The sequence below is a fragment of the Quercus robur genome, chromosome 2, assembly GCF_932294415.1.
Source record: "Quercus robur chromosome 2, dhQueRobu3.1, whole genome shotgun sequence".
In the NCBI taxonomy this organism is placed as follows: domain Eukaryota; kingdom Viridiplantae; phylum Streptophyta; class Magnoliopsida; order Fagales; family Fagaceae; genus Quercus; species Quercus robur.
In genome coordinates, this window is record NC_065535.1 from 85653398 (window position 1) to 85797576 (window position 144179).

Consider the following 144179-nt stretch of genomic DNA (forward strand, 5'->3'; position numbering starts at 1 on the left):
TATTTTATGAAGAGATTAAATTTTATAAAAATATGGTATAAAACCCAAGTTTTTTTTTACACCCTCTAATTCTAACATGTCACATTATTTTATCATATATTAAAGAATAAGCATAATCATACTTAATCAATTCTAATATCCATTTGAAAATCCAACTAAATTAGAAGTTTATTGAAATATTATTAGATGTGGTAGGATATATTAAGTAAAAAGACGACGTGACAGTGACAATATTTTATTAGATGATGTACAACATAAATTTTAAACCGGTCCTTACCAAGTTCACTCTTTTACGAAACTCAAGCTTACCCAAAACCCTCAATCGGGCCTGTTCAGCTCAGTTTCAGCACAACGACTTGTCGGATTCACGGTGGGCCTTATCAAGACCAAATAAACGACACCACACTGCTCTCACTTTCTAGTTTTTCCACAGTCCACACCACACGCACAAATGACACAATTCCATTTCCAAGGTCAATAATTAAAGACGAAGCAATTGCTGAGAGAGTATCAAGAAGTTACCTTGACCCTCCATAAAGAATAATGGAGCTCGTTTAAGGACAATATTGACTATTGAGGTGACTTTCTACCATCAAACAGAAAGTCATGAAAATCATAAATTTTATAAAGTGGATTAGTTTGGGACACCACCATTTAAAAAAAAAGATTAGGTTAAGCCTGCTTATTGTAAATTTAATTTAATGGATCATTTTATAAAAATAATATATATTTTTAGCCAAAGTAAACTCTACAATCTACTCCAGAGTACAGACATGTTTGATTCTGTTTTCAGAGAAAGTATTTAAAAACTATTTACAAGTAACAGAATAAATTACTGACAGGAGGATAGTTTCTATAATTAAAATCTTAAAAAAAAAAAAAAAATTCATTTGGTAGTATTCTGTTGCAATTTGTTTCAAATTTTTTGTGAATTTATAAATAAGAAACTATTTTGAAAAAATAAGAACCAAACAAGCCTTGCTAAATTTGCGTGGATTCCACTCATTTTATTTTTAAGAGTTGAAAACACATTTTAAAAACACTAAAAACAAGTAACATCCACTTTTTAAGTGCATTTTCCCTCTGATTATGCAAAACAAATGCTTTTGTTTAGATTACCAAAAACCACTCTTGCCTATTTTGCAAAACCACTTTTACAACATATCATACATTTCATTCTTTATTTTGGATACATCATATTAAATTTTTTTTCCTGTTTAGAGGAGTTTAAAGGAGAGAGAAAGAGTGAATAAAACAATGATAGAAAAATTTTACATAAGCTACAATGCTTGTGTATATGTAGATGAACATCATAGAATTGTGTATGATTTCATGCAAAATAAAAAGTGAGTGGAGCTAGTCTTTTCCCCCCATTTGTTTTAGCTACATTGTTAATTATTTTGCATTTTAAAAGGTTTTACATAACTGATGAGAATACTCTAACAATATAATTTGAACATTTTTTTTTGGCTTCATTTTACTCAATTAGTAAAGTCATTTATTATCGAATAAATGATTTAGGTTCCAATCACACTTACACCAAAAATCAATTAACATATTAATTTGATGAAAGAGTATCATTATAATAAATAAACATCATAAGTAAAAGAATCACCCAAGTTTAAACCCCCTCATTCAATTATTAAATTACATAATAATAAACTATCATGTCTCTATTTTTTTAAAGGGTAAAATACAGTAATTACCCCTTAAATTCAGACTAATGCTAACTCGGTTTAAGACATTTCAAATTTGATCAACTTGTTCCCTAAACACAAACAAACATTGAAAAATTTTATTTATGTTAGTTGTAATAGTTTGATTGACTTTTAAATAAGTTAACTGCAACGTCGGTTATGAGTATATTACATGCCGACGATGTTTAAAAACCAAATTGGTCAATTTTAAAACATACCATTTGGAATTAACCCAAACCTTTATTTTACCCAAAATAAATAAACCAAAAGTACCATTTATCTACGCTACCACATGGCAAATATTGAGCTTCTCATTATTTTGTAAATAAAATATTCTTTTTCCATTAATAAAATTCAAAAACCATTAAAAAAAGAACAAAGAAACAAAAAAAACAAAACAAAAGTTCAAAAAAAGGGAGATGTACAAGACAAGACGCGCTGTCTCAAAAGTCTTGTCTTTAATCCTAAAATAAAACAATTAAAATTTGAAAGCAAAGCAAAAGCTCCAACTCAGAGAGAGTTGGGTTGGGTGTGTGTGTTTGTGTTTTCCATTTTCCATTTTCCATTATCATCATCGTCATCATCATCATCTCTCTCTCTCTCTCTCTCTAACATGGGTTCCAGCAATAGTCGACTGGAGTCACGCCCTTCTCGGCCCCCACGAGTCAACGGCACCAATCGCTCTAACGTCTTCTCTCTCATCTGTGGTGGCTCCTCTTCTCGCGCTACCCATCAGGTACACCATTTTCAACCCAAAAAAGCTTTTATCTTTTACTTAATTTTTTACCAATACCCATTTCGTTTTTGTGTTTATTTTCCATCAATTCTTGAATCTTGATATTCAAGATATGGCTTTTTTGATGATTTGAGTTTTGCTCAATCGGTGCCAAAGATCGTCCCCATTCATCATCACCATCGAGGAAACTTGTTCTTTTTAAGCTGTAAATGTAATACCCAATTTATGGTTTTTGATTGTTTTCATCATCATAGTGTGAATTTGCAATTGAAAAATTGTAGAGGCTTTTTGGGTGATTTGGTACTGACCAATTGATGCAAAAGATGGGGTTCCTTATCGGTAATGATAGGGTTTGTTTAGTTATTTTGATTATCGCCTTATATAAAGGGAAAAAAGGGTTGTTTTCTAGTTATTTATTTATTTTAATATTTGTTTCTTGTGTTTTATTATATGCATGAATGTGTTTATTGTTAGATATATGGTGTCAATTGTAATAGTTTTTAATTATGTGGTGTTGGAGTCTTAAGCATCTGGAATTTTGGTGAATTGGGTCATTCATTTGAAGTCTTAACTTACCTTCACAATACAATCATGCCATATAAACATGAAGAAAAAGGATTAGATATAGGATTTAGGGTCTACTATATAGTTGGTTTACTAAACTGGACACTTAACTTGGCAAGTTTAAACTATAATTTCTTATTTATTTTTAATATTTTTATAATTTCAGCATTTAGTGATGTCGTTCTATTAATTTTAGTGAATGGTGGAATGCTCTTTAGGGTTGAAACTTCTGATCTTGGACAATTAAAGTTTATTGAACTGATCTTAATTGGAGGTTTTAGATGTGGTAATTTTCCTAAAGTGGCTGTTAAATTTGTGTGGTTCCTTCTTAAGCTTGGAAGTGGTCCATCATTGCATTGGATGTCATATTTATGGAATCTGCCTATGGTAAAATAATGATAGTAGTTGTTGTTCTAAAGTTCTATGGAAAAAAAAAATTTTTTGGATGATGGGAATGAAGAAATCTAATTCTTATACAAAGTAGTATCATTTTTTTTAATGATGCTTGGTCAATATGCTTATGAAGACAATCTGTAGTTTGGCATTTTTTCTTCTTCCTCTTTGGAAGGTGATGAAGAATTTCCACTGGGTGTGTGGCCTTTGAATGGTTCTCTCTGGGGATCAGCAGTGATATGATTAACAATCATTGAGAAGAAGTTCCTAAGGGCCCTTTTGTAGATGTGCTCTAGTATGACTTTTATAAATTGAACAGAGCTGGCTATTTTTTAACATATAAGATACTTTCTTGCTTCAATTTTCCATAATCATCGTAAGTTGGGGTCCTCTTCATCTTTAGAGTGCTCTTGGGACAGCTGAATGGTTTTGCAGTTTGGACCATCTGTGTGGGTAGAGAGCTTAAAACAGCATTGTTAACTCAACTGTGAGGATGTAGTGAGGGTGGCACTATTTCAGTAATTCATGCAATATTGTGTTATCTGGATAAGTCTAATTTTTGGTATTTGAAATAAATCTCTCTCTCTCTCTCTCTCTCTCTCTCTCTCTCTCTCTCTCTCTCTATATGTTGGTAAAACCATAAAAGCACCAGGCGCACTTAAGCACAAAGGCCTTCTAGAGCCTAGGTGCAAAGTGCAAGTGCAAGCATGTGCTTGATTGAAGGGAAGCGCACATTTAAAAAAAAAAAAAAAATTGATAATAATTATTAATGTGCAATACAATAATCAAGTGATCAAATATTCATATAAATTTAAATAAAACATTTTACTTAATTCATATAGCATTTATATAAGCCCCTCCTTTTGCAATATTACCACAAAAATTTCAAGTCAAGTCATTTTTAATATTTGGATTTTAATATTTGGACAAGCTAGATATGAGTACTTATGTCAAGATCCTTGAATCTCTGGTTGCCATAATGTGCTATGACTGCTTACTAACATTAGTTAATAATTTAATCACTTAATAAGTATAAGTCTATAAAAATTAGTCAATATAAGTCATAAGATCAATGGTGGACTATGGAGTGATTGTGGTCCCAAATGGGTCTTATAGAATTTGTAAAATTGGAGAGGTTGGGAGGTGTATCTGTGAATGGTAGCACACCATAACATTGAATTTATATATCAAATCAATAGTTTATATCAATAGTGTTTAGACTTACGATCTTATGGTTACAATTTAGTTTTGGTTTTTTTTTTTGGAAAAAAAAGCGTGCTTCTTTGAATGCGTCCTCACTTTAGAGGTGAAAAGTGCTGGAGCTTTGGCATTTTGCGCTTAAGTGTGTTTTTATCAACGCTGAACCTCTCTCTCTCTCTCTCTCTCTTGGATGTGCGTATCTTGTCAGTAATTTGCTGTGTCCTTTCAGAACTATATATCCTGAAAAAAGTATCCACAGATTTTATATGAAGGGATTCAGGCACCTTTGGATGTGAATGTAATTTAGGACCTTTAACTCTATATTATATAAGCATGACAACTTTTTTAATTGAGTTGGTGATGGTTAGAAACCAATGGCCATATTATATAAGTGGGTGAATTGTTTGCTGCTGTTTTGCAATGGACATAGACTTATTATGTTTAGCTTCCTGATTGAAACACATCAATATTTAGATTTAAAAGATCCTGAAGGAAAGAGATCCTGAAAAGTACACAGCTTTTATACTGAGGCTTTTAGGCACCTTTGCATGTGAACGTAATTTGGGACCTCTGACTCTATTTTAAACACAACAACTATTGTAATTGAGGTGATGCTGGTTAAAATCCGATGGCCATTTCATATTAGAGGGTGAATGGTTTGGTGTTGCACCAATATTTTAGATTTAAAAGAACCTGAAGAAAAGAGAAAGCAAACTGGTAACAGAGCCTTCTAGTTGTCCAAGCATTAATGTGATAATCCATTAATCCCTGAGTCTCTATCTAAGCAACAATATCAAGTGATCATGAATTATTTCAAAATTTAGAATATTCTATATATGTTGTCTTGAATATTCAACCATTCATATTGTTCAATTTTCTTGTGACGTGAGTTTTGCACTTAAAAAAATTTATTAAATGATGAAACAACTAATTGGAAGATGTTCTTCTACTGCAGTTGGAAGATCGTCCAGTTGAATTTCTGGTGGATTCTGCAGAACATTCTAATCAACTCATCAATGAAGTTCAGAACATCACAGAGGAAACCACTCTAAGTACTGGTACTGGAAGGTTCTCATGCTCAAATACTGAAATTGGTGCCTCATCTGAAAGCAGTATTTTGGCTAGTGAGGATACTTCAGTTGAACATGGTTCAGTATACATTGAAACTAATAATCGAGGGAAGTGCTTTTCTGAAAGTAAGGAGCTAGTTCCTCCTCATCAGGTAAGTGCTGGTCATGGTCATGATGAGTCTTATAGGGATAGTGGTACTACAGCTAGTACTTCGTTAAAAGAACAACAATCTTCAGACCCAGTCTCTGTTAATGTTTCCACTAACAAGGATGCAGTCAATGGTATTGATGATTCAGTGGACAGGAGAGTACCTCAGATATGTCCCAAGGTTCATCCTAGCAGCTCATCTTCTCAAGAGATAGGAGATTCAAGTTCCCGTAGAGTGTCTGTTGAGAATCACATTGGTGAAGTAACTGCATCTGATTCTGATTCTGTTCCTCATGAGTCCAATTTACCAGCAACATTTCGGTCGTTGGGAGATGGATCTCTTCCGGAGGCAATACCTTCAGGTTTAGGATTCCTTGTTTCCAATAGGGACCGGAGCTGGGCAGATGGAAGTGTACTTCAGGTTGATGTGGTTACTATCTCTTCCAACATTATTTCAAGTAGCAATGCCGATGAAGGTAATCGGGAGGTCAGAAGGAACAGTAGAAGACTGTTTTGGGATGCTTTTTCAAGACGCAGTTCTAGAAGGAACAGTGATTCTCCCACCATTCTTTTGTCAACAGATGATACTGATGATTTAGGATCTCATGATAGATGGCTCCTTGATTTGAGTGGTGACTTTTTTGATGATGGTGTTGGAAGTGATCGTGGATATCTGGGCAGTAGAATTCACAGATTGAATGAACAACGACGGCATTCAAGATCTGAGGTGATTCTTGGAACTCTTTATTATATTCTCTCTATGGCTTCATTCTTTTGGAATTGTTTGAGCTTATGGTCAGTGTGGTGTAGTATTTTGAAACTATTCATTTCCATTATATTCTCATAAGTACACTTTTTACCTACACCTGATAATGTTTGTTGAAGTTTCTCATTATTATTATACATTCTCAATGTAGTTATTGAAACGGGCATATGTTGCTAGCTATATTTTGTGTACTGTCTAATCTTACTTCATGCTCCTTGGTAATTTTTATCAACTGCTCCTGCATAGCTCTTTGCAAATCAGGGAAAGACTGTAGTAGTTGTTGTAATGGGGCAGCTAAAGTGATATATGGTACTTTTAAATTTTACTTTTTTCTCATGAACTGCTTCTGCATAACTCTTTGCAGATCTGGGAAAGACTTCGTGGAAGCCTTGATGACAATGGCAGGCGAAATACCACTTGTCCATCAGGTCTTCACCAAGATGGTAGATGCTCATGTGAGTCACTCTCGATGAATGAAGAATCTAGTACTCGTGCAAGTATATCACGCATAGTCATGCTTGCTGAAGCTTTATTTGAGGTGATTTTCTTTTCTGAACTAGCTGATTGCCTGTAAAGGGACACTTTTTTTATTTGTTGTGTGGGGGTGGGGGGGGTTACTTTGCACCAGAAACTGAGGTGTAAGTGTAAGACCAAAATTTTTTACACTTCCCAATATGCCACCAGACCCTTTTTTAACGATTAACACTTAACACTTTATCAAGGTTTCTGCGGCCATAATTTTGGAGAAGATGGGTTGGGGTGTGTGGGCGTCTTTTGAAATATATTCCATCATATAAACTTAAGAATGTTTGGGGTTCTATAGGAATATTTCACTTTGTTTCAGGTAGCATTTGAAAACATAAATAGGTTAACTTTTGTTTCAAATTTGGATTTTGGTTTGTTCAAAAATGCTCCTGTTTCTGGTTGTGTTTGGTTCGATGTAAAATGTTTTCCAAGTGTAAAATATTTTCAGGTGAAAATATTTTTCAGAAAAGAAAATATTTTCAGGTGTTTGGTGGCATTTTAAAAAATACTTTGAAAAATATTTTTTAGTGTTTGGTTGTGTTCTTGAAAATACTATAGAAAACACATTTTCTACTTGTTGCTCACATTTTCTCAGCTTCCAAACAAATATATAATATCATTTCTCAATAGATAAACACAAAAGAAACAAAACTCAACAAAAAAATTCATCAAATCCGGTCAAATTGAGAGAAGAAGGAAGAGAGAGAGAGTGCGACTGGGTTCGATCTAGAGGCGGCGGAGGCAAGATTGCGTGGCGGAGGCGACTGGGTCACAGTGGTTTGCTTGACATGGGTAGAGAGAAAAAGGGTAGATCGGTGACATGGGTGGCAGAGGGAGGAAGAGAGAAACAGGGCAGATCGGCGGTGGAGTTGATCTTTGCTTGATCGGCGGTGAGAGGCATGGCCCAGACGGCGGTGGAGTTGATCTCAAGTTTAGGTGACAGGCCTCTCTCTCTAACAGTGGGTGGCTCTCTCTCACTCTCTCTCTCTCTCGGTTCGGGTTTTTTTTTTTTTTTTTTGTTTGTTTGTTTGTTTGTTTTATTTTTGTTGGAAATGGTTTGAAGGTAAAGTAGATCTGTAATCTATTTTGAACTTCAGCCAAGCTCATTTTATAGTCAACGGAAATGATTTTCCATTTGACCAAATTTTTCATGCGCAACCAAACACACGGCAGGGTGTAGATTGTTTTCCCAAATCCATTTTCAGCTGAAAAAAACGCAGCGTCTGTGATTTAGTATGTTAAATCAGCATTATTTGGGGACATTGGGAGATCCACCAAGTTAAAGATGAGGCCTAGGTTTGCTTCTTTGGTGGTTCAACAGTTCACTATCCTTCAACGCTAAATCTTCCCTATGATATTAAGTTTTCTTCTAGGTTTTTTAATTTGGTATTGTTGTCATTCTATTTTTTGTTCTGTTTTGAGTGTTTGTGTCCCTGTGCTAATCATGAATCGCATCTATTTGATTGCATATTAACTTGTTTACTGATCCCTTAGTTGTAAGAGATGGGATAGTTGTGAGATTTGGGTCCTCAGAGAATGTGAAATTCTTGCTCATGGCTACTTGGATAAAATTCTCCGTTTATCAATGATACTTGAACCAAACAGTGTCTCCTTCCCCCATAAATAAGCAGTGTGGTGTAAGGCCACAGTCGGATCCTGTGTTGGTTCTTGAGTTGTATTTTCCTATCCAAAATATTCTTATTTATTCTTTCAACTGTTGAAGTATCGGATCACAATAACATCTGTGGAATTCCACTGATTATATTGGTAACTTAATTTTGTTGTAATGTGTGATTTGCAGGTTTTGGATGAAATTCACCGTCAGCCTGTGTCACTTTCCCTATCTATGGTTTCACTTCCAGCCCCTGAATCAGTTGTTAACTCTTTTCCTCTCAAGAGTCACAAAAAGGTTGAGACAGCTGAGGGCAGTGAAGCAGAACAGTATGATTCTTGTCATATCACTGTCATTTATGATTATATATATATGTGTGTGTGTGTGTGTTTATTTATTAGTGAACTATCATGTGCATTGAGCATGCTTGTGTATGTGTTGGTAATGAGTTATATTTTGATAGGTGTTACATTTGCCTGGCTGAGTATGAGGAAGGGGACAAAATCCGAGTTCTTCCTTGTCACCATGAGTATCATATGTCATGTGTTGATAAGTGGCTTAAAGAGATACACGGGTATGTCATTGCCACTCTGTACTTCTTCCTTTATTGTCTTTTTTCTCTCCTATTCATATTATAATCCTTTTTTCCCCTGATGCATCTCTCTTTCTTTCTCCATTGGTGTTTTACAGAGTATGTCCACTTTGTAGAGGAGATGTTCGTGAGGGTTTGACTGAATCTTCTGTTTCTAACTCAGAAATCCCTTCCCTTTGATAGAATTGTACATACTGATGTAAATAGTGATAACCTCTCACACTGTCACGCATAAAATGTGTATTCAGTCTTTATATGTTGAACTGTATCACAATTTAATGTTACTTTTTCCTATTTCGTAGCTTCTGTTCCTCATGATCTGGTTTGTGCAACTTTTCATACCAGTTTAGAAATTGAGATTTTGCTGCTCGGCCCTTTAGCTTCTTCATTGTTATACCTTCTATTAAATGTTTATAAATATATTCAGCAAAAAAAAAAAAAAAAAAAAAAAGTTTATAAATATGATTAATCTAACCTTCCCAGGCCCGTGCATGATGTTGACTCAGCTGCAAGGTTCTTGCATGTATTGCCATGGTTTTTAGTAATGTCATGTTGTAGTTTCCTACTTGAATGTCCAGAAATGATCACTGTAATGGAAGATGCACCTTTACATATTTTTGAATGGGACTTGGGAGGGAGAGGACAGGAGAGTGAATTTGAATTAAAAAAGAAATGTTTCTTGGGGATGCTATTTACAGAATTATTACTGGATTGTGAATACGACCTCTCAGAGCAGGTTGTGATCTTTAAATAAGGGAGACTTTCTAAAGGATATTTTAAACAGAGTATGTCAAGGTGGACCGGTGATATGCTGTGAAAGCATATGGAACAAATTGAATTTTTTGCCGTATGGGTTTTCAGCTGCGAAGGCAAAGGTCGTTTTTCTTGAACTAATTGGTGGTTAGCCTCATATTGGGTGAAAAAACGGCTGTTCTTACCGTTGTTTTGGAGGAGGCTTTTGGTGGAGGTTCTAAGGGTGGAGTAGAAAAGAACTAGGAGAGAGAGAGAGAGAGAGTGAGTCTAACTCAATATTTTGAGTGTTAGGAAAGCTAAGATATGATAAGACTAACTCTACTTCACTAGAACTCAAGAGAAGAGAAGAGATGGTGTTTTTGTGTGTTTTGGAATGGAGGAGAGGTGGAGTTTATATAGTAGTAGTGGAAAAAATATGAATGAAATGACATTTAATGAGGGTTGACAAAGGATCAAAGAGAATCATGAACCTAAACCTTATTTCAGTATTTAGAAAAAACTGGTGCATTAAATTTGGAGGTTGGTGGGAGTGATGAGCAATTCAAATGTCTAAAACCTCAATTTTTTCTGTAGCTCCTGTAACAGTTTTTAGAGCTAACTTCGAAAAATCATATCATTTCCAATTTTGATTGGAATTGTCTTATTCTTGTGTTCAAATTGAAGCTCCAGATGTCTAGTTTATGGAAAAATTAACTTCACTCACAAATAGGGGTGTCAATTCGGGTTAGCGTGTCGGGTTCGTGTCGTGTCAAGGTAGGGGTATTCGGCTAAATGGCTCAACCCTAACCCGACCCATTTAATAATCGTGTCATGATCCTTCAACCCTAACCCGACCTGTTAATAAAGCGGGTTAACCTGACACAATACATTTGACACGCTTAATAAACGAGTCGTGTTGGGTTAACACGAATGTAACACAACCCATTTCAACCTACATAATATTAAATATAACATCCATCTAGAAATAATTTTTTTTACATCCCAAAAAGCAGTGCATACACTTCTAGTCTTCAACTCACATTCAAAATAATATAGTTCAATAAAAATATAACATTCATCTAGAAAATAAGTTCTTTACATTCCAAAAGAAGTGCATACATTTCAACACAAATTCAAAATAACTAAGTTTAACAAAAATAAAATAACATAGTTCAAAAAAAATATATAATATCCTTGAAACTCGTCAAATGTTAAGTATCAATATTGAAAGAATTTGAGTAAACAGTAGACTAATCCTGACTATGACCACGATTATCATCCATAGATTCTTTGTTGATGTCCAAATTCATAACATCTTCCACAAGCTCATCCAATTTTATTTGTGCAAGTTCTATGCCAAAAAAAGAAAAAGAAAAAAAAAGTATTAGTAGTTCTAGGGTCTGTAAAGTTTCAATTTCCAATTATATACCTTATAAATTTTTGTAATTACTCATATTTATTTTTAAATTTAAAATATATGTTGGATATAAAAGGTATTTGACAAATTTAAATAAAATAAATATTTATTTGTTAAATGAGTTAGTCGGGTTATGTTAAGTGGGTCATTTCGGGTTGACACAAATAAATTGACGTATCAAACGTGTCTATTGCGGGTTGACCCGCTTATGACATGTTTCTTATCGTGTTGCTTTCGAGTCGACCCGTTTATGACCTAAACCCATTAAGGTCCAACCCTAACCCGAAAAAACCCGTGTCGGGTTCGTGTCGTGTTCGCGGGTTGGGTCGAACATTGACAACCCTACTCACAAATTTAAAATATTCTGAAAGATATTAATGAAATGGTGAGCAGAAGTCATTTGTTGGAAAATAATTTCAGCATAATTAACATTAATAAACCAAAAATTAATTTCCAATTAACATTAATAGTCTCCAATTACTTTCATTTCAAATTTAATTAGTCCCAAATTTATCCCGATTAAAAAAGATAATTACACAAATTATTCATTGAATAATCAATGTTTGATTATCTAATTAATTGAGTGTGTGCAACCTTATCATAAGCTGTAGTCCCAGCCAATCAAATTATGACATGTCCTTAATTTCAAAGTGATTATAATTATATCCATTTGGAATCAATTATTCATAATCATATATAGTTAGACTCAATTTGCGATAGTACATTTTGGCCATTAAAACTTGAGTTGATGATAACTTTCGATCTGATAGTTCGATTAAGGATTATGACTAGTCAATTTGATCGTTACAACATCAACATCATTTTGATGAAACAAAATTAAGGATCTAATTGTCAAAATTAAGATGACTATTTCCAAGGTGAAATTACTGTTTTACCCTTTATGTGACGTTAAATGCAGGTTGCAAAATGGAGTGTCAACAAGAAGAAACCATAAATGTGGATTTGATCGTTAGGAGTTAAGAATTATTTAATTTTTATTGATTATACACACACACACACTTGTGAATAATTTGTTAAATATAAAAAAATAGTATATGTTAAATCATGTTATAAACATTAAAAAAAAACCATTATAAACATATTTTATGTGTTTATATATGTTTTATTTATTTAATTTCTTTGTGTATATTTTGCTTCCCCACCCCCCCCCCCCCCCCAAAAAAAAAGAAGAAATTTTGTAGTTTCGTCATTTGCTCAAAGGCGTGCCATGGACATTGTTGATGCCCACTTTGGCAAGGAGACCCAATAATAGGAAGAAGCCCAACAATATGGGAGGGAATAAAGAAGAAAGAATTAGCAAATTGAGAAGAAAACCATTAAGCTCGAATGACATGAATAATGATCCATAGGCTTGTAAAATAGTGAAAGGGCCTCAAAGAAAGCAAGCGGGCCCAAAAGAGTCCAAAGAAAGAAGTAGTAAATCTATGAGCATTATGAGAAATGAAAGCAAGCAAAAATGGACCGAAGGAGCCCAAAGGAAGGAACTAAGCAAATGGGGTTGGTGGAAAAGCCTATAAACCCCGAAAGTAAAGGATATGGTAATTTGGGTCAAGGAAGCCCAAAAGACTTAGCAAAAGCCCATGGGAATCAAGGATTGGAATGGGCCGAAAATGCCCGAGGAAATGAAACGGGTCAAGGATGCCCAAAGGAATAAAATGGACCAAGGAAGCCTCAAAGGGATGAAATGGGCTAAGGAAGCCTAAAACAGCGTGAGTATAATCCCAACGATAGCATTGGGCAAGCAGAAGGAAAGTGTACAGCAGGCCTAAAAGAGAGCTAGCAAGTACAAGTCAAATGATAACATGGTAGAAACAACGGGGCGACATGGCAATGGTGTCAACCGACACACAAAGAGGGTAAGGGTTGGATTGAAGAAGGAAAGGCCCATGCCCAAGCAAGACCCAGCTTAGGGAGGAGGCAAGATATAAAGAATGAAAATCTAGTGACTCATCCAAGCCACAAAAGGTCAAGAATGAGTAACATAACATGTAGCGAAGATCAGACAAGCCCCTAGGTCATGGCAAAGCATGAACAACAGACAAGCCATGGACAAACATGGAATTGGAGCACGCAGAAGGCTCAAGCACCACCCACTTGTACCCAGCCAATACAGGAGTGGTGGGTCATGGGTTAGAAGTAAGAGAGGGTATGGTCTGGCAGTGGGGAGAAGGGGGAAGCCTATTTTGGGGTTCTCGCTTAAGCTCTTTTGGGGGAAATGTCCTGCTGGGATGACATTCCACCCAAAAGAGGGAAAGATGAGTTGAAACCACTAGGTGCATGCCATAGGGGTTAGTAAGAGAGAATGCCCACCCTTATCTGGTTGAGAATGCCACGGAGAGCAAGAAAACAAAATAAAACTCTTTTTTCTGGGAATGAAATGTGGCACGACCATCATAGGTAATTGGTGACGGTTGGGTAGCCGACAGACTAGTGGGTGGTCTGGGAAGGATACCTATATTAGGACAAAAGCAATTAAGGGGTAAAACAGTAAAAACCCGTCATGACAGGCAGTATAAAATGGGTCTTAGCTGTGCATAGTAGGAACAACGGAGGAGAATAGAAGAAGGGGGAAGGAAAACAGGAGAGATAAAACAAGAGAAAAACAAGTAAGAAAAGGAGTGAAAGATAAGAGAGAAAATAGGAAACTTAGAAAAGGAAAAAGGAATCAGAAAGGAAAAACAAAGAGTGAGCAAAAGTGTGATGGTGGGCACGGACCAATAGGCTATTCCCTTCTCTCCCTCTAATAGCCTGCTCTATAGTGAGGATTAAGGAATTTGAGGCTAAGCCATCTAGACCCATTCTCTCAAAGTGGGCAATTTCTGTGGCAGGACTTTCCTGTGAGATTGTCCACATTGAAGAGTGGTTCCCTTCCTGGACTTGACTCTGTTTAGAAATCAAGCATGGCAGACTAATCATTCTTCCTTTTATTGATTAAGTATTAGTATTATTTCATTTTCTTTTTTATTGTTGTTATTAACTCATTTCTGCTGCATTTATATCATTGTATTATTTCCTCTTTTAGTAAGAAAATGATTTAGTTTTTTTTTTTTTTTTGGCTTATAGTAAGCATATTCTTCTTATTTTTGTCATATTACACCTGCCTGCCATAACTCTTTTTGTAACAACATCCTCCGCCTTGGGCACGTGTCCAAGGTCCCAGCAAAGGGGTTTTAGCTTATGCACAAGTTGGCTAGGGGTGTGTTGCAGTCAAGCCAGTCCTAACTCTCCTACCCCAGAACCATTCGGCTGTAACGCGGCAAGAGACAGTGCAGCCTAGAGTTGCAAAAAAGGCCCACCACAGACATTATTTGTAGGTTTAGCAACGTGAAACAATAATGTGAATAAGGTCCTATTCTTATAGGATTCACTTCACATTAAGATAAATCAAAATCTTTCTATAAAAGAAAAAAAAGTCAAAATCCGGTAACGCCTGAACCTACATTACATACATGTATTTATCTATATATGATTTTTTTACGTTAATATTGTCAATAATAATTTTAAACAAAAAAAAATCATTGTAATTTATATATATCATTAATAATAAGTGTTTAGCATATCACCCATGCACTTTTTTTGTGTGAAAAAAAAAAACCATGTCTTAGCACAAAAAATTAATTATTTTTTTAATAATTTTTTTCTCTTCTAATTTTTTTTTCCTCTTGAGCTATATAAAGTAATTTTCCACTAAACTAGCAATATTTAAATTTTAAAAAAGTGAAAATTAGTGGGCTTTTCTAAGTACAAGTATACAACGGCCCAGAGGTGGAGACACTGATTTTAGTTGAGAATACAACTTCGAATTCCTACAGAATTCAGTGAACAATATTAGAGTCTGAAACTTGTTATGAATTTCCACCAAGGCACTAACCGTGACTCCACAATTCCTAATTTGGTAATCCCCATAGAACTCGGTTTTTAACAAAGGTTAAGGTTAAACCTCAAAACTATTCTTATAAATACATACCGCCACGTACTCCCCAACACCAAAACTACTCTTGCTTTTGTTTTGTTTTGTTGTTTCCTTTGTTTCTATTTAGTCAATAACATGGCAGAGCAAGTATCAACATCCATGGATTCCCCGAATGAGAAGAAGAAGAAGAAGGCTCCCTGTAAAAACACTTTCAATTTTATAGACAAAACTCTCTCAATCTCACAGTTACTCTATCAATCAAACTAGGTAGAAAAAACAAAGAGAGAAAATAGACTGAATAATATCAAGTATTATTATCAACAAAGAGTACAATACAATCTATGAATACAAGAGAATATATATATATATATATAGAGAGAGAGAGAGATATATATACAGTAACTTACAAAATATACAGTAACTTACAAACACTTACGATCGAGCTCAAATGGCTCTGATACCAAATGGGGGTAAGCTACTAATTACAGAGGGGGAGCGTGCCGATCTGGGCAGACTCAGTGTGGAAGTGTAAATAGGTTACAAATGTAGTTCTGGTACATTGGTAAACTAGGGGAGAAGAGGAGGGAGACATGCTGGTTTTACAAAGTATTTCTGAATACAATGTGAAACTGAGCTTCTGAGGTATTCCTAAGAATTAAGCCTGCTGAAGACTGATGCCAAAGGTCCCTTTTATAGTTGAGGAGAGCTTTGGATAAGATCAGGAGACTGCTGAAATCACGGAGAGTAATTTGCTTTTACTGAAGGTAGATTCTTTTCCACCGAAAGCAAACAGTGTTTTCCATGATTCTGTCTGGGGTACTGTAGAATGAACAGTGACTGGTCACTGTTTATGAACAGTGATTTGTCCCCTTGCTTTTCTGGAATAGTGACTCTGCATAGTGTTATGGACTGTGCAGTGAATAGTGATTTGTCTGCATGCAGGTACTGTTCTGAATAGTAACCGGTTCTTTGCAGAGGTGAATTCTGAGCTTCCGGAGGCTGTTCTGGAGCGTCTGGGAATTACATACTAATCACTGTCCAGATTATAACCATCATAAGGATCTTGTGAATCCTGGAATGGGTCAATCGGGACACGGTTGCACGAGGCTTCAGAAGAGGCAGGAGAATTCTTTTCTTCTGACTCTAATTGTGCAGATTGAAGGAGTAGCTGTTGGGCAAGATCTTTGAGTTCCCTGCTTGATTTCCCGGAAAGTACTGAATCAAGGCTGGACTGTGATCTTGTGCAATGAGCTATTGGTTTCTGGACTGGAAGAGGAAATTCTTTATACATTTTGGTGATAGCATCAGTTGGTCTAAACTTATCCCACCATTTTGTAAAGAATTCCCTATCGAGCAGATTTTGGTTTATAGCATAATTCCACAAGCAAATCCAGTGGATCTTGTATCGAGCTGTCATATGCAAGATGGCTGGAAACTGTGAAGAATGCTTATCAGTCTGGAATTTGGAACCGAAATATCTTAGTGCATCCTGAAGAGGTTCTGGGAAGTTTTGAGGAGTTGATCCAAACATTTCCCACCATTTGAGGAACCACGAAGGTATCTGTCCCTTGAAGTTTTTGTCAAACTGAATGAACCATGAGTGATCATAGGTCTCAGTTTGGAAGAATAATACCTTTTCAAAAGCATCCATGTAATCATAGTAATTGTACAGGGGTTCTGAGCCCTTGAGTACTGTAAGTGTTCTGAGAGTGGAGGGATGTCCCCAATCTTTGCAGCTTACAAAACTCTGTATTGTGAACTTGTGATACAGGACAACTAAGGGATTATCTCTGTCTCTGATGTCTTCTATTCTGGCAGACTTTTCTTGTGTGAGAATGCCTTTATAGAATCTGATGCTCTTTTCTGGGCTTTTGGGAAGGAAATGCCATTCAGGGGGTAAAACTTCCATTGCTAGTGCCAGTGGATCCGTTACATGGGCCAGGTGTGGCTCAATATAAGAGATATGCTGAACAAAAGGTTTCTTGATATAAGAAGCTCTGCCTGTTCTAGGAGGGAGAGTATAAGAAGATTGCTTAGACACGATCGGACCAAAGGGTTCTTCAACTTTGTATGGAGCTAAAACTGATTTGGGAGGAAGTGTGGCTAAAGCAGAACTGTAACTGTGTTGTCCTTGGGGCCTTTGGTAATTTGGTTTTGGGATTGTGGAGACCAAATAACGATTGGCTACAATGGATGGTGACACAGGTGAAACTTTGGGTGAACTGGAGAAAGGTACTAAAGGGCCAGGGTTCTGTGCCTGACTAGTACTCCTAGTGGTTTGTTGTTTAGGCATTTTTGGGGGTTGGGATTGTACGGGTTTCTTCCCGGACATTTTGTTCTGGACTCTGCAAAAATTCACGGGTCAAGAAGTCAGGGATACTGTTTTGAGTCCCTGCTATGAATTCAATGTCAAAATCGAAAACTGAAAGAATAGCTTGCCAACGTGCAAAAATTTGTTTTGATGCAATGTTTTGAACATCTTTTTCTAAAACATGTTTTGCAGATTTACAGTCAATTCTTAATAAAAACTTTTGATTCAAAAGATCACTTTGAAATTTTGAAATGCATAGTACTACAGATAAAATTTCTTTTTTAATAGTACTGTAATTAAGTTGAGTGGGAGTCCAAATTCCTGAATGAAAACAGACAATTTGTTCTGGGGAAGTGAGACTAGCACGCTGAAGGAGAATGCCGCCATAACCAATGTTAGAGGCATCAGTCTGTACTACTTTGAAGGAATTTTCAGAGGGGATTCCAAGGCAAGGAAGTGTCTTGACAAATTTCTTGATTTGTTGAACAACCAGTGTATGAGTGGGTGTCCAAGGAGGAGGATTGGCTCGGAGTCTATCAAAAAGAGGCTTGCATTGTTGCCTAAGGTTTTGATAGAAATCAGAAATGTAGTTGAGGGATCCTAAGAACCTTTGAAGCTGGGTCTTTTCTAGGATCTCATCTGGAAACTTTTCTGCAAACTGTATAGCCCTGTCTATGGGTTTGATGACGCCATGTTTTATATCAAAACCTAAGAACCTGACATTTGTTTGGAAAAGCTTAATCTTTGGGGCCGAGACAACAAGACCATTTTTCTTGATGGTTTGGAAGAACGTTCTAAGATGCTTCCAATGTTTGTCTAGGGATTCAGAGAAGATGAGTACATCATCAATGTACACAATTGTATGACTGGAGAATGGATTAAAAATCTCATTCATGATGTTTTGGAATTCAGAAGGTGCATTTTTGAGACCAAAGGGCATCACATTCCATTCGTAATGGCCAAAGGGTGTGGTAAAGGCTGTCTTGTACCTATCAGACTCACTGATTTGTATCTGCCAAAAACCACTCTTCATGTCAAACTTACTGAAGACCACTACTTTACTAAGCCTGTTAACTAAGTCTCTTTTGTTGGGGATTGGGTACCTAATCCACTCTAAGACTTTGTTAAGGGGTTTGTAATTTATGACAAGTCGAGGAACACCTCTTTCAATCTCAGCATTTTTTTGGACATAAAAGGCTGGGCAAGACCATGGTGACCTAGAGTTTCTAATGATGCCTTTTCTAAGGAGATCCTCGATTTCTGCCTTACATGTATCCATGAGGTTCTGGCTCATTTGGATGGGTCTAGCTTTGGTTGGGATGTCCTTTTCATGGAAATCTTTGACATAAGGTAGTGCAACTTCGTGCCTTTTCCTATGCCAAAAGGCTGTGGGAAGATCAGAGCAAACCTTATGCTTGAGTTCTTCTTCAAATTCTCTAATGTTGGATTGGAAACTCTTGCAGGCTAATTGCTCATCAACTCTCTTGTAACTTAGTTCATTGCTAAGGTACTTAAGATGTTGGGTTTTGGCTTTTATAAGGTTAAGGGTCTTGGAGATAGAAACCTCATGGAGACTATTGATGTCTTTAGGTTCGGGTCTCCTAAGAAACTTAAACTTGACTGGTTGGCCAAAAGGATGGGTAGTGATTCCTTCACTATCCGTGGTGAAAGGATATAACAGGCACATGAATGGGTTTCCTAAGATGACCCTATCTGTCATATTCTTAACAAGAACAAAGGTGGTTTTAAAACATGCATTGTCTTGGCAAACATGTGCTTTTGGGATTTTAAATTCAATATGCATTTTCCCACCACTTGCGGAGGTTAACCTTTCTCTGGTTTTCCGGAAGTATTTAGAGGGAATGATTCCTTCTTGAATGCAGTTGAGATCGGCGCCTGAGTCTATTAAGGCAACTACCTCGAATTGAAAATCCTTGCTTATGACAATCCTGACTTTGGAATGCCATTTCTGGAAGTTAATTCTACTGATGGTTTGCAAGAACGATCCATTGGATGATTCTGGTTTCATATTTGCAGTAGGATTAATAGTATCATCTATTTCTCCATCAGAAGGGTTCTGTAATGAGATTTTGTCCTCATTGCCCTGGTGAGAAGTGTACTCTAGGTTTTTGACCCTTTGATCCATGAGACCATGATCAACCTTGAGGATGATTAATTCTTGCCTAAGGGTTATAACCTCAGACTTGGTATCCTTAATCTCTTTTTGGAGATCTTGGGTAGTTATCTCTTTCTTGGATTTGGTAAATCTGTTGTAGATTTTTTCCAAGTCAACCTTGGGTTCCTGGTGCCTAGGTTCAGATGTACTGGCTTCTTTGACTAGGGTTTTGTGGAACTCACTAAGTCTTCGAGATTTCTCTTAAGGGTCCTTGATCTGTTTTATGAGATCTAGGAGAAGTCCTTCTTGCTTAGAAAGAACTTCGATAGTGTTGACTCTGCAACAACTATCTGTGCATGGTATAACTTCATCTGGACTACTAAAGGTGCTATCTGAGACTCTAGGAGAGGATGAATCTTGGTAGATCTGACAGATTTCTCGGTCGATAGAACTATTTGGAGACATACTTTCTGGATGGTCAAGTTCTAAGGCTTTGGAAATATCTTCAGATACTAAGGAATGGGTAGGGGATTTGCCTGGACATTCTTTCTTGAAATGTCCTTTCTTTCCACACTTAAAGCATTTTCCTTTTGCTTTAGGTTTGAGAGTTTCCATAGGATTGGGGTTCTTTTTGTTATAGAAGCCTCTGGCTAACAGCTTTTGTCTTCTATATTCTCTGGAAACAATCCTTTCTCTGTGGAAATCTTTAAAGGCTGGGTTTCCTCTAAATTTGGATTTCCATTTCCTAGGAGGGAGTGGAGTTGTATTACCAAGCTGGTCGTCTAGTGGTTCTTTTTCCTTCTCACTTTCTGACGAGGGTTCATTAGAACTGCTAGAGGATATGTGGGCTTCTAAGACATTTACTTCTGGAGAGATTGGTTCCCCTACTTTCTGCACTAAATGCCTAACCTCAGCTGGTGGAATGGATTTTGTTGGGGTTTTGGTTTTGGCATGGTTCTTTTTATGCCATTGGAAATGTTTCTCAAAGTATTCAAAGAAAGGATAATCTGCTTTTACCGTTCTCATGAATAACTTCCATTTCTCCAAAACTTCAACTTTTTGTTCTCTGGTATGGTTGGCTCGATAGGCTTCTCTTTTAACTCTGTTCTTTTCAGAATTAAATTCCTTTTCAAGCATGTCCATATCAGGGATGAATTCCTTCGTCAATACTAGGAGCTGATAGTCGTATTCAGTTTCCTGCTGAATAGGATTTTTGAAATCAGATCCTGATGGTGAAGGAGGCTTGAGACTATCTTGACTAGTGCTGTCATCTTCTTCTTGATCAGCCATTGAGTCTTGTTTGGCTGTGTAACAAGGGGTGCTAACCTGAGAGTGGTCTTTGACTCCTTGGAACAGTGGACCTAAGTCTCTTCTAGAGGTAGGAGCTCGTGTTCTAGACGAACTACTATACTGGGATGCAGGTCTATCTCTTAGAAGGATAGTTGGCTGCCTAAGGGGTTGGCGTAGATCTATTGATCTAGACCTGTGATGTAGATCTATGGGAGATCTGGGTGTCTCATAGTCTAATGGTGATCTAAACCTAGACTGATCAAAGCTTAATCTAACCGTTCCATCGGCTAGTTGCTGGATGATATCTAGATCTGGATTCCTAACAGGGTTCTAGACCTGTAGAGGATAATTCTCATTTTGTAAAGTCCATTGTGCTGGGAATGTTATTTCAGACCATTTCAGGGTTTTAGGTACCTGAACAATGGATCTAACATCCGAGGTTTGGATAAGAGTAGTTTCACCTGGCTTTCTCTTATCGAATGCTTGAATGGACATATTGGTTCTCATGCACTTATAATACACCCTGTATATAAGAGCAATCTGTCTGGTGCCATGTAACACAAGGTTTCCATGGGTTTTAATATTGAGAGTGTGGACCTTCAAGATGTGAGGGTCGTCAAGTGCGACTGTGAGGTTTGAGTAACAATCGAAGTGAACTGGACCATTACTCAAACTGGATTCTATGGTTCCTAGGAGACTATCATTAAACCTGATGAGGCGAGTGTCTCTAAGGGCCATAAGGATTGAGTTGTTCAACCCTTCTCTGATCAATGGTTTTACTCCAACTTGGACAAGTCCTATATGGAGGAATTTATGATCTTTTTCCCTGTGAACTTTCACGGCTGCAGGGGACAACAAATAACAGGTTTCATATTCCTTGTTAATGCTGTAGACTTGTTCTATAGTCCTAACATGGTAGTCCGTTCTGAAAGACTTTTTCAAGGACCATGAAGATGACTTATAGACTTAGGTTGTGGGAACTTTGGGTATGTTCCAATCTCCTAACTTCTGATCTAGATCTGAAAGCTGGTACGACTCTGAGTTGATTGTTCCATCTTCTTGTGGAATGTCAGGAGGGTTTGTACTGCTAGATCTAATGGAAGTGGAAGAGTCACTCCTTCTAAGCATCCTATTTATCATTCTGGATTAAAAGCCTAAGAAATCAATTACAACCTAGACTACCTTTATCTTCCAATTTCTGGATCTAACCTTAGATCTGAAACAGGGAGTGTATGGCTACCTTCCTATGATATGCTACCACTTATGGCTGTTTCCGGATGCCGTCTGCGACTCTTGCTACTACTTATCGCTGTCGTTTATGTGAACTTTCCCTTACACGTTCCCTCAAACGCCTAACGCTCTCCTGGCTCACGGCTAACGGGGCTTGTTTCTCGATTTCTGTTCACGGCAACTTCAGGCTTATCGAGTAACAAAATCACACAGAACTGGACTTCTACCTAGACTTATCGGGTAACATGTCCTCATAGAAACTGGTTTAGTACACATCTGTAAAAAATTGTGGGAAAGAAACAAAGACAAGAAGAAGAGGATATCTGGGAAGCAAAGGATTAGCTTAAACAGATAAACACAAAATAATAAACAGTTTGAATGAACGGGAGGCTCAGCCTACCACCAAAAGAAAGAACAGTATGAACAAACTGATATGAAGTAGTAGATGAAAAATGCAACATATTGGAGTGGAAGTGCTATCAGAAAATAGATGTAAAACAAAATAATATTTGTTAGAGATAACATACTTCAAAGTAATGTATAACCACAAAATAATGGATAACTATGGCGGTATCACCGGCCAACTTGATTGAAAATCAAAATATACAGTAACTTACAAACACTTACGATCGAGCTATATATATATATATATATATATATATATAGATAGATAGATACATTAGATAATGGAAGAAGAGAGAAGCTTGGGAAATATGGAGTTTGTTACAATTGACTTTCAACCACTTCACACGTGCAATAACAGAACACCACACGTGAGATAACAAAATGCTTCAATAACTGATAATTCAAGCACCACAGAAACAACATTGTTAGGATTAATGAGAAACGATGATGTTTGGCTTTAGACGTGTTTTATATTTAACCACTCTGACAGATGGCACTGTTTTGGGTTTGGGAGTAGCTGTTGGAACAATGCCTTCTTCTTCTTCATGATTTGAATATTCTGAACTAAAGCTTTCATCCCCCCTCAAACGAATGGGAAATTTCCACATGAGTTTGGAAGTAAGCCAATTAAACCTGGGAGAAGGAAGACCCTTGGTAAACAAATTAGCAAGTTGATCATGAGTGGAGATGAATTTAACCAACAAATCACGCTTGAGGACTTTCTCACGAACAAAGTGATAATCAACCTCAATGTGCTTGGTCCGAGCATGAAACATAGGGTTGGAAGCAATGGCCAAAGCACTAACATTATCACACCAAAGAAGAGGAAGTTGAGGAAGGAAAATTCCAAAATCATGAAGAAGCATCCTAATCAAATACAATTCAGCGGCAATGGAAGCTAAAGCACGATACTCAGCTTCTGTGGATGAACGAGACACAATGCATTGCTTCTTTGCAGACCAAGTGATGGGAGAATTCCCAAGAAACACAACAATACTAGTAATAGAATGCCTGTCTATAGGATCCCCAGCCCAATTTGCATCACTATAAGCAGATAAAGAAATTGGGCCTGGAGTTAAGGCAATACCATAATGAAGAGTGCCTTGGAGATATCTGAGGATCCGTTTAGCCACTTGAAGATGATTATGAGTAGGACTGCTCATATATTGACAAGCCTGTTGAACAGCAAATGAGAGGCCTAGTTTGGTGAAAGTAAGATATTGCAAAGCCCTAACCAAGCTTCTATAGGACTTAGGATTAGATAAGAGAGGACTATCATTAGGAAGGAGATGATGATTAGGTGAGCATGGTGTTTTACAAGGCTTGCAGTCAGTCATGCCAAATTTCTGAAGCAAATTAGAAGCATATTTGGTCAAATGTACAAATAGACTAGTAGAGGTATAATCAATTTGAAGACCGAGGAAATAATGAAGCAATCCAAGATCCTTGAGATTAAAATCAGTGCCAACAGCTTGATGATACTAGAAATTAAAGCAGAATTGTTACCTGTGATGGTAATATCATCTACATAGAGCAACATATACACAATGAAAGACTGATGCCTCAAGATGAACAGATTACCATCAGCAACTGAAGCATAGAACCCAACATGAAGTAACTGAGAAGTAAACCTTTCAAACCAAGCCCTAGGAGCTTGTTTGAGACCAAAAAGAGCCTTATGAAGAAGGCAGACATGTTTAGGAAAAGCAAGATCAACATAACCTTGAGGCTGAGCTATATAGACCTTTTCCTTAAGAAGGCCATGGAGAAGGGCATTACTAACATCCAATTGCCTCAATTTCCAACCATGTTGCACAGCCAAAGCAAGAAGTCTAACAGTAGAAGGCTTGACAACAGGACTAAAAATCTCATCACTATGCCTTTTAAGCTTATAAACCCATTTATAGGTAACAACATTCTTATGAGAAGGAAGAGGAACCAAAGACCAGGTGTGTTGTTTCTGTAATGAATGAAATTCAGCATCCATGGAAGCCACCCATTGAGGATGTTTAGAATCAATGGCAAATAAAGGAGGTTTTGTCACAGTGTAATCACATTGGACCTACATAACTTTAGGCTTATAGATGCCATGCCTAGACCTTGTAATCATAGGATGGAAATTATTTGAAGAAGGAACAAGAGCAGTAGACACATGATCAGAAGAAGAGGAGGAAGGAAGTATAGGATTTGCAAGGACAGGTAAGGAAGATGGAGGTGGAATATCCACTGAGGAAAGAGTGTTAATAGGAGGAGGAACAACAGGAATAGGACAAGAAGAAGAAAGAAAGGAAGGAAGAAGAGAAGAGACTAAATCAGAATCTGAAGGAAAGGAAGGAGTATTAGGAGCAATAGATGGAGAGGTCACTGAAGGAAGATTAGGAGACTTAGATTGAGGAAACCAAGTAGACAAAGATGAAGAAAAAGGAATACGAGGATTGATAAGATGAGAATCATGAGCAAAAGGAAAAAAAGTCTCATTAAACAGAACATAACAAGCAATATAGATTTTGTTAGAGGTAGGATTAAGGCAGATATACCCTTTAGACAGAAGAGGGTAACCAAGAAAAACACAAGGTTTAGACCTAGGTTGTAATTTGTTCTTGTTAAAAAGGCCTAAGAAAATGATAGTAGGCATACCCAAAAGCCTTAAGAGCATGAAGATGTGGTGGTTAGAGAACAATTTCTCCCAAGGAGAATGAAAACCTAACACTGAAGAAGGTAGTCTGTTAATAAGGTAGGTAGCAATAGTAAAAGCATAAGACCATAAATTAAGAGGAAGATGAGATTGGTAAAGAAGAGCAAGGCCTTTTTCAACAACATGCCTGTGTTTCCTCTCAGAAACACCATTCTGCTTAGGAGTACGAGGACATGAGGTTTGATGAAGAATACCATTGACAGAACAGAATGATTGAAACTCAACATTAGTGTATTCAGAACCATTGTCAGTCCTTAGAATTTTAAGCTTAGAATTATGTTGAGTTTCAACCATAGACTTGAAATGCTTAAACATAGATAGAACTTCACTCTTATGCTTAAGTAAAAACAACCAAGTGAAATGATTGTAGTCATCAACAAAGATCACATAGTAATTAAATCCAAGCAAAGAAGTAATGGGAGAAGGACCCCAAACATCACTGTGCATGATTTCAAGAACTGAAGTAGTTACAAGTGGAGTTTTATTCAAATGAAATCTATGCATCTTAGCACTTAGACAATATTCACAAGAGGAACAAACCTCATTCATGGACAAAGAAAGAGATGTAAATACATTATTGAGAGCTGAATATGGAATTCTAGAACTTCGATGCCCAAGGTTGTGATGCCAAAGCAAAAGATGTTGTGGTTTGACAGACACAAAAGCAGAAGTCTTGAAGTGACTTAAGGAAGGAAGTGAAGACAAGTCAGAGATAGATGGAATGGGATAGACCCCATCTTTACTCAACCCTGTGTAGAGGATCTTCCCCATGGGCAAATCCTGAATTAAGAACTTATTGGCATCAAATTAACAAAAAGCATTATTTTGGAGACAAAGTTTATGAACAGACAAAAGATTAGAAGCAAGGTTAGGCACTCTTAGAATATTATCAATCCTAAAATTATGAGTTAAGGTTTGAAGCTCACCATTGCCAATGTGAGTGACTGGCAGTTCTTGGCCATTACCAACTGTGATAGTCTCATTTCCTTGGACTGGTTGTTGATGAATAGAGAGCTGTGACAAATTTGGGGTCACATGATCAGAACAACCCATGTCTATAAGCCAAGAGTTGGAAGCTTGAACCTAAGCAGCATTGGCCACCATGGAAGCAAGCTTAGCAAGTGCATGCCTTCCTTGATAAGCAAAATCCATGAGATGGTAACAATCAAGAGTTGAATGACCACTCTTTCCACAAATCTAATAGATTGGCCCACTAGATTGACCTTGATTGCTGGAAGGCTTAGCTTGATTAAAAGTCTGAAATTGAGAAGAAAAGCGTGGATTGCTTGGGTTGAAGTTCTGAAACTGAGAACTAGAATTGGAATAACTGCCTCCACCATAGTTAGAACTCATACCTCCAAAATTATTACCATTTCCACGAGCACCTCTACCTCTTTGATTGTGATTTCTGTCTCCTCTTCCTCATGGAAAACCTTGAGAGTGGAAATTTGCAACCATAGCCATAGAAGATGGATCAACACTATTGGATCTCTTTTTAATAACTCTCTCTTCAGCATTAAGCAATGCATTCAACTCTTCCACTAACAACACATCACTTCTAGTTCTTATAGCCGAGCTAAAAGCATCATATTCAGAGGGAAGACCATCAAGAATAATGTGAAGAAGCTCCTCATCATCCACAAACACAGAAACAACAGCTACTCTCTCATGAGCTTGCTTAATCTTCTAAAAATAACCATCAATAGAATCAACCCCTTTCTTGATTGCATTCAATTCATTATGCAGACTCATAACATGAGACCTTGAGACTGAAGCAAATCTCTTCTCTAACACTCTCCAAACTCCTCTAGTAGATTTTTACCCAACTGTGAGAGCAAGAATCGCAGGAGAGAGTGCTGAATTTAGAAAAGTAAACATAGCATGCTCACGATTTTTCCAAGCTATGAATGTTGGACTAATTTCAGTAGTGAAATTCCCAGATGAATCCTTTAGAAATCTATCTGGATGGGTAATTGAATCGTCAAGGACATCAATCATTGAATAGGTATCAAGAATTACCTCAATTTGATGTTTCCAAACAATATAATTCCCATAGTCAAGCTTTACAGTCATCATAGATGACATATTTGACAGCACCCGTAATGATGAGTTCATTGGTAAACCTGAAGTAGCCATAGCAAGCAAAGCACTTGAAGAAGACGACGAAGAAGATGAATCAGATTGAGCAAAAGCCATTGATAAGGAACAAAGCTTTGATACCATGTAAAAACACTTTCAATTTCACATATAAAGCTCTCTAAATCTCACAATTACTCTATCAATCAAACTAGGAAGAAAAAACAGAGAGAGAAAATAGACTGAATAGTATCAAGTATTATTATCAACAAAGAGTACAATACAATCTATGAAGACAAGAGAATATATATATAGATACATCAGACAATGGAAGAAGAGAGAAGCCCGAGAAATACGGAGTCTATTACAACTGACTTTCAACCACTTCACCCGTGCAACAACAGAACACCACACGTGAGATAACATAATGCTTCAATAACTGATAATTCAAGCACCACAGAAACGACATCGTTAGGATTAATGAGAAACGACGACGTTTGGCTTGAGGCGTGTTTTATATTTAACCACTCTGACAGACGACACTATTTTGGGTTTGGGAGTAGCCGTTGGAACAGTGCCTTCTTCTTCATGATTTGAATATTCTGAACTAAGGCTTTCACTCCCAATAGGTTGATCGTGGAGGAACCCATCAACAACGATGACAACTCTGTGATCTTACTACACCCTGATACCATGCACACCCTCAACTTCTTTCATGGTGATACTGTGTTGATCAAGGGGAAGAAGAGACGGGACACGGTTTGCGTTGTTCTTGATGACGCTGCTTGTCACAGTTCCAAGGTTTTTATGAACAAGGTGGTGCGGTCTAACCTCAGAGTCAGGCTTGGTGATGTGGTTTCGATTCATCACTGTCATGGTATTAATTACGGCAATAAAGTTCACGTTCTTCCTATTGATGACACCATTGAAGGCCTTACTGGGAGTATCTTTGACGCCTACTTGAAGCCTTATTTTATGGACTCGTTTAGGCCGGTGAGGAAAGGTGATCTTTTTGTTGTGAGGGGTGGGATGAGGAGTGTAGAGTTTAAGGTTATGGAGACTGATCCTGCAGAGTATTGCATTGTTGCACCTGAGACTGAAGTTTACTGTGAAGGAGAGGCTTTGAGGAGAGAAGATAATGAAGAAAGTTTGGATGAGATTGGTTATGATGATATTGGTGGTGTTAGGAAGCAACTTGGTCAGATTCGTGAGTTGGTGGAATTGCCTTTAAGGCATCCACAGCTTTTTGAAAATATTGGAGTGAAGCCTCCCAAGGGAATTTTGCTATATGGGCCTCCTGGTACTGGAAAGACACTCATAGCGAAGGCTATTGCTAATGAAACTGGGGCTTTCTTTTTCTGTATTAATGGTCCGGATATTATGAGCAAGATGGTTTGTGAGAGCGAGAGTAATTTGAGGAAAGCTTTTGCTGCAGCAGAGGAGAATGCTCCTTCGATTATATTTATTGATGAGATTGACTCTATTGCTCCCAAGCGTGATAAGACCGGTGGAGAGGTAGAGAGGAGGATTGTTTCACAGCTTTTGACATTGATGGATGGTGTGAATTCCCGGGCACATGTTATTGTTATTGGAGCCACCAATAGGCCTAATAGTATAGACCCTCCATTAAGAAGGTTTGGGAGGTTTGATAAAGAGATTGATATTGGCGTTCCAGATGAAGTTGGGCATCTTGAGGTTCTTCATATCCATACCAGGAAGATGAAACTCTCTGAAGATGTGAACTAGGAAAGAGTGGCCAAGGAAACTCATGGACATGTGGGTGCGGATCTTGCGGCTCATTCTACCGAAGCTGCACTACAATGTATTAGAGAAAAAATGGATGTGATTGACATGGAGGATGAAACCATCGATGCTGAGGTTCTCAACTCCATGGCTGTCACCAATGATCACTTTAGCGCTGCTCTTGCAACTAGCACTGCCTCTGCTTTGCGTGAAACTTTTGTGGAAGTGCCTAATGTTTGCTGGGAAGACATTGGTGGACTTGAGAGTGTCTAGGCAGAGCTTCAAGAGACAGTTCAATATCCAGTGGAGCATCCTGAAAAGTTTGAGAAGTTTGGGATGTCACCATCTAGAGGAGTTCTCTTCTATGGTCCTCCTGGTTGTGGAAAAACCCTTTTGGCCAGGGCTATTGCCAATGAATGTCAGGCTAATTTCATTAGCATCAAGGGTCCTGAGTTACTCACAATGTGGTTTGGAGAGAGTGAGGCCAATGTTAGGGATGTTTTCGACAAGGCTCGCCAGTCAGCACCTTGTGTCCTGTTTTTTGATGAACTTGACTTCATTGCTATTCAGAGAGGAAGTGGAATTGGAAATGCTGGTGGTGCTGCTGATTGAGTTTTGAACCAGCTTTTAACCGAAATGGATGGGTTATCATCCAAGAAAACTATTTTTGTCATTGGAGCTACTAATAGGCCTGATATAATCGATCCAGCACTTCTAAGACCCGGTCATCTTGATCAATTGATCTATATCCCTCTGCCGGATGAGGCTTCACGGCTTCAGATTTTCAAATCTTGTCTTATGAAGTCACCTGTGTCAAAAGATCTTGACCTTACAGCTCTTGCCAAGCTTACAGGAGGCTTCAGTGGGGCTGATATCACAGAAATATGCCAGCGGGCTTGCAAATATGCCATTAGAGAGGACATTCAGAAGGATATTGAGAGGGAAATTGGCACTATGGCAAAGGATTCTGCAAATGAAATGGCTGAGATCAAGGAAGCTCACTTTGAGGAGTCACTGACATCCGCAAGTATCAAGCTTTTGCTCAAACATTGCAGCAATCCAGGGGCTTTGGGTCTGCTTCCTATGAAGATCCTGTTGTTGATGATGCACCTCCTGCTACTTCGAGTTCCTCCACATCTATTCGTGCCATTCCGGAGCTAGTGCCTGGAATTCAAGCAAATCAGGGAGACATGTTGCAGTCTTTACTGACCGCTCAGGCTGTACACGGTCAGCTCTTGGATACACTGATGGGCAATATGGCTGATTTGCGTATCCAGCTTCATCAGTTGAAAAGTTCTTTGTCCTCCACACCACCTCCTGGACCCTCTGATTGAGTTTGATTTGCCAATGCGTGACAAAAGGGGGGACTATATGCAAAGTCCAATGTTCAAATCTGTTTGCATCTTCAGCTGATGGGGTTGATGATGCTGAGCTTTTTGAATAGTTGCCTGATAATGTTTTATTTTCTTTCTATTTAGGATTAGGTCTTTGATATCCAGAGAATCAGAATCATACAATTCTTTGTAGCTAGAATAAGAATTATAGGATTTTAAATTTAGTTCTCTCCCTTCTTTACTTTCTGCAATGAACTTTAGCTTTAATGTATTTGCTGTAACTCAAAACTATAATGATTGTAGTTGTTTCTGCAACAAGTGATTCAATATAATTCAATTTTTACCTTTAGAAAAGCTTCCTTTCTGTTGGTCTTGTCAATTGTAATTGTTTACTCTTAATTCAAATTAAATTCCTTATTAATAATTTTTTAAATCGTTACTGTATGACAATCACTTCAGAAATGTTTTCCATGAGCAAATTATGTGTTTCATGACTTTTTGTTTTATGTTTTCCTTAACCACATTAAGAGATTGGTTATAAGAAAAGTCCTTAGGATTGGCTAATATATAAGCTCTTATAACATATGGAGTAGGAACTTTTGTCCTTTTGTGCAATGGGGCAGGATCAACATTTCACTGCCCCCATTCATTGTTTTCTCTACCTTTTTTTATTCATACGGTAGATTGTCCCCATTCATTTTTCCTTATTTTCTGCTCTTAAGTTGTGCTTTCTGAGATAAGTGCACAGGAACATGACATATGATAAGCTTCAGGTGTTATCTTCATAATTCATATTCTTTTATAAATTCTGTCTCTGAATAAATTCTCCATTCATTGTGAAACGAATGGATACAATTTTTTTGTAACAAGAAATTATTGAAGTGGAGCCCCAAAAAAGAAAAAGAAAAAAAAGAAAAAAAAAGGGGTGGGGGGCAAAAGAATTTGAATTACTTGAAGAGTCTTTCATGGTTCATATGGTACATAAAAGTAAACTGATATAGGGTACTACTTACAAGTCTCCCTCTTGGGTACTACATAAAAGTAAACTGATAGGGTACTCTCGGGAAAGAGAGAAGAAAAATATGTAAAAACCTTAACCCATCAAAGAAGAGCCATGCCTTGGTGTCCAGAAGGGATTCTGTTCTTGGAGAATAGCTGATTCAGATCTCAGCTTATTTCCATTGCTTTCTGTGTAATCATGAAAGAAAGGATTGTTTTGGAAGCCCTTGCTACTGTTAGCATTACTAGAGAATGGATTATCATTATTATGACTGAAGAGATTAGGGTGACAGTTCTCATCATCTTCAAATGTTGTCCATCGCATTGAGTTGCTGCTATGTTTCTCTCTGGCAGCATTTCGCATGTTCTCCATCTCTCCGACATGGTCTTTGAATTCTTTCTTCACGACGTCCAACACAACATCACCATATCGATCGCACCACGATCTTCAACATAGAAAAACATTCCAAAAGAGAAATAAGTGATACTGTGGGATAAGCTCTAGCTAATTGTTTTGTTCAAGGCTAAAAGGACTGATTTCAGTGAGTGAGATGAGAGAAGTAGCCCTATGATCTAATGTGTGATATCTAACCAAAGAGTAGCCCTGTAGCTTCCACTATCTAGACAAAGAGTAGCCTTATTGGTGGAATAGTCTAATGATCTAACTGTTACTTGGGTTTGTTTTAACTTCTTTACATAACTCTTTCAATAGTCGATTCTCCCAAAAAAAAAAAAAAAAAAAAAAAAAAAAAAAAAAAAAAAACTCTTTCAATAGTCATATGTAGTAGCCCTATGATCTAATGTGGCATATACACCCTGAGGCCTTATTGGTCCTTATAGGTCGAATAGTCTTATGGGTTTGTTTTATATTTAGGTGGCTGTTTCAACATTGTCATTTGTGAATGAGAAAAACTCTTCATAGCCATTACAAAGAATGGACTAAGGGTAAAAAAGAAAAAGAAAAAGAAAAAGAGAGAAGGTTGGCTCACTTGGGAAAGAATTTTTTCAAGTCAGCCTTGTCAACAGGAAGCTGGGTCGAAATTGCATCAATTTGATCATTCCTGATAAAGTCACACAAGAAAAGAAGGTTAGCATATTTGTAGACAAATATGGTCACATTCAGACACACACCCAAAAAAAAAAAAACTTAGACATGAGTGCTTACGAGAATTGAAGATTGGGGTTTGTGGTGCAGAGTTCTGTTTGGATTCTTGACAGCTCCTTCTTTATATTATCCCCTAAGACCTTCACATAGAAAAAAGAAACAAATTCCACTTCAGCACAAACTTCCAAATAATTCCAACTACATATTAGCCAATTAAATGAAAAAAGATTCTTATATAAGCTAAACCTTATCTATGAAGAAATCAGAAGGAGAACCATCGGAATGCAACTTCCTTTTGATCATTTTCGTGTCAGGCCCCTCGCCCATAGGGCTTGAGACAAGCCTGCCTGACTCCAAATAAGCCTGACTGTCTGATCTTTCATTGAGAGGCAGAGGAGCTGTCTCATCATCCGAGTCATTTCTCTTCCATTTCTTAAACCCCCATTGCTTTTTTACCGATTTTGCTGCTTTTTCCTCAGAACCAGGACCATTATCATGATCACCAATACCACCACTACCACCCCCATGCCCTTCTCTCTGTTCTTTATGAAACAGTGTCCTAAAAGGTTTCCTCTTCACTGACTCCGGTGGTGGCAAGCTTTCGGGCATTAGAATTGAATTTGTCTCACTTTCTTTGTGCTTCAAACGACTATCCCAGAATGGGTTTTCTTTGGATTGCCACATTTCACTCTTAGCAGATGCAGGGGAATTGAATTTTGACTCGGTTGAGCTTAAATGTACAGAGGCCAAATCGAATATGCTCTTCTCTTCTTTGTTCTTTCCCGGTTTGTGAAAGCTGAAAGCTGAGGCTGCTCCTTTGATCTGCTTAATTGCCGAGCCGTGCTTTGATTTATTCTTGGAATTGGAATTCTCTTTGTTTAGCAAACAATGCTCATCCTTTAAGTCAATCACAGACCATTCTTCATCTGAGTTTTCTTTTGGATCTCTTGGCCCTGCAACAATTACATCTTTGGCCTCAATTTCAGCTCCTTGAACTGCCAGTCTTTGTAACAAAGGCCTCTTTGAGGAATGATACTCATCAGCTGAAATGCATTTTGCATAAAGGAGTTCCTGAAAAAAGAACAAAGGGAAAAGAGTTTTACATATTCAATTCCCTCTACGAAACAAAATTTGAAGGCTAACCCGATTGCTAGGAGAGTGAACAAAGTAAAAAAAAAAAAATTATTTGGGTTTTTTGTCACTAAATTTTAAAATTTTCTTTTTCCATTCCTAAACTATTAAAAACGTTACATTTTTCATCCTTACTTACTTTGATTACCTTTTATCCTACACGTTTAACTAATACTATTTCTAACACTGGAGAATTTGACATGTCTAACATTGACCTTTACATTTGGACAAAAAAATAAGGACATACATAAGATCAACAGGTGAAATGAACTTACAATATAAGAGATCTTTTTAAAGTTTAGGGATGTTTAGGGATGAAAAAAGATTTTTTTTTTCGTTAGTCTTGCGACTCTAATCTCAAATCTTTTTTTTTTGATACGCTAATCTCAAATCTTAAGCTCAATAAAAAGCGTAATACATAATGATGGGAAATTTCAAATTTATGCTAATTCAGGTTCTAAGCAATGAAATTTAAGACAAAATTGTAAAGAAATTTTACCTGCAAAAATAGCAACTTATCTCTCAAAATAACCGGCTGCTCTTGCTCTGCCGGAGAAGCGATAATGGTCTCAAGCAAATGAGTTCGAAAAGCGGAAACCTCAGTCTCAGCCAAAATCCCTTCTTTGTGAAGACCCATAAGGTTCATAATCTGGTGGAAAGAATCTTGCTGCCATTTCAGATTATCTGACTGCAACTTTGAGAGCTTTCGATCTGAAGCCGGCAAGCGTGGCCTCTTCTTGAACCCAAAAGGCAGAATGGTCTTGCATAGAGAGGTTATTGAGTCATGGAGAGTGGAGTAGTATGCGGGTGTGTAAGAGTACACCATTTTGGAGTATTTGGTTTCTTTGTGGTGTGAACTTGTTAATGTCTGAAACAAAGACTTGGGATTTTTTTTGTGAGATGCCAGAGCTGAGAATTGAATTTTTCAGGAAAATGTTTTTTGGGATTTCTTTTTTTTATTTTGGGTGTGAATTCCAGGTTTTGTGGGTTTTGTATTGGAAATAGCTGAGGATTTTGTGTGTTATAGTGTAGTAGTGGTTGTTTTCAGATTTGAATTTGGGTTTTCTCCAAACGGTCACTAGAAACTAGCCGTTACGTGGAGGAAGAAAAAAAAAAAAAGCTAAGGTAACGTGTCTAATGATTGAAGGACAAACGTTGTCGTTTTACTTGCTTATTATTATTCGCTATAATATTTGGGTTGGGCTAATCTTGGCTAAGTATAAGCCTGGCCCAGTTATATCATTCATGAAACTCTACCTTACTCCAAGTCACTCTTATATTATTGCACACTTTTATTTTTATTTTTTGTTGTTGTTGTTGTTGGTTTTTTGCTATATTGCAAGAAATTTATTGGGTACTTCTCCCCTCTCTCACATGAAGGTAGGCTTCATGGTGAGACCCATTTCTCATGTGAGAGAAGAGAGCACTACTCTTGAAATACCTAATAACTTTTCTATACTGTATATTTGGTTTTTTCATAAAATTTAACGAATACTCTAAGAGCGTTGGTTTAAAAAATGTTTTTTAAAAATTTTTTATGAGAAAAGAAAAAATCAATTGATTTTTTTTCTCCATAAAAATAGTATCAAAATTTTCTTAAAATAGTTATTTAACAAATTCCTCAAAAGTATTCGTTAACCTGAACCAATTTGGTTATCTTTAGATGTGTTTCAAAATTGTCTCTATATCATCATCATCATCATCATCATCATCATTTTTTGACCTTTAGTCAGTATCATCATGTCTATCCTCATCAATATCAAGGGTTCAATCTCATCATCACCTTCTTTCATTAGCAGCACACATGTAACATGTTGTCCTTGCTAGCATAGCATCACCTTCTTTCATTAGCAGCACGCATGTAACATCATGTCCTTACTAGCACAGCATCACCGCTACAACAACTAGGGTTCTTCAAAATTGTCGAAAGTACTAGCATACTAGTACTTTCTTTACCAACCTATTTACCCGAATCTCTCTCTCTAGCATATTCCTCCTACAATTACACATCCTCAACAAAGTCCTCATCTCTACCCCTATCCCTGGCAATCTCATTACCACCAGGGCACCCTTGTTATGGCTTGCATTGGTAGCTTCATCATAGGGCCGACTCAATGCAATTTTAGATTTAAGACAATAATTTTAAATGGGGCATTTTTTAATTTAATTGGTAATTAATTTTACATATCAATACAATACAACTTCTTGAGATATACTGTAAAAATTTATTAATTAAGTTTTTATATTTATATTTTGCAAACATCTTCTTTTCAATTAATAATATGGTTAATTCAATTAATTTAAAGTAGGGTTTTATCAATTTTAATTAAAAAATATTTCTGTCAAAACAATTATTGGGATGAAGGTTTTTTAAAATTTGTTATTATTATTATTGGGGATTGGATTTTTTAAAAATCAATTATTCACCTACAAGATTAGACATTTTTTAAAATATTGGGATTTAGCCCCTCACCCCCCGCCCCTTTCTTTATTTTATTTTTATTTTTTATGAAGACCTTAAAACTAGGCCTTTAGTCGCCCTTGCAGAAATAACTATCATATCATCAAGTAGGCAAACACATCCAAACAAATGCACCATATATTGCTTTATAGCCCTTGAAGATCATTTGCCATTGGTAAAGTTTATTGTTGTCAAATAAGATATATGAGATTCAATCTCCACCTATATAAAAAATTAATTGGTGTCTTGATCTAATGATAAACATCAATTATCAGGAGTGGACGCTAGAAATTGAAGTTCTCTCTAAAAAACAATCACTTGCCATTGTCAAAGCATCATCATTAGATTATATTAACCTACCATGCTCCATGCTTATTTTCGAAAATCTATACCACAGTCTACCATAACTAACATACCCTAACTATTCAGTCATATCTTTCAATTCCATGATAGACCAATCATCAGATCATATTAATAAAAAGGAAAATTTAGCAACGAATCTCCCAATATTATCACAAGACCCTTATTTTGAGTTATGGTAGATACTGGTATAATTTTTTATTTTGACCTATGGTAGGTTGACATCTCAATTTATTATGAAAATGTTGTAAAAATTTGTTGAGTCTTGACTCTCTAGAAGAACTTATCAAAAGTATGCAAATAGCCATATTACCCCCTTATATACCTAAGTGGATCGTGCAAAAATTTCCACCATTACGAACTTCAACAGAAAATTAATCCACATCTACGCATAAATTTTGTATATGTTTCAATAGACTAGTGATGGAAAATAACAATACCATAAGACATGTCATTTTTCTAAGAAAGCAAAAACAAAAATTCCATTAACAATATTCCAACAATAATTGACCACTTAACACTTCTTCAATTACATAAAATGTCATAAACATCATGGACCACCACAAAATTTTCTGAATACAATAACACTTCCTCAAATCCATAAAAATTATAAGGAACACATGGAGGTAAGCATCCAAAAAGCAAGAGCAAATTGAACCAACTTTTTACATACACAGATCAGATGACATTGGTCTAAAATGAAGTTACACGACAAGAACAAAGAGCAACATGGCCAACAAACAGATGTCTATCAAACAAAGAGCACTGTGAGTTTCTAAGTATATATGGCATAGATGTCATAATTCACAGAACAAAGGCTAAAAAAAATAGAGACCATGCAACCACATGTACCCTAGTCCTTTGTGTAACACATTTTTCTTTTCCCTAAATAAGAGTAGGAGGGATAAAATCCCACATCTTTCACTAGGAATGAAAAGAAAAAAAAAAGAAAAAATCTTTTTTAAGAAGCACGGACATGGTACAAATGGGCACATGTATAGGTCAGAGAACAACATGGTAATTTTTGAAAAAATAGGACATAGGTACGGGTAGCAAGAGCAGAACATATTTATTAAATAATTATTAAATATATTTTTATTTTCTATATATTATTAAGCATTTATTTTTCATATAATGTTAAATTTATATCAAATTTATATATTACTAAAAACTGAAGCATGACATTTATTACTGTTGAACTCCTGTTGCGCTACCTCATCACCACGTCATTCACCACATAATTATTATTTATTATTTATTCCAATTTTTTTACAATATATATAGAGCAAAATAATAATAATAATAACTTAAAACACAAAAATAAATCGGATCAACCTAAATTAGAGTTCTTAAAAACATAAAAATTTATCAACCTAAAGCAGAGATGCAATAAAAAATAAAAATCCACCAAAACAGAGAGAGAGAGAGAGAGAGAGAGAGAGAGAGAGAGAGAGAGAGAGAGAGAGAGAGAACTTTTTTATGAGGGAAAACTATGCAAAGAATGGAAAATAGTGTCAAATTTATAGTAAGAAGGAAGGGATAAGAAGAGACAAATAAAGGAAGATGAAGGGAAAGATGAATAACAATATTAAAGTAGAGGGTGGTGGGGAGATGAAAAGGTAAGGGAAGAAAAAAGGTTGAAGAAAGTGTAAATATTTAAAAAATAAGTGAATATAAAAAAAATTATAGGAAAATTGAAATAAAAAATAAATATATATAGATGTTAAAACCGATAAATATGAATATGTAAATTCAATAATCTATATATATATATATTTCTTTTTTATTTCAATTTTCCTATAATTTTTTTTACATTCACTTATTTTTTAAATATTTACACTTTCTTCAACCTTTCTTCTTCCCTTACCTTTTCATCTTCCCACCACCCTCTACTTTAATATTGTTATTCATCTTTCCCTTCATCTTCCTTTATTTGTCTCTTCTTATCCCTTCCTTCTTACTATAAATTTGACACTATTTTCCATTCTTTGCATAGTTTTCCCTCATAAAAAAGTTCTCTCTCTCTCTCTCTCTCTCTCTCTCTCTCTCTCTCTCTCTCTCTCTCTCTCTCTCTCTCTCTCTCTCTCTCTCTCTCTCTGTTTTGGTGGGTTTTTATTTTTTATTGCATCTCCGCTTTAGGTTGATAAATTTTTGTGTTTTTAAGAACTCTAATTTAGGTTGATCCGATTTAGTTTTGTGTTTTAAGTTATTATTATTATTATTTTGCTCTTTGATTGTTAAATTTTATCCGATTACATTATAAAAAATTAAAGATAGCAGATAAAAATAAAATAGTATTCCATTAGATAGCATAATTTGGATAATTTAGTGTTTATTGTTATATCTTTTAATTTTTCTTATTTTTTTCTTCTCTTCTATTTTACTCAATATTGAAATTCAACCACATCCTCCTTATGATTAAATTATTTATATTTTCTCTCTCTTTTTTAAAATAAAAAAAAATAAAAAATGTAATGTTTTACTTAAATTCAAATAATAAAAAAATTGTGCTCATCAAATTGTACTCATTTTTTTTAACATTTACACTTTCTCTAACATTTCTCCTTCTCTTTACCTTTTCATCTCCCCAAACATTCTACCTTGATATCACTCTTCCTCTTTCCTCTTATCTTCCTTTATTTTGTTTCTTTTTATTATCATCCTCTTAGTATAAATTTGTCATTCATTCTTCCATTCTTTACATAATTTTCTCTCACAAAAAAGTGGTTATTTCTCACTCTTTCTCTCTCAATTTTTTGGTGGATTTTTATTTTTATTTTTCTTGCATCTCTATTTTAGCTTGATAAAGTTTTGTATTCTTTAGAACTATATTTTGGTTTATGGGATTTAGTTTTGTGTTTTGTGTTTTAAGTTTTTTGTTTTTTATTTTTTATTTTTTATGACTTTGATTGTTAAATATTATCATATTACATTATAAATAATTAAAAATAGTATATAAGAATGTACTATTATTATATTACATAGAATTATTTGGATAAGTTAGTGTTTATTGTTATGTATTTTATTTTTATTTTTTTCTCATATCATTTTATTTAACATTTAAATTCAGCCACATCCCCCATATATATCATTAAATTATTTATATTTACACTCATTTTTTATTTTAAAAATTTTAAAATATAATATTTCGCCTAAATTAAATAAATAAAATTGTCCACATTAAGTGGAGTAATGCTAGGGAAACACTCATTCGCACACCCAATGCATCAAAGGAAGAATGAAATATAAAACAAATCAAGTTAGAAACACTAAATTAAAAAAAAAAAAAAAAACTAATAATGCATATTTAATGTCATTGAATCATCATCAAATTTTGGAAAACGATAGGTTGCCAATGGAGAGAGAGAGAGAGAGAGAGAGAGAGAGAGAGAGATATGGTATAGGAAAAAACCAATACAGAGTACTAAAGAGTAGATAAAGAAAAACAAAACCAAACGTCAATTAGCAACCGTTGATTGGAAAACAAAGAGGTTGTAAGGAGATGTAAAAAATAAAATAGAGATTACCGTGTGAAGAACATTAAAAACTTTATAGTGTAGCCAATGGAGAGAGAGAGAGAGAGAGAGACAGAGACAGAGAGAGAGAGAGAGATGGTATAGAAAAAAAACCAATACAAAGTACTAAAGAGTAGATAAAGAAAAAAAAAACCAAACGTCAATTAGCAACCGTTGATTGGAAAACAAAGAGGTTGTAAGGAGATGTAAAAAATAAAATAGAGATTACCGTGTGAAGAATATTAAAAACTTTACAGTGTAGTAATATAAACCGTTAAATTCACTTAAAAAATTAAATCAACAATCAACAATTAAATACAATCATAGTACTAAATTTACATTTAAAACTAATCAAACTCTAACTATGGAAACCATATTAATCATAACTAAAAAAAAGATGTTCTTCGATAGCAGTAGAAATTACATAAGAAATAAAGTTAGAAAATTTAAAAATCCATTTTTTTACATTTCATTTGACCTTATTTAATATATATATATATATTGTGGGGCCAGAGTGGTCGTGGCCCAGGCCCACTCTACGTTAGGGCCCAAGGCCTAAGCCAAGGAGAGCTATTGCCGAGGACGCATAATGAAAGTCCAAAAAGGCACAAGGATATGGCCGAGGACGATCTTATGCTCAGCACCTCACAAAACGCCTGAAGAAAGGGACAAACTCAGTACAGGGGTAGGGCAAGGGAGAAAGCTGCCAACATCGTAATACAGAATCCTGCATCTGATAGGCCCATACTCCAAACCATGCTATTTAACTTTTCCAACCACCCCCAACCACTCTAGGTATGGGTTGACAGGACAGGTCTGCACCCCAGAAAGTAAAACTTACACGTGGACACTAAAAGGCGAAAGGAACACAAGTATAAAAGGGGAAGAAGGCGAAGAAGAAAAAGGGGCGCTCCCCCCCCCCCCCCCGGGGAAGGAGGAAAAAATCCTGCAAAAGGGAGAGTGGGAAGGATACTGTGCTCCTCGGACGCATTCCGAGGACTTAAATCCTACAACCCATACCAACGGAATGCCTGGCCAGTCAAGCATTGCCCTCCCATGTAAAAGCTTCCATAAAAATCACGACTAAACCGCTAACCAGTGACCAAGGCCCTGCCTTTCAAGCCCGCTCTCTACAAATTATATTGTAAGGGCCCTTTACATACAAGCCCAATATCTTTCTTGGGTCGTTAAAATAACCGTGTCCCTACAATTGGCACCGTCTGTGGGAAAGGCTTGCGCGTTGGCATGTGTGGCGGTGGGATCAAGCCTCTGTCAAGTAAAGGTCTGCGAAGGTTCCTTCACTTCCAGCAACACACTGTTGTTGTTCCGACATAGATTCCCGCTAGGGGCTACGCCTCGCAGTGCCAATGGCACGGGCACCCTAGGGGCTTTCAACATCAAGTTAACTCTCCCTACCTTATTCGAGGGGCTAATAAAAGAAAAAATACAAGTTTTGGACAGAACCAAGGCCTTGTATGGTCCTCGGACTCAAGCCTATGGGGAAACCAACTACTTAAAAGAAAAGATACAAGTTTTGGACAGAACTAAGGCCTTGTATGGTCCTCGGACTCAAGCCTATGGGGAAACCAATTACTTAAAAGAAAAAATACAAGTTTTGGACAGAACCAAGGCCTTGTATGGTCCTCGGACTCAAGCCTATGGGGAAACCAACTACTTAAAAGAAAAAATACAAGTTTTGGACAGAACGGTCCTTGGACTCAAGCCTATGGGGAAACCAACTACTTAAAAGAAAAAATACAAGTTTTGGATAGAACCAAGGCCTTGTATGGTCCTCGGACTCAAGCCTATGGGGAAACCAACTACTTAAAAGAAAAAAATACAAGTTTTGGACAGAACCAAGGCCTTGTATGGTCCTCCGACTCAAGCCTATGGGGAAACCAACTACTTAAAAGAAAAAATACAAGTTTTGGACAGAATCAGGGCCTTGTATGGTCCTCGGATTCAAGCCTATAGGGAAACCAACTACTTAAAAGAAAAGATACAAGTTTTGGACAGAACCAAGACCTTGTATGGTCCTCGGACTCAAGCCTATGGGGAAACCAACTATTTAAAAGAAAAAATACAAGTTTTGGACAGAACCACAGCCTTGTATGGTCCTCGGACTCAAGCCTATGGGGAAACCAACTACTTAAAAGAAAAAATACAAGTTTTGGACAGAATCAAGGCCTTGTATGGTCCTCGGACTCAAGCCTATGGGGAAACCAACTACTTAAAAGAAAAGATACAAGTTTTGGACAGAACCAAGGCCTTGTATGGTCCTCGGACTCAAGCCTATGAGGAAACCAACTACTTAAAAGAAAAAATACAAGTTTTGGACAGAACCAGGACCTTGTATGGTCCTCGGACTCAAGCCTATGGGGAAACCAACTACTTAAAAGAAAAAATACAAATTTTGGACAGAACTACGGCCTTGTATGGTCCTCGGACTCAAGCCTATGGGGAAACCAACTACTTAAAAGAAAAAATACAAGTTTTGGACAGAACCAAGGCCTCATATGGTCCTCGGACTCAAACCTATGGGGAAACCAACTACTTAAAAGAAAAAATACAAGTTTTGGACAGAACCAAGGCCTCGTATGGTCCTCGGACTCAAACCTATAGGGAAACCAACTACTTAAAAGAAAAAATACGAGTTTTGGACAGAACCAAGGCCTCGTATGGTCCTCAGACTCAAGCCTATGGGGAAACCAACTACTTAAAAGAAAAAATACAAGTTTTGGACAGAACCAAGGCCTTGCATGGTCCTCGGACTCAAGTCTATGGGGAAACCAACTACTTAAAAGAAAAGATACAAGTTTTGGACAAAACCAAGACCTTGTATGGTCTTCAGGCTCAAGCCTATGGGGAAACCAACTACTGCAAAGAAAAATTACAAGTCTGGGACAACTCAGTACAGTCATACCTCGGTCCTTGGATCAGAGGCCAGGTGTTATCGAAAACACGGCCAAAATTCCACACTATTCGGCAACCCTTTCGGATGGTTTATTTGGGGTTCCTCATTCTCGGGCAACTGCCTCACGCGCGTCACGGTACACTCAGCTGTTATCTCAGTTAGTCTCATTAGTTTAATCTGCTATTGATTGATATTATTATATTTGATAGTTTCAATAGGTTCAAATTAATAGCTTTTTGTTACAAGGCTTCCTGTCCTAAGTATTATTAAAGGAAAATACACATGTAGCATACCCATCCACAAAGTAATTGCCGCAGAAAGGAACAGTATTTAGAAAGAAACAAACTCATCTTTTATTAAGACAAAGAAAGGGTACAGTGTACAATGAAAGAGCTTGAATAAGCTTATGTTAGAAACTAACTACATAAGCAAAATGAAAAGATACAAGGCAGTGAACAAAAAACAGAAGAGAGATGCAGCAGTTCTAAAACGGTGTCTACGAAAACCATTCCTCAATATTTTTACATGCCTATAACTCGGGCAGCAAAAGAACCCAATTTGGGGCTAGCACCGTTGAAGAAAATGTGCAGAGAACCCAACTTGCGGCTAGCACCATTGAAGAAAAGGTGCAGGGAGCCGGAAGCTGATGAGCCTCTATGTTAACCACGCTTGCGATAGAGCAGATGGCGCTGATGGCGGAAAACCTTACTTCTGACACACCAAGAATCTGGTGCGACTAGAACCTGCTTCGGATTTTGACTGAAAGAGGTAGAGATACCATCCCCACCTTATCAAAGCGGAAGATTATCTTAAGTCTGTGTCTCCCCTGTCCAGACCGCACCACCTTGAGTCTCGGAAGGGTCCGGTGCCTCTATGGCGGGTGTAGTTCTTTCACCCCCACCCATGCCTTAAACATATTGCACTAAGGGTGGATAGCACTGGATATGGAGACTATGATTGTAGTTGAAGGATTGTGATTTTGAAGGGAGCCGAAGGGTTTATATGTAAGAGGAGTAACCCCCTATCCTATTTATATAAAGAGCAAACTGGTGGCATTTAATCCATGTAGGTTTCCAAGAAGTGCTGCAGACAAGACGGTTTTGGTACAATTTCCCAACACCATCTGCAACCCTAAGATTTGAAGATCCTCGTGAAGGTGCATCTCGAGTACTGAAACGTCAAAGGACACCGCGTGAGTAAAAACTAAAGGGATGCCTCCTAATTTGGCACATTTCCCATACAAATGAAAAAACACAAACATCAGTAAAGTACAGAATTTGAGCGAGCCATGATGTGGGCCCAACATCACCAAAACCCTTCTCCCTATCTAAAAGTCGGGTAGTAGGATTTTGAGGGGCTATTGTGGGGCCAGAGTGTTCGTGGCCCAGGCCCATTCTACGTTAGGGCCCAAGGCCTAAGCCGAGGAGAGCTATTGCCGAGGACGCATAATGAAATCCCAAAAGAAGCATAAGGATATTGTCGAGGACGATCTCATGCTCAGCACCTCACAAAACGCCTGAAGAAAAGGGCAAACTCAGTACAGGGGCAGGACAAGGGAGAAAGCTGCCAACATCGTAATACAGAACCCTGTATCTGACAAGCCCATGCTCCAAACCATGCCATTTAACTTTTCCAACGACCCCCAACCACTCTAGGTATGGATTGACAGGACAGGTCTACACCCCAGAAAGTAAAACTTACACTTGGACACTGAAAGGGGAAATGAACACTAGTATAAGAGGGAAAGAAAGCGAAGGAGAAAGGGATCCCCTGGAGGAGGAAAAATCCTGCAAAAGGGAGAAAAGGGAAGGATACAATGCTCTTCGGACGCTGTCCGAGGACTTAAATCCTACAACCCGAACTAATGGAAGGCTTAGCTAGTCAAGCCAAGTCCACCCATAGATAAGCTTCCATAGAAACCCCGATTAAACCGTTAACCTGTGACTAAGGTCCTGCCTTTCAAGCCCACTCTCTACAAATCATATTGTTAGGGCCCTTTACTTACGAGCCCAATGTCGTTCTTGAGTCGCTAAATAATCGTGTCCCTACATATATATATATATATATATAAATATAATTTTCATACACGATTACTTTCGAAAATCTAATGAATAATGCTATCTCTCATTTATCGTCTTTGTTATACAAATCATTAGTTAGTAAATATATGATAATGGTAAGAAATGTTACAAATGAGATCACTAATATATATATATATATATAATTAATTAATTAATTAATTAACCATTATCATTATGGAGTAGTAATCTATAATTTTACGCATCCAAAAAAGTGGAATATATAGAGTTTTCTTAAAAGTATGTGTAAAGATTCACTATGTGTGTGTGTGTATAAAGGTGAAAAAAAGGTATATTTAAGGTTTTTATTAACTTAAAAACTAATGAAAAACCAATGGTTAATAACTAAAATTATAGTATTAATAAAATATTTAATGAAATCATCCTAAAAAAATTATCATGCGCAACGTACGGATATGCGACTAGTTAAGAGTAATAATAGAAAATAAAGCAAATTCATGACTATTAAAAAGGATGTTTAGAAATTAAAATACAAAGCAAAAAATAGAGATATTTATTAATTTCCAAATGCATTATTATTATTCAGAGCATGAATGCTCTCTTTATTTTGTGAAAGGGTATTCAATTCCTTTTGTTCAAATGTGTCTTGTATATATATATATATATATTTTAAAGAACATGGCTGGTACACTCATGCAGAAGTATTTTAGGTGTGACAAGTGTTTGACACGAATATGAGAACATCTTTGTATGGCTTGGTATCCATCTCCATCTCCTCGATCCCATCTTAGGTGTTCCTTGTAGTGGAGAGATCAAGATGGGTTTGTTTGGTATAACTTTTAAACTTGCTAACATAGTCACATACAGTTTTTAGAGTATCACTTTTTTCTAAGTGTAAGGTTTTTTATCCAGTTTTTCCAAGTAAAATAAACTATGCTAAACACTTGACTTTAGTGAATCTCCGTATTGGCAAAATGTAATGTCGGGCCATTCTTACTTCTTTTACACGTGGAAACTAAAACATGGTGATTTGGGTGAAGTAGTGGTAATAGTTACGGTACTGATAGTATTATGTTAATGATTTATGACATGGTGTTTGGCTGCTAGTCATGGATGGAACAGATTTGCCATAAAGATTATATCACACGTTTGCAATCCCTTGTCCAATCCTAGGAGGTAAAGTGGAGAAGAGTTCTCACCAAATTTTTTTTTTATACCAGCTTTTTCTACAACGTGCTTATATGGGATTGGCTGTACAACCTGATGCTCAATCTTATTTCTACATCAGCCTCTTAAATCAGATTTTGTGAATCATATTCAATTTGAATAATTGTCAGTTCAATTATTTTCTTCGAGAGAGAAACATGGGTGCAAAGATTCAAAGGTATTTTCAAGTTTCATATAGTGATTAGTGACCCCAATACTAAGGACAAACAAGAGCCAAATCAGATTTCAGGTTAAATCTTCCTCATTGGTTACCTCCTTCACCTGTAGGCAAGTATAAACAAAGCTTCTAGGATATGCAATTTTTTTTCTTCTTGTTCATCAACAAAGATGACAAGAAATGAGTCATATGATACTGATCTTAAAGTAATCCAAAAAAATAGAAAAATTAGTGGGGTTGATCCATATAAATTAGTGTTAGAAAATGACAGTACTCCACTCTCACGAAGTGATATTACACTTCATCAAACACCTACAATTTTCATTTCACAAACAACAATTCAAGTCTCTTATACGATAAAATTAAAGGTTGGTACAAAGTCTTAGTTGCATCAACGCTGTTGGGTGGAGTCGATGGACAGACTTGTAATAATTACTACTTTCTTATTAGATTTCATTTCCTCAAAAGGCCACTAGCTCTGTGGAAAGGCAATAGTGGTGAATTATTGGAGGCACATTATTTGAAATTCAATTTTTCCCAAGTGGGGTAAAGACTAAAGAATAGACTGATAGTGATATTTGCGGCAATCAGAATTGCTTCCATTTCCACCATGAATCAAAGGTCATCTTCAAGAAAGAATCACTTCTTGTCTGTTTATCCAGCATTCAAGGTTAGAATGGACACTACAGTTCTCTCTCTCCCCCCTCTTTTTCAAGAGAGCATCTCCTGGATGCAGTATCCATATCTTCTTTATGTCCCACCACCTTTTGGCTGATATCTTATGTAAAGTTTTTCTAGTCTATACCTCGAAAGGAAAACAGGAAACAAATAAATAAAAAGTTTTACCTGATTATCCAAATTGTTGGTGAATCTCTTCATGTTTCAATTATTCAATATGTGCTGAAGTGTTTAATATGAGCAGTTTTAAGGACCAACCTTACCCTTCATAAAAATTGGCCTTTTATTTTATTAAAATGATGGGTTTAATATAACTATAGTTATATTAAACTCATTTTAATAAAATAAAACTGTAGAGCCCCATTAAGATGATGCGGTCATGTTTAGTTGTAGGTTTTAGTACACTTGAATTCTATTGAGCTTGTAGCCTAGTCTAATGTGAGATAAAGTATAGAGTTTTAAGCCGAATCAATAATAGGTAGATGCTCACTATAAATATTAAAGTTAAGGCTGTGTTTGGTTCATGTAAAATATTTTCCCTATTTTCGGGAAAGAAAAATATTTTCAAGTGTTTGGTTGCATTCCAAAAAATGCTTTGGAAAATATTTTCTAGTGTTTGGTTGTTTTGCTGAAAATGCTCTAGAAAACCCATTTTTATCATGTTTCTCACATTTTCTTAAGATCCAACCAAATATTATTACATAGAATCAAAATATATATACAACACAAGAAACAAAAATCAAAACAAAAACATCATATTCACAAACTCAGTGAGAGAGGGAAGAAAGAGTGAGAGATTAAGGGAAAGAGAGATCGGGAAAGAGAGAATCGGAGTGGATGGAGGCGGCGGCGGTCAGATCGGGTGGGTTTGGGGGTGGAGTGGAGTGGGCTGGTGGTCGGTGGTGGCCAGATCAGCGATCGGTGGTGGCGGCCAGTGCGTTGGAGAGCCTGGTGGAGCATGGCCTGCGGTCGGTTGTCAAGATTGAAGCTCGTCGGTGCATGGCTGGTGATCGGAGAGGTGGATCAGTGATGAGGGAGGGGTGGGCTGAGATTTGGGTGGACCGGTGTTTGTGGGTCTTGGGTGTTTGGCTAGCGCGTTATTTGGGTAGTGGGCCAGCGTGATCGGAGCTTGGCCGGGTTGGCCGAAGCTTGGCTGAGGTGAGGCGTGATCTGGGTTTTGTGGGTGTGCTCATGCTCTCTCTCTCTCTCTCTCTCTCTCTCTCTCTCTCTCTCTCTCTCTCTCTCTCTCTCTCTCTCTCTCTCTCTCTCTCTTTGCGCGTGAGTCTGGAAATGGTTTGAAGTGAAAATTTGGACTGAAACCAATTTCTGGGTCAAAGCCATTAAAACACACGGTCAACTGAAAATATTTTCCGAAAAATTTATTTTCCATGCACAACCAAACACCCGCATTTACGGAAAAGTATTTCCAGAAGTGATTTGAACTCAAAACAAACACAGCCTAAGTTCCCTCTCTAATTCCGATACCAAACAAAACCCTAACTCGCCCCATCAAGAGTTGTCTTGAAAGGAGAAGCTAGGAGAGGAACTCCTGCTTGGGCCGTGTGTGTGAGAGAGAAAGAGAGAGAATTATTGTTGATGTGGATTTGCTCAAGTTTATTACTAATAGCATCAAGATATGAGATTGAAACCCCGTTATTTTCCATGATAAATTGTGTTCTAGTTACAAGTTTATTTATTACAGAATTCTATAATCTATATTAAAAATGTAGATGCCTAATCCTTGTCACGTTTTGAGTCTGTTATATAACTCTAGTCCAAACTCATTATATATAATCCTACTTGTAATGTAAGCAAAATGATTCTAATCTTACTTGTAGTGCTAATATTGTAAACCTAGATTAGTCTTGGATTTCACCTATTATAAATATCCTTAAACGTGTTCATCACTTCATTGTAATACATAGAGTTTTATAATAAAAATGAAATCATCAATAACTTTTTGGGGCGGATGTTGGCCTCTATATATATATATATATATTTCATACACTTTATCATGTTGCCAAAACTATGTATCGCACTATCAAACACGGTATCACGTTATTTGTTATTTAAATTAGAAATATATATGAATAAAAAATGCTTAAATTGAATCGTAAACCTAATAATTAATGTTATGTTCCGTGCATACGTGTGGGGTAGAGGTTGTAATAGTGGAGAATATGTAAGATAATTGTCGATGGAAACAACACCATATAAGTCACTTGCAACATGTTTTATGAACGCCAAAATAACGTTAAGCTAACAGTGAAAAGATTCATATGATAAGGTTACTATTTTCTTATGTATTTTATGCCGAGAACTAAGAACCTGAGCTGTCATTTGGACTAATTGCTTTGTAATTATTGCATTGGGTGCAAATAATATTGTAAAATTTGGGTAATATATTCGTCATATCCACCTTTAATTCCCACTAGAAAAGAAAAGATATAGAGAGAAAAGAATGTGTTAAACCCATAAGAATCTTTCGTTAGTATGATTCGTCAGTCCAAATTTGGACTGATTCTCTTAACATGTCACAACCATGATTTTAAATATTCTAAACTAAACATCTTAAGAAAATCAATGCCGTCCACTTCCTAGCCATGATCTATTTTTTCACTGATCAGTGATCACAATCTGAAGAGTTTAGAGCAATTTTGAATTTCCCCTCTGTCCTAACCAAGGAAATAAAGGAAAAAAATCCTCCTTCATAGTACTTTCTTGTGCTAATAATGCCTAAGCCTAGCAACAAAATGTAATAGTGTTCTTGACAAATTATAGACAAAAAGCCTGTCAGATTCTTAAAAGACCATTTAATTATCTCATAAAATCTGCCAAAATCTTAATTTAACTATAAATCATAGTATAATTTGGTAGCCGACAATAATTTACAAACAGGGAATATAAGGCCATATTTGCCCATCTATTGGTAACCGACAATAGTTTGCCCAATTCTCATCACTCATTACTCAATTCTCATTACCCATCACTTACTTTTAGTGTGACCCACACCATTTGTGCTTGTTTAGCTTTGCTTTGGTTTCTCACTTTCCATCACTCATAACTCAAAAAAGTGAGTGAGAGTGATGGAAAATGGAAACACATTTTCGTTGTTTCCGGATCATGAGATATGAGTGATGGCGGCAAATTAGCTAGCCTTGTTTTTGGACAAATTAATACACATTGGATCTTTTGTCAATGTTGAAACGAACAAACACAATTGGTAGATTTTAGCAAGACAAGCGTCACAATAATGTTCACACTTTGCATTGAAGGTGCTATATGGTTTGCACCAAATGCAACTTTAATTTAAGGTATCTAAAATAGTACCCCAAAAAAAAAAAAAAAAAACATTAATTACTTGGGTATTATCCCCATTCTACAACAAGGGCAATGAGCATTGTTCTCTAGCCATGGCACCAAGCATCTCACATGGAATTTATGGGTACAAGGCAGGTGCACTAGGGTCTCACCAGCTTTGAACAGTTCCAAGCAAACAGCACAGTCATCTTGGTCCGAAGCCTTCCAGCTCAACTTGGTCCAACTGAACCTTCTTGACCCAATCTTCTTTGACCCAAACACCTGTGTACGCAATTCTCCCAGTACCATTGACCTTTCCTCCACACACCTTAGCCTGTCTTTGTTACTGTTATTCCTAGATTCAATCATATAAAATTGAGAAAAAAATTATTAATATATCATTCAAATAAGCTGAGAGGGTTGTGGATTCTTGAATCTAGCTAAAAGAGCTTAATAATTTACATAGCCAGCATGCGTGTGTGTTAGCAAAGACCATATTGGTTTTGCTAATATTCGCTTGGAAAGTTGAAACTTGAAACCATAAAGCTAATTATATTTATATATACCTTTTAGTTTCTGATGATTTCCTTGGTATTCTTAACTTCCCATCTAATCTTTCCTTGGCTTCTCTGGCTACTTCTTCTAGCTTCTCATCCTGGCTTACTTGGTTTAATAAAGTTCTTCGCTGCTTTTTTTGTTGGTGTTAGCTTAATGACATTAGTAAAAAATACTCAAAATAGAAAGAAAAAGAAAATTTGAGAGAGATGTACCAGTGAAGATGTATAGGAATGATGAGTATCATGGTTGCTTGTGTACAAGCAGAAAGAGGAGCGCCTTGATCCACCGTGCACAGCCAAATTTGGGGAGTCAGACCAAGCCACACTCCGATGGAACCGCCTTCTTCGAGCACATTCGACTCCTGGAAGGCTTCCAGCCATTGATAACAAGCAACCTAAACAATTTAAAAGGAGAAAAGGGATGGTGCTATTTACAATTCATCTTCAAATTCTGATATTTGTATGCCGTATACTCAAGCTATATCCGAAACTAAGAAGAAAAAACAACTTGTCCATATGATGGGAGAGCAAGTAAAGGTACCTGAAATGACAGTTAGATAGGAAATTCTGATAGATTTAATTGTGAGAAAATTAACTTTTTAACTGTAACAAATCATTTAAAAGATGGTGGGAGACAAAGCTGGGTCCGTGACATTATGGCGGCACAACAATCTTTATCTCACAAACACAGACACACACTCACTCGGACTCTTTCTAGATGATTAGTTTAGTTATGCGTTAAGGTAATTATTATTGGGTCAAAACTCAGAAGTAATAGAAAAGGAAGGAGCTAAGGAAGCTGCAACGCAATTCACTAACCTATGACCAACTTCTATTCTACTCGGCTATATACACACAATCCACACTTTTTGCGGCATGGTAAACGCACGTGAAGTGACTAACCAAATTGACATCTTCGTGTTACATAGACTCTTAACGTTTTTTATTTATTTATTTATTATTATTATTATTATTTTATACAATGATTGAAATGGTAGATCGAATGTCAACAATTTCAAGAATTATGGCAAATGACCACCGCACACCCTTGGTGTTGTTTTATATATAGATATATACATGGATAGGTTGTAATAATAATGTTTGAGTTTGGAGAATATTGTTTCACGACGTAAAAATTTAAGTTATGGAATTTTCTAAGTGAAAATTCAAAATTCAATATTTTCGATCGATCGAAACTTTGGCTCGATCGATCGAAATGATGAAGAAAATAATCCTAGAGTCTCTGGATGAATCAATCGCTGTTCGATTCCTGTTCAATTGATCAAAAAGAGCACTCGATCAATCGAAATAAACTTTCGACTGATCGAAAGTCGTAAAACAGGATTTTCTGCAGAATTTTCTAGTGACTGTTCAGAGAGTTTGAAGAGGTTTCACGCCTTGAGAACGGTTTTATAAAACATTTTAATTTTTCACACGTGCCTTTTGTTGAAATATAACCCTATAGATATAAATAGAGGCTTATGTTCACAAGAAATCTTGTGGTCATTTTTCAGAATTGCTATTTGTAGAACCCAACATCTTTGTTGTATCATGGAGACAAATTTGCAACAACCCTTTAGCAACAATAGTGTGTGGGGCAAATATTGTCTAAGGATAATAATTTTGTACCTTCAAGTTATCTATTTTTTGTTTATCTTTTGTGTTAATCTTGTTATTTCATTATTACTTTATGTAATATTCTCCACAAGTGTGATAGTCACTTTATAAGTATAAGTATTTATGAGGTGTCGGAGATAAGGATTGAGATTCAAGTCTTTAGGAAGGAGTTTCACACGTACACTTAAATTAAGTTCGAGAAGAATTTTATCTTCGATAAAAAATAAAAACCAAGAATTATGACAAATGTTGTGAAAAAAGTTGTGTTCATGACATTATTGTACATTAAATATTGTTAGCGTTCCCCACCCCCCCCCCCCCCCCCCCCCCCCCCAAAAAAAAAAAAAAAAACACAATTGTTTTAATTAATATGTTATTTGCTAAACCCCAAGGGGTAACACAATTCTATGGGAGTTCAACAATTCTTTTCTAATGTCGTTTTATTATGTTATTTTCTGAACCTCAAGGGACAGTTATATGAGGATCGTGTTTTACGAAATAGAGTGAGAGTAGGCACGTAGAGCTCTTTACATAGTGCTCAGTGTTGTATAATTTGCTCACAATGAGTCCTAACCTTAGGTTGATTGCTAGTATTAGGATTGGAAAATCAACACAAAATTTAGTCATTTTATTATAAATGAATCATTTACATATACAAGTTGGGACATCTTTATATGCATGAAAAATATGGTAAGAACTCATAATTGATTCGAAATTTTGGCACTAAAACCCTTTTTATCATCATTGATTGTCATCATAATAGTAGAACATGTAGAGAAAAAGCTTGAAGATTGTTAGGTGGTATGTCGATGTCCTCAAGTTTTGAAGTTTTTGTCCATTGTGATGTGTTAGTACATTTTAAATTAAATATGTTAAAACTCAAAATAACTGAAGATGAATAAAGAGATGAGTTATAATAAAAGTTGTTAAAGAAAGAGTTACTTGTATGTAAGTTAGATTAAATAAATTAAGAGAAGTTTTCTAAATTAATAAATAACATGTAGGTTATGTGAAGGGTTGGAAGACTATATATACAGCTATGCTATGGACTAATTTTATATAAAGAGTGAATGAAGAAAATAGTAAAAAGCAAAGAGTATTGTGTGAGAGAGTGAATTCAATAATATTCCTAAATACTTGAGAGATTTCGGGCCAAAGAAAGGTGTTCTTTTGGTGGAGCTTTGGGTTTGAATACTTTGTGCAAAAACTGTTCTAGCCATACAACATTTGTTGGGCTGTTGTTTCTTGGGGGAGACAAGTCAGAGAAGGTCTGCACCGGTTACAAAGATTAGCCAACCAAGGGCTTGAATCTCCATAAAGAGAGCGAGTGCTGCGCCTCAATCCAAATAGTGTTGTGTAATTTTTCTCATTAAATTAATAATATTCAGAAGTACTATTCAGTTTCTCATTGTGTTATTTCCATTATTATTGTGTTTGCACCAACATGATGTAATAAAACCAATTCTCTCTCCCTCTCTCTTTCTTACAAGAGATCTTAAAAGAACCCTCATATATTCCACCCTCACGGGTTGAACCTTTTAGATTGAAAGAATTAATATCATTAAGCTACGAGACCATTTGCAAATTGCAATGCAACTTCCTTTTATTTATTTATTTTTTTTAATAAAAATGTGGTATCTTATTCTACCACGCAGAAAAACCATACAATTAATTAATAGTATCTTATTCAACTGGCAGAGAGAAAGCAAACCAGAAACAAACATGAGTGGTTCATTCATTGAACAGTCTCAAACCCAATCTTTAATTAATACACCCGAATTTTTGAACAAAATGTACGTCAACTCGAAATAAAAGTCTAAGAGAAACTGCGTATTCGGAGGAACCTTATTTTTTAATTTAAAGAGATATATAAGAGCCTTATTTTTCAGGTCATGTCAATGTTCACTAAAAAAAAAAGGAAAAAAAAAAGTCTTGCCAACACGGTGGAGCAAGGATTTCAATTTAAGGGGCAAAAATAAAAGACAATGTTTTAAAAAAAATAACTTAAAATATATTAATTGATACAATAATAAAAAATTGTAAGTGTAATACAAAAACTAATGTAAAAAAAAAATTTATAAATCTTATTTAATATTATAAAATAAATTGAGAAAATAAATCATTCTAAAAGTATTTAGAGTATGGCAATATACTTAGGGGTGTCCACGGGAACCCGCCACCAGATCCACCTGATATAACTGACTAAACTTGAGTCGACCACTGGCCAACCCAATGCCTTGGCAGTCAGCAACAAGTGCTTCCATCCAAAACTTGCTAACTCTCAGTCGAGGGGCAGTTATGCCTCTCCAAAACTCAATTTGAACCGACTTGATTGCAACCCCCTCTGCTTCGTCTAGATCTACCTTCACTCTACCCATATTTGCCTTCACTTCGCCTAGATCTACCTTCGTCGTGCTTAGATTTACCTTTGTCATGCTCTTGCCCAAATCTCCCTTCGCCATGGCTCAGTCTATCTTCTCCAAGCTCAAATATGTCTTCGTCGAGATCAGATCTATCTTCGTCGTGGCTAGATCTCCCTTCACCATGCGTAGCTCCACCTAGATTTGCTCAGTTCTCTGCCAAGATCGACCACTTCAATTTCAACCAACACTCGATTTGCCACACTCGACAACTGACTCAATCTAATCTGGTCCCCACTTTGATCGACGACGGGTACCATTTTCTGCCACCCTACGGGTCGAGCCCAAGCCCAAACCGACCTGACCCATGGCACCCCTAAATATACTTGTAAAGTTTTATACACGTCTAACTGTCTTAATTGCTTTGTAAAAATTAGGAAAAATTCAACATTTCTTTCTCTATTTCTTTAAAAGATTTAAAATTTGGGTTCATGGCAAAATTTTAGAGTTTAAAATTAGAATGTCAAGAGGTGAAGGAGAAAAAAAAAATGGTAAAGACTTTAAGATTTTGCACCTTACAAGGATATTAGAATTTCTTTTTCCAATAAAAAAAAGAGTATACAACAAAAGACCATCAATTGAAAAATAAAATAAATAAAAACTAGTAATAAAAAGCCAAGGGTTCTATTTTCCCTTTTTTTTCTCTATTTTTTTTATAATAAGCTTAGAGACACACCAATATTGACCCAAAAAAATTTATACCTTTATAAGGTGGCAAGTTACTAATGATGGATGATAATAGTGTCAATAGTGGGCCTATATGAAAATCGGCAATATAACCTTTCAATCTACTAGGTGTGGAATTTATTGTAACAACTATTGTGTTTAAAGGATTGGTCTTGTTTTTATTTTGCTAAATACGTGTGTGAATAGTGAAAAGCATAAAAGACAAAACTCTTGGAAGAGTGTGCATTAGGAAGCTTTTTTATTATTATTTATTGTTTTAGATTGTTATGGAGGGCAAAGCATTCAAGACATTTCTAATACTAATGCATGTAAGATATTTAAGGATGAGCGGGGGCCGCGAGGGCCGTCGGGGGGTGGGGGGGGGGGAGGGTGGGGGTGAATTGCCCAGTCTACCCCTTTGGCTTCGCTAGTGCCTATCGATGTCATGATAAATCCTTTTCTCGTGCAAAAAATCCTACCTATTTTAGCAAAAGACTTTAATTTTTCTATTTTACATAATCACTTTGAAAAACATCCGTATTAGATTATTTATTCTATTTTTTTATTATTATTAAATACAATATACATTCTTCATTTTTTTTTTTTTTACTATTTCCACATAGAGAGAGGGAAAGATGAATAAAATATTGATATGCACATGTACGATAGTCATGTATATTTACACAGTTACTATAACTAGAATATAAAAATTTGCATAATTTTACATGAGCTAATGAAGTTGATTTTTGGAACTTAATGTGCAAAATTGACACCTTAAGCTATTATACATTAATTGATGCGAGTGCTCTAATTATGAAATCCTAATCACTTGATCAAGAACCTTTGGCTTGTAATCATTAAACCTTGATGCGGGTGCTACCAAGAGTAGCTTCAACAGTCATTGGCACATGTTTTAGGGTTTTTCTTAGATACATTTTACTTGTAATCATGAAACTCTAATAACTTGCAGGGTTGAATGGGCTGAAATTACGATCTGTAAACCCGTAGTTCGATCAATTAACTTAATTTATCGAAATTCAGCCTTTACTATCAATCAAATAGCTATACCTATCCAAATCTGTTAAACACCTGATTTTGGCACATTGAAATTCAACAACTAGGCAGCAGTCTTGTCAACACATAAGGACTTTAAAAGCACTATTAATTACAAGACACTTTTTTGTTCATGGTTACCCACCTAAGGCTTAAACCCAACATTATCAAAAACTAAAACAGTGTTGGAAAGAATTTTACCTCAAAAGATTCAAATTCCTAACTTTAGCTTAACACGTTTAGCTGTAGGGGGAAAAGATTCAAACAAAATAACGACTCCAGTCTTGGTTAATCAAATGCAAGCTCTAGGCTTTGTGTTAAGGCCATACTCATGTCTCACTACATCAATATTTTACTTGAAGACTCCCATATGGTTATTTCCTCATTGTAATATCTTATATGGGCTTAAAATCTGGAAATTATCCCCAATGATCTGAGGTAGAGACTATGAAATTTATAAAATAAAAAATAAGAAAATAGTGGGAGGATTCAAATGATTATTTTCTTTATAATAAAATACAAATCACTTCATTCATATAGAAGTCATTATAAGAAATTCATATAGAAGTGCATATGCCCATGGTCTCATACTTTTCTTTAATTTAAAAAAAAAAAAAAAAAAAAAAAAAAAAAAAAAAAAAAACTAGAACAGAGAATCCCTCGATTTGAATCCATAAGATTTCTGCTGATCTGTTTATCACTTTGTTCATCAAGGACAAACCTGCATTGCTGGAGCTCACATTCAAGCATTTCTAGAAGAAATTAAAAAAAATTATGTAAAATTACGAGGAACTGAGTTTTAGGCCAAACAAGTATTAGTAGTGGGTGAGTCCGCTAAGCAACCCTCTGTTGCTCTTTTCCTGGTCTAATTACCATAAATTAAGCACAGCTAACTCCATCATTAGTCACAACTGTTCCCCGATTCATAATGTGACTCACAATAATTTTTCTTGTCTAATGTGACACTCTCAATTTCTCACTGACAAATAACAATTTATTATAAAGGATTCGATGCAAAAAGAAATCACAAAATGTAGATAGTAGATGTGAAGACAGCTGAAATTTATAATTTTGTAAAGTTGATTAGTGTTGGCATGCACTGATGCACGTGCTTCGTTAGAATAAATATACTAGAATTTGTTAGTTCAAACATATGACTGCATTCAATATTAAAAATTTAGATACAATATATTATGAAATTAATTGCAACCCAATAGTAGAGACTAAGAGTGAATCAAATCAAATTGTCATTTTGATAAGGACAAAAACTTATCGAACTAAAATAGGTTTCTATTAACGTTACGGGGGTTTTCTCTCTAGGTTTCACTGGAAACCTTAGAGGTGAAAAAAGGCGTTTGTCATTGACAAAAAGAGTTTCTCCTGTTTAGGTAGAAAATTGGTTACCCTTTCTCCTTTGTTTGATCCAGTCTATCATGGAGGTCTTATCAAGACGATGTGAGAAATTAAAACTTTCAGAACACGAGGGGGATGAGGTTGATCTTGATGTTTAGGAAGCGATAGAGGGGTGGATTTTAGCAGGAAAGTTTTTAACGAAGAGACGAATAAACTTAGAAGCGGTGGTAAAAGCACTGAAACCCATTTTGAAGACATCGAAGAATTTTGAGGTTCAAGATGCTAGTGACAATACATTGCTCTTTTTGTTCCAGAATGAGAAGGATATGGGACGAGTACTTTGGTCGAGCCCATGGTCCTTCGACAAGTATTTACTAGTTCTACACAAGTTCGAAGTTGGAGATTCGGTCTCCACTATTAGCTTTGACAAGGCCCCCTTGTGTAGGGATGGCCATGGATCGGGTATGGGTCGGGTATACCCATACCCTACCCGAAAATTTTACCCATGGGTACCCGATCACCAATACCCGATAATACCCATACCCGAATCTTACCCGAACATATTATCCATGGATATCCATACCCTACCCGAACCCGAAACCCATTGAATTTTTTTTTTTAATTCAAAACATTATAACATAAAAACTAACCAATCTTAAAAAAGAAAAAACTAATCAATAAAAAAAATGTGATAAATGGAAACCAAGAAAGTTTCATTTATATATCATAATAGAGTCATACTATATCTAAACTTTCATAACACATTCATATATCAAAACATAAAGATTGCAAATAAGAAAAGAAAGCATAAGAAGTTTATAACTTTGAGTTGACAAATAGCTCCTTCATTGTATCATCATGTTCACTGACAACCATATACACTGACAGCAGAGACCTAGTACAGATAGTCCCCTCAAGTACATGCACAAATAGTCCCCTCAAGTACATGCACTCTGAAGATGGTGGTTCGGTGTTCAAGGGTGATGAGGATAACCATAGCCAGCAAACCAATCAGGAGGATTATACAAAGTTCACTGTCCACAAACTTAGCATGTCCAACACTCCAACCAAACAGCAGAGATACTTCTTCAATCCTTCAAAGGAGTTCTAAACATGTTGGAAGCACAAAGACCACACAATCGACATGAAACAATATCTGAAACATGAAAAAATTAATCACCAATTGGGCAGTTGCCAAGTTGAATTTATCACTTCATGGTGAAACATGAAAAAGCAACTATCCTAAATCTTCATGGAAAACAGCAAAATTCATAAGAAAAATTATCTTACAACTCTCCGGAGAATAGGCTCCAATGATGAACAAAGTTTCTGCAGATTATCCACCTTTAGAGCTTCAACAATTACACTGCAAGAAATCGGATCTTTTGAGAAACAATATCTGAAGGCTATCAACATTGCAAGGGAAATACAAAATGAAAGACTTAACACATAACTCCACAATATTGCTGTTGGAAATTCAAAGTTAAAAAGCCAATTCAAACTTTTAGGTACAGAAGCAGGGATGTTTGGACCGTGTAAGTCACAACAGAACCCAATAATATATTGGAGAAACAATTAAAAAAATATTAGAAGCATCAAAACCTGGAGGAGAAAAAAAACCATACACATGCGCGCACACAAAACTAGGTAAACCAACTTTACAGATGAGAGAACAAATACAAAAGGTTTACCGTAGATAATCATTAAAGTTAAAAGGACATGATAATCAACTTTGATTAAGAATGCACCTGATTACTTCAATAAACCATGTAGCCTGAAAAGGCTAGCAAGTTACCATGTTGAAGAAGACATATATAGCTATATATATTATTATTCAATGTTTGCAAACAAACAACACTAGCAATTCTTATTACAAGCTATACCCCACCAAATCAATTAACATATTACAAGAATATAGTACATAGACCAAAATCAAGGATAATCAAGGATAATAATACCTATCCATTAGTCTGAAAGCTCCATGGCATGACTTTCCTCCAATTCATCTTCTTCATAATCATCAAGAACGTTTTGAATGGTAGCATCTTTTAATACACTTTTAAGTTCGCTCCATAACCAATTCTGCCCACACATCAATGCTTCTAAGGTATCATGATGAAGACGGCTACGATGTGGACTCAACAATCTCCCACTAGTGCTAAAAGCCGACTCTGAGGCAACGGTTGTCATAGGAATAGCCAAAATATCCCTTGCAATGCGTTGCAAGGTAGGATACTTACTAGCACTACGCTTCCACCAACCCAAAACATCAAATTGTTCAGTTCTAGGTGCCACTTTCTCACTAGTATAAAGTTCAAACTCCGATATAATATCCCTACTCCTTTGGCCTATGTTAGCAGTCGCATTACTAACAAATAAATCATAGTCCCTCATTGTATCATCATGTTCATGTGCAGGACTTGATGTAGATGTAAAAGATGAAACTTGAGAATAAATGACTCCTCTATCAATGCTTTCTAAGTCATAGTCCGCAATCAACTCAAAAAGAAGGTTTTTAACCTTGTCAATTTCTTCGTTAGCCTTACTACCATACATTTTATTAAAATAAAAGGTCAATAACATCAATTTATATCTTGGATCTAAAACAATAGCCAAACTCATGATATCATGAACGTCACTCCAATATTTATCAAACTTAGCTAACATCTTTCCTGCCATTTTCTTAACCAACTCATCTTCACTTGAAAGCAACTGATTTAATTCCAACTTCAACTGAAAGACTGAAGGAAAATAATGATTAGCTGTAGGGTAGGCAGTACCAGAAAGCAACTCAGTAACTTTATGAAAATAACCCAACTTCTCACAAACAATTTGTGCTACCTCCCAATCCCTATTAGTTGGAGCAGACTGATATTGAGGCTCACAACATAGTAAACGTGGAAAAACATCTTTATAAATCAAGGCAGTTGAAAGCATCAAATATGTAGAGTTCCAACGAGTCCTACAATCAAGTACTAATTCCTTAGTACTTGCAATATGTGATTGGCGAGATATTTTTTCAAAAAATTCTGTTCTTTTTGGTGATTGAGTCCAAAAATATACACTACTTCGAACCTTCTCAATACCATCACCAATTACATTCAAACCCTCTTGAACAACCAAATTCAGAATATGTGCTGCGCAACGCACATGCAACAATTTTCCACCTAAAATAAGTGAACTAGCTTGAAGCTTATCCAAAACAAGTTTCATCATACCATCATTGTTGCTAGCATTATCTACAGTTATGGCAGATAACTTCAAATCAATGTTCCAATCAGAAAGACACTCCAAAAGGATTTTAGAAAGAGAATACTTATCATGTGGAGATGGCATACGAATAAACCTAAAAAAAATAAACATAAATATGATTAACTAAAGAAAGCAAAAAGTTAATAAGCTTGCCTAAGACTCTAAAAACTAGTACAACAAAATGACTCAAAGAAAAAAAATACCTTATAACCCGGCTTTCCAAAGTCCAAGAGTCACTTATATAATGAGCTGTGATTACCATGAATGACCTCTTACTGTTGTTTGCAGTCCACAAGTCCGTTGTGATTGCAACTTTACTTGCATTCTTTTCAATTTCTACCATAGTCTTCTGCTTCTTTTCATTATAAATTTTTTTGATATCTCGTTTCAATGTGTTTCTTCCTACTATCTTAAAATTTGACCGAAGACCACCAACAAAATCCCGAAACCCAACATGATCAACAATTGCAAGAGGGTACTCATGCAAAATGACCATTCGTGCAAGGTCCCTCCTCGAAGCCTTTTGATCCTCTTCATTAAAAACACTAGGGCTTGAGATCCCTTTACTTCTTGCCTTATTGTGTTGTTTGACAAGAACTTGCCTCGAAGCTTTTTTAAACCATAAGAAGCTTACATAAGGTGATACAACATAATGTGATTGAGAATAGTGATTATGATACAACGTTCAATAAATAAATAAATAAAAAATTATACAACATTAATGGAAGGAGCCTGCTGTGAAAACCTTTACTGAACTCTAAAGTGGAGAAAGGGAATTATCTTTGGCACTATGCAGGACTACTCTATTTGAAATATCGGCACTGAGACTTGTATAATATTACAAGTTAAATGCAAACTAAAATATATCATATTTTGCAAAGAGGGACATGGATATGGCCTCTGGTTAGATCAGATTATCTGGTTGAAATTCAAAGAAGGCTACATGAAGTTTCATTAAATGATAAACATGCAGCCATCTTGGCCCTCTAATTGCCTTCCAAGATTAATAGTTTCTATTGTCTCAAGACACAGAAAGAAATAAAAAGAAAGTTGGCTTAAGTAAACTGGTGGAAGCTAATCTAGTTTAGCGGAGCCATTCTCAAGCATTCCTTTAGTTGTTGTAAATTTATTCTTTCTACCAGAGATAATTTGATAAGCAGAGGATAAATGGTTGATTCTCTATATACTTTCTGCAGAATTAAGCTTGAGAGTGGAGACCATTTTTTTCATTAATGTTTCTTTACTGAGTACAGAAGATTGTTTTCAGCAAATGTTAGATCAGAGGAGATGTAAGTGATTTGAGTGATAAATTCAATTAAGAAGTAAACTATTTGAAGGGTAAAAGTTTCAAGGCTTCTCTTTGTAGAATGTATACATGTCAATATCTTCATTTAATAACAAGTCAACAAGAACGAAATAAAATCATCAACAACATACAATGTGCATACAAGCAAGTCAAAGGAAAGACATATACTCCTATGTTTTAGATGTACTATTATTCATTTTATTTTTCCCAAATCTGGAGAAGATGGGTGTATCTCAATTTTTCAGTATCAATCTCTACTTAATCCATTTCTAGTTTCATCCTTATCACTACAAAATTGTAATCAATCAAGCCTAGCATTCCACACCAAACTCAGTAACATAAACTCCAAGATAATAACTTAAATAGCTAACAAATAGCCTAGTTTGGTCTATGAATGAAGGAAACTAAATTCAAAGCAACCTTGCAACCTCATTAGTGTTTTATACAACTAGTTGTCTACCATCAGTTTAAATTATTCCTCAAATATCTTTGCTTAGTCTGTGAACACAGAACCCCAAAAAGAAAAAAACAAACAAAAGCATTTTTGCCACCCAATAAGTCTTTTATACCACTAGTTGTCTATGTTTTCCAATTATCAAAACACAACAGCAGCGTTTGCACAGTTACAACATTCCTTCCACCCAGCTGAATTCAAACTCTAAAATCAAAATCTAACACACACCCAGACAACAAATTCAACAAGACAACACAAGTAAACAACATGCAAAGAACAAAAAACTCACCAGTTGACAAATTCAGTCTAGAAAAGGAAACAAAAGCTAATTATCAACAAAATCCTCCCAAAACGTCAAACCCAGATAACCACAGAAAAGAATTTTCTTTTGAAGCCAAACTAGCGAAAGAGGGAAAACCAATGGGTATGAAAATGTTTCCTCACATTTCTGACCAACCAAACCAAAAGTTAGCACCACCTCAGTCAATCATATGACATCCAAAAAGTAAAATTAGAATTCAAAATTTTCTGAGCAACCAAACAAAGACTATAAGAGAGAGAGATAGATACCGTGGAGGAGGTTTTCAACTCGATCGGCGATTTGGAGGAAGGTAGGGGCGGAAACGATGGCGAGGAGAGGCGGAGACTAGAGAGAGTGACGGTGAGGAGAGGCGGAGATTGGAGAGGCAGAGAGAGAGAGTGACGGTGAGGACTGGAGAGGCAGAGAGAGAGTGTGAGACTGAGTTACGGTGAGAGAGTTTAGGTCTTTTTTTTTTTTTTTTTCGGGTAGGGTATGGATATTATCCATACCTTACCCGAAAAATTCGGGTAATATCCATACCCTACCCGGTTGAGTTCTACCCGTTAAGAACCGGGTATTACCCGAAATAGTTGGATCGGGTAGGGTCGGGTATCCATTACCCAATGGGTATGGCCATCCCTACTTGTGGGTCCAAATTCACGGGCTGCCCATGAGAATGCAGACTAGGGAGGTTGCAGAGAAGATCGCAGGGCCCTTAGGCTAGGTGGAGAAGGTTGACATGGGGGAAAAAGGTTTTAGCATGGGGAAGTATCTCAGGGTCTGAATAAAGCTTGACATAACTCAACCTTTGAGCCGAGGAAGAACCATAAGGATGGGAGGATCGAATACAAGATGGGTAGACTTCCAATACGAGCGCCATCCCATTTTTTGCTACTGGTGCAGAAAGCTAGATCATGATGACAGGGACTGCCCTTTCTAGATAAACAACAAGGAATCCCTTGGATCGAAAGACAGGAAATTTGGACCGTGGCTACGGGCAGACCTCGAGCGCCTTCAACGACCCTTGGTTGCGGAGGTTGATAAGCGAAAGACCAATGGAGGTGGAAAGGGAGGAAAAAGTAGTGAGAAAATCGGTGCGCAGCCTCAGAAAGTTTCCCAAACTCACCTAACAACGACATCAAGGAGCAACAGCGGCAGATCCACTCCTCAGCGAACGGAACTTCACTAGGTGGTGGGTTTGGAAATGGAGGATACTTCACCGCAAATATCTTGTTCAGCGTTATTCTCGGAGCAGTTACGTGAAATAGACCAAGCCATTAAGGAATTTGATATCCTAAATGAGGAAAATGAGGGGAAGGAAAGACATGTGGTCTATTCTCAAAGGGTGTCAGCTAGCCATGGTGGGCCACAAATGGAGCATAGTTTAAATTTGGGCCCCGAAAGGAGGTTAGAGGCCCATATAACCCTTGAGAGGAGTGGTGGAGCAACTAATATAGCTGATGGGCCTATTAATTTCCCAGCTTTGCCAAAGGAGACCATGAGCCCACGAAAGCCAACTGCAGAATGCAAGGAGGCACAGGTTTTGGCCCAGAACACTACCTCTGGACCTTCCAACACTATTATACCTGAAGTTGTAGGGCACATTTCGGGCAAATAGCTCTCACACAACAAAAATTTGGGTAAAGAAAACATTACGGTGGTATCGGCGAAGGAAGTCAGGGCAAATAGAGGTAGAGGAGCTGAAACTTTGGGTACATGGAAGCGCATGCCAAGAGAATCGGTGGAGGGGAAGGACTGAAGTGGTGGAGAGAAGACAATTGGTGCTAAGAGGAAAGACATGGTGCACTAAGAGATATCCAACAGAACATTCTCAATGAAAAAAGGAACAAGGTGGAGGCACAAGTTTTGGCTATGGGTCAGTTAATGGCAAAACGCTTAGGAGCGGTAGAGGTTGCTAAGCAACCCCGCCGAGATCAATGAGTGCATTAGTCTAGAACTGTCGGGGGCTTAGGAATCACCGCACAGTTCGAGCCCTTGAAAAGGTAGTGTTTTTTGAAGATCCGATTTTAATTTTTTTAATGGAAACTAAACTTCTTGTTGCAGAGTTTGATGTAATTAAGGAAGGTTTGAAGAGAACCCAAGGTCTGGTGGTGCCTAGTAAACGAAGGAGTGGGGGTTTGGCGCTCTTATGGAAGCAAGACTTGTTTGTTTCTTTTTAATCTTTCTCAAAGAGCCACATTGATGCGATCATTAACCACAATGATGGGTCTCAGAAATGGAGGTTCACGGGTTTCTACGGTAACCCGAACACTAGCAAAAGGGAAGAGTCTTGGTTATTGCTCAAAAGTTTATCTAGTATCAACAGTTTGCCGTGGGTGTGCATTGGAGATTTCAACGAACTAATGCACAGTGGAGAGAAAGAAGGTGGAAGCTCACGACCAGTGCGTCAAATGGCTAACTTTTGTGAGGCGATAAACTTATGTCAGCTATGTGATTTGGGCTACATTGGTCAGGATTTTACTTGGAGTAGGCGCCTAGGAAACAGAGGATGGGTAAGGGAGCGCTTGGATAGAGCATTGGTTTCCATAGGTTGGGCAGCTAGATTCCCCAAGAGGAGTTTATACCACAAAGCCAACTCTTCTTCAGATCATTGTATGCTATTGCTGAAAGACAACCCGTCGACAACTCGGACAAAACGAGGTCCTAAGCCCTTCTGCTTTGAGACAATGTGGCTTAAAGAGGAGTCATGTGCTGATGTTGTAACCACTGCTTGGCTCAAAGGTATGTGTAGAGAATCGGGGTTCACCCCTTTATCATTGCCTTAAAGAATGCTGCCTGTCATTGACTTCTTGGAATAAAAATTTCTTTGGCCACGTGGGGAAAAAAATAGCTTCATTACAGAAAAAATTAGAGATGCTAGAATGTTAGAAAGGTAGCCCATTAATAATGGAGGAAATTCAATGCACTCGGAGAGAGCTAAACAAACTGCTGGACTCAGAGGAAATCATGTGGCACCAAAGGTCTCGGATTAATTGGCTAAAGTTAGGTGATAAAAACACCTCCTTTTTTCACACCAAAACATCAAGCAGGCTTCAACAAAATACCATTGATAGATCCCAGGACTCTAATGGAGAATGGCAAGAGGATGTGGAAGTAGTAGGCAGGATATTTGTGGAGTACTAAACCTCTCTTTTCACTACTTCAAACCCGATGGTGAGTGAGGAGCTTCTCAATGCTATCCACTACAAAGTCACAGGTCCAATGAATAGCTCACTGTTGAGGGAATTCCAAGTTAGTGAGGTAGAGAGAGCACTAAAATAGATGTTCCCAACCACAGCACCTGCCCTAGATGGAATGCCCTCGATTTTCTACCAAAACTACTGGCCCATGGTAAGCTTTTTTGTCTCCAAAACTGTATTGGATTTTTTAAATTATGGCTTAATCCTTCAAAATTTCAATGAGACACATATAGTGCTTATCCCAAAAGTGAAAGATCCAAAACTAGTGACAGATTTTCGCCCCATTAGTCTTTGCAATGTGGCCTACAAGATCACATCTAAGACCATTGCAAACAGACTCAAACAGATTCTGCCAAGACTAGTATGTGAAAATCAAAGTGCATTCATGGTGGAGTGGCTGATCACCGATAATGTTCTGGTAGCATCAGAAACTATGCACCATATTAGTCAAAAAAGGAAGGGGAAGATAGGGGAAATGGCACTTAAATTAGATATGAGTAAAGCATACGATCGGGTTGAATGGAGGTGTCTTCAACAAATCATGCTTAAATTGGGCTTCTCAGAAAGGTGGGTGGCATTCATCATGCAATGTGTTAGTTCTATCACTTATGCTGTCCGTATCAATGGCATACCACAAGGCCACATCACACCTTCAAGAGGTCTTCGCCAAAGAGACCTACTATCGCTGTACCTCTTCCTATTTTGTGCGGAAGGACTTTCTGCCATGTCCCACCAAGTAGTCCATAATCGAAGGTTAAGGGGGATATCGACAAGTAGAAACGGACCAAAGCTCTCCCATTTATTTTTCGCTGATGACAGCCTTATCTTTGGCCGATCCACCTATGAAGAAAGTGCTGAAATTATGAGAATCCGTAAAGTGTATGAAGATTCCTCGAGGCAGTAGCTAAATAAGCAAAAAATCTCTTTGTATTTCAACCGGAACACAGATAGAGGGGTGCAGGAAGATATCAAGACTTTGTTTGGGGCACAGGTGATCAAACAACATGAGACTTACCTTGGACTTCCTTCACTAATAGCTAGATCAAAAATCAACTCCTTTGCCCAATTAAAGGAGAAGGTGGCGAAAAAGTGGGCTGGTTGGAAGGAGAAGCTTCTCTCACCCACTAGAAAGGAAGTCCTTATAAAAGCAGTTGCTTAAGCAATGCCAGCCTATATAATGAGCTGCTTCAAACTTCCTAATTCCATATGTGATGAGCTTACAAGCATGTTGAGTCAATTCTGGTGGGGGCAGAAAAAAGAGGAGAAGAAAATGGTTTGGCTAAGTTGGGACAAGCTGTGTCTGCCCAAGGAAAATGGGGGGGGGGGGGGGGATGGGATTTCGGGACCTCAAAACTTTTAACAAAGCTCTCCTAGCCAAACAAGGTTGGTGTCTACAAACCCATCCTAATTCTCTATTCTATAGGGTATTTAAGGCTAAGTATTTTCCAGATTGCAATTTTGTCCAAGCGTCATTAGGCCGAAACCCATCCTATGCATGGAGGAGCATCATGACAGCCTAGAAAGTTGTGAAGAAGGGTATGAAATGGCGTGTAGGGAATGGAGATAGCATTCTCTTATGGTCGAACAAATGGTTACCTTCACTAGCCTTACAAAAAATCTTGTCTCCCACAAACCACATCCTGCCTAATGATACTAAAGTTAGTGCCCTCATTGACTTGGAGAAAAAAGAGTGGCATGCGCAACTGGTCAGACAGGTGCTAAGGACTGAGGAGGCAGATTTGGTACTTGGAATACCTTTGAGCATGCACCTACCTCCGGATCGATGCATATAGGATGGCAATCCTAGTAGTAAATTTACAGTGAGGAAAGCCTACAAAAGTCTAATGGAGGGAATTGACAGAGGTAGTGAAAGGGAGAGGTCTGATGGAACGGTGATGAAGCAAATCTGGAGATCCATATGGGGTATGAGGACTCCTAACAAAATCAGAAGTTTTGCTTGGAAGGCCTGCCGAGGCATCCTGATGCAGATTGGTTAAGGGAGAATAAAATATTTTAATATTTTATGTTGTTTTCTTTTTCCTAGTTGAATTAGGATTTTAATTGTATTTCTTTTCCTAGTTAAATTGTTTTTCCTTTCTCAAGTAGAAGTAGGTTTATTATGTCTTTTCCTAAAAGGAGTAGGAGAAATTTTATTCCTATAAATACTCTTTATAGAGAGGTTGAATATGGTTATGTGTTGATTAATAAAAGTTTGTTAGAGAGGTTTTCTCTATTATTTTGCCTACTAGCCTAGTGTTCTTGTGGAACTTAGGTTTTGTGGAAGAATTATAGTAATTGTGTGTTACAGATTCTGCTTCTATACGCCTACGCTGCATCACATCCTAGCAACCAAAGAAAACCTGAAGAGGAGACATGTCATAGCTGATGATCTTTGTGAGACTTGTGGAAAGGAGACAGAAAACTATAGCCACTTGTTCTGGTGCTGTGATAAGGCTACTGAGGTCTGGAGCAATTGCAAACTGGTCTTTCCCTTCCAAATTGAGAAAAGGTGGAACTTCATGGATGTGAAATGGCAGATTATTAGGCGAAGCCCCACAAGCTCTAATTTGTTGGAGAAAACTGTGACTATGTGTTGGGAAATCTAGAAAAATAGGAATGTGTTTAGGCATGGTGGCACAAGAAAACCAAGTAGAGTAATTTTTCATAATGCTATGGCACTGGTTGAGGAATACCGATCTACAAATGAAGTGGTTTGCCCCATTAACCCCTCTAAAGCAATCAAGTGGCACCCACCAGAAAGTCCTAAATACAAGTTGAATATAGATGGAGCTGTGTTCACAGTGTAGAAAGCATCAGGAATGGGCATGTTGGTGAGTGACTTCGAAGGCAAAGTCATGGCAGCCATGAGCAGAAGATTTCTAGCACCACTGGCAGCATTGGAGATCGAAGTAAAGACCATGGAGGCAGCAACAATTTTTGCATGGGAAATGGGTTTCAGAGAAGTGATTTTTGAGACGGATTTTCTGCTTCTTTGCAGGTCTCTCTTGGGCACATCAGAACCTCCCTCCTCCATTAAGACCATCATATCTAGTATTTTATCTATAGTTCAAAATTTCAATTTTTTTAGTTTCTCTCATGTAAAAAGGCAAGGCAATAGGCCTGCCCATATTTTAGCGCAATTTGCGAAACAGATTGGTGACTTTCAAGTTTGGTTGGAGGAAACTCCCAGCCTCATTGAGTCCACGTGTACTCAGGATGTAACCAGTTCAATTTCTGATTAATAAGAGAAGAAATGTCTTCCCATCAAAAAAAAAAATGTCATTTTGATGGGTATTGCAATATTTTTAGGACAGCTTTCACTATTTTCATAAAGGAAGATTTAAAGCAAGGTTAAGGTACTGTTTGGTTGTGTTTGTATAAAACAGTTTTTGAAATTGTTGTCAGATGATAAAATGTATCGAGAATATGTTTACACATAGCACACTTTGTTATTTCCTCCATTTTCTTGTGTAATGACAAGTCTATGAAAGTCCGATCTTACATCATTTAAGTCTAAATGACATGATACTAAATTTTGTATGGCTAATTATATGGACACAACACATAAAATTCTCATGAAAATTTTCACAACTATGACTTAGTGGCTGATTTAGAAATTGTTTTCAGGGTAATTATAAATGTGGTTACACGATTTTCCTGGCCTAACTCGTGTTGATTAGGCCCTGGCCCAAAGCGCAACCCACAATAATTATTTGTAGAGAATGGGTTAAAGAACTTGGCCTCAGTGAAACTAGCAGGTCTAATGCATGTAGTGTACTGTTTGCAGAAAGAAAATAAGAACGTAAAGAAGGATTCCTCAAATCTGATTTTATCTCTTTTCTTTGTTTCTGATACAGTTCTCTCGTCCTCTTCTTTGAGGGACTCCACTACATTATATATTTTTCTTCTTTTCATCCCAGCCTTACACCTGTTAATCATCCAAGCATCCACTCGAGCACCTGTCCCATCAGACGCCCTCATCAGACCCTTTGTGAGTTGCAGAGGCCAAGGCGGTACTGTTCAGGAGTCTTTTCCTCATTAATGCGGCCAAGAGGGTGGTTGGGGCGCAATTAATGTGGTGGTAGCCTTCCGTGAGATATTTTGAATTTAATTCGTTTTATATGTTGGGAAGACGAGCTGAAATGGCTGGGGCAAGTTTCTCGTCTGGGCTTCGCGATGTCCGAGGAGGAGTTACTCCTCGGACAGGTTTCCTTGACGCTATTGGGGTTGAATAGCGCTTCATATGAGGCTTTTCGTTGGACAGGACGCTCCTCGGACGGGCCTGAGCTTGGAATAGCCCATCATTTTTGGGCCGGGCCCCACAATAGCCCCTCAAAACTCCGATTTTTACCTCCCTCCGAGGGGAAAGGCGGGGTTTTGATGTTTGTGAGTGGAGGGAAAAAAGGAGATCGTGGGGCGCGCGTGCGGACCGTTACTTTTGACGCGCTACAATTTACGAGACGTGGCCATTAACTTCTGGAGGCATTATGTTCCCTTCATCCAACGGCTTGGCGTGGATCGAACGGCCATCGTTTCTTCCCGTATTTCTAGGCGGGGATGATCTTTTCTCTCTCCTCCCGACTATATAAGACGCCAGAGGGGTTCAGTTCCTTCTTTCATCTGCATTTCGCAAACCTCAAAAGACTCCAGAGAACTCCATCGAATCCCAGATATATACGAACACTTGCGTCCGTTACGCCGCCGTAGCCGTTCTTGTGAAGCGCTTCGTCCAAGAGAGATTCCCAGGCGTCCCCTTGAGCGTTTTGTGAAGGTACCAGCACATTTCGCCTTTCTCTCCGTTTCAATTCCCTCCTCGGACTCTACTTTTCTTTTCAGTCTTTACTTTCATTTCCTCAGTTCAGTTCAGATGGGTAGATTCGAAAAATTAGTAAAAACTCCTGCCGCTATGGAAGCCTTTAGGGCTAAATACCACATTCCCCCGAGGGTTGGGCTGCGGCACTGTCCTCTTGAAGGAATATTGACCACCGATAGAGTTGAGGGAGAAGTCGTTATCCCCATGATTGCTTTCATAGAGGGAGGGATGACACTTCCCATGCGCAGGATCACAAGGGAATACCTGTTCAACCATAGGTTGACGCCGTATCAGTGTGCCCCAAATATGTTCAAGATACTAGGCTGTGTAGATGTCTTAAACGAGCGGATGAATCTAGGCCTCACTTGGCACGATGTGGCTTATTTGTACGAATGCCACCGCCTCGGGGATGATGGGTATTATCTTAAATCCCGGAACGAGGACGTTAGGTTGATCTCTTGTCTTCCAGTTTCCAATAAGACCGTCAAGAATGACTTCCTCATTGCTTCTGGGGAGTGGTTTGACGGTATTCACTGTCCAACTCGGGCAGGAAACCCAGGTGCGGCGCTTTTAGGATTGATCCTTTTTGGGGAAAGGATTTAGTGTTGAGGGGTTATTTTTTTCTGGCTTTCTTTGTAATTGGAAAATTTCATGATCTGACCTCACTTTTCTTGGTTTGTTTGCAGACAAAAGTCACGTTGCTCCTCGGATAAGACTTGTGAACGTGCCAGCGCTGAACTATCTTCTCAGGTCGGAGATTTACGTTACCGGGGACGGACAGTTACGTGCGGCCCATCTAGTTTTGGGCTATCAACCTCTGAGCAGCGCTTTCCAGGCAATCGGTCACGCTATAAGGGCTGGCAGCCCAAGGCTAGCCAGAATTGACGTGTCCCGGGACGGATTCCTAGCTGACCACGATTTGCCACCAGTTGTGTTGCCAGGTGTCAGAAATCCCTACTTAGCGGAGCAGTTACCTCCGGTAAACGAGCCTGGTGCTGCTGTTTTGGTTGAAGAAGAGGCTGAATCATCTCGTCTTTCCCTTGAAGAGGAGATAGATAAGTTTTACTTCGAGGAGGAAATTCAGCAAAACCCCTTGGTGGAGTCTTCTAATCCCGAAGTAGAGCAGGACCAACATTCCGCAGTTGGTGTTCCCTCAATTGTTATCTGCTCGGACGATACTTCAGACGAAGAGATAGAGCCCATGGCAGGAAAGGGAAAGTCTCTAAAGGAGCTGATGACTTCTCGGGGGAAAGGTCAGTCATCAAAGGTTCAGCCATCGAAGGGACCAAGTCCATCAAAGGTCAAAACCCTTCCCCCTGTGGTCCCCCAGGGCGTCTCGGACCCTGGCCTTAAGGTTATCCCGGACCTGAAGAAGAAGAGGCCGGTGGACACGCCTGAGGAAGGCGAGGTGGCTGTCCAGCCGACCAAGTAGCAGAAAACCACACGGGCGCCAAGGAGCAGAAGGGGCACCTCCTCGGACAGCAGGGATGAGGGAAACCTTGCTGAAGTGCACACTTCCCCTCGTCCATGGGACCCAAAGTTGGAGCTGGATGGGCTCGCCATTCCTTACACTGCTTCGGTCCGAGAGTATAATCGTGGCCGGGCAGGGTACGTGGCGGAGGCCTTAGAGCAGCCCCTACTTCTTCCTCGGGACATGGAGGCCTACAGGCGGTGCACTCAGTCCGAGCTCTTCCTATCCCTTAAAAGGGATCTCGCGCTGGTAAGTAATCCTTTTACTGCTTTGTCCATTTACTTGCTCCTGTTAGATTATATATTTTTCTTTTAAGGACACTCTTGTTTTGTCTGCAGATTACTCAACAGGTCTTCGTGGCTGAGGAGTTTTGCCGCAATAGCCGCAATCTGGCTGAGGCTGAGACCCAGGCTCGGACAGAGGTGGAGAAAGCCTTGGGGTCCCTCAAGCATGATCACATTAAACTCACGGCTGAGTTCAAGGATTCGGAGAACCGACGTAAAAGTGCAGAGGCTGGCTTGAAGAGTGCCGAGGATCAGGCGGAGGACCAGCGCAAACAACTGTACACGGCTCAGCTTAACCTTAACACCGAGAGGCAGGCAGTGTAGGACCTCAAAACTGCCCTGCAAAAAGTAGAGGATGAGCTGAGGCGGGTAAAGGAGGATGCTCAGCTGATCCGAGAGGCAATAGAGGCCGAGAAGGAGGCCGCTCGACAGCTTGGGGCCGAAGAGACGGAGGTCAGGCTATCTGAGGAGATTCCCGAGGTATGCAGGGATTACTGCAGTATTTCATGGGCTCATGCTCTTGATGCTGCAGGAGTTCCTGCGGATTCGGCACTAAGACTGCCCGAGAGCATCTTCTATCCTCCGGAGATCCGAGCTAACCCTGATGAAGCCCAAGTCGCTTCGGAGCAAGACCTGGCGGTGCCTGATGCCGTCCTTGTGCCTGATGTGGCTAAGGATCCTGCCACAGATTCAACCATTGAGGTTCCTCCTCCTCAGCCCAAGCAGAAAGAAGATCCTCCTGCTGAAGCTTAGCCTTCTAGGTTTTCAACCTTAGTGAATAGTTTTTTTTTTTTTTTTTTTTTTTTTTTTTTGTAAGGACCTCTCTTGCTAATGTACTTGGAATATTAATATAAGACGTTCGTTTTGCTTACTACGGATGCGTGTCAGTAATGCTCTTTTCATTTTAAACATTTGCAACAATGTAGACACAGGATATCAGTCAAAACAATAATGGGTTTTTGGCACAGTGCACTTGACGATTGCGATAGTGTTAGGTTGCGTGCGCGCACTAAAAATGATTTCCTTTAAGTAATAATCTCCCAATCTATCATAAGTAATAATTTCCCCAAAAGTCTGTGGTCCGAGGAGCCATGCAGGACTTAGGTTCTGCTTAAAACTATGAATTGTCATGAGTAATAATTTCCCCAAAGTCTGTGGTCCGAGGAGCCATGCAGGACTTAGGTTCTGTTTAAAACTATGAACTCTCATGAGTAATAATTTCCCCAAAAGTCTGTGGTCCGAGGAGCCAGGCAGGACATAGGTTCTTTTTAAAACTTATAAATAGTTGGCTTAAGTATCGTTTTCCCCTAAGTCTGTGGTCCGAGGAGCCATGCAGGACTTAGGTTCTTTTTAAAACTTATAAATAGTTGGCTTAAGTATCGTTTTCCCCTAAGTCTGTGGTCCGAGGAGCCATGCAGGACTTAGGTTCTTTTTAAAACTTATAAATAATCGGCTTAAGTATTAATTTCCCCCAAGTCTGTGGTCCGAGGAGCCATGCAGGACTTGGGTTCTGTTTAAAACTTATAAATAATTGTAATGTAGACTGGCAAGCGGCAAATAGTCATGAAAGAGAACGTATGCTAAGCCATTCTTATTAATAATAATACCTCCTGAGGTTATTTACATTCCATGGTCGAGGTACAGCTTTTTCATCCAAATCTTTTAGGTAGTAGGCGCCTATTCCAGCCACGGATGTGACACGGTATGGTCCTTCCCAATTGGGCCCCAACTTGCCCCAAGAGGGGTTCTTTGCACTGCCAAGAATCTTCCTCATCACGAGATCACCTGGACCCAGAGGCCGCAGTTTGACGTTAGAATCATACCCTTGTCTTAGCTTCTGGTGATAATAGGCCATGTGAATCGTGGCCTTCTCCCTCCTTTCCTCGGCTAGGTCCAGACTTCTTCCTAGCAACTCATCGTTATCGCTTGGGGTAAACGAGCTAGACCTCAACGTGGGGAAATTGTTCTCGATCGGAAGCACAGCCTCAGCCCCGTAAGTCATTGAGAAGGGGGTCTCACCGGTGGAACGCCGCGGCGTTGTCCGATAGGTCCATAAGACGTGCGGTAGTTCTTCTACCCATCTCCCCTTTGACTCATCCAATCTTTTCTTCAATCCGTTCACTATGACCTTGTTTACGGCCTCGACTTGCCCATTTCCTTGGGGGTATGCAGGGGTGGAATATCGATTAATGATCCTAAACTCACGGCAATACTCCCTAAAATTCTTGCTGTCAAACTGAAGACCATTGTCGGAAATGAGTGTTCTCGGAGTTCCGAAGCGGGTGATAATGTTCTTCCAGATGAATTTCTGGGCGTCCACGTCCCTGATGTTGGCCAAAGGCTCAGCCTCCACCCATTTAGTGAAGTAATCGGTTCCGACTATTATGTATCGCTTGTTCCCCGCAGCCTTGGGGAAAGGTCCGACAATATCAAGACCCCATTGCGCGAACGGCCATGGACTGGAGAGTGGGTTGAGAACCCCTCCGGGTTGGTGGATATTTGGGGCGAATCTTTGACACTGATCGCACTTCTTAGCGTATTCCTGGGCTTGTCTCTGCATGTTCGGCCACCAGTATCCTTGGGTGAGTGCCCTGTGCGCCAGCGACCTTCCTCCGGTGTGACTTCCACAAATTCCCTCATGCAACTCTTCAAGAAGAGACTCGGACTCCTCTGGATGTACGCAGAGCAGGTACGGTCCAGAGTAGGAGCGCCGATAAAGTTTGCGGTCCTCTGATAGCCAAAAACGAGGAGCATTTCTACGTATCTTCTCGGCTTCTAGTCTTTCTTCTGGTAGGATCTCATCTTGGAGGAAATTCCTTAGGGGGTCCATCCAACTGGGGCTCTGTCTTATCTGATGGACTTGGGTCGGGTTTCCACTGATGGGACTGGCCTTAACTAGATCTTCGACTAGGATCACTCGTGGCAAACTACGTGCCGAGGACGTGGCAAGAGTGGCCAGCGAGTCTGCATGAGTGTTTACGCTCCTGGAGATGTGCGTTAAACTGAAGGATTCAAAGCTCTCCTGTAGCCGTTTGACTTGTCCCAGATACTCTTGCATCCTAGTATCTCGAGCTTCCAGCTCTCCCATCACTTGTCCGACCACTAATCTGGAGTCCGAGAAGGCTTCTATTACTCTTCCACCCAACCTTTGAACCATTGCCATTCCTTGAAGTAAGGCTTCGTATTCGGCTTCATTGTTCGTAGCCGAGAATCCGAGTCTTAATGACTTTTCAATGACAGCGCCGTCTGGCGATATTAGTACTATCCCAACTCCTGATCCTCTCTGGTTGGCCGCACCATCCACGTAAACCTTCCAATGCATGGTTTCCCCGGCCGAAATCGCGCCGACCAGTTTTCCGCACAGGTCTTTCTTCTCGGTCACCGTTTCTATAGAGGGCTCAGCGAACTCTGCTACCAAGTCCGCGAGGACCTGTCCTTTGACGGAGGGTCTGGGCATATATTTAATATCAAAAGCCCCCAGAAGAGCACTCCACATGGCGATCCTTCCTGTGTAGTCAGCACTTCGAAGCACGGCTCGAAGTGGAAGCTGAGTCAGGACGATGACCGTGTGCGCCTGAAAGTAATGAGGAAGCTTCCGGGTTGCATGCACTATCGCCAAAATTGCCTTCTCCAAGGGTAGGTATCGCACCTCGGCTTCATGTAGTGACTTGCTCACATAGTACACCGGTCGCTGCACCCCCTTATCATCCCGTATTAATACCAGGCTTACGGCGTGGGGAGCTACGGCGATGTAGGCAAACAGCACCTCGTCTGCCTCCGGACTGGACATGATGGGTGGTCGGGACAGGTAGTCCTTAAGCTGCTGGAAAGCCTGAACGCAATCCTCCGACCATTTAAACTCTTTCCACTTGTTTATCAGGAGGTAAAAAGGCCGACATCGATCCGCCGATCGTGATATGAACCGGCTTAATGCCGCAATCATGCCAGTGAGCTTCTGCACTTCCTTCGGGTTCCGAGGAGTCTGTAGACTGTTAATGGCTTTAATTTGGTCAGGACTTACTTCTATTCCTCTATGGGTGACCATGTACCCTAGGAATTTCCCAGACCCGACCTCGAATGAACATTTGGAGGCATTCAGCCGCAACCGGTGCTCCCTTAAGATAGCGAAGACTGTTCCAAGGTCTTGCACGTGCTCGGACACCCTTTTACTCTTCACAACCATATCGTATATATACACCTCAATGATCTTGCCCAGTTGTGGCTCGAACATCCGAGTCATCATCCTTTGATATGTCGAACCCGCGTTCTTTAGCCCGAATGGCATCACCTTATAATGATAATTTCCGATGGGCGTCATGAAAGCCGTTTTCTCTTGGTCCTCTAGCGCAAGGGGTATCTGATGATAGCCCTGGAAGGCGTCCAGGAAGCTCATTCGAGGGTGTCCCACGGTTGCATCCACCAATCGGTCAATTTTGGGTAGGGGGAATGGGTCCTTGGGGCACGCCTTGTTCAGGTCCGTAAAGTCTACGCAGACCCTCCACTTCCCCGTCTTCTTCCTTACCACCACTGTGTTTGCCAACCATTCGGGATAAAAGACCTCTTTGATAGCCCCTGCCCTTTTTAATTTTGCCACCTCGTCTCTCACGGCACTAGCGTGCTCCTTTGAAGGGCGTCGGGGTGGCTGCTTCCTCGGAGTGGAAGAGGGGTTGACGTTCAAGTGGTGACAAATAAGGCTGGGATCGACTCCCGGGGCATCGTAGGCGTTCCAAGCGAATACATCGACGTTTTCTCTGAGAAATCTGACCAGTTCCTCCTTTTCTTGAGAGGGCAATTCAGAGCCGACCTGAAAGAACTTCTCCGGGTCATCGTTGACAGCAATCTTATCTAGGCCTTCACACCTTATCTCCTCGGCCACCCCCTCGTCTTGCTTTGCCGAGGAGGTTGGTTGCTATAAGCTCTTTGGGGCCGAGGTTTCGACCAAGGGCCGGTGTAAAATGGAAGCCACCACACACTTCCTGGCCACGGCCTGATCTCCTCGGATCTCTTCCACTCGTCCTCTGGATGGGTATTTCACTTTCTGGTGAAGTGTGGAGGTCACGGCCTCTAGGCTGTGGATCCAGGGCCTTGCGACTATCGCGGTGTAGGGTGAATAAGCGTCGACCACGATGAAATTCACCTCCACCACTTCCGCCCCAGTCTGTATGGGCAGTCGGATTTGCCCCTTTGGCGTTACAAGCTTCCCCTCGAAGCTGAGGAGGGGGGAGTCATAAGCTGTCAAGTCTTCTGGCTTCAGATTCAGCCCCTTGTATAGGTCGGGGTACATTATCTCCACCGCACTTCCAGAGTCTACTAATACCCTTTTCACATCGAAACCCCCAATCCGCAAGGTGACCACCAAGGCGTCATCGTGAGGTTGAATTGTTCCTCCCTTATCCTCATCCGAGAATCCCAGTATCAAAGAGCTTCCCTTTTTTATCCTTTTGGGTTCCCTTTGTCTGCCCTCGGAGGGAAGGTGGTCCACGGCCAATACCCTAGGGATGGTTGGCCCAGTTCTTCCTGGTGCAGCGAGGATGACATGTATCGTCCCGGTGGGGGGTCTTAAAGACACGTCCCTTCGAGGCTCTTGTGTCGCTTGGCCGGGATGGCTGCTCGATGGGTGCAGTAGGTGACGTAGCTTTCCTTCTCGAACCAATTGATCCAGGTGATTCCACAAATTCCTGCAGTCCTCAGTAGTATGCCCGTGGTCCTGATGATATTGGCAATACAAGTTCTGATTACGATTGGCAGGGTTTCCAGCCATCTTCCCCGGCCATCTGAAATAGGGTTCATCCCTCACTTTCTCCAGTACTTGTTGTACCGGCTCTTTGAATACGGCATTCACTGTTTGCGGGGTGCTCTGCCCAGCCTGTCGCGGAAAATCTCTCCTCGGCTGACCAGGATTGTGACGTTCCATTCTGAAATCATTTGCTTTAAAGGGGATGACCTTCTCCTTGCCCTTCCCTTGCAGCTGATCCTCCTCCACTCTTTTGTACTTGTCGATCCTATCCATCAGCTGTTGGACGTCAGTAGCTGGTTTCCCGGTGAGGGATTTCCTTAAGCCATGCCCGGTGGGGAGGCCGCTTGTGAACGTGCTGATAGCAACGTTATCATGGTTGTCATCTAAATCGTTATACACCTCCCAATACCTATCCGAGTACGCTTTCAGGGTTTCTCCTTCGTGCATGGATAAGGACAGCAGCGAACTGAGAGGTCGAGGGACTCTGGTGTTTGTAATGAAACGGGAGCAAAAAGCTTGAGTGAGCTGCTTGTAGGAGCCTACGGAGTTTGGCTTCAGGTTGTTGAACCATCTCATTGCCATCGATCCCAAGCTAGAGGGGAAGATTTTGCACATCAGGGCCTCGTTTTGCGCGTAAATTGCCATCTTTTGATTAAACTGACTCACGTGCTCCACCGGGTCTGCTTTACCGTGATAAATGGCGAACGCCGGTTGGTTGAAGCGTCTTGGCATCTTAGCCCCTTCGATTCTATTCGTGAAGGGTGATCTTGAAACCTGATCCAACGCCTTCTTCATGGCGTCGCTCCCCGAACCTTTGCTGGACGGGCGCTCATACTTCCGTACAAGGCGTGGTTCCTTTTCGTAAGAAAAGGTTTCGCTTGGGGGGGTCCTTGACCTTCGTCTGTAACTCACGTCTTCCGGATTAGAAGACTCGCCTGAGTCAGAGGGAGATCGTCTTCGCTGCGCACGTCGTAACTTCCTTTTTAGGTCATCTATCTCTCGCTGCATGGCTTGGTGACTATTTCGCCTCTGAGACACGTGACTTCCTATCTGAGTGTGACTCTGGCTCGTCTGGGTGGTATGCACACTCCCCTCACGATTCCCCCTCCCGCCTGGGTTGGTTGGGTTATTTTGCTTCTGGGACTCGGCAGGTCGTGTTCGTTGGGAGTTAGCTTGGTGAGGATCGTCCTGGTGTGGATCTAGTTCTTCCATGCTCGACTGTTGCACTAGCTGATGCCCTAGCTCTTCCCACAGACGGCGCCAATTGTGGTTACACGATTTTCCTGGCCCAACTCGTGTTGATTAGGCCCTGGCCCAAAGCGCAACCCACAATAATTATTTGTAGAGAATGGGTTAAAGAACTTGGCCTCAGTGAAACTAGCAGGTCTAATGCATGTAGTGTACTGTTTGCAGAAAGAAAATAAGAACGTAAAGAAGGATTCCTCAAATCTGATTTTATTTCTTTTCTTTGTTTCTGATACAGTTCTCTCGTCCTCTTCTTTGAGGGACTCCATTACATTATATATTTTTCTTATTTTCATTCCAGCCTTACACCTGTTAATCATCCAAGCATCCACTCGAGCACCTGTCCCATCAGACGCCCTCATCAGACCCTTTGTGAGTTGCAGAGGCCAAGGCGGTACTGTTCAGGAGTCTTTTCCTCATTAATGCGGCCAAGAGGGTGGTTGGGGCGCAATTAATGTGGTGGTAGCCTTCCGTGAGATATTTTGAATATAATTCGTTTTATATGTTGGGAAGACGAGCTGAAATGGCTGGGGCAAGTTTCTCGTCTGGGCTTCGCGATGTCCGAGGAGGAGTTACTCCTCGGACAGGTTTCCTTGACGCTATTGGGGTTGAATAGCGCTTCATATGAGGCTTTTCGTTGGACAGGACGCTCCTCGGACGGGCCTGAGCTTGGAATAGCCCATCATTTTTGGGCCGGGCCCCACAATAAAAAATTTAATAAGAAAATAACTTCATATAAAAATAAAAATAAAAAAACACGCAAATATGAAATACATAAAGTCTTACAATTTTCTCTACGAATTTTTTATTATTATTTTGAAATCATTGCATGATAGTCTAATTTTCAAAATGTTGCAAGCTATATATCTTTCAAATTTTTTTGTTAAATAAAATTTTTCCTGGACTTTTTCTTTTTATATGTAAAGACCTAATATATTATTAAAGGAACCAAAGTTTAATAATATAGTTTGGCTACAAACTTAACTGTAGCCTAAGGCTACAAGTCTACAACTCTAACTAAAAAAATTAACATGGCTACATATTTTGAAGATCTAACCATTAAATTGCATGTTTTTTATGTTTTTAAAACACATGTCAAATTTCATACCAATCAGATATTATTTACTATTCAATCCATAAACTTATTTTTATATATATAATTTTAGGCGATAAAAACTTGAAATTTAAAGTTTTGATTAATAACATATCTATTGATCTTTGATTTTCTTAAAATTCTGCAAGTATGGAGAATATAAGAAGAAAATGTAATCCAATAATGGATTTTTCAAAATTCACATCCAATAAAAAAAAATTAAGTGGAGTTGTAGCTTTAGTTTACAACCAAGTTTATTGTCAAACTTTGTCCAAAGTGTAATTATGTTGGACTTAAAAAAATTTAGAGTGGTCACAATTTTTGTTAAGGATAAAAAAATCATAAATTTTTAAAATTTATATATTGTAATTTTTTTTCCAGGTTAAGGTGGTCCTATGACCATCCTAAACCTAATGTGGAGCGGCCCTTGAACTATGTTGCCTTTAAACACTGTAATTTGTTATTAAAAATGGTGTACAACTGTCTGTGTTCCTTTTTTTTTTTTTTTTTTTTTTTTTTTTTTTTTTTAATATATAGGGGAACAAGGAATGGTTCTAGTCCATCTCAATCTTCGGGAGAAAAAACGCAAGAATGAAGTACACAATTTTTTTTTTTTTTTTTTTTTTTTGGTGAAATAGGTACAAAAGTTTTAATAAAATTTTGTCAAATTCTCCCCATGAGTTGCTTAGTTAGTTTGAAGTTCAATTCACTTGTTATTTACTAATCATTTGCTTTTAGGGATTAAAGGGTCGATTAATGGGGAAAAATAGGGTTCCCTAGGAGATAGTTGTACCCATATTATGAGGGAATTGTTCCAAATCTAGATTGCTGTCATGAAGTTTGCTAAGAAAAAAAAAAATTAAAAAGGTCTGGTCTATTGGCACGGATCTTAGTTCAATATGAAGTGGGACTCTGTTTGGTCTATAGGCACCGATCTCGATTCAAGAAGGCATTCATGTCCTTAGTTTGATAAGTTTATTCTTATTATCGTTTCTTTTGGTAAAAGTGTATTTTTAAACTTTAAAACAGTCCTTTAAGCTCGGTAAAAAGCGGATTAAGATTCAATGCAATTGCAATTCTCTCACAAAAAATTTTACCACACCCACTTTTTAACCATCTTTTATTTTATTTTATTCAATAGTTAAGCTTGAAAGTTGTTTTTTTCAACTCTCAATCTTAACCAGTCAATGCTATTGCATTAGGTGCAAATGTGCAATACCTAACCTTATCTCAATCCGTAATAAGCATGTCCTTAACTTAGTTCGAAAATATAACCTTAAATTGAGTCTACATAAATTCTAGGCTTGAAATCGCATGAATGTTGTTGGATTTTCAGCTTAAAAAATAGCATGTTATTAGTCCTCTTATTTCATAATTTCATTTACATAAAATGAAAAATTAACGGATGCCCTAAGGTCATTGATTTAGAAAATATTATTAGAAACTTTAATGGGAAATGAAAAGAGTAACTAACTTTTTTAACAGTTTTTTATATTTTCCATGAAAATGGTATTAAAGCAATATCTTAGTGAGTATGATGACTCAAGTTTTGGTCATTTGCTTCAAAATGCAAGAGGTCTTTAGCTTGCAAGATATGCAAACAACTTAAGTCATGATTTTGTATGGATTTAAGATGAACTTTAATTTTTGAGTGATAGCTTGAGAAAAGATAGAGTTATGTAATTGATAGTTATCCATTTAATAAAATCTCAATTTTTACCCGTAAAAAAAAAAAGAATGGTATTAAAACTTTTTAAAAATAGTTCATTAACAAATGTCTTAAAGACATATATTAACCAAACCCTTAAATAAAAAAGGGGCATTGACTTTTTATGTAACGGTTTTGTTTGTATTAGCATGTTTAAAATTGTTAGTTTTCTATTCCATTTTGATTTGTCTCAAAATAAAAACATTTTGAAAAGTTAATAAATGAAATTCCTAACATATCATTTATTTTATTTAAAAAGTTAATACCCCTTTCATTTCATTAGAATCGATAGAATTGAACTTAAAGATCATAGTTTTGAAATTTTCTATTTCATTAGAATTAAACTTAAAGATGATAGTTTTGAAATTTTCTATATTTTTATTTAAAAGACAATACATTAAATACTATTTCCTTAAAAAAATTAAATTTTCTAAAATGCCTCCTTACTTCTTCATTTTAAGATTATGCCATAATTGCTCCCTATTTTTAGGAAACACAGTTCATACCCCAAAACCTTTAGGAGTATGAACATACCACCGCACACCCTTGGTGCGATGGTCACTCCATAAGTATAAGTGTTTGTGAAGTGTGGGGGTTAAGGGCTGGAATTCAAATCTCCATGAAGGAGTTTCACACACATATACACTATTAGGCTAGAATAGAAATTCTATCTTGTATATATAAAAAATAAATAAATAAAAAGGAGTATGAACATTTATTATTTTATCATTTTTCCAGTAAAATGTTTCTAAAGTAAATTGATTGTAGCTAAACTTTGTCCTTTACTAAATCACAAAGTTTAGCTACAACATTAACTGTAGTTTAAATCTACCACATTACTTAATAAAATAAATAGTACTACCTATTTTGAAAATCTAACATTGAATTATATATTTTTTACGTTCTTAATACACATGTCAAATTTTGTCAATCGAATATTATTTACTATGTGATCTATAAATTTATATTTTATACATAATTTTAAACTACAAAAACTTTTAATTTAAACAATTTATTGATGACATAGATTTTTTTTTTTTTTTTTTTTTTTGAGGAGCAGATGACATAGATGATATTAATTTTAATTTTCTATAAATTTTGCCAGCATGTGGAATATAAAAAGAAGACATAATCTAATGGTAAATTTGTCAAAATTTATCTCCAATAAAAAGATATTGAGTAAAGTTGTAATCTTAAATTACAACTACTATTGTAACTAAACATGTTTTACTTAATTGGATCTTTTGGCAGCATAGAACTTGTTCCAAAAATTAAAGGTTGGATTTATAGACAAATTTATCAAAAGTGAATCAATTGATTTACACCTGACACCAGACACCTCTAAGTTAAAAATATGTTCAAGACCCTTACGGTCCAACTATCTACCTTAAAAAAAAAAAAAAAAAAAAAAAAAAAAAAAAAAGGAAGAAGAAGAAGAAGCTACTTGCATGTTCAATTGATCGACACATTTTGGAAAGCATGTTCAAATCCCGCTTCCAACTATCCAATTATAAAAATAAAAAATAAAAACAAAAATGTTGACACCCACTTTATAATTCAAAACCATATATCATTATGTAAATTGTAAGGTACTAAGGTACTTGCATGCTACAACAAAAACAAAAACTACTAGAGGTGAGAGATTTTTAGTATCATTGTTCAGTTTTCAGTGTGAGATTTTTAGTATCATTGTTCAGTTTTCAATGTTATAATGTTATAAAAATATATGTTAAAAGTGTTATTTTATATTTAACACCAGCACCAAACACCCCCAAGTATCCATAATTCTGTTTCAAACAACAGGGCAAAACACTAAAAATTATTCAGCTACATGTTTACCAAGCAATCTTATGTCACATTCATTCAAAAAGAACAAAATTAAGGGCTATCTCACATGCAAACAGCGCATTTGCCTTCTACCGAGACATTCCAGCTAAATTTGGCCCAATTTAACAGCTTTGAGCCACTCTTCTTTGACCCATACAACTCTCCATCTCTCTGCAACTCCTCCACACACCTCAAGCAGCCTTTGCTGATACTGTTGTCCCTATAAAATTAAATCGACCATAAAAACATATAAATATACATAACTATGAAGATTGAAAATGAAATTTAAAATTTTAGTTTTCTGGCGCATGTTAGTAAGAACCATAATAGTTTAGCTAACGTGCGCCTGCTAACGTGCGCCTGCTTTTAAAAGAAAAAAAAATCCTGACCTTTTGTTGTTGGATTTTCTTCGTGGTCTCAGTTTCAGCCTTTCATCTAATCTCTCCCTAGCCTCTTTAGCTACTCCTCCCAATTCCACATCCTTATACGCTTGGTGTTCCTGCTTTTGGATCAAATTTAAACAAAATTATTAAAACATTAAAAACAAAAAAAACAAAAAAAAAAAAACATATTTATATGTGGAATAGACAATAATAGAGAAAAAAGAGATTGAGATTTGAGAAGGGTATGTATGAAAGTATGTAAGTACCATTAAAGAAAAAGTGGTATGATGGGTTTCATTGTTGGTAGGGTATAAAGAAAGACAGGACCGCCTTGTTCCTCCATTGGCAGCCAAATTTACTGATTCCGGGCCCCCTGCAACGCTCTGATGGAACCGTCTCCTTCGGGCACATTCGACACCGGGTAGCATTCCAGCCATTGATTTACAACAATAACAACAACAACAATAACCCGAGCTCTCTAAAACAAGAAAAGTTTTTTTTTTTTTTTGCTTGCAAATATTTGTGTGTGAAAGAGAAATATACCCAGATGGAAAAAGATGAAAACTTGGGTAGTGAAAGAAAGTGTTGTGTACTGTATTCAACGACTATGACTGAAAACGGAAGAAAGCTAAATAGATACCCTTTAAAAAAGGAAGGAGATAAGAAGGAAGCAAGGAAAGTTCAGTGAAGTAGTCAAAAACTGTGGGCTAACCAAAACATAATTAAAGATAATACAATATAAAAATAGGTAGGCAAAAAGATGTGGTTTTACTTTTACCACCTCCAACGTCACTGCTCCTTAAAGAAACTTCCTGGAAACTCAAAAACTGCGAGCCAGCAGTAGCGTGACTGGCCAAACCCTCCAACCTTTTTCTTTTTCTTTTTCTTTTTTTTTTTCTTTTTTTTTTTTTTTTAATTTTTGGCCTAAGGTTGGTAAAGAAAGACTAAAGACTCACCAATCACTTACATTAATAATAGAAAAATTCTAAGACCATGAAAAATTGAATAATTTGTGTTGTTACTTTTCACGTGGTATATTGTGAATATAATTTGTATTGTTACTTTTCACGTGGTATATTATGAATGGTGAAAAAAAGTGATGGACTAATATATGAGTAACAATCAGTCAATCATAGTCTAATACATAAAATAGTTGTAACAAAAATTGGGACAATTTATTTCGTACTAGAATTACTCATATTAATATATGGGAAGATTCTAATTCACATGCTCTTTGTGCGCACATACGGGATGAAATCATGGCTTCTTGATTTCAATTCAATTTTTTATTTGTGTAAAAGTGTGTATATTAGTGACTATGTAATAGATGCTACTCTTAAAGGTTCACATTAGTATGTTTATTAATAGAAAAATTGGTAGAATTTACACAATTTTGTCTAAAAATAACCCACATTAACTGTCTAAATTTGACATTGTTTATTTTTATTTAGTTGTTTATTCTTTCTTTTCGTTTCTTAAGATTAAATGAAATAAGTGAATGGTGGTTGTCATGTATAAAGAAAGAGAAACAATTTTAAAAATTAAGAAAAATTGATATTTTAATGAAATATAGTATAAAGTAGATAATCTGATGTAGGATGTTTTAAAAAGTTTGTATGTAAAATAGAAAAAGTAGATGTTTATACTAAAATAGATAGGAATTGTTGCACAAGCTGATGCGAATACTCCTAAATTTTAATATAGAAAAAAAAATTAACAGATGATCTAAGTACATTTATTTAAGACATATTTTTCAAAAAATATATTTATGAAAAAAGAAAAAAATTTTACAGCTTTTTACATTTTTTATGAAAGAGGCATCAATTTTTTTAAAATGGTTCATTTATAAATGTCCTAAGCTAATTGAAACTTGTAAGGGCCGGGTTTGAGTCCCTAGCCCAGATGATGGATGGACCTAGGCTCAAAAAGCCCAAAACAATGAATTTGTAGATAGTGAGTTGGAAAACTGGGTTAAAATGAGTTGGATCGCGAATAAAGTGGGCTCAGTTGACAAGAACAGAGAAATAGATTGAATTAAATTAGAGAAAATCGTCCTAGCATAGTCCGAGGAGATCAGTTTTTATATAATCACTACAAGTTTGATTACAAAGTTAGTTCTTGATTGCTACAATGTTTCTCTTGTGGTTTTCCAATCCCCTATCCATGGAGGATCTTCTACATTATATAGTTCCCTTTGGATGGTCTTGATCCTACACTTGTTGATCATTTGAGCCACTATTTGAGTGCTTGTCTTATCAAACACCTTTTCTGGCCTTCTGTGAGTTGTGGTAGTCAAGACAATACTATTTAGGGGTCTTCTCCACATAAATATGGTCAAAAAGTTAACTGCAGGGCATTCAATGCGGTGGCAACAGTAGCTTATCCTTAGATATTTCCTAGCTCCCCTTTTTCCAGTATGTTCATAATGCATGTCTTTCTCAATGGAATTTCCTAGAAGGTCACTCTGAGTGATAGAATACGTTTGATTTGTGTTTCGTTTATCCGAGGAGACAATCCTCCTCGAACCACCTTCCCCAACCTTTTCACTTATATGTTACTTATGAGACTCTGAACTTAACACCCTTACTATTGTTTATTTGTCATCGGACCAATCAACGTCCTCGGCCAAAATCCAAGACCCAATATACAATTTTGGGCCCCTATCCCTACAAAACTCACCAATCACTTACACCCCTTTTATTATCTATTAATCACAATATGTTTGCTAGACATATTGTTTTACTATCCAACATATTATACATTTGTAGAGCTTGTTGCCAAGTTTATTTTTTTATTGCTTACTGATTACTGATAAATAATCTTATGTTGGAACTTCTGCTTGATGATTGGAGGACTCTATTGAAGAAATTCCATAAATCAACTGTCCAACATATTTTCAAGGAGGCAAACCAATGTGCTAATGCATTGGCTAAGTTTGGAGTCACCCTATCTTCTGACTATGTTAATTTTGTTAACTCACCAACTATGGTGGAGGACTTGCTAACTTTTAACAAGGCCGAGCTTTATTGTAATAGACTTATTCGTAATTAATTTATATCAACGTTGGTATACCAAAAAAAAAAAAAAAATCACAATATGTCATATTTGTTGTGGAAACTAATTTGGAATAAATTCAGCAAAAAGCTTCTGTAATTTTAAACTAAAAATTCCTTGATTTTGCAAAATAATCATTTCAGTCAAAAATGTATTATTGAGTGTTTGGTTGTAATTAAATATTTGAAGCCACGGTGTAGTGATCAGGGTTTTGATTGGGAGATAGATCTTAGGTTCGAAGCTTTGAGTGCGACGATGTGATCTTTGTTTAATTTTAGATTTATTATTGCCCTATACTGCTTGAAATCAATGGTGTTTTTAGGTGGAGTAAAAGTCAGATCATGGCTCAGGCTATCTTGCTCTTATTATTAAGGCCCCCTCAGCATTAGTTTCTTAATGAGTAAGCAACTATGGTCACACCCAAAGAGGACCACCATAACTAATTGCGCCACTCACAAATTATTTTTTTAATTCAAAAAAAAAAAAAAAAACCTAAAGTATTGTTTGTTTTTGAATTAATTAAAATACAACTAAATTTGGGTACAATTTCTACTAAAAAAATTATCTTAGTTTCATGTTTTGAATTTTTAATTATTAAATTGCATGTTTTTTACGCTCTTAATAATTTTAACAATTTTCCTACTATGATCTTCATTTTTCTTTTTGGGTCTTCGGGCCTTTGATTTTTCTTTCCATATATTCGGCCCACCCACTTTAGGCTTGCTTCAAGGTAGTTATTGTAGATTCTAGGGAGTTGTCACGAAGCCAGAAAATGAGGCTTGAACAAGAACAAAGAAGCCCAAACATTGCACAAAATCAAGAAATTGGTTGGAAGCCACCCTAACTTAGATTGTGTTTGGGATTAGAGTTTAAAGTCAGCTTATTTTACTATTTAGCTTATTTTTGCTATTATTCAGCTTATTTTTGCTATTATTTATTAGTCTCATTATACTTTTTGATATTATTCATGGATTCTACTATACTATTTTAGGTAATTTTTACCTTTATTTATAGTACTTTTAGCAAAAAATTATCAGTTTTAGCTAAATAAACTGTTCCCAAACAAACTTAATATTAATCAAGTAAAAAGTTTGCGTTTAGTATTAATCAAGCTTATATGTAAAGTTATAAACTTAAACTTACAACCTATTTTGGCTTAAATCTCTCAACACATATCCAATACTATATAATATATATATATATATATATATATGTATTGTTTTTTTTTTAAACCAAATGAGTAAATGAATCCCAAAGGAACACTTTTATTGTTGTTGATAGAGAGTCGAGATGAAAGTGGCAGTAACAATTGATGAGGGTTTAAGAAATGAGAAATAAAAAGCCGACTTTGGCCCGTTGTGTAGGTTCAAAAAACTTAGGCCTGCTACCAATTGATTTAGCTAGCCAATAGGCCCCAATGGGCCTCCAATAGGCGCAATTAAAAGTATTCAATAGACCTTCAAAGAATCTCTAAAAATATTGGGTATAACAGGAAATTTGGAATTTCTTTTTTTTGACAGGAAAAGATAGGAGTATATTAAAAAAACTGAAGGATTACAAAGTGCGCACTAGGGGTGGCTCCCACTGACCAGCCCCCATCAGTCAAGACAGCCAAAAGGAAAAAAAACTATAAAGTATACAAGAGTCACAAAAAGTGAGGGTAGCACACTCAGGAGCTCAGTTCGTAGGCATGCTACGAGTTAACCTTTGGTAATCTTCCCATAACGTTTCTGCACTTTTAAGTATTGCATGCGGTGGGGTTTGAGACGCTTCAAAATAAAGCCTGTTCCACGCGTTTCAGATGGACCATGCCACCATGGCCCACATCTCAAGCTCTTTTTGGGACAACTTTTCCTTCAAAGTTTGGGCTAAGTTAAAGAATGTCCTAACCGAGGAGTCACACTTCTGCAGTTTTCCTTTGACAAGTGCCCAGACATTTCGCGTTAGAGGGCACTGTCAAAGGAGGTGGAGAACCGTCTCATCACTTGAACCACAAACTGCACACTTAGGGTCAATGGGTACTCTCCGACCGGTAGGGGCGTAGCCAGGAATTTGAACATGGGGGGGCCAATTCGAAGGCCGAAATCGATGACGATGAGTATCATTACTGTATAGATAGTTTATATTTTTAAGTTGATACAGACTTTTTTTGAAACAAACTCGTCGGATTTCATCTTGTTTGTTGATAGGGAATTCACATATTTGTTTACGTGATCCTAGATCACGATCTATCTCTTCAGATTGAATTCTTAAACATTTGGAGGGGTATTCATTAGGCATTGAAATATCAACATTTGTTTCTACAGCCACGGTGTCCTAATTTTTGAATTGCTAACATCTTTTTTCTTAAAGAATGCATCAATTGTTTTTCATTTGCTCATAATTCTTTTAGTTTTAAGAATATGACTCAAAATTAACCAAAAAATAACTTTAAAAAAATAAAATTTTAATTAGAAATTTTTAAGAAATTTTTACTTAGTTATATGAATGTTATTCATACTCAAGAAAAAAAAATTTCCACTATAATTTAAACAGTCAACCCATTTTTAATACGACTTTAATTAATAATAATCCCTCAAACAAAAACAAAAACAAAAATAATTTAATTAATTTGTCTTTTATAATGTATTGGTTAATTTAATTATATAGTTTTAATTATTGTTGTTTAGCGTAACAATAAATGAAGTCGGCCAACAGCTCAGGAAATTTTTCCAGGGTATTCCTTACACAGTCTAATAAAAAAAGAAATTTATATATTGATGCCAACAACAACCAACAAACACGCAAATTCATATTTGAACGAAGATTTTCTAAGTTAAAGTTAATACAAATCCGCTTAGAAGATGAAGATGAATCTTTCACAAAAAATAAATCTTAGGCACATGGTTTCTTTATCAAATATTTATCAATAATAACTAGCAAAATAATAAACAATAAATTATAAATTTATTTGAAATATTAATAAAATTATTAATTATTTTTATTTAATTGTTTAATTATTTTTGTTTACTAACCACTAGTAACCTAGCTCACACCTCACTGTTGGTTTTGCACAATGTAAAAAATACAAGTACACTATATCATCCACCTGATTCAACCCACTGTCTAACATTTTTTATTTTTTTATTTTTGTCTTTTAATAATGTGTTGTTCTGGGTGCTGCTTTTAAGTACAGAAATACACAATTACATATTTGCATTACATATATACACTTACACAAAAAGCCAATTTAGCCAAAAGAGAACTAGAGGAAAGGCTAAGTCTAAGTCAGAGCAAAGAAAAAGAGAGACAAGGCAGAGCAGAGATGAGATAAAAGAAAAAGAGAGAGAGCACGGCGCTCTCAGTGAGGCTCAGAGCAGAGATGAGACAAAGAAAAAGAGACAGAACTGAAATACCTTGATGTTGCCTGAGGTTCTTATCCCGATCTCGCCGTCGCGGTGTCGCCAATCTCCGATCTGCGAAAGGGAATCTCTGATCTCGCCGTCGACTGCTCTGGGTGTGGCTGTTGCAACGTTGCTGAGTCGCTTTTGCAGAGGACCTGAGGTTTCCGTTGCCGTTGGTTGTTGTCGTTGAGCTGTTCTGGTTTTTTTTTTTTTTTTTGATAAATGGTTTTGCTTTACTTGATGAATTTGTTGCTTATGCTCTGGTTTCTTTAGGTTAGGTTGTAATCGCGTATATTGGGTTTTGGTTTCTTATTTTTTATTTTATTTTATTTTTGAGATTCCGTAGGTTTGCTACGCTTTACCTTGTTTTTTTTTGTTCTTTTGATTGGGTTCCTAATATGTTGTTTAAGAGTGATGATGAGCTCTTTTTCCATGGTGGGCTTGTCCTGTTACATTTTTTTTTTTTTTAGATTTTAGTTCAAAATTTTTATTTGGGCTTTTTTTTTTTTTCACTTGAAAGTAGAACAAATGAATTTTTTTTTCTTTCTTTCTGAGGGTGTTAAAGCTGGGGCTGGGTTAGGAGGATAGTTGAGAAGTGGGTAGGGGGGCCGGCTGTCCAATGTTGAGGGGGCCCATTTATTTTTTCTTCATGGTCTAATGAAAAAAAAAAAAAATTTGCAGGGGCCACGGCCCCCCCAAGCCTCTACGTGGCTCCGCCCCTGCCGACGGGCTAAGTTTGCTTAAGTGGGTAGGATGTCTGAGCTAGCCTGCCACACGAAGTTTCGCACTTTAGGAGGAATAGATAACTTCCATAGCTGGTTCCAAACGGGCTTGTCTTCTTACACCCTGGAGTGTTCGTCGTTCCCTATTTGATTCATCCGAAGTGCTACTTGATACACAGTTCACACCAAAAACGTTTGGGCCTTATTTTCATTCCATATTAGTGTATCTCGACCCTCCAAACTCCCCAGACGAACCCGTAGAACTTCATCTCCTGACGGTGGTTGAAACCAAGCATTGACCTTCCCCCTCTCCCACTGTTTAGTTTGTGGGTTTATAAATTCCGCCACCCTCAACGTCAGGTCTACACCATCATGGAAGGTCAGGGTGTGAGTGAGGTAGCTACTTATGAGTCTAAATACCAATCGAGCACCCGTCGCCAATTTTCCATATGGAACCGACCCTAATCAGCTCCCTAGCATTGAGGAGACTACGCCACACGTAAGAGGGGTTGCTCCCATGAATGAACATATGGGGAAGTACCTTGCTTTATACACTCGATAGAACGAGTGTGTCCCATGGAGGAGCCTCCACGCCTGCTTGGCCAACATTGCAAGATTAAATGCATGGATATCACGAAAGCCCATCCCACCTCTATTTTTAGGAGTGCATAGTTTGCCCCAGTTGATCCAGTGAATTTTCCTCTTATTCCAGGTCTGCCCCCACCAATACTTAGCTAACATTGAGTTCATCCCGTCGCACACAGCTCTAGGGATTTTGAAGATGCTCATCGAGTACATAGGTATTGCCTGGGCCACTGTCTTGATAAGGACTTCTCTCCTAGCCTTTGAGATATTAATTTCCTTCCACCCCATCACCCTTTTAGAGACCCTTCCCTGGAGATCCTTGAAGGTACTAACTTTTGATCTACCCCCCATCATGGGTAAACCTAGATATTTTTTGCAATTAGTCATTACCTGTGCCCCAAACATAGTCCGAATATTTTCTTGCACCTCTCGATGTGTGTTTCTGCTAAAGAACAACGTAGTCTTTTGGTGATTAATAACCTACCCCAAAGCCTTTTCATACTGGGTGAGCGTTACTGTTCACATTACTATTCAGCTGAAATTACAATACTTTCAACCCAAAAAATTAGCTTGCTTATAAGTTATTTTGCTACAGTACTTTCAGCAATAAGTTTTTAGTTTTCAGCAAAATAAACAATATCCAAACAAACTTTTAGATTAAATAAGTGTGCATTAAAACAAATTAATATCTTAGTGTGATGATAAAAAACAATTATAAGAGCAACTGCATCGCAAAAATTTTTCCATTTTGCACGTCTAAAACCTACTTTTTCTATTTTATACTCTCATTTTTACAAAATACCTACATCAATTTGTCTATTATACATATTTATTCAAATAAAATATTCATTTCTTTAACACTGTCATCTCTCTCACAGACCCGACACAACCCACACAACTACCATCACAGCCACCATCTCTCTCAAGATCAACGCCTCCGGCCTCCACTATGCAACAAGATCGACACCGGCATCCAAAAAAAAAAAAAAAAAAAAAGAAGTAAAAAAACAAACCCACTGACCCACACCCATAATCCACACCGGTATCACATCGGAATCCACACAACCCACCGATCCACACCCACAATCACTATCACGGAAGCCTCAAGCTCAACCAAAAAACTAGAAAAACCAACCCAACAGAATAAAAAAAATGGATCAAAACCCACTTATCAAGATCAAACTGAAACCCACTAATCAACCCTACTCAACCCGAAAACAACAAGAAACAAAGGAAGAAAGACGAAGAAAGAGAGAGCGGTGGCCAATAACAACTTGTCACTTAAAATTTGTTGTAAAAATATTGTGGATATAACATTTCTAATATATATTTGGAAGTTGAGTCGTTAACAAATTTAAATTGCTCAATCCAAACAAATCTCTAAAATTATAATTTTGGAATTTTCTTAAATTCGAGTACACATTTTTAATATTTCTTGTAAGGGATGATAGGCCTAGTAATATATATTAGGCCGAGAGCCCGATCTGAGGACGCCTAGTAGTCCAAGGATGGTTAAACGCTGTCATGGAAGTTAGTGAATGAAGAGATGGGGTCTGGTCACAAGAGTCTAGGAAAGTGGTCTGAAGAGGATTACCTCCTTGGCTAAGCAAAGCAGAGGCCTGAAGGTATGGTTTGCCATCCAGGGCAACGTTCCAGGAGATTCTATTGATAATGAAGGTACAAGACAAAGGGGAACTATGAAATATCTAAGAGAAAGCTGCTACTACAGCATTGAATGCTTTGTAGCTAACTCTCTGGTTATATTAATGAGGAAGTGATATCTGAACAGAAATTTTCAGTCTTACAGCTACTCCCAAAGACTTCAAGAAGGTGCTGATAAGACAATGATCAACACCAATAATTCGGTCTACACGTCGAGGGTGGAGATGAAATAAGAAAAGAGTATAAAAGAAAAAGAATACCCCGAGAGAGAGGGGGGAGAAAAATATTGTAACAACAAGAATGAGGTTTGCAATCATATTCAAGGGATATATACAAGAATTGATCTCCTCAAATTATGCCAAAGACTTTTTTCTTTGAATTAAACTATTTTATCTTTGCTTCCTTGTCATCTAGGCCAACTTTAGTTGCTGCATGATTCATTAGGGCCTAGTTTTTAAATTCATTCTCTATAAATTCATTGTATTGGGCTCTTTGGATAGAATTCCTGAAATCCTTTAGGCTGAGGAACCAAATCCTGCCCTTACATTTCTTATTGATCTATTAATTTAGATAGTCCCGTCATGAGCTCATTATCCATAGGGAATAGTGTTTGTGGGTGTATGTTGGTTACAAAAAAAAATAAATAAATAAAAAATTGAGTCCAAAGAAAACTATTTTTAATTCATAGAAAAAGTATAACTTATTTTTTAGAGATTGTTATCCGTTAACTTTTTTTTAAAAAACAACTCTATCACATAGTATGCTAAATAAGGAAAGTTAGAAGATTGTATTTTAATTTTTAACTCATATAAGGTCACTACTAAACGTAAGAAAATGAGATAATTTTATAAAGGCGAAAAATTCATTTTAGTTCCTACATTTTCATGTGATTCTCACTTTAGTCCCTAACTTTTTTTCCACCGATTTTAGTCTTTATTCTGGAAAACACGTCTCGTTTTTGTCCTTGAAGTTACATCAGAGAAGAAATTGCACAGCTGGCAAACGGAATAAATTAAAAATATCAAAATAATGCCCACAAATGCCACATCATTTTTTAAAAACAAAAAAATTAATTTATAAATTTTAACTAAATGAAAAAAAGGAAAAAACTGAAATAAAAATAAAAACCCAGAAAATTAAGAAAATTCAAAAACCAAAAAAAGAACAAGAACAAACCCAAAAAACCCAAAGAATACAAACCCAGAAAATTAAACTCTAAGCACCCAAAATTTTCAAAACCCAAAGAATACAAACCCAGAAAATTAACACAAACCCAGAAATTTTTATTTTTATTTCAGCTACAGCTTCCAACGCTTTTTTGCTTGTAATCTCCTCTGGTTTCGTACGGTTCTTCCCACACATCATCAACAACACAACCACACAGATTAACAACGCCACAAACCCTCCCACGCTTCCTCCAATTATCTTTATCAGTTTTGTACACTTCGACGATGACAACACCGTCTTGTTTGGCGGCGAAGGAGGTGTACTAGCTGGACCTTGACTCTGACAAAAATAATTAGTAATATTTTTAATCTGTTCTCTGCACAGATTTACGTTACCCGAAAACGACGACGTATTGAAACGAACCAAAGCTGGAGTTAATGGGATCTCACCGGAGAGATTGTTATTGGACACATTAAAGAATCGGAGACTAGTTTGGTTAAACGGAGGAAAAGTGAACTTGTCAAGTTATTGTCCTCCAAATACAGTGTGTACAGTCGCCGAAGTCTGAGGAGTGATGGCGGGATCTGACAGGAGATCTGGTTTCCGGCGAGGACGACGATTTTTAAGCGGTGGAGATTGGAGATTGAGTCAGGAAAGTTGCCGGAGAAGTTGTTGAAGTTGAGGAAGAGAGATTTGAGGTTGAGGAGGCCAGAGAGGTATGGGATTTGGGCGGAGAGAGAGTTTCCTTTAAGGCTGAGGACTCTGAGTTGGTCTAATTGGTTTTTGAATTTTCTTACTTTTCTGGGATTTTAATTTTATTTCAGGTTTTTTCCTTTTTTTTATTTAGTTAAATTTATAAATTAATTTTTTGTTTTTAAAAAATGACGTGGCATTTGTGGGTATTATTTTAATATTTTTAATTTATTCCGTTTGTAAGTTGTGCAATTTCCATCTTTGATGTAACGTCAGGGACAAAAACAAGACGTGTTTTTCAGAATAGGGACTAAAATCGGTGGAAAAAAAAGTTAAGGATCAAAGTGGGAATCGCATGAAAATATAGGGACTAAAATGAGTTTTTCGCCTTTTATAAAAAAACACTTTTTGGAAAATGAATGATTTTTTGGAAAACACTAACGTCAAAACTTAGTTTGAGAACAACTAATGCACAGGAAATTAAAGAAAGTTATAGGAGAAACATGTGTTAAAATTAAAATCAATTGAGTTTGAAATATATATTTGGTAGTGGAGTCCTGAACAAATTTAAATAGCTCAATCCAAACAAATCTCTAAAATTATAGTCTTGGACATATTTTTTTTTGGTGAGTGACTCAGAAGGCAGAGTCATGGCAGCTATGAGCAGAAGATTTCTAGCACCCCTGGCAGCATTGGAGATCGAAGCAAAGATCATGGAGGCAGCAACAATTTTTGCATGGGAAATGGGTTTCAGAGAAGTGATTTTTGAGATGGATTCTCTGCTTCTTTGCAGGTCTCTCTTGGGCACATCAGAACCTCCCTCCTCCATTGAGACCATTATATCTAGTATTTTATCTATAGTTCAAAATTTCAATTTTTTTCAGTTTCTCTCATGTAAAAAGGCAAGGCAATAGGCTTGCCCATATTTTAGCGCAATTTGTGAAACAGATTGGTGACTTTCAAGTTTGGTTGGAGGAAACTCCCAACCTCATTGAGTCCACGTGTACTTAGGATGTAACCAGTTCAAATTCTGATTAATAAGAGAAGAAATGTCTTCCCATCCCCCAAAAAAAAAAAAAAAAGTCATTTTGATGGGTATTGCAATATTTTTAGGACAGCTTTCACTATTTTCATAAAGGAAGATTTAAAGTAAGGTTAAGGTACTGTTTGGTTGTGTTTGTGTAAAACAGTTCTTGAAAATTGTTGTCAAATGATAAAATGTATCGAGAATATGTTTACACATAGCACACTTTGTTATTTCCTCCATTTTCTTGTGTAATGACAAGTCTATGAAAGTCTGATCTTACATCATTTAAGTCTAAATGACATGATACTAAATTTTGTATGGATAATTATATGGACACAACACATAAAATTCTCATGAAAATTTTCACAACCATGACTTAGTGGCGGCTATAGAAATTGTTTTCAAGGTGATTATTAAGAAATTTAAATTATACAAAATTTAATAAGAAAATAACTTCATATAAAAATAAAAATAAAAAAACACGCAAATATGAAATACATAAAGTTTACAATTTTCTTCTACGAATTTTTATTATTATTTTGAAATCATTGCATAATAGTCTAATTATCAAAATGCTGCAAGCTATATTTCTTTCAAATTTTTTTGTTAAATAAAATTTTTCCTGGACTTTTTCTTTTGTTATGTAAAGACCTAATATATTATTAAAGGAACCAAAGTTTAAGGATATAGTTTGGCTACAAACTTAATTGTAGCCCAAGGCTACAAGTCTACTACTCTAACTAAAAAAATTAACATGGCTACATATTTTGAAAATCTAACAATTAAATTGCATGTTTTTTATATTTTTAAAACACAAGTCAAATTTCATACCAATTAGATATTATTTACTATTCAATCCATAAACTTATTTTTTATATATAATTTTAGGCGATAAAAACTTGAAATAAAAAATTTTGATTAATAACATATCTATTGATCTTTGATTTTCTTAAAATTCTGCAAGTATGGAGAATATAAGAAGAAAATGTGATCCAATAATGGATTTGTCAAAATTCACATCCAATAAAAAAAATTAAGTGGAGTTGCAGCTTTAGTCTACAATCAAGTTTGTTGTCAAACTTTGTCCAAAGTGTAATTATGTTGGACTTAAAAAAATTTAGAGTGGTCACAATTTTTTTTAAGGATAAAAAAATCATAAATTTTTTAAAATTTATATATAGTAATTTTTTTTCCAAGTTAAGGTGGTCCTGTGACCATCCTAAACCTAATGTGGAGCGGCCGTTGAACTATGTTGCCTTTAAACACCTTAATTTGTTTTAAATATGGTGTACAACTGTCCGTGTTCCTTTTTTTTTTTTTTTTTTTAATGACTAAGAATGATAATATATAGGGGAACAAGGAATGGTTCTAGTCCATCTCAATCTTCAGGAGAAAAAACGCAAGAATGAAGTACACAATTTTTTTTTTTTTTTTTTTTTTTTTGTTTTGTGAACTAGGTACAAAAGTTTTAATAAAATTTTGTCAAATTCTCCCCATGAGTTGCTTAGTTAGTTTGAAGTTCAATTCACTTGTTATTTACTAATCATTTGCTTTTAGGGATTAAAGGGTCGATTTATGGGGAAAAATAGGGTTCCTTAGGAGATAGTTGTACCCATATTATGAGGGAATTGGTCCAAATCTATATTGCTGTCATGAAGTTTGCTATGAAAAAAAAAAATTAAAAAGGTCTGGTCTATTGGCACGGATCTTAGTTCAATATGAAGTGGGACTCCGTTTGGTCTATAGGCACCGATCTTGGTTCAAGAAGGCATTCATGTCATTAGTTTGATAAGTTCTTTTATTCTTATTATTGTTTCTTTTGGTAAAAGTGTATTTTTTTAACTTTAAAACAGTCCTTTAAGCTCGGTAATAAGTAGATTGAGATTCAGTGCAATTGCAATTCTCTCACAAAAAATTTTACCACACCCACTTTTTAATTATCTTTAATTTTATTTTATTCGATAGTTAAGCTTGAAAGTTGTTTTTTTCAACTCTCAATCTTAACAAGTCAATGCTATTGCATTAGGTGCACATGTGCAATACCTAACCTTATCTCAATATGTAATAAGCATGCCCTTAACTTAGTTTGAAAATATAACCTCAAATTGAGACTACATAAATTCTAGGCTTGAAATCGCATGAATGTTGTTGGATTTTCAACTTATAAAATAGCGTGTTATTAGTCCTCTTATTCCATAATTTCATTTACATAAAATGAAAAATTAATAGATGCCCTAAGGTCATTGATTTAGAAAATATTATTAGAAACTTTAATGGGAAATGAAAAGAGTAACTAACTTTTTTAACAATTTTTTATATTTTCCATGAAAATGGTATTAAAACAATAACTCAGTGAGTATGATGACTCAAGCTTTGGTCATCTGCTCCAAAATGCAAGAGGTCTTTAGCTTGCAAGATATGCAAAGAACTTAAGTCATGATTTTGTATGGATTTAAGATGAACTTGAATTTTTGAGTGATAGCTTGAAAAAAGATAGAGAGTTATGAAAAAAGATAGAGAGTTATGCAACTGATAGTTATCCATTTAATAAAATCTCAATTTTTACCCGTAAAAAAAATGAATGGTATTAAAACTTTTTTAAAATAGTTCATTAACAAATATCTTAAAGACATATATTAACCAAACCCTTAAATAAAAGAGGGGCATTGACTTTTTATATAACGGTTTTGTTTGTATTAGCATGTTTAAAATTGTTAGTTTTCTATTCCATTTTGATATGTCTCAAAATAAAAACCTATTTGAAAAGTTAATAAATGAAATTCCTAACATATCATTTTTTTTATTTAAAAAGTTAATACCCCTCTTTCATTTCATTAGAATTGATAGAATTGAAAAACCTCTTTGAAAAGTTAATAAATGAAATTCCTAACATATCATTTATTTTATTTAAAAAGTTAATACCCCTCTTACATTTCATTAGAATTGATAGAATTGAACTTAAAGATCATAGTTTTGAAATTTTCTATTTCATTAAAATTAAACTTAAAGATGATAGCTTTGAAATTTTCTATATTTTTATTTAAAAGACAATACATTAAATACTATTTCCTTAAAAAAATTAAATTTTCTAAAAAGCTTCCTTACTTCTTCATTTTAAGATTTTGCCATAATTGCTTCTTATTTTTAGGAAGCACGGTTCATACCCCAAAACCTTTAGGAGTATGAGCATACCACCACACACCTTTGGTGTGATGGTCACTCCACAAATATAAGTGCTTGTAAGGTATGGGGGGCAAGGGTCGGGATTCAAATTTCCAAGAAAGAGTTTCACACATATATACACTTAGATTAAGTTAGAGTAAAAATTCTATCTTGTATATAAAAAAAAAGGAGTATGAACATTTATTATTTTATCATTTTTCCAGTAAAATGTTTCTAAAGTAAATTGATTATAGCTAAGGACAAAGTTTAGCTACAACATTAGATGTAGTCTAAGTCTACAACCTTACGTAATAAAACAAATAGTACCATATATTTTGAAAATCTAACATTGAATTATATGTTTTTTACGCTCTTAATATACATATCAAATTTTTTGTCAATCGAATATTATTTACTATGTGATCCATAAGCTTATATTTTATGCATAATTTTAAACTACAAAAACTTGCAATTTAAACAATTTATTGATGATATGGATATTAATTTTTAATTTTCTATAAATTTTGTTAGCATGAGAAATATAAGAAGAAGACATAATCTAATGGTAAATTTGTTAAAATTTATCTCCAATAAAAAGATATTGAGTAAAGTTGTAATCTTAAACTACAACTATTTTTGTAGCTAAACATGTTTTACTTAATTGGATCTTTTGGCAGCATAGAACTTGTACCCAAAAAAAAAATGTTGGATTTATTGACAAATTTATCAAAAGTGAATCAATTGATTGACACCTGACACCAGACACCTCTAAGTTAAAAATATGTTCAAGGCCCTCACAGTCCAACTATCTACCTTTAAAAAAAAAAAAAAAAAAAAGAAGCAAAATAGTTCAATTGATCGACACATTTTGAAAAGCATGTTCAAATCCCGCTTCCAACTATCCAATTATAAAAATAAAAATGTTGACACCCACTTTATAATTCAAAACCATATATCATTACGTAATTGTAAGGTACTTGCATGCTCCAACAAAAACTACGGGAGGTGAGAGATTTTTAGTATTGATTGTCAGTTTTCAGTGTTATAAAATTAAATGTTTGAGTGTTATAAAAATATATGTCAAAAATGTTATTGTTATTTAACACCAGCACCAAACACCCCAAGTATACATAATTCAGCTACATGTTTACCAAGCAATCTTATGTCACATTAATTCAAAAAGAACAAAATTAAGGGCTATCTCACATGCAAACAGCGCATTTGCCTTCTACCCAGACATTCCAGCTAAATTTGGCCCAATTTAACAGCTTTGAGCCACTCTTCTTTGACCCATACAACTCTCCATCCCTGCAACTCCTCCACACACCTCAAGCAGCCTTTGCTGATACTGTTATCCCTATAAAATTAAATCGACCATAAAAACATATAAATATACATAACTATGAAGATTGAAAATGAAGTTTAAAATTTTAGTTTTCTGGCGCATGTTAGCAAGAACCATAATAGTTTAGCTAACGTGCGCCTTGAATTAAAAAAAAAAAAAAAAAAAAAAAATCCTTACCTTTTGTTGTCGGATTTTCTTCGTGGTCTCAGTTTCAGCCTTTCATCTAATCGCTCCCTGGCCTCTTTAGCTACTCCTACCAATTCCACAGCCTCATAGGCTTGGTGTTCCTGCTTTTGGATCAAATTTAAACAAAATTATTAAAACATTAAAAACAAAAATAGACATATTTATACGTGGAATAGACAATAATAGAGAAAAAAGAGATTGAGATTGGAGAAGGGTATGTATGAAAGTATGTAAGTACCATTAAAGAAAAAGTGGTATGATGGGTTTCATTGTTGGTAGGGTATAAAGAAAGACAGGACCGCCTTGTTCCTCCATTGGCAGCCAAAGTTACTGATTCCGGGCCCCCTGCAACGCTCTGATGGAACCGTCTCCTTCGGGCACATTCAACACCAGGTAGCATTCTAGCAATTGATTTACAACAATAACAACAACAACCCGAGCTCTCTAAAACAAGAAAAGTTTTTTTTTTTTTTTTGCTTGCAAATATTTGTGTGTGAAAGAGAAATATACACAGATGAAAAAAGATGAAAACTTGGGAAGTGAAAGAAAGTGTTGTGTACTGTATTCAACGCCTATGACTGAAAACGGAAGAAAGCTAAATAGATACCCTCTTAAAAAAGGAAGGAGATAAGAAGGAAGCAAGGAAAGTTCAGTGAAGTAGTCCAAAGCTGTGGGCTAACCAAAACATAATTAAAGATAATCCAATATAAAAATAGGTAGGCAAAAAGATGGTGGTTTTACTTTTACCTCCTCCAACGTCATTGCTCCTTCTTGAAACTCAAAATGACAAAAACTGTGAGCCAGCCAGTAGCGTGACTGACCAAACCCTCCAACTCTTTTTTTAATTTTTTTTTTAAATAATATTATAAATACAAATTATTTTATAACATTTTTACAAAATGTTGATATGATTAATTTTTTATTTTATTTTATTTAACTTAACCTTACCACTAATATTATTTTTTTATTTACCAATAATCACTTATCACATCAATAATTTGTAAAAAAAATCTTAAAATAATTTGTATCTTTAGCGTTATCATTATTATTATTTTTTTTTGTATTTTATTTTACTTTTTGGCCTAAGGTTGGTAAAGAAAGACTAAAGACTCAAGACCAGAGGATCGTGACTCGTGATATTATATTGAGCTATATTAATAATAGAAAAATTCTAAGATCATGAAAAATTGCATAATTTGTGTTGTTACTTTGAACGTGGTATATTATGAATAGTGAAGAAAAAGTGATGGGTTAATATGTGGGTGAGAATTAGTCAATCATAGTCTGATATATAAAATAATTGTGGTAAAAATTATGATAATTTATTTCGTACTAGAACTACTCATATTAATATATGGGAAGATTCTAATTCACATGCTCTTTGCGAGCACATACTGGATGAAATCGTGGCTTCTTGATTTCAATTCAATTTTTTATTTGTGTAAGAGTATGTATATTAGTGACTATGTAATAAATGCTACTTTTAAAGGTTCACATTAGTATGTTTGTTAATAAAAAATTGGTAGAATTTACACAATTTTGTTTAAAAATGACCCACATTAACTGTCTAAATTTGACACTGTTTCTTTTTTATTTAGTTGTTTATTCTTTTTTAACATATCTCAAGAATAAATGAAATAAGTGAATGGTGGTTGTCATGTATAAAGAAAGAGAATCAATTTTTAAAATTAAGAAAAATTGATATTTCAATGAAATATAGTATAAAGTAAATAATCTGATGTGGGATGTTTTAAAAAGTGAGTATGAAAAATAGAAAAAGTAGGTTTTTATGCTAAAATAAACAGGAATTGTTGCACGAGTTGATGCGAATACTCTTAAATTTTAATATAGAAAAAAAATTAACGAATAATCTAAGTACATTTATTTAAGACATATTTAAAAAAAAAAAAAAAACTATTTATGAAAAAAGAAAAAAATTTACAGCTTTTTACATTTTTTATGAAAGAGGCATCAAAATTTTTTTTTTTAAATGGTTCATTTATAAATGTCCTAAGCTAATTGAAACTCACCAATCACTTACGCCTCTTTTATTATCTATTAATCACAATATGTTTGCTAGACATATTGTTTTACTGTCCAACATATTATATATGTGTAGAGCTCGTTGCCAACCTTATTGTTTTAATGCTTACTAATTACTGATAAATAATCTTGTAGGGACACGATCCTCAAACGGTCCAACGATGAGGTTGGGCTCGCGCGTGATGGATCCCGCACAATAAAATTTGTAGAGAGTGGGCTTGAAAGGCCAGCGTTTGGTCATGGGGCGTTGATCCAGGCCGGACCTTAGATAAACCTAGACCAGAAAAGGCTTTAGTCCGGGTATCCAAGCCCAATAACTTTATAAATTGAGGGATTGGACTCCTTGGATCATGTCCGAGGAGCACTTGTGTTTCTCTCCGGTTACCCGGCGATAGGTTTTTCATGGTGATGCACATATATTATCCGGGCATTCTCCTCCCTGGAGTTTTTCCCAGGAAGTGAGATGGGGGATCCCCCACTAATTAGTTTACCTTTCCTTTTATACTAGCCTACGTTTGTTGTCCCTCGTCCACGTGTAGGGTCAATTTTTCCAGGACTGATATTTGTCCCGTCAATCTAATCCCAGAATTGCTGGGGATTGTTAATAAAGCCTAAAAATCAGGTTCTGTTAGGTGCAATGTCATATCAATGAGGGGTATTAAGGACAATTTCCCCCGAGATATTTTCTGATCTTTTAAGTTTGCTTGTATGCCACTTTCATCAATGAGATTTTGGGTCTGCCGAGGACTAAGCTGTCCTCGGCTGTATCTTCGGGCCCCTTTGGGCTTAATAATTTTGGGCTTGGGCCCTGGCCTCCTTCGGTTTGGGGTCCGTGGACTCCCCATAAGTGAGCGGGCCGAACCCACAAACTATTGGGCCCCACATTAGCCCCTCAAAACCCTGCTGTCCAACGTCTTGGTTGGAAAGGTGGGTTTTGATAATACCAAGCCTTTACTGCAGTTCATTTAATTCAGCCCTTGACCAACGTTGGCGACTCTTCACCTCCCCGAGGAATGCGCCGGTCTACAAGACGTTTCCCCCAATTTACGCGAGATGCGTTTATGCTGTTTGGTTATTCGAAGCACGCCTTTAATGTCTTCCTTTTTTGAGACCTCCCAGATCTAACGGTTACTGACAGCGTGAGGAGCGAAACGGATGTACATTTATCTGCAGATTTCCTTGGGGATTAGAACGTGTTACGTACCCTTGTCTTCCTCCCCTATATAAAGAGAGAAGACAAAAGGTGATTCTCTCATATTCGAACCCCTCAGGCTCTTCCCCAAGTTCACTTCTTTCCTCTGGTTATACCCTATCCAATAATATGTCCTATCATAGCAGTCAGCCATGAATAAGCCCTTCCTTCCCCAGAAACGCCATGTCCTAACAAAACTTGAGATGGCTCAGTCGGGGCAAGGGTGGCGGAGACTCAAGATTTGCCTCCCCACTCTTTTAGCCAAAATCCGAAGCAGGGACTCGTCACATCTCACTTCCGGTGTGACTGAGTCGAAAACCTCCATTATCATCTCCACCCGCTCTCTCATGAGCATACCTAATATGGCTCCAGTGTGCTAAGGGTTAGGATTGAGGCAGGGACTAAATGCCCTTGCTTCTTCCTCTCTTTGTTCACTGGCGCCATCCTTTGATTCCCCTTCTCTCTCTTTTGCTCCTTTCTTTTTCTTTTCATCTCTTCTCTCTTCTTTTCCTCCTTCTTGCTCATGTCCTCCATCTTCTTCATTCATCTCCTCCATCTTCTGCTCATGTCCTCCATCTTCTTTTCCCTTTGTGCTCCTTGCTGACAAGAGCTTGCTGAAGTGCTTCCATGTGTTCCAATTCTTCTTCCTTCTCATTCTCCTTCATCTTTTTCTAAAGAAGGTTCTTCTCCTGATATGAGCAGTACTGAGGCAGAGATTTCTAGAGAGACTTCGAAGGCGAGTTTAAAGGACACCTGACTGTTTACTTATCTGTATTACGGATGTTATTACTGCTTCGGCAGTTCATTTTTTTTTGTATAGGCTAATTTAAGCCCTTCCTTGTAAGTTGTAATGATTTTTCATATTAATAAAGGTTATCGTTATTCTATTTCGTATGTTATGTTTATATGTTTTAATAAATTTACAAGCACTGCTCGGTACAATAGTATAGCATTTGAATCAATGACAACTAAGGCCAAAATACTTGCTAATAAAAAGACACCACAATAACTTTAACAAAATTATTATTCGACATAACGATCCAACCGGTGAGGAACGAGACTTACCTTAACATTAGCCGAGGTGGGGACTGAGTATTCGATACGGTGTAAGGAATAACCATCCGAGGACATGTCATCCGCAAAACGAACAGTTTCCTTAGGCTATTGAATAGAAGGTCATTTTGCCATCTTAACATACTGGCCTTAACATTTTTCAGTATTTGATCCGAGGACTTTCCCGTCCGAGTACTTGGTTTCCCCATAGGCTTGAGTCCGAGGACCATGCAATGCCTTGGTTCTGTCCAAAACTTATTTAGAGTACTTGGTTTCCCCATAGGCTTGAGTCCGAGGACCATGCAAGGCCTAGGTTCTGTCCAAAACTTATTTAGAGTACTTGGTTTCCCCATAGGCTTGAGTCCGAGGACCATGCAAGGCCTTGGTTCTGTCCAAAACTTATTGAATTCAATTTCTCCCTTTCTTCAGGTATATCACGAGGCGCCGAGCAGAGGCTGTCTTTGGCAACGGCTGTTTCTCGGCGTGGGCCACAGTCCGTGGGCCGTCACGCAAAGCGGGCCTGGGCCGCGAATTCAACTACCCCGCGAATTAAGAGATATTTCTGCAACCTCTGGCCACGCAGTACTCTCTGACGTCCCAATGATCGAGGTGCGCCTTTACGAGGCTTCTTTAATCTTGTGGTTGCAGTTGACGTGGGAAGTTGAGCCAGAACCATTTTGTCTGTAGCGTTCCTTAGGACGCCGCGTGAGTTGACTGCCACCACCTTGTCTTTTCAAATAAATAGGAAGGAGAGAGAGTGGCTTTATATACGCACCAATCCTTTAGTTTTCTCCCACATCATAAATCCCATATCTGGTGCTATCCTCCCTTAGCATAACATGTTCAAGGCGAGGGTTGGGAAGAAAGAACTCTCTCCGCCGCAGAAGCACCATGTCCTCATGAGAATCAAAATGGTAAGGTATGGGCACAGGAAGCATAAGTTCAGGAGAATGCTCCATTTCGACCGAGGGGGAAGGGTGTCTCTCCCTCTTTTAGTCAAAATCCGAAGCAGGTTCTGTCCATGCCAGAATTTTGGTGTGGCAGAAGAAAGATTTTCTACCATCAGCGCCTCTGCTTTGCGACAGGCGAATATTTAGAGAAAGCCCCTCAACCTCCAACTCCCTGCACCTTTCCTTCAACGGTGTCAGGCTCAAGTTGGGTCTCTTTTGCTGTTTGAGTTGTGGGCATGTGAAAGCATTGAGGAAGAACAAGGTCTTGGAGCTGTAGCCAACCTCTCCTCTGACCTACTTCCTCAGCTTCATTTTATTCTCTTGTATCTTCCTTTCTTTTCGGTTATGTAATGAGCTTTGACACAAACTGATTCCAGCTTTTCATTGTACGCTGTACTATTTCTTTGTTTTAATGATAATGGAAATTTCTTTACTTGTTTTGGATACTGTTCATTTGACTACACTACTTTGTGAGTGAGTGTGCCCCATGCGTGTGTTTCTTTCAGAATATTTAGAGCAAAATAGCTTGAAACATAATCTAACTAACTCCAATTTATCAATACTACCAGGCATTATATCGATAATTCATAGTAAATCAAACTTAGGAAACTAACCGGGATAACAGTTGAATATTCTGTGATAAGCGCGTGAACACCGTCCAAGGCTGATAATCTCTAAATAATCCATCCGAGCAATCGACTGGGAAGTAGGGAACTCCGATGGTGCTTTTGTGTACTTGGTTTCCCCATAGGCTTGAGTCCGAGGACCATACAAGGCCTAGGTTCCTTCCAAAACTTATGGTTTTTATTTTTTGTACTTGGTTTCCCCACAGGCTTGGGTCCGAGGACCATACAAGGCCTTGGTTCTGTCCAAAACTTGTAAGATTTCTTGTTTGTACTTGGTTTCCCCATAGGCTTGGGTCCGAGGACCATACAAGGCCTTGGTTCTGTCCAAAACTTGTAAGATTTCTTGTTTGTACTTGGTTTCCCCATAGGCTTGGGTCCGAGGACCATACAAGGCCTTGGTTCTGTCCAAAACTTGTAAGATGTCTTGTTTGTACTTGGTTTCCCCATAGGCTTGGGTCCGAGGACCATACAAGGCCTTGGTTCTGTCCAAAACTTGTAAGATTTCTTGTTTGTACTTGGTTTCCCCATAGGCTTGGGTCCGAGGACCATACAAGGCTTTGGTTCTGTCCAAAACTTGTAAGATTTCTTGTTTGTACTTGGTTTCCCCATAGGCTTGGGTCCGAGGACCATACAAGGCCTTGGTTCTGTTCAAAACTTGTAAGATTTCTTGTTTGTACTTGGTTTCCCCATAGGCTTGGGTCCGAGGACCATACAAGGCCTTGGTTCTATCCAAAACTTGTAAGATTTCTTGTTTGTACTTGGTTTCCCCATAGGCTTGGGTCCGAGGACCATACAAGGCCTTGGTTCTGTCCAAAACTTGTAAGATCTCTTGTTAAGTAATAAATTTTTTTTTTTATTTTTTTATTTTTTATTTTTCGCAGGTTAACCCCTAGGCCAGGGAGGGGAGAGTTGGCTTGAGACCGGAAGCCCCTAGAGCTGCCCGCGCCGTTAGCAGTGCAAGGCGTAGCCCCTAGCAGAAGCTTATGGCGGAGCAACAACTGCACGTCGCCGGAGATGGAAAGAACTCGTGAATCTCTGCTTGCTAGAGAGCTGACTCATGCGTCACCCGTGCCAATGCGCAAGCTTTCCCACAGACGGCGCCAATTGTAGGGACACGATCCTCAAACGGTCCAACGATGAGGTTGGGCTCGCGCGTGATGGATCCCGCACAATAAAATTTGTAGAGAGTGGGCTTGAAAGGCCAGCGTTTGGTCATGGGGCGTTGATCCAGGCCGGACCTTAGATAAACCTAGACCAGAAAAGGCTTTAGTCCGGGTATCCAAGCCTAATAACTTTATAAATTGAGGGATTGGACTCCTCGAATCATGTCCGAGGAGCACTTGTGTTTCTCTCCGGTTACCCGGCGATAGGTTTTTCATGGTGATGCACATATATTATCCGGGCATTCTCCTCCCTGGAGTTTTTCCCAAGAAGTGAGATGGGGGATCCCCCACTAATTAGTTTACCTTTCCTTTTATACTAGCCTACGTTTGTTGTCCCTCGTCCACGTGTAGGGTCAATTTTTCCAGGACTGATATTTGTCCCGTCAATCTAATCCCAGAATTGCTGGGGATTGTTAATAAAGCCTAAAAATCAGGTTCTGTTAGGTGCAATGTCATATCAATGAGGGGTATTAAGGACAATTTCCCCCGAGATATTTTCTGATCTTTTAAGTTTGCTTGTATGCCACTTTCATCAATGAGATTTTGGGTCTGCCGAGGACTAAGCTGTCCTCGGCTGTATCTTCGGGCCCCTTTGGGCTTAATATTTTTGGGCTTGGGCCCTGGCCTCCTTCGGTTTGGGGTCCGTGGACTCCCCATAAGTGAGCGGGCCGAACCCACAAACTATTGGGCCCCACAAATCTTATGTTTGAGCTTCTGCTTGATGATTGGAGGACTCTATTGAAGAAATTCCATAAATCAACTGTCCAACATATTTTCAAGGAGGCAAACCAATGTGTTGATGCATTGGCTAAGTTTAGAGTCAATCTTCTAACTATGTTAATTTTGTTAACTCACCGGCTATGGTGGAGGACTTACTGGCTTTTAACAAGGCTGACCTTTACTGTAATAGATTTATTTGTAATTAATTTATATCAACATTGGTATACCCAAAAAAAAAAAAAAAAAAAATCACAATATGTCATATTTGTCGTGGAAACTGATTTGGAATAAATTCAGCAAAAAGCTTCTGTAATTTTAAACTAAAAATTCCTTGATTTTGCAAAATAATCATTTCAGTCAAAAATGTATTATTGAAGTGTTTGGTTGTAATTAAATATTTAAAGCCACGGTGCAGTGATCAGGGTTTTGATTGGGGGATAGTTCTTAGGTTCAAACCTTTGTGTGCGACGATGTGATCTTTGTTTAATTTTAGATTTATTATTGCTTGAAATCAATGGTTTTTTAGGTGGAGCAAAAGTCAGACCATGGCTCAATCTATCTTACTCTTATTATTAAGGCCCCCTCAGCATTAGTTTCTTAATGAGTAAGCAACTACGGTCACACGCAAAGAGGACCACCACAACTAATAATTGTGCCACTCACAATTATTATTATTTTTTAATTCAAAAAAAAAAAACCTGAAATATTGTTTGTTTTTTAATTAATTAAAATACAACTAAATTGGCTACCATTTCTACTAAAAAAAAATTATCTTAGTTTCATATTTTGAAATTCTAATTATTAGATTGCATGTTATTGATGCTCTTAATAATTTTTACAATTTTTCTGCTATGGTCTTCATTTTTCTTTTTGGGTCTTCGGACCTTTGATTTTTCTTCACATATATTCGGCCCACCCACTTTAGGCTTGCTCCAAGGTAGTTATTGTGGATTCTGGGGAGCTGTTACGAAGCTAGAAAATGAGGCTTGAACAAGAACAAAGAAGCCCAAACATTGCACAAAATCAAGAAATTGGTTGGAAGCCACCCTAACTTAGATTGTGTTTGGGATTAGAGTTTAAAGTCAGCTTATTTTACTATTTAGCTTATTTTTGTTATTATTCAATTTATTTTTGCTATTATTTATTAGTCTCACTGTACTTTTTGATATTATTCATAGGTTTTACTGTACTATTTTAGCTAGCTTTTATTTTTATTTATAGTACTTTCAGCAAAAAGTATCAGTTTTAGCTAAATAAACTGTTCTCAAACAAACTTAATATTAATCAAGCAAAAAGTTTGCGTTTAGTATTAATCAAGCTTATATGTAAAGTTATAAACTTAAACTTACAACCTATTTTGGCTTAAATCTCTCAACACATATCCAATACTATATATATATATATATATTGTTTTTTTTTTTAAAGCCAAATGAGTAAATGAATCCCAAACGAACACTTTTATTGTTGAAAGTGGCAGTAGCAATTGATGAGGGTTTAAGAAATGAGAAATAAAAAGCCGACTATTGCCCGTTGTGTAGGTTCAAAAAACTTTGGCCCGCTACCAATTGATTTAGCTAGCCAATAGGCCCCAATGGGCCTCCAATAGGCCCAATTAAAAGTATTCAATAGACCTTCAAAGAATCTCTAAAAATATTGGGTATAACAGGAAATTTGGAATTAATCCAACTAATAAAAGCGGTACTTGGACTCAGGTTATTATTACTGTTATTGAGAAAACACTTAGGTAACGTTTGGAGTTGCGTTTCACCCCTTTTTTTTATTATTATTTTTTTAAAGCCGATTTTGTTGACTTTCAGCGCATGAACAGTGTATTTGTGCACTGTTTATAGACCCACAAATATCACTTTTCAGCAACTTTTTTATTAAAAATGGATTCCATGGTACTATTTACACATTTAAAAATTATTTTGTTACAGTGTTTTTAGTTTTCAGTTTTCAACTGTATCCAAACGGACCCTAGTGAGTGTTTGGATAGCGTTTTGCGCTTTTGGCTGAAAATTACTTAGGTCTCACATTACTGTTCACGAATCCTACAAAAAGATGAAAAACACGGATGAATTATTTTATACTATTCACGTTACTGTTCAACTGAAGCTATAGTACTTTCAACCCAAAAAATTAGTTTGCTTATAAATTATTTTGCTACAGTACATTTAGCAATAAGTTTTTAGTTTTCAACAAAATAAGCGGTATCCAAACAGACTCTTAGATTAAATAAGTGTGCGTTAAAAAAAATTAATATCTTAGTTTGAAGATAAAAAACAATCATAAGAGCAACTGCATCAGTTGATGCAAAATATTTTCCATTTTGCACGTCTAAAATCTACTTTTTCTATTTTACACTTTCATTTTTACAAAATACCCACATCAGTTTGTCTATTATACACATTTATTCAAATGAAATATTCATTTCTTTAACATTGTCATCTCTCTCATAGACCCAACACAACCCACATAGCTACCATCACAGCCACCATCTCTCTCAAGATCGACGCCTTTGGCCTCCACTCTGCAACAAGATCGACACTATCATCCAACCAAAAAAAAAAGTAAAAAAACAAACCCACCGACCCACACCCACAATCCACACCGGAATCCACACAACCCACCGACCCACACCCACAATCACTATCGCAGCAGCTTCAAGCTCAACCAAAAAACTAGAAAAACAAACCCAGCAGAATAAAAAAATGGATCAAAACCCACTTATCAAGATCAACCCGAAACCTATTGATCAACCCTATTCAACCTGAAAACAACAAGAAACAAAGAAAGAAAGAGGAAGAAAGAGAGAGTGGTGGCGATGGCGATCAGCGGCAGTGGCGATTGGCGAAAGCTAGAGGAAGAAAGATTGATGAGATGAGAGAAAGAAAGAGTTGTGCGCTTGAGAGAGTCTCTGATGAAATGAGAAAAAGAGAGGGAGGTGAGAGTCCGGCATAGAAAGGAGAGAGATAAAATTATTAAGATATTAAATGCATAAGTTTACACCCACTGATGTAGGGGTTTTTTTGCTCAAAATGTGTCAAAATTAGTTTCTTTTTCCATTTTGCACAACTTTGCATCAACTGATGCAGTTGCTTTAAGGAGTAAACATCATAAATTGAAAGTATCTTTAAAAGAAAGTGTACATTATTTGTCTACCATTTTTTTAACGACTTTTTGATGAACCCTTTTTTAAAAAACTTGTAGCTTATTTGTTTATGCATGACATTTTTAAACTTCATTCCGTTTTAAATCACAACTACACTTTAGCTAATTTTCAACAAAGTACTCATCCAATCACATACCAATCTTAATTTTGTTCAAACTTCAAAGTTACTAATATAATGCAAGGACACCATACCATCTTAGTGTTTTACACAAAATATCTAGCGAGTTATGGAACTAGCAAAATCTAATTGGTATATATTATACACATTGTTGGAATGATTGCTAGGTGCTGGATTTAACATGATTTTGCTCAACAATACATGGTGTATTTTGATAGTCCACTTGTGGACTTAAATTTTTTGTTGTTTTTTTTAACTATTTGGGTTTGTATTATGAGAGGCTATGCTCTCTAAACTCTACTGCTTTTGGTTCTGTTGTTTAATGAATTCCAAGTTTTACCAAAAAAGAAAGAAAAAGACATTCACATGACTAGAGAGCGGGTTTAGGGCCTTTATATTGGCTATGCTACACAGAAACCAGACCAAGTGCTAGATTGGATGGCTTGGACTTGGAATCCTATATTTATTTATGAAATCGAGTATGGAATTCTATTTACTCATTTTAAATTGAGTAAATAGAATTCGAGTATAATTCTATTTACTAACGAGAGCTTCTCTCTCTTCTTGAGAGTTTCTTTTCATCTCAACTTTTCTCTCGGCCTCCTCTTTTGCTTCCTATCAGCTGTCTTGTTACATCTAGCTTCACCCTTTAGCTTGTTTCTCATGTCTCTTCTCTTTTGATGTGTCTTCTTTCCCCTTTGTTCTTACCCTTGCTGTAGTCAAGTCTTTTCTCTTATGTTTTTTTTTTACTCTGTTGTTGTCTTTCCTTTCTCTGCTTTTTTGTGTTTGGTCTCTTGCGTGTAGTTGGTCTCTGGTTTTTTTCTTTTCTTTTTTCTCTGTTTTGCGATAAGCTTTGTCAGGGTATCTCTTATGGGAGATCCATCTGTTAATCGAGACTTTGCTTGGACAGAGAGCAGTGGGTCAGATGTAAGTGCTGACCCTTTTGCTGAGGACTCTGACTTGGATTCACAGAGTAGTGATGATCTTGAAGCTCCTTTCGCAAGGCATGGCCCATTGTTGGAAGCTGATCCTGAATCCATCCACATGCAACGCCTTTTTTGGTCTCAGTGCACATTGGGGTTTGTATTGGACTATAGGAAGTTTTCTATAGCGTATCTTCAGCATCTAATTCGTTCTGCATGGCGACTTAGAGGAGCAGTGACTGTTGTAGGAAGGGAGTCTTTCTTTTATGTGATCCATTTTGAGAGTATGGAAGATTTGGAGTATATGTGTTCGGAGAGGCCTTGGTCTATAGATGGTGCGTTGCTGGTATTGGAAAAATGGCGTCCAAACCTGGTAATGAGCAAATTGCATTTAAATTTTGTGTCTATTTGGGTTCAGCTTCATGGATTACCATTAGAATATCAGTATCTTGAGTTAGCTAAACGAATGGGCCAAATGATAGGATCTTTTGAGAAAATTGATTGGGAAGATTGTCAGCCTAGGAATATAAGATTTATGAGGATAAAAGTGAGATTGAATCCATGGATGCCTATAGTCTCGGGGTTTATGCTTCGTCTGGATGATGGTACTGAGACTTGGGTTCAATGCAGATATGAGAGAGTGCATAAACTTTGCACTAAATGTGGACTCAAAGGACATACTAGAAGTCAGTGTAGTGAGAGCTTAGATGAAGTGGAGCGCATGCTTATCCGTTAAAGGCAGAGGATTCAAAGGTTACATCAGGTTCTTTATGCTTATGATTCTCTTGAACCTCATTTTCATAATGAATTGAGAGCTTATTTTAATAAGAGGAGTTGTTGGACTACAAGAGCAAGATTTGGGTATGCGGATGGTGATAACCTCTCTCAGGAGCATCCCTCGCATGTTACTGTGGACCCTGAACCATAGCTGGCCCCTGATCCTAATCCCAACCTGAGTAACTCTACAGACCACATACCTCACCCCTCACCTCGTCATCATGACTCTGGGCAGGCTTCTCTCCATACAGCCATTCTCTCCCTGTCTATCAACAGAGGGAATGTTTCACCTGTTCCTGTCAACTCTCCAATTTCACCTTCTGATGTTCCACACAATCTAAACCCGAACCTAAACCTGCATGCAGACCCTCCTTTAGAGCCTAACCCAAGTCTGAATTCAAATACTAGCATGCATGCAACCCAGGAGAATCAGAATAATAATTCTCTGCATGAGATATGGGTCAATGGTATAGGTCCGTCTCTGACGAATGGGGAATTAAGGGAGGCCACAGGGTCTTCCTCAGCTACTGAAAGTGATTCGGAGACGGTTGTGCTGTTTAACTTAAATCGACTCAATGATAATCATCCGGAATGGTTACGTGGGATTGCACGGGAAAGGGGTCAAATTCTAGAGTCTCCTGATGGACTTAACAATCCTGTGTTCAATAGAGAGGAAAGGGTCAGAGTACGGGCTGCAGTAGGAAGTGTGAGAAATAGGCCTTCTTTTATTCATGCTGGTGGCTCGGCCCAATATCAAAGCCCTATTCAGAACATGCATGAACTTCACGCTATACCTAACCTGGTCCAATCAGTCAGCCTTGGTACGGGACTAGATGTTCTTAGGAATTTAGAGGTCTCTGACACAGCTTCCAGTCAATCTCCTTCTACTTCGGCTAGGACTAATCCTGGTATTTGTGGTCCTTCCAAAAAGAGATTTGGTACTGAGCTGGGCAGGATTGGGAGGAACATTAGGCAGAAACTACTTTGTGGGTCTTTTTCCAAGGAAGGTACCATTTACTCATCTCTCAATCAGAATTGTTCATATAATTCTTGTCTTATTACAAATGTTGAGAATTTCCTGTGTAATCCAAAGGGTTGTTGGGAAGCTGGCCCTAATCAGCTTCCCCATCAACAATGAGAATCATGAGCTGGAACTGCAGGGGTTTGGGCAAATCCTCTGCAGTTCAACAGTGCAAGAAAAAAGCCCTTGATTTTAAACCTGACTTTTTGTTTCTTATGGAGACTCGTCTAGCTAGTGGTAAAGGGAAGTGTGGGAGAAATGTGGTTTCTTGGAGGGGTGGGAGGTCTCTAGGGTGGGTTTGAGTGGTGGACTTATTTTAGCTTAGTTACCCAAACAGGACCTGAGGGTAGTGTTTGATTCTCAAAACCTCATACATGTCAATTTATTGGATGACAGAGGCAACCCCCTCTCCATCACTTTTGTCTATGGACATCCTGATCACACTAAGAGAGGGGTGGTGTGGCAGCAATTGAAAACATTAAAACAATGGGCGCATCCTAGTTGGCTTTGTATTGGGGATTTCAATCAAATCCTTAATAAGGAGGAAAAATTCTCTTTCAAGAATGGGACCATTCCTAGAGCTGAGGAATTTCAACAAGTTCTAAGGGATTTGCAATTAAGTGATTTGAGTGTCTCGGGTCAGAGATTTACGTGGATGAATAAAAGGGAGGATGAGGATTTTGTTATGGAAAGGTTGGATAGAGCTTTTGGGAGTGTGGAGTGGGTTAATCAATACCCTTTCTACTCCCTTAGGAATCTCCCAATAGTTCGATCAGATCATGGCCCAATTCTTCTGGACCTTGAAGTTCAAACACCCTTTAGAAAGAGACCTTTTAGATTTGAACTTATGTGGTTAAACCATGAGGATTGTACAGAGATGGTGCATCATGCTTGGGATTTGCATTCCATAGGGTCAAGAGCTACTCAATTGAGGAACAAATTCATTAATGTTAAGCGTGAGGCCATAGAATGGAATAAAAAAGTCTTTGGTAAAGTGGAAGTTGAAATTAAGAGGAAACAATGTCAATTGCAACAGTTACAGGACTCCATTGTGACTTGTGAAGAAGTAAAGAGGGAAAGAGTCTATAGAGAGGAATTGGAGGAATTTCTGAATAGGGAGGAGTTGATGTGGGCTCAAAAAGCTAGAACAAAATGGTTTTTACATGGGGATAGGAATACAAGATACTTCCAAACTGTGGTTAAACAAAGGAGGTCCAGGAATAGAATTCTTCAAATTAAGGATGACCACAGGCACTATACTGACAATCATGAGGAAATTGAGCAGATATTTATTGACTCTTTCCAAAGAAATTTCAGTTGTAATTCCAATTTAACTGTGGAGAGTATTTTACAGGAATTTCGTGGGCTTCCTATCCCTTCTCTCACCGATCAGCAGGTTCTTTTACTCAATAGGGGAATATCCAACATGGAGATTGAAGAGGCAGTTTTTCAAATGGGGCCTCACAAGGCCTTTGGGCCTGATGGTATACCTGTTTTCTTTTTTCAGAACTTCTGGTCCATTATTAAAACTAATGTGTGTAATGCTATTCAAGTTTTCTTCCATTCAAGTTCCCTTCTTAAAGCTTTTAATCATACTTTCATTACTCTCATCCCTAAACTTCGTAACCCTGAAGAAGTGTCCCATTTTAGGCCTATCAGTCTATGCAATGTGTTTTACAAAATTATTTCTAAGGTTCTTGTCAATAGACTGAAGCCTATTATGGATAGTATTATTACCCCTTTTCAAAATGCCTTTATCAAGGGTAGGAATATCACTGATAACATTCTGTTGGCCCATGAAATCATTGATGTGGTTAGGAAAAAGAGGGGGAAGAGGGATAGCTACAGGGTTTTGAAAATTGACATGTCAAAAGCCTATGATAGGGTCAATTGGAATTTTTTGAAGGTTGTTCTTACTGTTATGAGGTTTGATCCCAAGTGGGTTAGGTGGATCATGGAGTGTGTTACAACAATTGAATATACCTTGTTGATAAATGGAAGTATGACTAGGTCTTTCAAACCTTCCCAAGGTCTTAGACAAGGAGACCCTTTGTCTCCATATCTATTTCTCATGTGTGCAAATATTTTATCCATCTCTTTAACCCATGCTGAGGCTCTCAAGAAAATTAGAGGCGTTAAAGTTGGCAGAAATGGTTTGATTTTCTCCCACTTATTGTTTGCTGATGACTCTTTGTTATTTTTCAGGAAAGATAAGTATTCTGTTCAAAATCTCCAATCTATTTTGGAATGGTATTGTTCTATCTCTGGTCAATCCATAAATTTGGCTAAATCTGATGTGTTCTATTCTCCTAACATGCCTTTGGAGGAGCAGGTAGGACTTGCTAATTCCCTCAGGGTCAATTTGGTTCAACAACCTAGCAAGTATCTTGAAGTCCATTTTAAACTAAGAGGTAATAGGATTGTTGACTTTCAATTTCTTGTTGAAAAATTGCAAGCAAATTACAAGGGTGGAAAATGAAGTTATTGTCCCAAGCTAGTAGAACAACTCTAATTGCTTCTGTTCTTCAATCCTTGCCTTTATACTCCTTTTCTTGCTTTAAAGTTTCTGATGCTATTTGTAGTAAAATGGACTCTATTATTCGTGCATTTTGGTGGGGTCATGATTATGGAGAAAGGAAATTGCATCTCATCAATTGGGATAGGATTTGTCAGCCTAAGAGAATGCGTGGTTTGGGGCTAAAGAAATTCAAAACCATGAACTAGGCTATGCTTAACAAGCAATATTGGAGGTTATGTCAAAATCCTAGCTCTCTCCTCGCTAAAACTGTCAAGGCTAGATATTTTCCTAATAGTTCAATTCAGAATTATAGAGCTAAACCGCATCATTCATGGGTTTGGAGAAACATCATCAAAGTTGATCAACCTTTTTTGAGAGAAGGGATATGGAGGGTTGGGAATGGGTTTAATATTCCCCTAAACCATAAGGATTGGTTTCCCTATTCAAACTTTAGTGCTCACTAGCATCACCTCTCTACTGGCATTGTGGGAGATTTGATAGACCATGATACTAGGACTTGGAAGGCTGATTTGGTTAGGAGTTTATACCCTTTTCATCAGGCTTCCTTAATCCTTAAAATTCCTATTTCCAAGACAAATTATGTACAAGATACACTCTATTGGAAATTCTCCAATAATGGGGAGTATCAAGTGTACAAAGCCTATGACTTGTTAAGTAGGAATTATGCTAGCCAATCTGGTTCTTTTCAAGCTCATTCGGGTTGGTGGAGATCGTTTTGGAAAATTAAGGTTCCTTTGAAAGTCAATAATTTTGTTTGGAAGCTGTTGAACAACTGTCTGCCAACTTTTCATAATCTTCATGTTAGAGGTATATCCAATGGAAATCTTTGCCCAATGTGTAATGAGGAAGAGGAGAGTTTAACCCATCTATTTCTTCTTTGTCCATTCACTAGGGCGTGTTGGCATGGAACTACTCTAGCTATCCATTCTTCAGATTTTTCTGACTTATCTGTTCAACATTGGCTGCAACAAATTATTTCAAGACATGAGTTGAGAAATTTGGACTCTATGTCTTATTTACAGGATGTTTTCATTACCCTTTGGGCTATTTGGAACCATCGAAACAGAGTAGTGCATCAAGGAACCATCGAAACAGGATGGTTCGATGTCTTATTTACAGGATGTTTTCATTACCCTTTGGGCTATTTGGAACCATCGAAACAGAGTAGTGCATCAAGGAATCATCCCTAATCCAATGGAAGTTATTCTAATTGCTCAAAACTTTTCTTGCAGGTATAAGGCCTCTCTCTCAAGTTGTTAGACCCCGAGAAGAAGAGATAGCAGCTGTTCCAACACTTGGCAGCAACCTGTAGGCAGGAACTGGAATCTAATCATCAAAATTGCAGCAGCTAGAAAGAGGAGGCACTGTAGATATGGTATTGTATATGAAGCTCTAACTTTGCAGGGAGATAAGATGTTTTTTGGAGTAGCAAGTACCTCTGCTACAACTTCCACTGGAGCTCTTTTGGAGGCTGTTATTGAAGCTGGTTTGGTAGCCAAAGCTCAAGGTTTTCAAAATGTTTTGTTCCTCAGTGATAGCAAAAGACTTATGCAGACAATTAAGAAGAAATGTGCCACGGATTGGATGGACAGCACTAGGCTCGCGGACTACTGCTTCCTGGATCAGAATGGCTTGTTTTGTGATCTTTTTTGGGTTCCTCATGTTATTGTGAAGGATATTTGTTCTATAGCTAAAGTGGCAACACATTTGCCACTTCACTATTGCTATCAGTTTCTAGTCGGTTCTTTGTAATGCTACTTTGCCTTTTGTTTCTCCCTTAAGTGGTATGGAAAAACAAGTAAATCAACTAACTTTCTATCCTTCAAAAAACCAAAAAACAGCTAGTAAATTAAAATGTTTGTTGCCTAAAATTTTGTTTTTTCCCTAAAATTTGAATAGGTTCTTTTTTGTCCCTAAACTATCGAATATATATTCTTAAACTCTAATTTTTTTTTTTTTTTGCTTTTCTCATCTCTCAAATTCTCAATTATTGAAAAAACTTCTTTCTTCCTTAGTTTTTGCCCCCTAAATTATAGGGGAAGAAAAAAAAAAAAAGGCGAAAAGCACATTTTAGTCCCTACATTTTCAGGCTATTTCCATTTTAGTCCCTACATTTTATTTTTACCTCTTTTAGTCTCTATCCTAAAAAACGCTTCCCATTTTGGTCCCTACCGTTACATCAGAAATGGAGAAAATTGATATGGCAAATGGCAGGAATAAATAATATTAAATTAATGTTCACGTGGCCTAAATTAATAATAAAAAATGCCACGTCAGCCTTTAAATTAAAAAAATTAATTTATTAATTTTAACTAATTAAAAACTAAAAATCATAAGAATTGAGATCTAAGTGTGTCTTGAACAAGAACAACAAGAAAACAAACCCAGATCCAAGAACACAAACCCAGAAATAAATAAATAAAAAAAAAAAAAAAAAACCTAGAAACTGCCTCAAATCTCCACAACAGTCCTACTTTGCCAAACCCTTCCACCCTTTCCCTCACAATCGCCTCAGACACCTTCAACTCTACCTCGTCATCCTCTGCCTTATCATCGCTTTCGCTCATCAACTCCTCTTATCTGTCGAATCCAACCCACTCGTCAAAGGCCACACCCCCGTCCACCACTTCACTTCCCTCCAATCCGCCGCCGTCCTCTTCCTCTTCCTCCTCCTCTCCGTCTCCCTCTTCCTCTCCGACTCCCCTTCCTCCCTCCTCCCTCTCCTTCTCGATCTCTTCTTTGCACTTGGCTTAGCCGTTTTCTTCTTGCAATACTCCGTCTCCTTCACCGCCGCTGCCTTCCAGACCTCCGATCTCCAAGCCAACTGCGACACCATCTCCGCATGAATCTCCGCTCTCATCTCTCTCCTTTGTCTAATCCTTGCCTGCCAGCCCAGGCTCTTTGTTGCCGATGTGGGGCTCAAGCCTGCTTTCTGCTTGCAAGGCCATAGGGTTTTGCAAAACTGGGTTGTCTCTCTACGTTGAGGCTTTTATCCCTGAAGGGTGTCACGGGTTGCTTGATGTGGTGAGTGGCCTTTGGGTTTTGCAAACTGGGTTGTCTCTCTAGTAGTGTAAGTGCAAGCTCGAGCACTCGAGGTTGCGAGTTGTGGCTATTTTGGATCTGGTTGTCTCTTTTTTTTTTTTTTTAATTTCTGGGTTTGTGTTCTTGAATCTGGGTTTGTATTCTTGTTGTTCTTTTTCAAGACACACTTAAATCTCAAATCCTATGATTTTTAGTTTTTAATTCTATTTTTAATTTTTTTTAATTAGTTAAAATTAATAAATTAATTTTTTTTAATTTAGAGGCTGACGTGACATTTTTTATTATTAATTTAGGCCACGTGGACATTAATTTAATATTATTTATTACTGCCGTTTGCCACATCAGCTTTCTCCGTTTCTGATGTAACGGCAAAGACCAAAACAGAAAGCGTTTTTCAAGATAGGGACTAAAAGCAGTAAAAATAAAATGTAGGGACTAAAATGGGCTTTTCGACCAAAAAAAAAAAAAAAACTCTTTAAAAAGAAAGTGTAATGTTTTCAATAATTTAAGGACCAAAGAAAAAAAAAAAAGCTTTATTATTTAGGAATATAAATGAATTTTGTGCAACTTTAAGGATGGAAACAATATTTTAACATTATTTATTTATTTATTAATGGTAAATTGAATCTTAAACCTTTTTTTTTTGGGTAAGAAACTTTGAATCTTAAACTTTAACTAAATCGATAAGAGGGGAAAGATGAGATGTTCATTTGAATGACAGCAACTATACTGACTTGTTGAAAATTGAAATACTCTCAACTAGCTAGCATAAAGCAAGTTGAAGAATGCAACTAGCATAATGGCAGAAGAATATTCATTTGCATTTTTTTCTTTCCTTCAAAAAAAAAAAAAAAAAAAAAAAAAAAAAGAATGAAAATTAATATTATTCTGCCATTATTCCTGGAAGCATTATTCTTGTGAAATATAACATTACACATTGATTCACAATGCCGATAACATTTTCACAACAAATCTTATGTGGTAGATTGTTACGGGTTGTTAATGGTGGGGTAGAAAAGTAATTGCAGTGATAGATTCAAATTATAACCAATAACATCTAATTGCCTATGATTTGTTGTAAAAATGTTGTGAACGTAACATTTCTCTTTATTTTATATTTAGTAAGTTAACCAATAAACAAAAGCTAGCTAGCTCTGACCACATTTATCAAATGTGAAGGATACACATGAAATTTTTTTTTTTTTGAAATTGACACATGAAGTTTATTTATTTTTTTTTAGTAACACATGAAGTAAGATTAAGGATTATCAATGTTACAAATGCAAATTACAATTATATAACTATAATAAAGTATGCAAGTTTTATAGATTTTCCTGTGGATGTATCATATAGTAATATTTAATTAGGATCATTTTAACAAGTACTCTTAAAGTAATTATTTTTCTAATTATAGGAAAGCCTTTAAAGAAATTGTTAATAAACTATTTCAAGAAACATTTAACACCATTTTAATGAGAAATATAAAAAATTATTAAAAAGTTTAATTATTATTTTTTTCCATAAAAAATTTCTAAAAATATTTTCTAACACCCTTAAAGTTCGTTATTTTTTACTTTAATTAGATGCATCGGTTGAGCATTCGCTCTCCTACTTCATCCACTATCATTCTTTGGTTGATACCCCCATCGCCAACCGCACACATGTCACATCGTCATGAAAACTAACTTAGTATATGAAATTAGCTTTCCGAGATTCACAAATGTGATGGAAAACGAAAATATAGGTCAAGCAATACAAGTGGAACCGTAGTTGTAATTTTTAATTAAGTCAATCAGTGTACGAAGTCACATAGTTTAAGAGCAGTGTATAATAATAATAATACATATACAAGATTCTACCAAAAATAAATACATATAAGAAACAAAGTAACGTTTTTTTATTCTCCCCCTCAATTTAATAATTACGTTTTGTTTGTTTTAAGAAAACAATTGGAAGAAGCTGGAAAGTGTAAACTGTAAACCATAGTTTTGATTTACAATTAAGTCAATCTTCCTCCCTAAGCTAATGCACAAGAAGCTAAAGAAAATAATAGGAGAAACATGTGTTAAAATCAATTGAAGTTTTGAAATATATGTTGAAAAGTGTTATGTCCACAACATTTTTACAATAAATTATAAGTAGTAAGTTGTTATTAGTTATAATTTGAAATCCACAACTTAAATTACTTTTTTGCCCACCCGTAATAGCCAATAACAATTTGTCACTTAAAATTTATTGTAAAAATGTTGTGGATATAACATTTCTAATATATATTTGAAAGTTGAGTAGTTAACAAATTTAAATTGCTCAATTCAAACAAATCTCTAAAATTATACTTTTGGAATTTTCTTAAATTCGAGTACACATTTTTAATATTTCTTGTAAGGGATGATAGGTCCAATAATATATATTAGGCCGGGAGCCTGGTCCGAGGACGCCTAGTAGTCCAAGGACGGTTAAATGTTGTCATGGAAGTCTGCATTAGTGAATGAAGAGATAGGATTTGGTCACAAGAGTCTAGGAAAGTGATCCGAGGAGGATTACCTCCTTGGGTAAGCAAAGCAGAGGTCCGAAGGTATGATTTGCCATCCAGGGCAACATTCCAATAGATTCTATTGATAAGAATACACATCATGAAAGTACAAGATAAAGGGGAACTAAGAAATATCTAAGAGAAAACTGATATCATCGCATTGAATGCTCTGTACATTAATGAGAAAGTGATATCTGAACAATAATTTTCAGCCTTACAGCTACTCCCAAAGACTTTAGGAAAGTGTTGATGGGACAAGGATCAACACCAATAATCTAGTCTACACGTGGAGGGTGGAGATGAAATAAGAAAAGAGTATAAAAGAGAAAGAATACCCTGGGAGAGAGGGGGGAGAAAAATATTGTAACAATAAGAACGAGGTTTGTAATCATATTCAAGGGATATATACAAGAACTAATCTCCTCGGATTGTGCCAAGGACAATCTTCTTTGAATTAAACTATTTTATCTTTGCTTTCTTGTCATTTGGGCCAACTTTAGTTGCTGCATGATTCATTAGGGCCCAGTTTTTAAACTCATTCTCTATAAATTCATTGTATTGGGCTCTTTGGGGCGAATTCCTGAAATCCTTTGGGCTGAGGAACCAAATCTTGCCCTTACATTTCTTATTGATCTATTAGTTTAGATACTCCCATCATGAGCTCATTATCCATAGGGAATGGTGTTTGTGGGTGTATGTTGGTTACATAAAAAATAAAAAATAAAAAAATTGAGTCAAAAGAAAACTATTTTTAGTCCATAGAAAAAGTATGACTTATTTTTTAGAGATTGTTATCCATTATCTTTTAAAAAAAAACAACTCTATCACACAGTATGCTAAGTAAGGAAAGTTAGGAGATTCATTTTAATTTTTAACTCATATAAGGTCGCTACTAAACGTAAGAAAATGAGATAATTTTATAAAAAAACACTTTTTGGAAAATGAATGATTTTTTAGAAAACACTAACGTCAAAACTTAGTTTGAGAACAACTAATGCACAGGAAATTAAAGAAAGTTATAGGAGAAACATGTGTTAAAATTAAAATCAATTGAGTCTGAAATATATATTTGGTAGTGGAGTCCTGAACAAATTTAAATAGCTCAATCCAAACAAATCATTAAAATTATAGTCTTGGACTTTTCTTTTTTTTTTTTTTTTTTTTATTTTTTATTTTTTTTTTTATACAAGATAGAAATTCTACTCTAGTCTAATCTAAGTGTATATGTGTGTGAAGCTCCCTTTTGGAGACTTAAACCTCAATCCTTATCCCATCACACCTTCATAAGCACTTATACTTGTAGAGTGACCATCGTGCCAAGTGTACGCGGTGGTAGTTTTGGAATTTTCTTAAATTAGAGTACAAATTGTTAAATCTATTAATTTTAGATACTCCCGTTATGAGCTCATCATCCACAAGGAAATTTGAGAAAAGCTAGGATTTTCCTTTATATTTAGTTTTCATTTTTTGGGAAAAGATTAGAAATAAGATAGGCATTAAATATAGGGTTAATCTTACAAATATTAAGAATTATAAATCTCACAATTTGCTCTCTTTTTTGGGGGTGAAAGTTGAATTTTAATTAATAAATAAATAAATAAAGTACAACTACACACATCATCATACAAAATTTTTATTTAGTATATATATGAATTGGCTTTCGCAAAAATCCAGATGCATGAAAATATACATGAAAACCCAGTCAGGCAATACAAGTTGAAACGTGGTTGTAATTTTTAATTAAGTCAATTAATTATTGCCCCAAGACACATTAGTTCAACTTCAAGAGCAGTGTATACGTAATACATAATACATTGTATAAAAAATGAAAGTTAAGGGGTTGTTTGGATTTGTAATTTTCCATCACTCAGGTGTTGTTTGGATTTGTAGTTTTACATCACTCATTACTCTATTTCCATCGCTCATCATACAAAATTAGTGGGCCCCATGGAGGCAATGCTTGTATGGATGGATTTTCTAAATTTGTTTCCATCACTCAATTCTCACCAAATTGAGTAATGAATGACTAAAAATGGAAACTGTAAGGACTGGATTTGGTCCTTGGCCCAAGGTGTGATTGGATTCAAGCTCAATAGGCCCAGTACAATGAATTTATAGAGAGTGGGTTGGAGAACTAGGTTCTAATGAATGACTTAACAGTTAGGATGAATTTCAAAAGATAATCAAACAAAGATGGAATGAAGTTCTCTAAGTAAATTTGTCCTCAACCTAATCCGAGGAGGTCTGTTCCAATATATATTGATTGAAAAAGGTTACAGATATAGTTCAAGCTGTTACAGTGCTTTCTCTTACAAATTTTCGATCCCTTCTCCATGGAGGGTCTTTTACATTATATAGTTCCCTTTTGATGATCTTAACCCAACACTTGTTGATCATCTAAGTCACTACTTGAGTGTTTGTCCCATCGAACATCCTTCTTGGCCCTCTATGAGTTAGGATAGCCAATGCAGCACTATTCAGGGGTTTTCTCCACATAAATGAGGCCAGAAAGTTAGCTACAGTGCATTCAATGCGATGGCAGCAGCTTTATCTTAGATATTTCCTAGCTCCCATTCTTCCAGTATGTTTGTAACGCACGCCCCCAGCAATGGAGTTTCTTAGAAGGTCACTTTGAGTGATAGGATATGCATTCGATCTGTACTTGGCTTATCCAAGGAGATATTCCTCCTCGGATCACCTTTCCCAACCTTTCCACTTTCATATTACTTGGGGACTTTGAACTTAACACTCTCACTACTGTTTATTCGTTCTTGAACCAATCAACGTCTTCGGCCAAAGCCCAAGGCCCAATATACAATTTTGGGCCCTTATTCCTACAATAGCCCCTCAAAATTCCGATCTTTCCCTCTTATTTGAGGAGAAAAATGGGGTTTTGATTTCTTAAGAGTTAAAACTACTAATTCCTCTGATTTACACATGTGGGAGCACCGTTTGGTGCTCCTCATAACTATTACTGACACCTTGAAGCCCGCGATGCGTCATTAATTGTTCCAGGCGACGCTTTGTTCCCCGCATCCAATGGTGAGGAGCAGATCCTACGGTGGACATTTTTCTTCGAATTTTAAGCAGGATAACCCCCACTCAATTCCCCCTCCTATATAAGGCGTATGAAGGGCTCACTTTTTATCACTTTACAAAAACTTTCAAACTCTCAAGAGCTCTCAACCTTTCAAGAACTCTCAATCTTTCAAGAACTTCCCACAATGTCACTTTGTTCACTTTCCCATAAGTCTTTATTCTTTATTTTTTCTAGGTTGTTTTTCTCCTCGGCCAATCTCCTTGGCCCTCCATTCTTCGTCTCCTTTATTTAAAAACTTCACCCACTTCCCTTTAGCTTGACCAGATAGGTAAGTTTAAGCACCTAGTAGATTCTGATGTCGGTATGGAAGGTTTTAGGGCCAAGTACCACATTCCGCAGGGAGTAGCCCTGCAATATTGTGCCCCGGATCAAATAGTCACACATAGGGAGGAAGGGGAGGTCGTCATTCCTATGATCACTTTCATAGAAGGAGGAATGACACTCCCTATGGGCAGGGTGACTCGAGATTATTTGATCAACCATAGGTTGACTCCCCATTAGTGTGCCCCTAACCTATTTAGGGTCTTGGGTAGCGTAGACACTCTCAACGAGCAGATAGACTTGGGGCTCACGTGGCATGATGTATTTCACATGTACGAGTGCCACAAACTTGCCGGCGCGGAATATTATCTCAAGTCTCGGTCCGACATTGTTAGGCTGATATCGTGTCTTCCTAAGTCTAATAAAGGCATAAAGGATGACTACTTGATTGTCTCCTAGGAGTGGTATAACGGTCTTCATTGCCCAACTCAGGCTGGAGAGCCAGGTGGGGTACCCTAGAATTAGTACCTTTGGTAGGGGATTTAGCCCTTTTAGTTTTATTCCTTTTCATTTTTAACACTTTGCCTTCTTCTAATGATAATTTTCATTGGTCTGACCATGATTTCCTCCTTGGACGTTTTTGTAGATAAAAGGCACGTTGCTCCGAGACTCAGCCTGATCAACGTTCCGGCTCTCAACAAACTACTGAGGTTGGAGATATTTATAAGTGAAGACGGGCAATTGTGAGCAGTTCACTTAGTACTTGACTATGAGCCTTTGTCAAGAACCTTCCAAGATGCAAGTCAGGCAATAAAAGCTGGTGACTCCCGATTGGCCCGCATAGACATCTCTGTGCCTAGTTTTTTGGCTTGGAGAGATCTTCCACCTATTGTATTGCCACTTCAATAGGTTTTGCTTGAGGCAACAGCAGCACCAAGGGAGGAGATTGCCTCTTCACGCCTATCACTTGAGGAGGAGATAGACAAATTTCATTTTGAAGAAGAGAAGACTCAAGGGGCTCAAATAGTTCACATCGCGGACGCCGAGGACGAGCTTGATAGGCACTCAGGTGTTCACGCCCCGATTTTGGTGATTGCTCGTCCAGACAGCACCTCCAAAGAAGAGGAAGACGAGATGGCATTGAACCGGGAGAATAAAAGCCTAAGAGGCCTCATGGCTGCAAGGAACAAGGGGTCAACTTCACAAGAAGTCCCCAAGTCCCAAGTTCCTCCCACTCTTCCCCTTTCTGTTTAATGAAAATGTTTTTCTTTTTATCCCTTGAACCTTTACTTTATGTGCTTTGAAGTTTATTATTATTATAAATAGCATTGAACTGTTGCTACTCTGTCTTTAATAAAAACTAACAATAATACACTGCTAACAATTTAAGTAATTTGATTAAGCACCAGCATTAAAGAGGTTTACCACATACTTGTATTGAGAATTGAACCTTTTGCAATGAAGGCTAAACTCAAAGCCATCAATCCAAGGAGTTGGGTATAATTATGGATCTGTTTTGACACTTAGTAAAAGACCAACATATATCACTGTGTTAATTTTCTCCAAGTATGTAATTTGAGGGACCAGAGATGACTAGGGTTCTGTTTAACACTTATAGAGATGTCATTGAGTGTTAATTTTCTCAAAGTATGAGGTCCGAGGAACCAGGCATGACTAAGGTTCTGTTTAACACTTATAAAGATGTCATTGAGTGTTAATTTTCCAAAAGAATGTGGTCCAAGGAACTAGGCATGACTAAGGTTCTATTTAACACTTAGATAGATATCATTGAGTGTTAATTTTCCCAAAGTATGTGGTCCGAGGAACCAAGCATGACTAAGTTTTTGTTTAACACTTATAAAGATGTCATTGAGTGTTAATTTTCTCAAAGTATATGATCCGAGGAACCAGGCATGACTAAGGTTTTGTTTAACACTTATAAAGATGTCATTGAGTGTTAATTTTCCCAAAGTATGTGGTTCGAGAAACCAGGCATGACTAAGATTCTGTTTAACACTTAGATAGATGTCATTGAGTGTTAATTTTCCCAAAGTAAGTGGTCTAAGGAATCAAGTATGACTAAAGTTCTGTTTAACACTTATAAAGATGTCATTAAGTGTTAATTTTCTCAAAGTATGTGGTCTAGGGAACCAGGCATGACTAAGGTTCTATTTAACACTTATAAAGATGTCATTGAGTGTTAATTTTCCCAAAGTATGTGATCCGAGGAACCAGACATGACTAAGGTTCTATTTAACACTTATAAAGATGCCATTAAGTGTTAATTTTCCTAAAGTATGTGGTCCGAGGAACCAAGCATGACTAAGGTTTTATTTAACACTTATAAAGATAATAATGGGAAGTACGATGTATTTACACAATAAATGAGCACATGACAAAGGGAAATTTCATTAATAATAATATCTTTTCAGGTTGTTTACATTCCAAGGGCGTGGTATTACATGTTCATCTAGGTTTTCGAGGAAATATGCTTCTATACCAGCCACTGAGGTGATGTGATATGGCCCCTCCTAGTTGGGCCCCAGCTTTCCCTATGATGGGTTCTTTGCAGTACCTAGAACATTTCTCAACACCAAGTCACCAGGTGCTAACGATCTCAACTTCACATTTGCATCATAATCTTGTTTGAGCTTGTGTTGGTAATATGCCAATTGGACCATTGCATTTTCTCTCATTTCTTCAATAAAATCTAAGCTCTTTTCTAGCAATTCATTGTTATCGCTCGAATTGAAAGAACTTGTCCTAAGAGTTGGGAAGCCAGTCTCAAAAGGAATAACTGCTTCTATTCCATAAGTCATTGAAAAGGAAGTCTCTCCTGTTGATCTACGAGATGTGGTTCGGTATGTCCAAAGGACATGCGACAGCTCTTCCACCCATTTTCCCTTTGCATCATCCAACCTCTTCTTGAGTCCATTCACTATGACCTTGTTAACAACCTCAGCTTATCCATTCCCTTGGGGATAAGGTGGGGTAGAATATCTATTCGCAATGCCTAGGTCACAATAGTATCTTCTGAAAGATTTGCTATCAAATTGAAGGCCATTGTTCTAGATGAGGGTACGAAGGACCCCGAACCATGTGACAATATTTTTCCAAAAAAATTTCTTGGCATCCACATCCCTAATGTTTGCCAAGGGCTCAGTTTCAACCCACTTAGTGAAGTAGTCCGTGCTGATTAGCAAATACCTCTTGTTCCCTGCTGCCTTGGGGAAAGGGCCAACAATTTCTAAGCCCCATTAAGCGAAAAGCCAAGGGCTGGACAGGAGATTAAGGACTCCTCCTGGTTGGTGCACAGGTGCACATTTGGTGCAAATTTTTGGCATTGATCACACTTCTTCACATATTCTTGTGCTTCCTTTTACATGTTTAGCTACCAATAGCCCTGAGTGATGGCTTGGTGGGATAAAGATCTGCCTCCAATGTGGCTTCCACAAATCCCTTCATGTAACTCCTCAAGAAGTAGTTTTGATGACTTGGGATGTATGCATAGCAGGTATGGCCCAGAAAAAGAGCGCTTGTAAAATTTGTGATCCTCGGACAGCCAGAACCGAGGAGCCTTTCTACGTACTTTGTCAGCTTCTGACTTCTCCTTGGGTAGGATATCCTCCTTCAAGAATAGTACTATGGGGTCCATCCAGCTAGGCCCTACCTTAACTTGGTGAACATGAACCACCTCTCTCTTCACCTCTGTGGGCTTGTACAAGTCTTCTATCAAGATGACTCTAGGTAAGCTCTGCGCTGAGGAGGTTGTAAGTGTGGCTAGGGAATCTGCACGTGTGTTTCCACTTCTAGGGACATGCAATAGGCTGAAAGATTCAAACCCTGCTTGCAAAGGCCTGACTTAACCTAGGTACCCTTGCATTCTCTCGTCTCTCGCTTCTAACTTTCCCTTCACTTGGCCAACAACCAATCTTGAGTCCGAGAACATCTCTACCTCTTTTCTGCCCATTCTTTAAACTATGGCCATTCCCATCAGTAGAGCTTCATACTCAGCCTCATTGTTTGTGGGCGAGAATCCCAATCTTAATGATTTCTTGATGGTGATCTTTTCAGGTGAAACCAAAACTAGCCCCACTCCAGATCCCCTTTGATTCACTGTGCTATCAACATATACCTTCCAGGATAAAGGTTCTTGTAGGGTGATTGTGCCAATCGATTTTCCATCTATGTGTGGCGTTTCTACTTCTTTCTTAAACAGGGATTCAGCGAACTTGGCCACCAAATCTGCGGGGACCTGGCCCTTAACAGAGGTACGAGGCATGTATTTGATGTCAAAAGCTCCTAGGATTGTACCCTACTTGGCAATCCTTAATGTGTAATCAGCATTCCTGTGTAATCAGCACTTTGGAGCAGAGCTCTGAGCGAAACCTGAGTTAGGACAACAACTGTGAATGCGTGGAAGTAATGGGGGAGTTTACGTGTAGCATGTACCACTGCCAAAATGACTTTATCCAGTGGCAGATAACGGACCTCGGCCTCATGTAGCGACTTACTCACATAATAAACTGGCTTTTGTATGTCGCTATCAACTTGTATTAACACCAAGCTTACAGCATGAGGGGCCACAACAGTATAACCAACAGGACTTCATCCATCTCAAGACTGGACATGATAGGTGGCCGAGAGAGATACTCCTTAAGCCTTTGGAAGGCCAAAGCACATTCCTCGGTCCACTAAAATCCCTTCCACTTATTCATTAACAGGAAGAAGGGTCTGCATCTATCCGCTGATCGAGAGATAAATTGGTTCAAGGCGACAGTCATTCCGGTTAGCTTCTGGACTTCCTTGGGATTCCGAGGTGGTTGTAAACTGTTAATTGCCTTAATCTGATTGGGGTTAACCTCAATTCCTCGGTGAGTTACCATGTAGCCCAAAAACTTACCCGACCCCACACCAAAAGAGCATTGGGAAGTGTTAAGGCACAACTTGTGTTTCCTTAGAATTTCAAAAATGTTCCTAAGTCTCCCACATGCTCGGACACCACCTTACTCTTCACCACCATATCGTCTATATAGACCTCAATACTTTTGCCTAGCTGTAGTTCAAATATCCTAGTCATCATCATTTGATAGGTAGACTCTGTGTTTTTCAAATCAAAAGGCATCACTTTGTAGTGGTAGTTCCTAGTTGGAGTGACAAAAGCTGTCTTTTCCTGATTACCCAGGGCTAGTGGTATCTGGTGGTATCCTTGAAAGGCATCTAAGAAGCTCATCCGAGGATGGCCTACAGTTGCATCCATTAGCTGGTCTATCCTAGGCATAGGGAAGGGATCCTTTGGGTAGGCCTTATTTAGATCTGTGAAGTCCACACACACTCGCCACTTTCCATTCTTCTTCTTCTTCACCACCACAGTATTGGCCAGCCATTCAGGGTAGAAAACCTCCTTGATAGCCCCTGCTTGCTTAAGCTTTATCACCTCGTCTTTGACAGCATCAGAATGATCTTTGGATGAGTGCCGAGGTGGTCGTTTTTTGAGGGTGACAGATGGATTAACGTTTAAATGATGGCAGATGAAGCTCGGATCCACCCCTAGGGCTTCGTAAGCGTTCCATGCAAATATATCAACATTTCTCCTAAGGAACTTTATCAGCTTTTAGCCGAGCTCCGATCTGAAAGAATTTCTCTGAGTCATTACCAACAACAAATGTTTCTAAATCTTCATGTTTGGCCTCCTCGGCTGATCCATTGATAGGTAACTCCGGAGCCTTTAATTGCTATAAGCCCCTTTCAGCAGAGGCCGAGGATTCAGTTTCGAGCTGATGTAGGATGGTGGCCACCAGGCACTGCTTAGCCGTGGATTGGCTCCCACCAATCTCTTCAACCCAGCCCCCTACCAAATATTTCACCTTCTAGTGCAAAGTAGAAGAGATGGCTCCTAGGGCAAGAAGTTAGGGTCTGGCCACAACGGCCGTGTAGGGGGAATAAGCATCCAACGCGATGAAGTCCACCTCTACCACTTCTGAACCAGCTTGCACGGGTAGTCTAATCTGATCCCTCAGAATGACAACTTTCCCATGAAAACTCACCAAAGGAGAATCGTATGTTGATAAGTCTTCGGGTCTCAAATTCAGCCCCTTGTATAAGTCGGGGTACATAATTTCAGTACCATTACCTTGGTCCATCATCACCCTCTTCACGTCATACCCCCCCAATTCTTAGCGTGATCACCAAAGCATCATCATGGGATTGTATGGTTCCAACCTTATCTTCATCCAAAAAGCTTAACGCCAGTTGGATACTCACTTTAGCCCTCTTTGGCCCAGAATTTGAGTTCTCGGCAGACAGCCAAGTGACTGACATTATTCTGGAGGGATAGGACCCGGTCCTTCTTGAAGTGGCAAAAATGACATTTATCGTGCCTAAATGAGGTTTTGAAGAAGCATCTCTTCGGGTTTTTGAACCTATTTGGCTCTCCTGGCCACTAGAATGATGCAAAAGCTATTTCAACGTTCCCTCTCAAACTAGCTGGTCCAAATGGTCCCACAAATTTCTACAGTCTTTTGTAGTATGTCCCTGGTCCTGGTGATATTGACAATAAAGATTCTGATTGCGCCTTGTGGGGTTTCTTGCAATCTTATTTGGCTATTTAAAGAATGGCTCATTCTTAATCTTCTTTATAACTTGCTGCACTGGTTCCTGGAACACCACGTTAACCGCTTGAGTATTGGCAGATCCCGACTGCCCAGCAAAGTCCCTTTGTGGTCGGTTATTGTTGTATCGGTCTGACCTGAAATCCCTTATTTCCTGAGGGATAACCTTAACCTTTCCTTTCCCCTGCTATTGGTCTTCCTCGACCCTCTTATACTTATCAATCCAGTCCATGAATTGGCGCATACTGGTGACCATTTTACCAGTTAGAGATTTTCTTAAACCGTGCTTGGTTGGAAGGCCGACCTTAAAAGTATCGATGGCCACATCATCAAAATCACCATCTATTTCATTGAACATCTCCCAGTATCTGTCCGAATATGTCTTCAGGGTCTCCTCTTTTTGCATGGATAAGGACAGCAGGGAATCCAAGGGCCGAGGAACCTTGCTACACGCAATAAAACGAGAGTCAAACGCCCGGGTGAGCTTCTTGAAGGAATCTATGGAATCTGCCCTTAGGCCGTCGAACCATCTCATCGCCACGGGTCCTAGACTGGACGGGAACATCTTGCACATCAAGGTTTCATCTTTGGAATGGACAATCATTCTCTTATTGAAGTAGCTCACATGCTCCATAAGGTCCGTTCGACCATTGTAGATGGTGAACGTTGGCTGATGGAACCACCAAGGAAGTATTGCCCCTTCAATCTTGCGCGTAAAGGGCGACTTGGAAATCTGGTTCAATGCTTTGCTCATAGCGTTATTTCCTAGGCCTCTACAGGGCGGGCTCTTGTATGTATGTTTGTGATGGTATTCTTCATGGTAGGAAAAAGATTCGCTGGGTAGAGTTCTTAACCTTCGCCTATAACTAGCCTCTTCTTCACCGTCAGAGGAAACATCAGAGTTGGAGGGGGTTTGTTCTCGTCGTGCATGGCGCAACTTCTTCTTTAACTGGTCAATCTCTAGTTGCATGGCACTGTTATGTTGCTCTTGAGAAACGTGACTTCCAACTCGAGAGTGGCTTCTACTTGTATGAGTAGTAGGCACGCTGCCCTCTCAATCTCTCCTATGTTCAAGATTAAGGAAATCATCCTATCGTTGGGACCTCGTGGAGTCTTGCTGATGAGGACCTGATCCTATCATAGTTGACCGTTGCACTCACTATCACACAAGTTCTTCCCACAGATGGCGCCAATTGTAAGGACTGGATTTGGTCCTTGGCCTAAGGTGTGATTGGATTCAAGCCTAATAGACCCAGTACAATGAATTTGTAGAAAGTGGGTTGAAGAATTAAGCTCTAATGAATGACTTAACAGTTAGGATAGATTTTAAAAGATAATCAAACAAAGATGGAATGAAGTTCTCTAAGTAAATTTGTCCTCGGCCTAATCCGAGGAAGTTTGTTCTAGTATATATTGATTGAAAAAGGTTACAGATATAGTTCAAGCTGTTACAGTGCTTTCTCCTACAAATTTCTGATCCCTTCTTCAAAGAGGGTCTTTTATATTATATAGTTTCCTTTTGATGATCTTGACCCTACACTTGTTGATCATCTAAGCCACTACTTGAGTACTTGTCCCATTGGACATCCTTCCTGGCCCTCTATGAGTTGGGATAGCCAATGCAACACTGTTCAGGGATCTTCTCCACATAAATGCGGCTAGAAAGTTAGCTATAGTGCATTCAATGAGGTGACAGTAGCTTTATCTTAGATATTTCCTAGCTTCCATTCTTCCAGTATGTTCATAATGCACGCCCCCAGCAGTGGAGTTTCCTGGAAAGTCACTTTGAGTGATAGGATATGCATTCAATCTATGCTTGACTTATCCGAGAAGATATTCCTCCTCGGACCACCTTTCCTAACCTTTCCACTTGCATGTCTAGAGGACTCTGAACTTAACACTCTCACTACTATTTATTCGTCCTCGGACCAATCAACGTCTTTAGCCAAAGCCTAAGGCCCAATATACAATTTTGGGCTCTTATCCCCACATAAACAAATTTTAGGTGTTTTTGAGTTATGGAAATAGAGTTATGATGACAAAATTGTAATTTTCTCCTTTAAGAGGGTGAAATTAGAATTTAATTTTAAAAAGAAATTAAGCACCAAAGATAAATACACAATTTGCTTAGAAATAAAGAAATGACCACCGCACACCCTTGGTACGATGGTCACTCCACAAGTATAAATGTTTGTGGAGTGTGGGGGGTAAGGGCCGAGATTCAAGTCTTTAGGAGGGAACTTCACACACATATACGCTTAGATTAAGTTAGAGTAGAATTCAATCTTGTATAAAAAATTAAAAAAAAAAAAAAGAAAAGAAATGAATAGAATTCTTCCAGGACAAGTGATTTATTATTTTCCGTATTGATCCATTAATTTAGATACTCTAGTTATGACCTCATCCACACGGAAATTTTAGGAAACCAAGGATTTTCCTTTAATTTTATTTATTTATTTAGAGTAAAAAAAATCCGAAAATCATATTATATATAATAAAAGTTGAGTTTAGACACCATGGTTGCGCCAAGTGTCTTCACCAAATTGCAGAAATTTTATTAAAATTTTAGATTTTTAAAGAACTAAAAATTCATTCTTATCATTAAGCAGTTTATCTCATGAGGATTCTAATTCATTCTTATCATTAATTAGTTTATTGTAGTTTTTTAGTAGTTTATCTTAAAAAAAAAAAAAAAAACTACTTCACCTATTTCACGTAAAAATTTATAAATTTATTTCTTTTTTGTAGCTAATAACATTAACTATTTTTTTGGGATAAAGTATACCTAAACTTCTTGATTAGATAAGCTCCTTTTTCTTTTTGTTTATATCAAGTTATCTACTTCTTTTTGTTCATATCAAAGTTGGGCTTAGATTATCTCGAAAAAAAAAAAAAAAGTTGGGCTTAGATACTGTGATTGCGCCAAGTGTTTTCACCAAATTGTAGAAATTTTATTAAAATTTTAGATTTTTAAAGAACTAAAAATTCATTCTTATCACTAAGTAGTTTATTTCATGAGGATTCTAATTCATTCTTATCATTAATTAGTTTATCTAAAAAATAAAAATAAAAAACTAATTCACGTAAAAGAAAAACTACTTCGCCTCATGTAAGAATTTTTTAATATATAGTTTATCTTAAAAATAAATAAATAAATAAATAAAAACCTACTTCACTCTAATTCACCTGTTTCATGTAAAAATTTATAAATTTATTCCTTTTTTGTAGCTAATAACATTAACTATTTTTTGGGATAAAGTATACCTAAACTTCTTGATTAGATAAGCTCCTTTTTCTTTTTGTTCATATCAAGGTATCTACTTCTTTTTTGTTCATATCAAGTTATTTTCTTTTCAAATCCCAGATCTACTAATCTTCCTATAAACTAAGCTATTTAGTACTCCTGTCATTATGTGAGCTCACCCCCACAAAAAAGCTGATTAATTTCGCCCATCACAAAAATCTATAAAATGCAATGCGACTCAAAACAGTAATCAACTCGAAGAACAAGAATACGTTGACAGAGAATAGTGGTGGTGGGATTATGAGCACTAAAACCTTTGAATCTTTGATTCTCTGAACCAATTTTCAAATATAAGATTTCACCATATGAGTTAGGTATACCCACCCTTCTTTTATTTTGTTTTATTTATTTATTTTGGGTGTGAGGATGAGGTAAAGAAAAAAAAGAATATTTGAATTTGAAAAAGAGTACAAATAAGCCGAGTTTGATTTTTTTTTTTTTTTTTAATGAACTCAAGTAGTTCCCAATATAAACAATGCAACACAATTGCCACAAGCTTGATCCAATGATTAGGAGGAAGAACAAGACAAGGAAGAGGACCATTAAATGGTAGCATCAAGGTCTTAGTCATTGCCCATTTTTTTCAAATATAAATGTAATAATGATCTTAAAATAAATAAACTTATATAACTCTCTTAGACTATATCTAATTATATATAATGATTTAATTAAGTAAATAAATCTATTTATTTACTATTTCTTAAGTTTAAATATTACTAAAAAAAATACTAATTAATGATGTAAGCGAAAAAATTTTAATTCTCTAATTTAATGAAATTAATTAGGTTAGAGATAAAATCTCTTTGGAACCATATAAAATATTTAAATGAAATAAGTTTTTTCGATTTTAGATTTATAGATGAACATTTTATTATAATTTTTTTAATTGAATCTTTTACTAAACCATGTTTTAAATTATTTTATGGATTGCATTTATATATTCAATCTTAGGCATTTTCATTTATACCTGTGTGTATATTGTGGTTTTTTATGTTTTAACTTAAACTAAAAGAGTACTTCACTTCCAAAAAAAGTTAAAAGAATAATTTATTTTTATTATCTATTTTATTATTTAATTTCAATGAAACTAAGAAATATTTTCTTATTTTCAGTTTACATGCAATTCTTGATTAAGCCCTATGCATCGTACGGAAAATTTTTGTACTTTATTTTATTAAAAAAAAGGAATAATTTTTTTTTATTCTTATCTTCTTTTCCTATAATTTCTAAGTTGATAAATTGGATTACAATCCAAATTTTTCATCTAATCCTTTTATTATTAAGAGTAAATAAAATCCTATCTCCAAAATAAATGGATTGCAGTGCCATCATTTTGTTTAGTTGATTTTTTTTTTTTGAAGCCAACCCCATCATTGATATATAATTAACTTCACAAAAAAAATAATTTATGAATTTTATTCATCTCATTTTGGGTATTATTATTATTATTGTTGTTGTTGTCGTCATTGTCATCGCCTCACACAATACACATTCATTATATAACTTAAAAGAAAAATATTCATTTATTTTTATTTTATATTTTATTATTTAATTTTAAGTAAATTAATTATAAAATTATCTGTGGGGGTAAATTCCGTCAGCCGATGTTGGGCCATAGTACATGTACCAAGCCCAACCACAACAAGAAGAAAAGGCATGGGCATAGGATATCTCATCCCAACCATGTTGGGCCGGGCCTACTTAGGGGCGTCCGAGGAGGACTACCTCCTCGGACTCGCCAAGTGGGTGTCCGATTCACACTCCATACATGGCGAAAAGTCACCCAATACGAAGGAATAGTGCGTGACGTTCAGGAAGGGGGGCAACCACAACTGCCGCATTAAATGCCAAGGAACTACTTTTCCAGCCGCATTAATGTGGAAAGGACAGGAACGCAGAATTATCTTGGCCAGTGCAACTCACAGAAAAAAGGGAAGATGACCTATGGGACAAGCACTCAAGTAGAGGGCCAGATGGTTAACAAGTGTAGGGTCGTGATCTTAGGAAGGATGCTATATAAGAGAAGGAAATCCCCATGGAAAGTGGATGGCAAGCAGAAAGAAGAAAAAGATAGAAAAAGAGAAAGGGGATAGAAGCAGAAGAAACAGCCCCAGGGACCGTTATTCCAAAAGTTTGGAGGAATATCCTTACGTCCAACTGGTTGCATGGCTTGGTCATAACTACGTTTCCTCTGTCAAAGACCTAGTTCTGTAACCTACTCTCTACAAATTCATTGTTGAGGGACTTTTGGGCCAGAACCACCCGTCTGTTGGGCCTGAGCCCCAAAACCGCCCCCCTACAATTGGCGCCGTCTGTGGGAAGAACTCGTGTCTCGACAAGTGAAACAGTAAGGGATGGAAGGATCAGGTCTGCGCCAAACCGGACGTGCAGAATCTCAACGACAAGACAACTTTGTAAACCTTGAACGGGCAAAGGACCAAGATAATCAACGAGAGGGCAGTGTGAACACCTCTCACACGAGTAGAAGTCGCTCGAAAGGGAAAGATCACGCGTCCCACCAGCACAACGAGCGGAGGGCTCTACAGCAAGAGATTAAGGATTTGAAAAAAAAGCTGCGTCAAGCCCAGCAAAAACATCCTTCGCCCATTTCAGATACTAGCAGCGGTAAGGATGATGAATACAGACGAAGGACGAGAACCCCTCCGAGCGAGACGTTCTCCTATGAGGAAGAGCGGCCTCACAAACGCGGTCGCAAAAGCCCACCTTACCAAGGCTTGGTCAATGACGCCATGAGCAAGGCCCTGGATCGAATCTCCCAGTCGCCGTTTACCCGAAGGATAGAGCGGGCGGTGCTCCCTCGGCGGTTTAATCAGCCAACGTTTACCCTGTACAATGGTCGAACTGACCCAGTGGAGCACGTGAGCCAGTTCAACCAAAGGATGGCCGTCCACTCCAGGGACGAGGCGTTAATGTGTAAGGTGTTTCCATCCAGCCTGGGGCCCCTGGCCATGAGATGGTTTGATGCCCTCCCACCAAACTCCATAGACTCCTTTAAACAGTTGACGCAGGCTTTTGGCTCCCGCTTCATCACCAGCACTAGAGTCCCTCGGCCCCTCGATTCCCTTTTATCCCTGTCCATGCGAGAAGGAGAAACGCTGAAGGCCTACTCGGACAGATATTGGGAGATGCACAACGAGGTAGAAGGAAATCACGATGACGTCGCCATCAGCGCCTTTAAAAGGGGCTTGCCGACAGAGCATGGCTTGAGAAAGTCTCTTACTGGGAAACCAGCCACCAGCGTGCGGCAACTCATGGACAGGATAGACAAGTATAAAAGGGTCGAAGAGGAGCAGCAGACTGGGAAGGGAAAGGCGAAGTTTGTCCCTCAGGAGAGAAGGGACTTCAGGTCGGACCGCTTCAGTAGCAGTAATAAGCCGAGAAGAGATTATACGGAACAATCGGGATCTACAGGGGCTCAGGTAGTCCACGCTGTGTTCCGAGAGCCATTGCACGAGATCATGGAGAAGATAAAGCACGAACCCTTTTTTCAATGGCCGAATAGGATGGCAGGCGACCCCTCAAAACGCAATCAGAATCTATATTGTGCGTATCACCAAAAACCTGGTCACGTCACTGACGAATGCAGGAACCTGAAAAACTATTTGGATCGACTTGTCCGAGAAGGAAAGCTAAGGCATCTGTTGCAACGCCCTGAGCAATCAAATGTCGATACCAGGCAAAGCGCCTTGAGGCCACCCATAGGCACGATAAATGTCATTCTTGCCGCACCTGGGAGAACCGGTTCCGGCCCGTTCAGAGTGATGTCAGTGGGTAAGTCCCCGACAGAGCCAGGTGAAAGGGAATCCAGGAGTGCTAGAGGGAGGGCCCTGCCATTAATTGGGTTCACGGAGGAGGACAAGGAGGGAATTATTCAACCCCATGAGGATGCCCTAGTCGTGACACTCAGAATAGGAGGTTATGACGTGAAGAGGGTGTTAGTTGATCAGGGTAGCGCCGTGGAGGTGATGTACCCAGACTTGTATAAGGGGCTGAATTTGAAGCAGGAGGACCTGTCGCCATACGATTCCCCCCTACTTAGCTTTGAGGGAAAAATCGTCATCCCGAAAGGCATGATTAGGTTGCCAGTGCAAACAGACATAGAAGTAGTGGAAGTGGACTTCATCGTGGTGGACGCATACTCACCCTACACAGCTATTGTGGCACGGCCATGGCTTCATACACTAGGGGCTGTGTCGTCTACCCTGCACCAGAAAGTGAAATATCCGTCAGAGGGCCGAATCAAAGAGATAGTGGGGGATCAAGGAATGGCCAGGCAATGCATGGTATCGGCCATTGCTCGACAATTAAGCAGCGGGCCCTCCACTTCAGCCGGGAATAGCTTATAGCAATCAAGGACCTCGGTCCTAGCTATGGGTAATGAAGGACCGGCCATGGAGGCGAGCTGTGAAGAGCTGGAAAAAGTGCTCGTCGGATCAGACCCCGAGAGATTTTTCCAGATTGGCTCGAAGTTACCAGCACAGGAGAAGTCGGCGCTAATTAATTTTCTACGACGAAATGAGGACGTATTCGCCTGGGATCCTTACGAAGCCCCTGGGGTTGACTCAGACCTAATACGCCATCACCTTAAAGTTAATCCGGCTATTACCCCAAAGAAGCAGCATCCCCGGCGCCCGTTAAGGGAGCATGCAGACACTGTGAGAGAGGAAGTGACAAAATTGAAAAGAGCTGGGGCTATCAAGGAAGTGTTCTACCCCGAATGGTTGGCGAACACAGTCGTGGTGAAGAAGAAGAGCGGGAAATGGCGAGTCTGTGTGGACTTCACGGACTTAAACAAGGCCTGCCCGAAGGATCCTTTCCCAATGCCGCGGATAGACCGACTGGTCGACGCAACTGTCGGGCATCCCCGAATGAGTTTCTTGGATGCTTTCCAGGGCTACCATCAGATATCCTTGGCCACGGAAGACCAGGAAAAAACTGCCTTTGTCACCCCAATTGGCAACTATCATTACAAGGTGATGCCTTTTGGCCTGAAGAATGCCGGGTCGACCTATCAAAGGATGATGACTAGGATGTTTGAGCAACAGATGGGAAAAACTGTCGAGGTGTATATAGACGATATGGTAGTAAAGAGTAAATTGGTGACCGACCACATCAGGGACCTTGACGAAGTGTTTCACATTCTTTGAAGGTACAAGCTGCGACTGAACGCATCCAAGTGCTCATTTGGAGTGGGATCGGGGAAATTCCTGGGCTACATGGTAACCCACCGGGGGATCGAGGTTAACCCTGACCAAATAAGGGCCATTCATAGTATGCAACCTCCTCGGAATCCCAAAGATGTCCAGAAGCTTACCGGTATGATAGCAGCCTTAAACCGTTTCATCTCCCGCTCAGCGGACAGATGCAGACCCTTTTTCCTCCTATTGCACAAGTGGAAGGGGGGTTTCGAGTGGACTGAAGAGTGTGATTTAGCATTCCAACAGCTCAAGGAATACCTCGCCCGACCTCCGATCATGTCCAGTCCCGAGGCCGATGAGGTGCTGTATGCATATATCGCAGTCGCCGATCATGCGGTGAGCCTAGTACTAATCCGAGAGGACAACGGCACGCAGCGGCCCGTGTATTACGTAAGCAAGTCGCTACAAGAGGCAGAGACCAGGTACCTCCCCCTCGAAAAGGCAATATTGGCTGTCGTGCAAGCTACAAAGAAGCTTCCCCACTATTTTCAGGCACATATAGTGGTTGTACTGACCCAACTTCCATTGAAATCAGTCCTCCGTAGCGCCAACTACACGGGGAGAATAGCCAAATGGGGAACCATCTTGAGCGCCTTCGACATTAGATACATGCCACGCACCGCCATAAAAGGTCAAGTCCTCGCCGATCTGGTAGCTGAATTTGCGGAGCCTACCTTGGAAGGGGTGGAAGTGTCGGGATCACCGAGTGACGATAGGAGATTGGTCAGCACGATTTCTCTGCAAGAACACGATAAGTGGAAAGCATACATCAATGGTGCAGCAAACCAAAAAGGCTCCGGAGTGGGGCTCGTTCTAATTTCTCCCGAAAGTATAATCTTGGAAAAGTCGTTGAGACTGGGATTCACAGCAACGAATAACGAAGCCGAGTACGAGGCACTGCTGGAGGGGATGTCCATGATCCGGAGGTTGGGTGGGAAATGCGCGAGCATATTCTCGAATTCGAGACTCATAGTGGGGCAAGTAAGCGGGGAATTGGAGGCGAAAGATGAAAGAATGCAGCGGTACCTTGCCCGAGCTAAACGCCTACAAGCCCATTTCGACGACTTCCGTTTAACGCATATACCCAGAAGCGGGAATACCCACGCCGATTCTCTGGCAACACTGGCTACATCCTCGGCTCAGCCCCTGCCGCGGGTTATTTTGGTCGAGGACCTCTGCCGCCCCACGGAAGAGGAGGCTGACGGTATTCGGGTACACATCGTCGGTGAGGGGCCAAGCTGGATGGACCCTCTTGTCTGATTCTTGAAGTACGATTCCTTACCGGACGACAAAGTGGAAGCTGACAAAATTAGGAGGAAAGCTTCTCGATTCTGGTTGTCCGAGGACTCCAAGCTTTACCGACATTCATTCTCAGGGCCATACTTGCTGTGTGTACACCCAGGGGCTACTGAACTCATTCTGGAGGAGTTGCACGAGGGGATTTGCGGAAGCCATACGGGGGGCCGGTCCCTCTCCCACAGGGCTATGACGCAGGGTTACTGGTGGCCGAGCATGCACAAGGAGGCTCTGGAATATGTGAAGAAGTGTGACCAATGCCAAAGGTTCGCCCCGAATATACATCAGCCGGGTGGGGTACTTAATCCATTGTCCAGC

The 144179-nt window shown here is 37.8% G+C and overlaps 5 protein-coding genes and 1 pseudogene across 12 annotated transcripts; 2 read left to right on the forward strand and 4 right to left on the reverse strand.

The window, feature by feature from the left end:
* Positions 1-2155: 2155 nt before the first annotated feature.
* On the forward strand, positions 2156-9604 carry LOC126715518 (E3 ubiquitin ligase BIG BROTHER-related-like). Its single transcript, XM_050416149.1, has 6 exons — positions 2156-2433; positions 5546-6535; positions 6939-7112; positions 8901-9040; positions 9175-9285; positions 9402-9604. Exons 1-6 carry the CDS (start codon positions 2311-2313, stop codon positions 9481-9483), a joined length of 1620 nt encoding a protein of 539 aa, XP_050272106.1. The 5' UTR covers positions 2156-2310; the 3' UTR covers positions 9484-9604.
* Positions 9605-28115: 18511 nt separating this feature from the next.
* LOC126704643 (cell division cycle protein 48 homolog) lies at positions 28116-30824 on the forward strand (annotated as a pseudogene).
* A 675-nt stretch (positions 30825-31499) lies between these two features.
* LOC126715519 (uncharacterized) lies at positions 31500-34836 on the reverse strand. Its single transcript, XM_050416150.1, has 5 exons — positions 34321-34836; positions 32937-33761; positions 32751-32830; positions 32575-32646; positions 31500-32031 (listed from the first exon to the last, which is right to left on the reverse strand). The coding sequence occupies exons 1-5, from the start codon at positions 34645-34647 to the stop codon at positions 31680-31682; spliced, it is 1656 nt and encodes a 551-aa protein (XP_050272107.1). The 5' UTR covers positions 34648-34836; the 3' UTR covers positions 31500-31679.
* A 15537-nt stretch (positions 34837-50373) lies between these two features.
* Positions 50374-51832, reverse strand: LOC126715520 (probable E3 ubiquitin-protein ligase RHY1A). 3 transcript variants are annotated; one of them, XM_050416152.1, is made up of 4 exons: positions 51571-51832; positions 51243-51424; positions 51039-51160; positions 50374-50827 (listed from the first exon to the last, which is right to left on the reverse strand). In XM_050416152.1, exons 2-4 carry the CDS (start codon positions 51408-51410, stop codon positions 50530-50532), a joined length of 588 nt encoding a protein of 195 aa, XP_050272109.1. In that variant the 5' UTR covers positions 51411-51424; positions 51571-51832; the 3' UTR covers positions 50374-50529. The 3 variants fall into 3 exon arrangements, with proteins under 3 accessions (XP_050272109.1, XP_050272108.1, XP_050272110.1); XM_050416151.1 differs by having other exon boundaries at positions 51243-51831; XM_050416153.1 differs by having other exon boundaries at positions 51039-51157; positions 51243-51824.
* A 32897-nt stretch (positions 51833-84729) lies between these two features.
* LOC126715522 (uncharacterized) lies at positions 84730-102869 on the reverse strand. 6 transcript variants are annotated; one of them, XM_050416156.1, is made up of 4 exons: positions 102592-102830; positions 85479-85633; positions 85219-85331; positions 84730-85049 (listed from the first exon to the last, which is right to left on the reverse strand). In XM_050416156.1, exons 1-4 carry the CDS (start codon positions 102596-102598, stop codon positions 84893-84895), a joined length of 432 nt encoding a protein of 143 aa, XP_050272113.1. In that variant the 5' UTR covers positions 102599-102830; the 3' UTR covers positions 84730-84892. The 6 variants fall into 6 exon arrangements, with proteins under 6 accessions (XP_050272113.1, XP_050272115.1, XP_050272111.1 ...); XM_050416158.1 differs by lacking the exon at positions 85479-85633 and having other exon boundaries at positions 85219-85328; positions 102437-102835; XM_050416154.1 differs by lacking the exon at positions 102592-102830 and having other exon boundaries at positions 85479-85902.
* Positions 102870-134229: 31360 nt separating this feature from the next.
* On the reverse strand, positions 134230-135012 carry LOC126704658 (uncharacterized). Its single transcript, XM_050403693.1, has one exon. It carries the CDS (start codon positions 135010-135012, stop codon positions 134230-134232), a length of 783 nt encoding a protein of 260 aa, XP_050259650.1.
* Positions 135013-144179: the final 9167 nt, after the last annotated feature.

Excerpts from the sequence above, each read along its gene's own strand:
- LOC126715518 (XM_050416149.1), top strand. The coding sequence starts at position 2,311 with ATGGGTTCCAGCAATAGTCGACTGGAGTCACGCCCTTCTCGGCCCCCA. Across the intron at positions 2,434-5,545 it reads CTTCTCGCGCTACCCATCAG|TTGGAAGATCGTCCAGTTGA; the intron begins GTACACCATTTT and ends CTTCTACTGCAG. Across the intron at positions 9,041-9,174 it reads GAGGGCAGTGAAGCAGAACA|GTGTTACATTTGCCTGGCTG; the intron begins GTATGATTCTTG and ends ATATTTTGATAG.
- LOC126715519 (XM_050416150.1), bottom strand. The coding sequence starts at position 34,647 with ATGGTGTACTCTTACACACCCGCATACTACTCCACTCTCCATGACTCA. Across the intron at positions 32,831-32,936 it reads CTGATTTCTTCATAGATAAG|GTCTTAGGGGATAATATAAA; the intron begins GTTTAGCTTATA and ends TTCTATGTGAAG. Across the intron at positions 32,647-32,750 it reads AACCCCAATCTTCAATTCTC|GAATGATCAAATTGATGCAA; the intron begins GTAAGCACTCAT and ends TGACTTTATCAG.
- LOC126715520 (XM_050416152.1), bottom strand. The coding sequence starts at position 51,410 with ATGGCTGGAAGCCTTCCAGGAGTCGAATGTGCTCGAAGAAGGCGGTTC. Across the intron at positions 51,161-51,242 it reads ATTCCTATACATCTTCACTG|CAGCGAAGAACTTTATTAAA; the intron begins GTACATCTCTCT and ends CAACAAAAAAAG. Across the intron at positions 50,828-51,038 it reads AAATCATCAGAAACTAAAAG|GAATAACAGTAACAAAGACA; the intron begins GTATATATAAAT and ends GATTGAATCTAG.
- LOC126715522 (XM_050416154.1), bottom strand. The coding sequence starts at position 85,649 with ATGGCTGGAATGCTACCCGGTGTCGAATGTGCCCGAAGGAGACGGTTC. Across the intron at positions 85,332-85,478 it reads ATACCACTTTTTCTTTAATG|CAGGAACACCAAGCGTATAA; the intron begins GTACTTACATAC and ends TTGATCCAAAAG. Across the intron at positions 85,050-85,218 it reads AGAAAATCCAACAACAAAAG|GGACAACAGTATCAGCAAAG; the intron begins GTCAGGATTTTT and ends TTAATTTTATAG.
- LOC126704658 (XM_050403693.1), bottom strand. The coding sequence starts at position 135,012 with ATGCAACTAGAGATTGACCAGTTAAAGAAGAAGTTGCGCCATGCACGA.